Raw genomic sequence first — 139,029 nt, forward strand, 5'->3', positions numbered from 1 at the left:
ACACAAACAGAACTCGCACTCGCCTTCCCGCCCACCCATGCCTCGCAGTGTGCTGGATGGAACCGGGTGCCCTTAACTTTCCCACCGTGGAACCCCTGGAGGAGCCCAAGGCCGCTCCAGGGCGGGGCCTGGCGAGGGGGCCCCAGTCCCTCCCCTGTGAGGGACCTCCCCTGCGTCCCCAGTCGCTCTCGGAGTTTGGGGGCAGTGGGCGAATAGCGGCCACCCGCTCTAGGTCCGGAGCTGCACCCGGACCGACATTGCCATCTAGCGGTGCGCACATCCCCGGGCGGCGGCTGCTCCCCTCCCCAGGTTCCCATGGGCCTGGATCCTAGAGAAGCACCCCAGCAGAGGCTAAATTCAAATGTCTGCGGGTGACCACCCCCCCCCCCCGCCCCCGGGAAGATATTAGGGGCGGGAAGAGGGAAAAGTATTTGCCTAGCCCTGTCTGCAGCTGGCTGCTTCCCCAAGCAGGTCCAGGGCGAATAAACCCTTGGCCACCTGATTGGAGACAAGCTGTTCAGATGGAGACAATAGATCTGCTTTTCTTTGGGGACGCTAGGAGAGGGAGCCCACAGGAAATGAGAATAGACCCTACACCCAGGCCTCCCCTGATCACCCCCATGCAGTGTGCCCAGTCCTGCCCGACTCTTTGTGACCCCACGGACCGTAGCCAGCCAAGCTCCTCTGTCCATCGGGATTCTCCATGTAAGAATACTGGAGTGGGTTGCTTTTCCTTCTCCAGGGGATCTTCCCAACCTTGGAATCGAACTCCTGTCTCCCATGTGTCCTGTGTCGCAGATGGATTCTTTTAACCGCTGAGCCACCCAAGGCAGGGTGGAGTAGAGGCAGGAGAACAAGGTGATGTTGTAGCACCTTGGGGTTAAGGTGGCTGCCAGGCTCTAATTCTGCCCCCACCCCTCCTTACACACTGGGTGACTTTAGGCAAGTTAATTCACATTATCCTCGCGGGTAAGAAGATACCTCAGTAAGATGAAGACACTTAACAGCACCTGCCTTTTTCGGCTGCTGTGAGGATTAAACTCGATAATCTATATAAAAAGCTCAGAGGGATCCCTGACTCATAATTCACACTCAATAAACAAGAGCTATTATATGTTTCCTGTTTGATACCTCCAGTTCCATTCCGATCTCACCGGCCTGTGTCTGGACCCTGGCAGGGAGCGGGGTGCGGGGGAGCCTAAGGCAAGGGTTTCCTTGGGGCTGGCGGAAGAACCATTCCTGCCCAACCCTCGCCAGCCAGCCAGCACGTGCCTGTAGAAGGCAGCCTCCCCAGGCCAGGTGCCTCCGCCTCCAGTCTTGCCCAGGAGATGGTGCCCAAGCTTCTATTTTGGAGTCTGTCAGCATGGTACTTGGTCTTTGCCCTTGACTCTTCTGCCACCTTGGGGGTGGCAACACCCTGCTCTGAGCCTCTCCTGTGAACTAAGGAATTGGGTGTGAGGATTGAAACTGCCAGGCCAGGAGGCTGGGGCTGTGATGCTGGTTGACTGAAGCTGGACTTGGAGGGGACCCCGGCGGCGGGGTGTGTGGGGGGTCACCCTGGCACCTGGCTCCAACCTCCAGTGCACGTTCGTGCTGGAAAGGCAGATGAGGTGCTGACCCCCATCGCTGCCGGGAGGGAGGCTGTCCCAGTACAGGTAGCCTCTCTCTCTACTTTGCAAAGGAGAGCGGGAGGGGCAGGGAGGCGCGGTGGCTTGTGCGTGGCCGCCCAGCTGAGACCCTGGGCGCCTGGGCTGTGGGGCGCAGGCTCCTTCCTTCACACCCCACTTCCTCCGCCTCTGTTTCTCTCTCACACAGACGCACAGAACTACGTATATACGCCAGGGAGCTGCGGGGCTGGCAGGGCCGCGATGGGCCCGTGTGCGTGTGTAATGGTGCGCGTGTTGGCGGGTGTGAAGGAGGCTGGGCTGAACGGCTGCCCTGGCACAGCGCGCTGGGCGTGGGCCTCCCTCACTCGGAGGGAGAGGAGGTGGGGGGGACGTGAAGAGGCTTCAGGGAGAGGCCTCATGCTTGGGGGCCTCCGGCTAGGGCGCGCGGTGTGCACTGGCGAGTGAGGGGCACCCTCGGGGGCTGGCCCCTGCTGCAGCCCCTCTGGGCCACTTGCTCCCCCTTCGGGTTCCCATCGGGCACTGGCCCCTGGGAAGCCCTGGGAGTCTGGCCTCAGTGGATGGGCCCTTTCGGCTTCTGATTCTTCACAGGCAGACCCCAGCTACCCTTGCACTGCACCCCCACGCCCTGGGGATGGGGGAGTGTTCCCGGAGGGGCTGCCACAGGGGCTCTGTCCCCTCCTCATTGAATTTCCGGTTCCATGCCACCTGTTCCCTGATCAGGTCAGGTCACCTCTGGGACAACTGGCTCCTGTGGCTCTCTGGGCCTCCCTCTGCCAGACCCCTTAGCTCTGGGACAGCAACATGAGCGGCAGGAGCTACGGAACCTTGGGCAGGTTACAGCCTTGGATTCTTCATCTGTCAGTAAGAAATAACAATGTCCGAGACTGCCCTGGCAGTCCAGTGGTTAAGACTGCATGCTTCCACTGCAGGGGGTGCGGATTTGGTCCCTGGTCAGGGAACTAAGATTCTGCATGCTGCACCCCACTACCAATAAACAAATAAGTAACAGCGTCCACTTCCTAGGTTTGTTGTGAGGATGAAATGAATGAATACTTGCAGAAAGCATGGAAGGTGCTTGGTAAACAATGCATGTTAGCTGATAGTATATATTCTTGCCTTTGTCCCCAGTGCCTTCTGTAGGGATTAGCGGGCAAGTCCCGCTGCAACATTTGGTTAAGAAGTGACCAAGTTCAAGAGGGAGGGGACATACATGTACCTAATGCTGATTCGTGTTGATGGATAGCAAAAAAACTAGCACAATATTGTAATTATCCTCTAATTTAAAAAATATTAAAAAATCTAAAAAAATAAAAGAAGTGACAAAGTGGTTGAATGAAGGAATACCTCTGACCTGAGCCACGTGCTGAAGTCGGGGACCACCCTTGCCCCCACCCCTCCACCCACACTGGCCTTCTGTCCATACCTTGCACATGACTCCCAGCCTCAGCTCCGCCATCACCCTCGCCGAGGCCACTCTCTGCGGCTCTGACTGCCCATCCCCTCTCTGACTCATTCTCTGTCACCTGCCCTTGTTTTCGTTCTAGCACTTTTTCATTGCTCATGTGTTTGTGTGTCTCCCCGATCGGGATGTGAACTCCGTGAGAGTGGGGGGCTGTGTGTGTCTCCTTCACGTCTGTAGCCCCAGCGCCTACAACAGCGCTTGCACAGAGTTCAGTTCAGTTCAGTTGCTCAGTCGTGTCTGACTCTTTGCAACCCCATGGACAGCAGCACAGCAGGCCTCCCTGTCCATCACCAACTCCCGGGCTTTACCCAAACTCATGTCCATTGAGTCAGTGATGCCATCCAACCATCTCATCCTCTGTCATCCTCTTGCAAAGAGGAGGCACCCAATAAACGCCCTGTGAGCAGAGACAGGAGGAAGTGACGGGACCGGGTTCTCTCAGGTTCTGCAGGACGATGTTGCTCCTCTGTCACCTTGACTTCAGGGCAGCCCACCTCACGCCTCTCATGCGCTTCAACAGGTCACCCCCTTCCTCTCTCGTTCCAGACACTATCCGCCCACTGCTGCTGAGCGAAATGGCGAACTTCACCCCGATCAACGGCAGCTCGGGCAACCAGTCTGTGCGCCTGGTCACGTCAGCCCATAACCGCTATGAGACAGTGGAGATGGTGTTCATCGCCACGGTGACGGGCTCCCTGAGCCTGGTGACAGTGGTGGGCAACATCCTGGTGATGCTGTCCATCAAGGTCAACAGGCAGCTGCAGACGGTCAACAACTACTTCCTCTTCAGCCTGGCCTGTGCCGATCTCATCATAGGCGCCTTCTCCATGAACCTGTACACCGTGTACATCATCAAGGGCTACTGGCCCCTGGGCGCCGTGGTCTGTGACCTGTGGCTGGCCTTGGACTATGTGGTGAGCAACGCCTCTGTCATGAACCTGCTCATCATCAGCTTTGACCGCTACTTCTGCGTCACCAAGCCCCTCACCTACCCCGCCCGGCGCACCACCAAGATGGCAGGCCTGATGATCGCCGCCGCCTGGGTCCTGTCCTTCGTGCTCTGGGCGCCTGCCATCTTGTTCTGGCAGTTTGTGGTGGGCAAGCGGACGGTGCCCGACAACCAGTGCTTCATCCAGTTCCTGTCCAACCCCGCGGTGACCTTTGGCACGGCCATCGCCGCCTTCTACCTGCCCGTGGTCATCATGACGGTGCTGTACGTCCACATCTCCCTGGCCAGTCGCAGCCGAGTCCACAAGCACCGGCCCGAAGGCCCAAAGGAGAAGAAGGCCAAGACCCTGGCCTTCCTCAAGAGCCCCCTGATGAAGCAGAGCGTCAAGAAACCGCCGCCCCCAGGAGACGCCGCTGCTCGGGCCGAGCTGCGCAACGGGAAGCTAGAGGAGGCCCCTCCGCCCGCGCTGCCACCCCCGCCACGCCCCGTGGCCGACAAGGACACCTCCAATGAGTCCAGCTCGGGCAGCGCCACCCAAAACACCAAGGAGCGCCCGGCCACAGAGCTGTCAACCACAGAGGCCACCACGCCGGCCACACCCGCACCCCCCCTCCAGCCACGGACCCTCAACCCGGCCTCCAAATGGTCCAAGATCCAGATTGTGACGAAGCAGACGGGCAACGAGTGCGTTACGGCCATCGAGATCGTGCCTGCCACGCCGGCTGGCATGCGCCCGGCGGCCAACGTGGCCCGGAAGTTTGCCAGCATCGCCCGCAGCCAGGTGCGGAAGAAGCGGCAGATGGCAGCCCGGGAGCGCAAGGTGACGCGGACCATCTTCGCCATCCTGCTGGCCTTCATCCTCACCTGGACGCCCTACAACGTCATGGTCCTGGTGAACACCTTCTGCCAGAGCTGCATCCCCGAGACCGTGTGGTCCATCGGCTACTGGCTCTGCTACGTCAACAGCACCATCAACCCAGCCTGCTACGCCCTCTGCAATGCCACCTTTAAAAAGACCTTCCGGCACCTGCTGCTCTGCCAGTATCGGAACATCGGCCCTGCCAGGTAGGCAGGCAGGGGTGCCCCTGGAGGTGCTGGTGCGTGTGCGGGCGACCACATGTCTTGGTGGATGCCCAGGAGAGATTTGGAGGCACTTCTCAGCGTTCACGTTCTCCGAAGAGAACTGAGGTCCCTGAGACCCCACAAGGCTCAGAAGAGGCTCTGGCTGGATTCCGAGACCAGGTCTCTGCTCAGGCCAAGGATCAGCCCCAGGAGGTGACTGAGCTGGATGGTCCGACCCATCTCTGTGGTCCTGCCTCAGGGAGCTGGGGGCACTGGCCTACGTGGGCACCTTGCCCCACTGTGACTGACCAGTGTGGCTGGAAGAAGGGACATCTGGAGGGAAGCAGAGCCTCCTTTGGGAGGAGCAAGAGGGCCAATGGTTGGGAAAGGAGACTCAGGAAGGGAATGGAAGGGGAGGGACCCCTATTCTGCTGTAACCGGTGCTTTCTGCCCCCGACACCCCCGCATGTAGGCTCCGTCCCTCCTCCTAAATCCCACTCCAGGGGCAGAGACTCCCCTTGCTGCAGCTACTCAGCCGGGCTCTGGGTGGGTGGGTGTGGGGGGCGGGCTGGCTGGAAGCCAGGCAGAGTGGGCTCTGAGCACACCCCCTATAGCACACCCAGGTCACATTCAGGATGGGCCAGTGGGGAGATCAGGAGTTCACTCAGGAACTGGGGTCTGGCCACCTCCCACCCTAGGCTGAGCTGAGCGGTCCCATCTTTCTGTGGAGTTGTCCCCGCTCCCTAAGGAGAGGGCTCGTCCTGGGTCACACGTAGCGAGGGTGGGGCTGTGGCGAGGGGTATTTGCCCTGGCCTCTGCAGAGTATGAGGAACGCTCCGGTTGGTCACCAGGGAGAAACCCCAGGGTGCGGTGGGTATGATCCCCAGTCTTCCGTGACAGTGGCTGGGAGGGGGGTGGGGAACAGGGCTGGTGAGGAGGGCAAGCGACTCCCACCTCTCTTCTCTCAAAGGATAGAACCTTCTGGATTGGCAGCGGGCTGGACCCAAAGATCTTGACCTGGGGGAAACTGAGATGGGGGAAGTCAGTCCTATTGTCTTCTGGGGTTCCCTCCCCACCCCTGGCCTGGCCCCTGGAGAAACAGGACTGAAGGGCTCAGGGGACTTGATCAGGGGCACCCTTCCAGGGGTCAATAGGGGCCCCGGAAGAAATTTTCATAACCGTTCTCCATGAGCTCTGGGGGGCACTCACCGCCAAGCCCCCAGCCCCCTGAAAGCCACCGTTCCCTCTAGCCCTCTCTCTCCTCCATCCTCCCACCTCCAACAAATCACCACAGCAAACTCCCTGGGAAGGGGCTTTTATATATTAAAAGAAAAGCTTTTATTGGGAACAAAAAGATATTTATTTTATTTATTTCTTAGTAATGGCATCCAGTTGGGGGAAAAAGAAAAGTGGGTACAGGGGAATCAAATCCCTTTGTTGGGGGGACTCAAGCTGCCCAGAATCCCTTGTCCCCCCCCACTTCGGGCACTTGGGGTGATGGGGGCAAGTGAAAGGGAAGAAGCAGGGCATGATTGATAAAGCTAACGAGGAGGCAGAAGGCACTGGTGGGTAACATCTCGAGCCTGTGGAGGGAGGGCGTGGGCCGGGCCTCCGGGTGAAGCCGGGGCTCCTTGGCACCGGGGCCTGGCCGCTAGTCCTTTTCTTTCCCTTTCTTGGCTGTAAAACAAGAGAGAAACGCTGCATTAGGAGGGTTCGGTGACCCAGTGGAGACCCCCGCCCCCTCCCTGCAGCACGCACATTAGAGAAAACAAAATTCTGCCCCCTGGCGGTTCTCCGTTAGCCCGCTGGGAAGCCCCTGGGCCAGGGCAGCCATTGTGACGCCCTGGAACCTTCCTCACTCCCCAGGCTTAGGCTTCCGCTGGGAAATCGGAAAACCTCCCAGTTCCCGTCCTCAGTCCCAGTCCCAGCAGCCCTGGAACACAGCCTCAGTCCCCTCACCTGAGAAGTGGGCATATGCCCCTCTGCCTGGTTGGCCTCCAGGGCTGCTGGGACTCAGGAAGGAGGCTAAAGGAGAGAGAAGGAAGGAAGTCCTTCCCAGCTAGAAACTGCCCCCACCTGCTGGGAAATGACAAAGCCAGGCCCTTCCAGGCCCACTACCCTGGGTCCTAAGCCAAAGGCTCCAGCAGAAACACTGACTTGGTCCTTACTTGAGCCAGAGTTTCAACCTCCTAAACTCCATCTGCAGAGCTCTCAGTACCACCCACCTAAGGTATCTCTGCCTACAGAAAGACAGTGTAGACATCAAGAAGTCACTGGCCAGTATCCACAAACGGCAGCTTCATCACTGCCTTCACAGGTGGGGGCAGCCACCCTTGACAACCCCGTCCCTACCCACCCCCCGTCGCTAACCTTTGGCCTTGGCTTTGGTCTTGGGGCTGCAGGGCTTGGTCACCCGGATGGTCTCCTGGCACTGGGCATTGTACCGCGCCTTCTTCAGGGTCCCCTGGCGGGCTTTGGTGCCTGTGCCATCACACGCCCCCCAGGTCTCAAACTTGTACTTGCAGTCGGCTGGCGGGAGAGCGCGGGGGAGGTCAGGGCTGGGCAGCCTGTGAGGGGGCCCGTGAAGCTGGGCCCCCTGCCTACCCTCCGCGGGCACCCCCACCTCACCTCCGAATTCCTTCTTCCAGTTACAGGGCACCCGGCACCGGATGCGCTGCGTCTGGGCCCCGCAGGTGCCCTCGCGGAATCCCACGCCGCAGTCCTTGCTACTGGGGGTGCAGGGCCCCCAGGTCCACTCGGCGCACTCGCTCCCCGGGCCTCCCTTCTTCACTTTATCTGCAACGCAGGGGAGCAGAGCTCAGGACCCGGACTAGGGCTCACCCTTCCTGGGCTCCGGTCCCCCCAGCCTCCCGCCCCCGCCCCCGCCGAATCACCTTTCTTTTTGGCCACCGCGGAGGTGAGCGCCAGGAGGGCGAGGAGGGCGAGGAGGAGGAAGCTTCGGCGCTGCATCCTGAGGGGAGAGCACGGGTCAGAGTCCCCCCCAGAGGCCGCCGGCGTGGACCACCCCCTCCTCCCCGCTTTGCCCCAGTTCCCAGGCCAGGCCCAAAGGGTCGGGCTGCTACTGCGGTGGCGGCGGACTTGGGGGGTCTGGCCTCTCGCCGCCAGCCCGGGCGCATAGAATGAGGAATCTCCCCGGGGTCCTTCTGGAGCCTGGGACGCAGCTCGGACCCCCTCCCCGCCTCCGGACCCCAGATGGGCAGCGGCTGGGGGCCCCGCACGCTCACTCGCTCGCTGCCGCGCGCGCGGCTTCGCTCCCTCCCGCGCCGGGCCGTCCCGCTCCGGCCGCCACGGCCCCTTTTGTCTCCAGAACCGGTCTGAGCCGGTCACATGGGCCCCCGCCCCCTCCCCCCACCGAGGAAGGACCTGCCCCGCCCCCTCCCCTCAAACCCGCACCGCCCCCCGACCCCGGCGTCCCCGCCTCCCCTCCCTCCCCGCGCCCCTACCCCCCTCTTCCCGCCTATCGCCCCACACCCTCGCCTCACCCGGCCTCTTCCCTCGGCTCTCAGACGCCCGGCCCTCCTGGGCCCCCATCCTCCGATCCCGGGCTCTCCCGCCCTCGGGCCTCCGTCGGGCCCTCGCACTCCATTCCCCATGCCCCCATCTGGCGCTCCCTCGGCCCCAGCCCCGGTTTGCCGTCCCCCTTTCCCTCTGGACGCCCGCTTCCCTCCTCGGCCACGGAGCCTTAGGTGGAGACCAGGAGTGGGTACGGAGCCCCAGGTGTGTCACAGGTCCCGGCGTGGGTCCCGCGTTCGAGCCGGTGTGCGGCTCTGTCCGCCGAGCCCCGGGTGGGTGCAGTGATGAACCCCGTCTAGTCCCCCCTCCATCTCCCAGGACCCGCTGGACTCTCAGCGGCCCTTAGATGCTGGGGAAGGAGCACCAGCCCCCGCCTCGGCTCGCTTCACCAAGTGCGCGGGGAGATGCTCTGCTCCGTGTTGCGGAGGGGTTCGCAGGGGAACCCCAGAACAGCGCCCGGGCTGGGGGGGAGGAGCGCGGAGGCCGCTGCGCTTTTCTCGGAGCGCAGGTTGGAGGGGGCGCGCGGGGGGCGGGGGGAGTTGAGGAAGGAGGAGCCCGCAGGCCGGGATTTGGTTAAGACTTAAGAGCAGACAGGAGCCGTCTGAGAAGTTCCAGATCCGGCCCGGCAGCGGCTGCAAATGCCCACCCCTTGTGAGCCGGGACCTCGGGCATCGCCTCTTCAGGTCCCCGTAGGAGCCAGAGCGGTGGAGGCCAGGGGGGAGGGGGCTTGCCCAGCCACCGGGCCACCGGGCCCGAGAAACCAGGCCTGGCCCCTGCCCCACCTCTTTCACTTTCATTGTTATCGTCCCAGCGGGAAGCGGGAAGCAGGAAGAAATCGGCTCCTCCCCCGGCCCCTGCGAGCCCGGCAGCCTGGCCGAGGTCAGGTCCCGGGCAGGCCCTCAGACCCCACCCCCGAACGGCAATCAGGACCCCCTGAAATGGGTCTGCGTTCACGCGTCCAGTACCCCACCCTGCGGATAACCCAGCAGATCCCACTGCTTCAGGAACACCCCCCACTCCGCCCCCCAAAAAAGAAAAGCAGAAAGGAAAAAAAATACACTTTACTGAGTCACACCCAGCTGTAAACATGTCACCACGAGAGCGCCCCATCCCAACCCCCAGGCCACAGAGTCGGAGGTGAAATGACTGTGTTTGTGAGGAGGGTCACAGGGGAGGTGCTAAGCAGGGCAGCGGGCAGGCAGATGCAGCAGAAGACCCCGGGTGGGTGGGGGGTCAGGGCAGGAGAGGGGGCTGAGCTCCCAGGAGCCTCAGTGACAGTCCCAAAGGGCTGGGAGGCTTAAGAAGCCTCTTCCTGGGGGCTCCCTCACAGGGCCTCTGCCCTCGCGGCTGCGGCCCCTGAACCCCAGGGCCCCCAATGCCACCCCCATCCCCCCTGCCCCGGGCCTGCCCAGCCCAGTCCAGTTTCCTGGGCCCCTGTGAGCCTCCCTCCGGGTTAGGCTGCGGCCTCAGGGGACGGGGTGGGACTCCCCCAGCTCCTTAGAGTCCAGCCCTAGGTCTGGGCAGCTCCTCAGGGAGCAGCACGCGGCTCCTTCCCTGGGGCCTGGGTCCCTCTGCGGCCGTCTGACTGGAATGCAGCAGTGTGGAGGCCAGGAGGAGGCTGGCCGGCCCTCACACCGCTGTCTCCTGGTCCTCCCGCTGGATCATCTGGTAATGCTGCCGGTTCTCCAGGTAGGCGGCCAGTTCCGTGTCCTGAGCTTTCTCAGCCCTCTGCCGGGGAGTGTCGCCCTGGATGGGGGTGTGTGGGGGGTAGCTGCCGTCACCTCAGGAGCCTGTTGGCCCTGACAGACTAGAAGACGGAGCCGCCTTCTGCTGGCTCAGGCTTGGGGGCTATGCTGAAGGCCAGCTCTGAATCCCCTGAGGCCGCCCTCCCCCGGAGCCCCCTCTCCCACGGGCGGAGTTTGGGGAAGGGTAGCTCTGTGTCTGCGTGGATTCCTCTGTGCCCGCCCTGTCCCTCTGCTCACCTGCTGGTCGGTCTTCATGAGCGAGGCCCCGGCCTCCACGATGTAGTGGCAGATGGTGCGCTGGCCCAGGGCCGCTGCCTGGTGCAGGCAGGTCTCCCCGCTGGGGGACAGGGGCTGGCTGTGGACCCCATCCAGTCCTCTGGGCCCTCCTGTCTCCGCAGGGGCCATCAGAAGGGGCAGGACTTGTGGGGTCCTGGGGCAAGGTGGGGGGTGGGGGGGGTGGCCCAGAGGGCGACAGATGTGGCCAGGAAGAGTTTTACGGGCTCTGACAGGATCCACACGGAAGGGCTAGATGGAACCTGGGTGGTTTCCAGGGTAACGGGTCCTGCCCTGCCCTGCCCAGATACTCACTTTTCCTCCACGGCATCAAGGATCTCAGTTGGCGCTGGGGAAGAGGGAGGGGGAGGTCAGAGAGGCCCGGCAGCCTCCCCCCAGCCCCGGGAGCTCCCGGGGCACAGCTCACCGTGGTCCAGCAGGTAGCGGACCACCTCCTTGCTGCCGGTGCTGACCGCGTGGTGCAGGAGCGTGCGGCTCCGCTCGTCACGGTGCATGAGGTCGCCCCCAGCTCGGTGCAGCTCCTGGAGCTGAGGGCAGGAGGCAGGGCAAAGCTGGGGCGCCTCGAGACCACCCTCCTTCCAACCACAGAAATGCCCCTCCAACTCACACAGGCCCCAGGCTCCCTGAGGTCTACGGGGGTCTTTTGGGAATGCAAGGGAGAGACATTGGGCATCTCTCATCCCAGGTGCCCCTGGATTCCCTGGGAGCCTTGAAGCCAGTGGTTCCTCTGAGACTTGCTCCTTTCACAGTTCTGGGGACAGACGGACTGAGCTAGGAAGCCCCTATGGAGGGACAATGATTGTGGGTGGGGCGGGGCAGGGCAGATTGGGACAATCACATGGAGACCCCCACCCCAGAGGGCCAGGTCATGACAGATGACTGCACCTCGACCGAGGAGCTCCTGGCCCAGCCAGAGGCCCCACTCCCTGGGCCCTGCTAGGGCTGCCAAGGGGAAGAAGCCCGAGCCTGGCACTACTACCTTACAGAAATCGTTCCTCTTGGCAGCCTCGATGAGCTCTTCACCTGCTCGGAACACCGGCCTGTTACACTCTGGCATGGGAGGCCTTGGCTCACGTCAGTGCGTGAAGATGTGTGTGATGTATTATTGTGCAAAGAGGGCCTGAGGGGCACGTGTGCCGATGGCTGTGGCAAACGTGACTATAGCTATGTTGTTGTGAGGCTGTGTATGGGCTCCACCTGGCCCCGCCCCACCCCACCCCACTGAGCCTGGGTCCTCTGACCAGGGAGAAAGCAGGGGCCCTGCAGGGAGAGGCCTCACCTGTAGGGGGCGCAGCGTCCCCTGGCAGTGACCTGCAAACAGAGCAGATGTGACAGGGTGACATGATGAGATGTGACAGGGTGACATCACGGGATGACAGGGTGACATGAGATACAACAGGGTGAGATGTGACCAGATGTGACAGGATGAGATGTGACAAGATGACATCACGAGATGACAGGGTGACATGAGATGTGACAGGATGAGATGTGATGGGGTGACATGTGACGGGGTGACATCACTAGATGTCAGTGACATGAGATGTGACAGGTGACATGAGATGTGACAGGATATGTGACGGGGTGACATGAGATGTGATGGGGTGACAGGGTGAGATGTGGCAGGATGTGACAGAGTGAGATGTGACGGGGTGACATGATGAGATGTGACGGGGTGACAGGGTGAGATGTGGCAGGATGTGACAGGGTGAGATGTGACGGGGTGACATGGCTACAGGATGAGATGTGACAGGGTGACGAGATGCGACAGGATGTGACAGGATGAGACGTGACAGGGTGACATGGCTACAGGATGAGATGTGACAGGGTGACGAGATGCGACAGGATGTGACAGGATGAGATGTGACAGGGTGACATGATGAGATGTGACGGGGTGACAGGGTGAGATGTGGCAGGATGTGACAGGATGAGATGTGACGGGGTGACATGATGAGATGTGACGGGGTGACAGGGTGAGATGTGGCAGGATGTGACAGGAGGAGATGTGACGGGGTGACATGATGAGATGTGATGGGGTGACAGGGTGAGATGTGGCAGGATGTGACAGGAGGAGATGTGACGGGGTGACAGGGTGAGATGTGACGGGGTGACAGGGTGAGATGTGATGGGGTGACAGGGTGAGATGTGGCAGGATGTGACATGGTGAGATGTGACGGGGTGACAGGAGGAGATGTGATGGGGTGACAGGAGATGTGGCAGGATGTGACAGGGTGAGATGTGACGGGGTGACAGGGTGAGATGTGACGGGGTGACAGGGTGAGATGTGGCAGGATGTGACAGGGTGAGATGTGACGGGGTGACAGGGTGAGATGTGGCAGGATGTGACAGGGTGAGATGTGGCAGGATGTGACAGGGTGAGATGTGACGGGGTGACAGGGTGAGATGTGACGGGGTGACAGGGTGAGATGTGGCAGGATGTGACAGGGTGAGATGTGACGGGGTGACAGGGTGAGATGTGACGGGGTGACAGGGTGAGATGTGGCAGGATGTGACAGGATGAGATGTGACGGGGTGACAGGGTGAGATGTGACGGGGTGACAGGGTGAGATGTGACGGGGTGACAGGAGGAGATGTGACGGGGTGACAGGAGGAGATGTGACGGGGTGACAGGGTGAGATGTGGCAGGATGTGACAGGGTGAGATGTGACGGGGTGACAGGGTGAGATGTGACGGGGTGACAGGGTGAGATGTGGCAGGATGTGACAGGGTGAGATGTGACGGGGTGACATGGTGAGATGTGACAGGGTGACAGGGTGAGATGTGACGGGGTGACAGGGTGAGATGTGGCAGGATGTGACAGGATGAGATGTGACGGGGTGACATGGTGAGATGTGACGGGGTGACAGGGTGAGATGTGACGGGGTGACAGGGTGAGATGTGACGGGGTGACAGGGTGAGATGTGGCAGGATGTGACATGGTGAGATGTGACGGGGTGACAGGGTGAGATGTGACGGGGTGACAGGGTGAGATGTGGCAGGATGTGACAGGATGAGATGTGACGGGGTGACATGATGAGATGTGACGGGGTGACAGGGTGAGATGTGGCAGGATGTGACAGGAGGAGATGTGACGGGGTGACAGGGTGAGATGTGACAGGAGATGTGACACGGCTACAGCACAGGCCCAGCTTGTCGCCCGCCCCAGCCCCAACCCGGGGCGCCCTTGGTTCGTTCAGCAGTTTATTGACTGCCCCCCGCCTGTCAGGTGCTGTTCGGGGCACCAGCAACACAGCCATGAAAAGACAGGTGGAGAGCTTGCTCTCAGGGAGCTTACATTCTAGTCAGAGAGACAAAGTCAGACAAACGAGTAAACAAAGTGTTCTGGAACAGCAGGCAGTGTGGAAGAAGAGGAGACTGGGTGGTGTGATGGAACAGCAACTTCGGGGGGGCTCCCGAGAGACTGCGGAGAAGGCACACCCAAGCTGAGACGTGAGTGGAGGGAAGATCGGGGAGGCAGGGACAAGTCCGGAGGTGGGCAAAGGAGGCAGCAAAGACCGGACAGGTGAGTGGGGCTGCACTGTGGTGGCGGAGGAGGGTGCCGGTGCCCAGTGAAGGGAGCAGGGCAGGGCACGTGCCCACAGGGTGCTGGGGGAGAGCAGGAGGCCGGGGGCTGCAGGGCGCTCTGACGAGGGTGGGGGTGGCTGGAATGGAGCCTGGGTCTCCGGCCACCGCAGCAGGGTGGATGGTGGCTGGTGGGGCAGAGGGCTCGTGGCCTGACTGCGGCCGGGGTTGGGGGGTTCAGTCAGCTGCCCTTTGGGGTGGGGGGGAGGGTTGGCTGAGGCTCGGGACTCACCGGGATGTGGGGGAGCAGGGCGAGGTGGGGAGAGGGGACGTGGGGGTGGGGAGGTCAGGCCGGGCAGATGCCCCCAGCAGCTCAGGGTCCAGGATATAAATCTCGTCCTGTGCGATCTCGGTCACGTAGTTGAGGTGTTCCTACGGGGTTGGGGGGGAAGGTTGGGCCGAGGGTCAGGGCCCTGCAGGGCGGCCGATGGGGGGTGCAGAGGGATGCCAGGCCAGCAGACCTGGAGAAGCTGCAGCTGTGAGGTGGAGCACTGACAGGGCAGCCAGGCCTGGGCCCTGCCAGCCCCCACCCCACCTCCAGCCCCCTCCTCTCCCCTCCTACCCTGGAGCCCCTGACCTTGCACAGGGGGCCCACCAGCTTGCAGCTCCTTCCCACAGCTAAGCCTTTCCCGGGTGCCTGGCCTCTGACCCAAAGCGCCTTTCCTTCTGTGTCTGGCTGGAAGACGCCTGTGCTTTGAGGCTCCCCCACAACCCAACCCCGCGAGCCCAGCTCCCTGCCGTCAGCACCGTCCCTGTGCACTGCCCATCAGCGGACACGGGTGTACCCGGCCGTGCAGGACGGCCAAGCAGGACAGGTGCCACGGGGCCCAGAGCCAGTGGTTTCCAGAGCAGATCTTGAGTGCATACCTGGGCCCTGTCGATTCTGTAGAAGCGGCTGGCAGTGGTGGCTGTGGGGAGAGGGCTGGCTGAGGAAGGTGGCCCCCTGTCCAGGCCTGGGTCTCCTGCCACCCCCCCCAGGACTGCCAAGGGAGGAGGCAGGCCCCAGCCCTTTGGGGGCCACTCACCATCGAGGAAGCACCACTTGGGGGACAGTTTCTGGCACATCGGGGACTTGGCTCCAGCACCTTCGGGCTCCTGGCAAGAGAGGCAGAGGCCGGGGCTGGAGGCCACCAGAACCTGGGCCAGTGGGGGCCCCTGTGGGCAGGCCTGGACCCCACCCCTCACCTGCCGGAGCCTCTCGATGTGGGCGCGGCATAGCTCCAGGTCACTGTCTCCGGGGACCACCACGGTGCCCAGTGGCACGGCTGGAGGACAGGGCGGCCGTCAGCAGCTGGCTGCACCCCAGCCTGGGCCCAACTCCTCAGCGCCCCCTCCCCGCCCCATCTGCCACTCACAAGCCTCTTTGAGCTGCTCCTTGTCGTAGTGCAGGGCCTCGTAGTCGTGCATGCTGACCCTGCTCACCTGGACTCGCAGCTGCTCCGGCACCGGCTGCTGGCTGCAGGGAGGGCGACCACACAGCGCTCGGCAAGGGCCCTGCCAGAGCTGCCAGTCCCCGCCAGGCATCACACCATGTACCGCCTGCCCCAGCTGCCCCGGGGGAAACTGAGGCTGGGGAGGGGCAGAGTCTCTGGGGCCCCGGGCATGTGGGCGGGGCGGGGGGTACGCACTCGCTGTGCAGGGGGGCGGCGCTCCGCCGCTTGGCCTTCTGCACCATGGTGGCCTGGTTGCGCAGGGCGATGCGGATGCGGGAGGCTGCGAGCTTGCAGGGCTCGCCGTCCACCTGCACTGGGATGGCTTTGGACGTGGTGAGCAGCACCTCTCGGCACTGTGTCAGCCGCTCGCCGTGCCCGCCCACCTGCAGCGCGGCCTGTGGGCATGGGAGGCTCAGGGTCAGGGGCCAGGGGCCAGCAGGACCCCAGGCTTTCCTTTTCCCAAGCCGGAGAACAAAGTGAGTGATCCCCCACCCGACGGAGAGCAGATGAGGGTGAGACCCCAGCCAGAGAAAGGAGGTGAGGGTGAATTCTCCCATCCTGGCCAATGAAAAGGAAGTTGGTGACCCCCTTCCGTTATTTTTCATTTTTTTGTATTTATCTGGCTGCTTTGTCACGCAGGTTTAGTTGCCCTGAGGCCTGTGGGATCTTACGTCCCCAGAAGGGATCAAACTCGTGTCCCCTGCATCGCAAGGTGGATTCTTAACCACTGAACCACCAGGGAAGGCATCCCCTTCCATCCTGGGGCCAGGGCCAGGCAGGCAGGCAGGCAGGCCTGGGGCTCCAGGTGGGCCCCGTGCTGGCTTCCTCACCAGGGAGGTCATGGTGAAGCCGATGACCTCGAGGTAGCCATCATCGTGCCGCTGCGGCTCGAAGTCGTGGTGCTCCCCAGGGTGGCCCCAGGGCATGGTGCCCGCACAGTACCTGGAGGGGACGGCACCACAGCGGGCTTCAGAGGACGGGCATGCAGGACGGGGACAGCAGGGCCGCCCCCCAGCGCCCTCCCCTCCTCACCTGGGGATGTTCAGGAAAACAATACACTGGGGCTTCAGGTCCTGAATCTTGGGGGTCAGGTCAGTCCCATCACACTGCAGGCAGGAACGGGCGGAGGGGGTTGAGGGCCTATGGATCCAGGGGGTCTCCCTCCCGCCAGACCCACCCACCCTGCCTGCGGGCACAGCCCGCTCACCACCACGCGGATGTGCTTGGCCAAGTCCTTGGAGCTGCCCATCAGGAAGTCGGAGAAGGCTGTCTGTGGGAGACAGAGGGCGTCACCATCTGGTAACGGGGCATGTCCTTCCCGCTGCCGTGCAGGGGTCCTGAGGCCTGGTGGACACGGGTGGGTGGGGGCATGGGTGGGAGAAGAGGTGGACGTGGCCACGGTGGGGCGCGATGGCGGGCCCCAGACTCACCCCGGCGTAGAACATCTTATTCCGGAAGCGGCTGTTGAACTTCTCCGGGTTGGCCTCTGGGTGGTGACAAGAAATAGGGGACAGTCAGCTGCTCTGAGCCTGCTGGGGCTTTCCAAGCTGGGCTCGGGCGGGAGGGCTGACGACGGACGAACGCTTTGTACTGTCAGGGGCGAGGTCTGGCCGTCTCGGGGCCCCTCCTGGGGTCCCACCACCACCACCACCACCCGAGGCCTCCTCAGCAGAGACGCGCCCACCTCGAGACTCGTGGAACTCCAGGGTGACATGGGCGTCAAAGCCCAGGCTGAAGTAGTTGTTGAAGACATCCAGAGGCAGCTGGAGGAGGGCCAAGGGACAGGCATGAGGCGCTCCCGCACGCACCCCGCCCCTCCCCACAGCCACCTCTGCAGAAAGGGGGCCGAGGCCCGGCCTTCTCAGCTCCTGGGGAGCCCCCCCGAGCGCCTGCACACCAAAGCAGCCTGGCTTCTCTTCCCAGGCCTCACACCCCCCACGACCCTCCTCCGACGGGCCTCATGCGCACCAGGACCTGGTTCTGCTCGCTGCTGAGAACCAGCGCTGCCTGGCGGTAGCAGGCGCCCAGTAACATGTGCCGAGAGGCTGCGGACTCTCTCATGAGCTGAAGACCACACCATTCCCTCCTCCCGAGGAGATGCCGAAGTTTGGCTACATGAAGACTTGCCCCAGACCCCAGACACCCCCAGCACCCCTTCCCGGCTGACCCACCCGGTCGGTGGCCCCCTCGTCTCGCTCCTCGGGCCCCGCCTCGGGGTTGGGCTCCGCACGGAGGTCCCAGCGGTCCAGCTGCACCACATTGCCCTCCTCCACGTGGGACAGGATCTTGGACACAGGCTCGTCGGTGTAGCCCTGGGCGGGGGCAGAGAGGTGGGAACTGAGCTCCCCCAGGGTCTGGGCCCTCCCCTGGCACCCCGCTCCCCCACCCCCGGCTCCCTGACCCGTCCGTGGGCGCTCACCCCGCCCCAGTTGAGGGTGCGGGCCAGGTCATTGCCAGTGCCCAGGGGCAGGATGGCGACCGGCGGCGGCGGCTTCAAGCGCAGCTGGTCCAGGGTGGAGAGGATCCAGCCGACCTGGAGCGGGCAGGGCAGAGGCGGCCAGGTCAGAGCGGGCGACCCTGGCCCGGCCCGGCCCGGCCCGGGAGGGCAGGAGTACTCACTGTGCCGTCGCCCCCGCAGGCCAGGATCCGCAGGTTGTGCACCCGGCGGTACATCTCCAGCCTGGGGTCAGAGGATGGGCACCGGGTCAGGGTCCGTGAGCCGCGCCCCGAGAGCGCGCCAGGCCAGCCCTCGCCACGGTCCCCACAGAGCCCTGGCAGGTACTTACGCCTCCCTGGGCCCTCCCTGGCTCAGGTCAAAGACTTGCCGGGGATTCAGATACCAGAGGAAGGACTGTATGATCTTGGCGCCCTGCGGGAGACCAGGAACAAACAAGGAAAGTGGGGAGGCAGTCAGGGGTGGTGGGCTGAGGTGGGAAGCGCGTGGCTGTGGGAACCCGGCCCAGGAAGAGGCAAGAGGTGGAGACAGAAGGGGATTTTCTCAGCATCATGGGGCAGAAGCTGACCTGGGGACCTGGAAACACCTGCTAGGGGGAGGGGCTGAGCTAGACCCCACCCTTCCCCCAAGGCTCTCAGAGGAGACGGGATGCTGTGCGTACCTGGTTGCCCCCACTCTTGGGGTTCACAAACACCAGCAGGGGCTTCATGAGGGGGGACGGGGTAGGCCTGATGATGAAGGGTCTCCAGCGGCCCTCCTTGGAGACAGACAGAGCCTGTAAGGCTGGTTCCCGCTCTGGTGGACCCTCACCCTGTCCTCTGTGCCCCGGGTGCCCCCGTATCACCGGGGGTCAGACCTTACAGTGGGCCTGTCCCCAGAGGAGGACCTGACCTCTCACCCTGCTTGGGGGCCCCAGAGCCCAGACTGACCCAGCAACGGCTGAGCTGGCAGCAGCATCAGCTCCGGGCGGGGGCTCAGGGTCCCAAGAAACAGGCCCCCCTCTCCTGTTCCCCTTCCCGCTGCCCACCTGGTCCCACATCTAACCTCAGGCCCTTTCTTGCTAGACTTCCTCTTGAAGGATGCTCTCTTTTTCTTCTTGCTGGCTTTGAGGGTGTTCTGCAAGGGAAGTGGGGGTGTGGGTGACAAGGTGGTTGGGGCTAGGGTGGCCGGCAGACCCTAGGGGTGGCGGGGGTTGGGGTGTCCTGGCACAGGCGGGACTCACCTGGGGCCTGCGGGCCCGGAGGATCCAGGTGGGGGGGATGACCACGGCGGCGTGGACCCCCAGGGAGCACGGCTCCTCGATCTGCTGCAGCATGAAGCAGGACACCTTGCTGTGGTACTGGAGGGGGCAGGGGGCGGGGCTGAGCTGGGCCAGCCGAGACCTGGGGGCCGGACCCTGCGCAGCCCCGGGGGACAGCCTGCGGGCAGGAGAGCGGCACTCACCGCTTGCTTGCACCAGGAACAGCTGATGGCCACGATCTCCTTGCTGTGGAAGGTGAACTTCTGCTGGAAGCCCTGGGGTGCAGAGGGTGGTGAGGGCCCTGGGGCTGGGCCCAGAGCAGCAGGCCCAGCCCCTTCCTGCTGCCAACGTCTCTCTGCCCAGGGCAACTGAGCACTTATTTTTTTTTTTTTTTAAAGAAAAGAACTATAAAAGGAGTCCCTAGTGTCATGGGGGCTGAGCCAGGCTAGGTCTCTGAAGTGAACTGCACCATCTGCTGGAAAAGGGTCCAGAGATAACTCCTGCCTAACTCCAGTCCCTCCTTCCCAACCCAGGCTCTCAAAGCTGTGTGCGGCAACCATCAGTCGTTCCCTGTCCGTGCTCAGCAGGCTCACCGCAGGGCCCCCTGTGCCCGACGTGCTGGACACTCAGGGTGGACGGACGGAGGAGGGACAAGACCCCTAGACCTCTCAGAGCCTGAACTTCCTGGGGGGTGGGACGGGGGGGACAAGACAGCTCAGGGAAACCTGGGCCGCTGTGGGGCGTGCTTGGGAGGGCTCTGCAGCCTGGAGGACAGGGACCTGTGCTGGGCACCCAGCAGGCCCTCCACATGTGCCGGCTGAGCTAGCGAGGGAAAAAGCCTCCATGCTTCTCGAAGGGCTTGCTCACAGCTTCCGGGCAGTCCAGACACGCTGCTCTTGGAGGAGGCAGCTTTCCTCCCTGCTCTCCTGCTCTGCCCAGGCGCCTGGGGGTTCTGGGACTGAGCGGGCGCGGCAGCCAGAGAGCGTGGGCCCGGGACTCGGCGCGGTCGGGGTGGTCCCCAGGACCGGCTCGCTCGGGCGGGGCCTCACCTTCCCACAGTGCCGACACTTGCCATCTTGGCGCCGCCGGTGTACCCAATGGTGCCGCACGAAGGTTGGCTGGCAGAGGAGAGGAGCGAAACTGCGGTGAGTGAGGGGCGGAAGCCTGGTGACGCTCTGGAGTCACTGCCGAGGGGCCCGCTCAGGAGACCCGGGGCCCCGACAACCCCGGGCGCTTACCTCACGGACGTTCCTGGAGCCTGATTCACGGAAGGATGGCTTACAGCGGAAATTTATCTGTGGAACACGCAGTGACCACCAAAACGTCAGAACCGCCCTTCGTGGGGTCAGGCACGTAGCCACCCCCTTCAGAAGCTGTCACTCGGAGGTGTCCTCACAAAGGAGGGAGAGGCCTCCCGGCATCCGGGGAGCCCTGAGAACGCCAGACACCTCTTCTCAGAAGCCCTCCAGCATCTCTTCTCCTCTCCACTAGCCAGAGGGAAGCTCCCTTCCGCTGCCCAGTCTTCCGGGATGAGGGAGACAGCAAGTTCTGTATCTGTCTTCCCGGCTAAACCTGCAGCAAGGCTGACTGGTCCTGTACTCTTCCTTGCCCTCCAGCTCTCCCAACTCAGGTACCTGCAGGCAACCCAGTGCATGCCTGGGGACTGGGCCCTGGAGTCGGTCAGCCCATCTGTGGAGCCCTGGTTTATCTCCACCTTAGGCCGGTGTGATGGATCTACAGGACTTGGGGCTACATGCGTGTCTGTTTTCCTCCGGGCCCCTGCTTCAGCCCTCGGAAAACTGTAGGGAAACTTCACTGTACAGAGTTGGGGAGAAGGGGAAGCCGTCTACGTTAGCCTCGTTCAAGCCATCCTTGGTCCTACAGGATTTCTCTTACGCTGGTCTGGGCTTCTGCTGGTGGGGAGTCCTGCAGGGTCATGGCAGCCGCCACCCCCCAGCCTGGACCCACTCACCCAGCTGTCCTCCTCTCTCCCTCCCTAGAAGCACGGGGGCCCAGATGCACCCCCAGCTGCAGCCACTCCATGGACAGTGGTCCCTGGGAAAAGGTCTTTACAGCCGCAGCGTGGAGGGAACGGAGCCAGGCTTCAGTGCCCACACAAGATTGGCCCAGACAGAGCTGAGGTACAAAGCTTCAGCAAGGCACAGCCCCTTCTAAGTGTTAGTTTGGGAACTGATAAAAAATGGCATCTCAGCCAGCATTCGTGACTTCATCTTGTCGAGTAACAGTCTTATGAACCTCGCTCTGCGCCAGGCTTGTTCTGGGCAGCGGGGACACAGCAGCAGATGAAGGGGGAGCCGGGGTGCAAACGCAGGCACTGCGGCTCCAGGGTCCTTGGCTTTTTCACAGCTGCATGCACTGAGGCACCCCGGCCGGTGGTGTTTGTGTGACGTGAACACGCGTGTACAGAGACCCGGGTGTGAGTGCCGTGAGGGCTTCAGCACCCCGAGGGGGAGGGGCAGGGAAGCCCGCGCAGCCACGCTCACCTTCTCCAGCTGCTCGATGCAGGGCGTGTGGACCACAATCTTGCAGGCTGCGCACTTTCTCCGGGACACTGACTTCTGCTGCGGGAGACAAGGTCCCTGAGGCACCGGCTAACCCCGGCCCGGGAGCCGCCCTGCGCCTGCCCCGGCACAGCTGCGCTGGGAGAGCACTGTGGAGCCCCAGCCCTGGCTTCAGGCCCCAGTCCCGTCCCTCTGGCCGTCGGGGGGCAGGCCCCCCCAGGGCGGCTCAGGTGAGAGCCTCGTGCCCACCTTCCCCCGGGAGGGCCGCCCTACAGGGCTCGAGACCCGGCTCCACCACCAGGGGGCAGCATGCCGCACCCCGCTCACGCACCAGCATCTTGGCCACGCAGTACTGCTCCCCGACGTAGCAGAAGTCCCCGGACACGTTGGTCTCGAACCAGATGTGCTCCCCATACGTCGCAGACTCCTGCAGGGCGGGAGAGCACGCTCAGCGTACGCCTGCTGCGCCCCACCTACCGTCCCTGCTCCCGCCCCCACAATCTACTTCACTGCATCCTGTTTTCCCCACTGTTGGCTTCAAGGCTTGGCTCGAACGTGGCCACCCTAGGAGGTCTGCCCTGACCCCACAGATCCATGGGCTCCCCTTGCAGCCGCCCGCAGGACTCCGACCCCCCGCGAGGGACTGGTCCCCATCGACCCCTCCCAGCTCCCGGCCACTCACACTCCAGTCCACAGTGCTCCGGATCTGCCGCTCAGGCTGGCTACACGGGGCCCCGGGAGCAGGAGGAGGGGGTGCCAGGTGCTGGAGGCCCGACTTGGTGATGGCTTTCCTGCGGAGGAGGCGGCGGCTGAGGCCAGCTGGGCGCACAGCTTCCTTCCCCTCGCCTGGGATCTCTGCCTTCACCTTGACCTCAATCCCGGGTCAAGGCAGGAAGGGCAGAGGAGGCCCCCCGGCTCTGAGAAGATCCCCGAGGAGACTGGACTCTCCTCGCAGTCCTGCTGGCTTCCGGGCCTGGCCCAGAGCTGCTCCCGAGCCGGGGGCCCCCGGGCCAGCCCCCCGGAGGTCACACCACTGCCCTGCTGGCTGCAGCTATACCTACGCAAGCAGGGCACTCCAGGCTTGGGGTCCGGCTGACTTGCGCCGCAGGGCTACCTGGCGCCGGCGGGACAGCGGGCGCACGCGGGCGAGCATCCCGGGGCCGGCTGCAGTGCCCGAGGCTCTTCGACCCCCTGGGCTGGGGTGCTGCCCCACGGGCCGTGGCTGGCTGAGGCGCCGGTAGTGACCGTGCAGGCCCCAGAGAGCGTGGTCTTTCACCACATCTGCGGGCAGCAGGTGGGAGGAGGCCCGGCGCCGGCGCCAGCGCGGCACGGGCAGCAGGGGCAGCGCGCCGGGGAGCGGGGGCGGCCCTGGGGTCCCGGGGCCCGGCCGGGCGGCGCTCGGTGGTGCAGCCCTTACATCCTCCTTCTGCAAGCCCTCCTCCTCCTCCTCCATGCCCACGAGCCCGGCCAACAGCAGGGGTGCCACCAGAAGCTGGGGCGCCACCGCGGCCGGCTGCGGCGGGGTGGGCACCTCCTCCACAGCGAAGCGGGGGTTGCAGGCTGGGGGTGCTGTGCTAGAGCGCCGGCGGCGGCTGGGGCCCGGGGCCCCTACCCCGCAGCCCAGGAGGCAGCCCTGGAGCTGCGCGCTGGAGCGCCGCCGCTGTGCCAGCGAGGAGGAGGCCTGCCCCGCCGGCGAGCGGCGCCGGGCCTTTCCCGTGAGCAGCCCCACACCGCTGGGCCGCCGCGGCCCCTCTCCAGGGCCCTGCGCCTTCCGCTGGAAGTGTCTCTTAATGAAGGTCTCCATGGCAGGGGCGGGTGGGTGGCTGTTGGGTACAGAGACCGGGAACATCAGGAGCCGGGCCAGGCCGGGGCCCATCCCAGGTCCAGGCGCCCATTCCAGGTCCAGGCGCCCAGTCTTAGCCTCTGCCCCTGGGGCAGAGAAGGGACACTTGGGAGGAAATGGGGGTGTTCTGTGGCCTGTGAGCCCCTTAAACGGGGTATCTGAGGGTATGAGAAGACCCAGCGGGGAGCCCACACTCATGGCCGTTGGATACACTGGTGCTCCCCAATTCCGCCCCATTGCAGCCGCAGGAGCGCTGGGGAGGAGGGGTTGCCAGCTACCCTTCTGGGTTCCCCTGTCCAGGCACCAAGATCCACAAAGTTCTGGCCTAAAGGACTTCAAGTCCCTTGCCTGAAGCTGATGGAAAGGAAAAGAGAAAGGAAGCTGGGAGCCTGGAGACAACAGACTGAGGGGCTGTTGTTTAGCTGCTCAGTCTTGTCTGACTCTTTGCAACCCCGTGAACTGCAGCACACTAGGCTTCCCTGTCCTTCACCATCTCCTGGGGCTTGCTCAAACTCATATCTGTTGAGTCCGTGATGCCATTCCACCATTTCATCCTGCCTTCTATCTTTCCCAGCATCAGGGTCTTTTCTAATGCATCAGCTCTTTGCATCTCGTGGTCAAAGTATTGCAGCTTCAGCTTCAGCATCAGTCCTTCCAATGAATATTCAGTATTGATTTCCACAGTCGATCACAGAAAACTAATCAAACTGATCACATGGATCACAACCTTGTCCAGCTCAATGAAACTATGAGCCATGCCGTGTAGGGCTACCCAAGACGGACCGGTCATGGTGGAGAGTTCTGACAAAACGTGGTTCACTGGGGAAGGGGGGATGGCAAACCACTTTAGTATTCTTGCCTTGGGAACCCCGTGAACAGCATGAAAAGGCAGAAAGATGTGACACTGAGGGGCTGAGGGCAAGGCGTCTCCTCTCCTTGGGCAGGTTAGGCTTAGGTGTCCCTTCCTGGGACACGCCACAAAGCAAGGCATGGTAAGAAAATGAGGCTCTCTGAAAGGAAATTCAGCCCTGCTATGATCCCCAGACTCGGGGCCAAGCTGAGCATGGCCCCAGAAAGGGAGAGCAGCTGACATCTGCCTCGGGGTGGAAGGCCCCTGGGAACTCACCCCACCCCCCTGCCTGAGAACCGGAGAGGCAGCTGCATAGGGCGGGGAGAGAAGCCACGGGAGGGCCTTTGTGCGGGAAGCCACGAGAGCCACTAGCGCGCCTCTGGGCTGTGTGGGGGCGCTCCTGCTCTGAGGGGCTGACGGGAGCACTTCCCGGGCCTCACCTTTCTGAAGAGGCCCAGGATGGACAACCCATGTGTGACAGTGCTGGACGATGTCTGAAAACCCTTCCAGTCTGGCCGCTGAGGGAGCCTGTGAACTGCACTTTGACCTAGGGGCCAAGACCCAAAGCCCCAACGCTCAGAACCCCAACGCTAGGCTACCAGAGCGCCATCCTGCAGGAATCCCGGGGACCACGCCTGCTCGAGACTTCCTTCCTGAGCATGGGCTCAGACTCCTTCGCCAGCTCGCCTGCCCCGTCGCCCCTTCTGCACAGGCCGAGGGGAGCACGTGCACTCTTACCCCCTCCTAGTGTGGGGAAAGGGCACGGAGCCTGGTGTGCTTCAGGGGGGCCATGCCTCCAGAGCGCCCAGGGACACCTGTGTCCACCATCAGGTACTCTCCTGGGCTCTGGCAGCCACAGGGAGGGCTGAGTCACAGCCATGGGACCCCTGCCTGTGGCTGACAGGAGACACTTGTGTCAGCTGTGGGCCTGAGAGGGTGGAGGATGGGCTTGAGGAATCCAGGCTGGGCTGCGTGGCCAGCGCCTACCCCTCCTGCTCCCGCCTTGATCTGCTACTGCCCTGGTTGGCTTCCTTGGTGGCTCAGACAGTAAAGTGTCTGCCTACAATGCGGGAGACCCGGGTTTGATCCCTGGGTCGGGAAGATCCCCTGGAGAAGGAAATGGCAACCCACTCCAGTACTCTTGCTTGGAACATCCCATGGACAGAGGAGCCTGGTAGGTTACAGTCCATGGGGTCACCGAGTCAGACATGACTGAGCGACTTCACTTCACTTGGGGGTCGGGGCAGGCAGCGTCAGGGCCAGGGCCAGGGCCGTGGAAGCAGTGTTGGGGGCTGCCGGGCTCCAGAGCTCTGCCGCTTACGATCTGCCAGCCTCTGCAGGGGACGGGGAGGAGGGCAAAAGAGCTCCTGGTTTCCGCCTAAAATCAGTGCTGTCCCGCCGGACATTTGCTGAGTGCCCACGTGTGTCAGGCAGGGTACTAAGTCCTTGGCAAACATGTGCAAGTGGCTTTATAAGCCCCAGCAGCCTAAAGAACAGATACTGTATCATGCCTGGCTCCTGATGAGAGACTACGGAGATAACTAGCCCAACGTGCACAGCTAGTCCGTGTGGAGCTGGGGCTGGAGCCCACCTCGACCTGAGGGCCAAGCCTGGTTTGAGCTGGGACTAAGGTGCCATAATGACAACAGTGGTCCATCTGCCTATCACCCACTACGTGACAAGCGCCTTCACTCATCATCTCGCTTGCTCCTAACTACCACCCATGAGGCAGGCAGGATCAATGGCTCCGTGACAGAGAGGAGGAAACCGGCTTGAGATCAGGCCCAGGCTCCAAGGTCGCACGGCTGGTCACGGGCAGGAGCGGGACCTGAACTCAGGTCCGCCTGCCTGATGCAGGGTCTGCACCGCGCCCAGCAGGAGGAGCCTGGAGGCCCAGCGGCCCGCTGCGGCCAGGGGCCCTGGCTTGCCAGCACTGCCCCAGGGTGTCAGCTTTCCCCACCCGCCCGGTCAGGCCGCCCTGTGACAGCTGCCCAGCCTGGAGGAGATTAGTCACCCGAACACACCGCCTGATGCGAGTGTCACCCAGAAAACAAAAGGCCACAGTCACTGGGGGGGAGGTGCAGCAGGCGCCCTGTGGGTGGCAGAGAGGGTGGACCCTGCCGGCTGCCCAGCCCCGCGCCTGCGCCAAGAGGGGCTGGGGGGAGGCAGAGAGGCCTTGCAGCTCACCTGCCTCAGGACACGGGGGCAACTTAGAAGTGCTCCCCCCACGCCTGGGTCCCCAGCGGGCCCCGGGGTCACCACCAGCGGGGGCGGGGTGGGCCAGGCCGGTGCCGCGTGACCTCCTGCAAAGCCGCTCCCTCTCGGGCCTCAGTTTCCTTGTCGGTTGGAGGAGGCTGTCAGCTGGCTGATCTGACGGTTTATGACAAGCTCTCCTCTAAGGCGACCACGCCTCTGCGCTCCGACACCCCCTCCCCCCGGGGCCCAGGCTTCCTGTTCCTCTGGTCGCCATAGAAACCTCTGTCCTCTGGTCAGCAAAGGCCTGACTCCTGACTTCCTATCTCGGCCCAGGCCTCTCCTGGGTCTGCTCCGAGGCCCTGCCTGCTCTCAGGCCTGCCCCGGACTCTCCTCTGCCTGCGCCTGCAGCCTCTGCCCACGGCACGGCCCTGGGCGGCAGCTTCCTCTCACCTCACGCTCTGTCAGCTTCCACATACCACACTCAGTAGTGTAAAGGTCACCGGAGGAGGCCCCGCAGGGCTCTGACACCAACAGCGGAGCAAAAAGGCTGGCCTCAGCCTCCTGGTCGGGGGGCCCGGGGGGAAGCCTGTCACACCTGGAGGGGGTGGGCTGGGAAAGGACTCGGGGGCCCCGTCGACGTCCAGCGGGCTGCTAGGAGCCTGGGGAGGAGGACAGAGGGCGCTGTGGCAGACGGGCACGGTGATAGCTGGCGGGGCACCCCTGGGGAACAGCAGACAGTGCGGCTGCAGGTGGCCAAGCTCAGGCAGCTGCCCGGGGTGAGTGGACACAAGTGCCCCAGCTCCATCAGCTGCTGGCTGGGAAGGACAGGGCTCCTCATCTCCCAGTTAGACCGGCTCACACTATGTTAGCTTCAAGCTTTGGAATCCTGTATCTGCCACTGCTTTCCTGGGTCGAGCAACTAACCTTTTGGAGTCTCCATTTTCTCATCTGCAAAACAGGGCTGAAACGACCTAGTCCAGAGGCTCTGACATGAGAGAGGTTCAGATGACATAACGGTAGAGAGTACCTGCCAACAGCCGGCAGAGAGGAGGGGCTTGGCAGGGCCTACACCCACAGCAGACACCGGGCGTGTGGTCGTGCCACCGATCGGAGTCTGTCTCTGCTCCCAGGTGGCTCAGAGGTAAAGAACCCGCCAGCCACAGCAGGAGACGTAAGAAACGTGGGTTCGATCCCTGGGATAGGAAGATCTGGAGCAGGGCATGGCAACCCACTCCAGTATTCTTGCCTGCAGAATCCCATGAATGTAGGAGCCTGGTGGACTACAGTCCACAGGGTCATCAAAAGTCAGATACATCTGAGCATGCACGCACGGTGCAGGTAGGAGCCCAGAAAGGGAAGCAGGAGTAGCCAGGATGGCCACCACCCATCATATGAGGAACACAGCTTGGCAGCCTGGGCTGCGTGCGGGGTCTGCTCACGCTGGGACGAATGCCCTCTGCGCCTGGCACCAGACTGGGCCCCCAGGGACTGCTCTGCCTCCCAGGGTGCTCGCACAGGTCACCCTGTGGGATTCAGCCAGGCGCCCATTCCACACTGAGTGGGCCCCCTGCCCCGCGTCCTGCTGAAGGTGGCAACGGGGCACAGCGGTCACCTCCAGCAGCCCCACAACAGGGCCTGAAGGTCAGAATCCGCCCCGGCGGCTCTGCTCCCGCAGCGCAGAGGCTGAGGTCGAGGGGAGGGGGTGGGGGGAGGGGGTGGGGACGGCTGGAAGAGGGGCCTGCCTGGGGGCTGCTGAGGCAGGGTGCCCAGGTCTCCACTCACTAAGGAGAGCCTGCCAAAACCAAACTGAAGCAAACTTCACAGTGGGAGAGGTGGGCCAGAGCTGCGCGGTACGGGGGGCGACTAGGCCAGTCATGTTGACCACGACGAGGTCTGCCCTGGCTCGGGGACAGCAGCTCAGACCCCCACCCGTTCCCATTCCCTTTCCATCAGCTCCAGGAGCCTGATCTGGGGACAGCGGTGCCTGGGGGACCCTGCCCCCCAACCCTACCCCGACAGGTCCAAGAGGGAGGAAGCAGAAGGCAAGGGAGGGTTGAGGGAAGCCCCTTTGACCTGATCTGGAAGGCAGGGTGGCAGGCGGGAGGTGCCCTCAAGTGGCAGGCAGAGCGGGCGGGTGGGGGCCCGGGTCCCCGTGGGCAGGCGAGCCCCGCTGCAGCGCCAGCTCCGGGCTGCAGGCTCCGGCTGAGCAAGTCCTAGTTTGGAGAGCGAGCTGCTGAGGCTGCTCCTCTGCCCCCTCCCCCTCCCCACCCGCCTCCCCGCCCCCCGCCCCCCCCCAGCCTGAGACAGCCGTTATGAAAATAACCCGATTGGTAACCGACTGCACTTCCTCTCCCAGCAGAGCAAGCAGGCAGCGGCTGCTGGGCGGGCGGCCGGGCGGGCACACATGGGCGCAAGCCTGGCTCTAGGCTTCTCTTCCCAACGTCCCCAGAGGCTGGCAGGGCAACAGCCTGGGAGCCTGCCCTCCAGCCAGCCCGGTCACAAGCACAGCCCCCGTCTCAGCTCCAGGAAGGCGGGCGTGGGGGAGGTGAGACGTGGGGGGGGTCACCCTACACCCTCTAGCTCCCCCTGGACAGGTTTTTCCGGGGTCTGGGGAAAGCATCTGAGACAGCTACGCACCAGCCCCAGACAAAATAACCACAGAAACAAATATCTTGTGGAGTGTTTCACAACTTACACGGCGCTCTTTCACAAGGATTAGCAGACAGGAGACTTGTAACTCCCCCTGTGCAAGTGACATTTCGGTCCCAGCCACCGGGGCACCTGAGGCTCGAGGAGGCCGTCACTGCCCACAGCTCCCAAGGGCTGGGCCGGGCTGCCAGATCCTGGGTGTCGCAGCCCTGCCAGGGGGCCTGTCGGGTCCAGAAGAACCCAGTCCACGTCACACCCACCCGGCCCAGCATGCCAACCCTCAGTTTACACTCCTGGCCCCCAGAATCTAGAGCACCAGCTCTCCAACATCCTGGTTCTAGGACCCCCTTATATTCTTACAAATTACTGAAGATCCCCAAAAGGTGTTCTTTGAGAGTTACAGCTATTAACGTTGACCATATTAGCTTCCGTGGTGGCTCAGATGGTGAAGAATCTGACTGCAATGCAGGAGAGAGACCTGGGTTCGATCCCTGGGTTGGGAAGATCCCCTGGAGAAGAGAATGGCAACCCACTCCAGTATTCTGACCTGGAGAATTCCATGGACAGTGGCTATAGTCCATGGGGTCACAAAGAGTGGGACACGACTGAGCAACTAACACTTTCACTTTTTCATTTTAGAAATCAACATTGAGAAATGTTTAAAATACTATTTATTCATTTAAAATATATTAAAATATTATTAAAAACAATAAGCCCAGTATGTTAATATAAATAACACACTTTTATGGAAAATAAGCTCTATCTTCCAACACAAAAAGGTAGCGAGAAGAGTGGCATGTTTAAATTTTGTAAATCTCTAATGTCTAGCTTAATAGAAAACATCTGGACTCTAATATCTGCCTCTGCAGGCAATCTGTTGTGATATGTTAATTTGGCTGAAGTATATGAAGAAAATTCTGCCTCATACTGACAAGTAATAAGAAAAGGAAAGAGTATTTTAATAGCCCTTTCAGGCAATTACAGATATTCTTCTCTACTACTATACCAAAATATCACAAGTGGTAGTTTCTTAAAGGTTAGTGGTTATGTGGGATCTGAAATGTTATCAGTAAACTTTTCACTGGTCTATCTTGCATTTTGAATTTTGAAACATTAAGCACTGGTCACTGGAAAACATCGGTGTACTGACTTAGGCGGATCTCCAGATACTGGAACGAGGTTTCCAAAATTCTAATTTTCGCTCAAAAGCTGAAATTTTGTCAACAGCAGCAAACACAGTTTTTGAAGTGACGAGCTCACTTCATTCTTTTTTGAGAAAATGTCTGCTAAACATCCAAGCTTAAAGGGTTTTTGTCTGTCAGGTGTCCTTTCAAGCTAAAATGGTGTTCCTTTAAAAAAAAAAAAGTGACTAGTAGGGCCTGCAACTCAGTCATAAAAGTGCTTTTCAAGACAACCATCAAAGTTTGGTTTGCAGCAAAAGTGCCTCATGTATATTTCACATTTCTTCATACAGTATTTTTTAAAATGTACACTCAAGGATCCAGGCTTTATAAAATTGATATATTTATGGCATTCTTTGTTGTTGCTGCTGTGAGTGTGAAGAATACAGTGGCTATGCGTTTACGATGGGGCCACTCCCTTGGTGTATGCCAAGGTTCCAATGGCTTTACCATTGCTTTTAGACCACGTTTTACCACCACTGCTTCTACACCATGAGTCCAAATATCAACACTGCGAAAAGGACATAAACCAGGGCAGCTTTGAAAGTATTATCATGAAAATAGTTTTGATCCCAACGATCCCCTGAAAGGGTCAAGGGCACCCCCAGGACCATACTTTGGGAACCCCTGATTCAGAATGAATTCTAAAGCCTCTAACCTAGCAAGCGTGCTTCTGCAGAGCGCCACTAATGCAGCCTCCCATGCACTGACAGCCCTTGGTTCTACCCAAGGCTGTTCTCTGCCCCCTGATCTGGCTGAGCTCGAGCTCACTGCTGTGTCCTGGCCCACACACACCTTCCGCCTGGGACACTGGCCTCCTTCCCCGCCCCGTATCACAATCCCACCTGCTCGCAGCTGCCCCAGCCAACAAGGCATTACTGCCCGGATGACTCCACAGCGCCCGCCTGGCTGCCCTGCCACGGGACCCCGGGAGGTCCGCACCCGCTCAGATCTGTCTGTCTCGTTCCTCCTGCCCACCGGACAAGCCCCTGGCTGGGGGTGGGGTGGGGGGAGGGCAGGGGCCATGCCCAGCACGGAGTCTGGCAGCGCGTCCAGTGTTTACCACTGATCGGCTGAGGAGGAAGGAACTGGGAATTCCGTGGGGCAGGGACCGGTTAAGGGAAGGGGAGGGCTTCCTCCACCTCAGGTACCGCACCCGAGGGCTGACCACAAGGGCCGCCTACTTCTCTGCGCTGGGCCCAGGGGGATGGTGGCAGCCTCTGTCCTTAGCAGCTGCCGCCCTCTCCCCTGCAGAGGACCCAGGCGGTGACAGCTGGGGCTCCTCTCCCGAAGGGGTGCCTCCGCCCCCTCCACGCTCCCCAAGGTGAGACCTGAGCCACAGGGATTGGTGCCACGCGGTCACCAGGTGAGGATGTGGGCGAGGGGTGGGGGGAAGCAGAGCGGCCGCCTCAGATGTCGGGGGGCCAGGCCAGGACCCCAGCTCTGAGCTCCTTGCTGACACATCCCCAGTCTCTCTGTCTCCTTCCACCCTGAGTCCCCGTCTCAGGGCCTGGCTCCCTGGAGGCCCTGGACGAACGTTTGTGGAATTAACGTCTGACTCATTCCTTCAGAGCCTCCCCTCCAAGCCAGCCTCCCGCTGCCACCAGACTTCAGCTTCAAGCGCCCACCTATCTTTCAGTGGCTCTCTACTGCCAGGGAACAGAAAGCAGACGTGGGTCTGGGTGTCAAGAGGCTTCTCAGCCTCCTCTCCCATTTCTCCTTCATACTTTCTACTTCACAGACACACACCTCACTATGTACCAGACACGGTCCTAAGTGTTTTACAAATACTATCTCTTTTCATGTCATAAAAAGTAATATTATCTACATTTTACAGACCAGGAAATTGAGGGACAAAGAGATTGAATAATTTGCTTGTGATCACGCAGCCAGTGAGGGGCAGGGTTGGGGTTCCGACCCAGGAACCTGCCCTGGGTTTACGCTCTCCCTCCCTCCCTCCACCCCTAGATGCTTCTGTCGGTCAGCGTGCGGGGGTCTCTTCCTGTCTGTCCGGGTGGCACTTGGCAGCCTCTCTGCCTGGGACACCCTTCCTTCCCTTCTGCTCAGCGAGCTCTCCCTCATCTTTTCCCCTCTCCTCCTTTCAGGGCTGGCTCAGATACCGGCTCTGCTGGAAAGTTCTCCCCAACCTCCTCTCCCAGGGGGTTAGCTGCTCCCACGCTCAGGTCCTCCCTTGGCTATTCTGGGCCATTGGTGCTGGCTTATGACTCAGTATCCCCCACCAGCCCGTGTGCCCCCGGGACCACGTGTTGCTCTTCACTGCATCCCCAGGGTCCGGAAGCGCCGGACGTGGTTTGGAGTGAATGGAGAGGACAGTGCACGGTCCAGGCGCAGCCTCGTGGGTCAGGCTGAGAGGGGAGGGCTCTGGCCCGGCAGTGTCCCAGTGGCCGGCCAGGTCCTGAGCCCTTTTCCTGCCAGTTGCTGGTGTGGGCTGAGCTCGTGTCTCAGAAGCAATGGGTGAAACCGATCCCTGATGGGGATGCTGATACGCCTCCCTCCGCCTCTCTCCACGCCTTGCCGGGAGACTTTATGAAGCCCCTGCTGGCCCCCACCTCCCTCTTCTCCTGCGACCGGCCCCTCCTGTCACCTTCTCCTGTGTCTGCAGCAGGCTGTCATTCCCCATCTGCCAGGAGCAGCATTCCACTCTTAACCCCTCATTCAAAATGTAACTCCTCTGAAATCTTCTGACCATGCTGCTTCCTCCTCCTCCATCCATGAGAAGACCTTAGAATCGGCTGTCAGCCCCCCCCACCCCCACCCCGGACCTGGGCCCTGCTCTACTTCCCAGGCTTTCTGCACTCTATACAGAGGTTTTTTTTTTTCCCCTGCACCTACAAGCTCCCTGAGAGGTTACCAGGGTCAAAGGTCTTTTCTGAGGATTTGGACTCAAAAGGTCCAGATGGATTCTTCCTCTGACCAGCGATGCAACCTCAAGCCAAGTCTCTTACCCTGGCTGGGCCTCAATTTCCCCAACAGATTAAGGGGGATAACACCATCTTGTCTTCCTCAGGGCGCTACTGCAGACTTGAAAGAAAAAGTGTTCATGGTAACCCATTCCTCGGTTTACCAAAACTTTAAAGACAGAAAGTAACTCCAGAGGCCTAAAAATTAGAACAGCCACTCTGGAGCATCATTTGGCTACAACTATCAAAGCGGATGCAGATTCGATCCCTGGGTCGGGAAGATCCCTGGAGGAGGAAATGGCAAAGCGCTCCAGTATTCTTGCCTGGGAAACCTCACAGACAGAGGAGTCTGGTGGGTTACAGTCCATGGGGTTGCAAAAGAGTCGAATGTGACTGAGTGACTACATAACAACAAATCAAAGCTGAAGACACACTGCCCTGCAACCAAGCACGCCGGTGGACAGAACGCACAAGGAGTCTTGGACCAGCACCGCCTCTGAAAGATTACCTGCAATGGAAGAAAACCTGCCAACAGCCTAAATGTCCATCAATAGGAGACTGGGTAAATAAGCTGCTGGACAGTTACAAGAGGAATAGTACATGGCAATTAAAACAGGTTCATGCTAGAGCTCAGGTTTCAAGATGGTTAAATCTCCAAAACAACATGGACGGAAAAACCTAAACTCAGAATATGTACGATACACCATTTTAACTCAAAGGCAAAACTATACCAAACTGTACTATGTGTTGCTATGGATGCATATATGTGCGGGGAAAAATATCTTAAAACAGGCACAAGAATCTAAACACCCCAATCAGGGCTGTGGTTTCCTCTGGGGAGGGAGACAGGGAGGCCTTCGTCTCTATCTATGGTATGTTGGTAAGATCTGGCCAAGCTAACTGGTAGGTGTTATTCTGTATACTTTCCTCGTGGCAGAATACTTAATGCTTTTAAAAAAATTTTTACAAAATTTTTAAAAGATTTTTAAAATATATATTAAAAAAAAAAAGACCCCCAGAGGGAGAACAGCTCCTGGGGGCTGCCCGGGGCTGCCTTCCATGGGCAGGTTTCTGCCACAGCGTGGAACCCTGAGCATGGCTCACGCTGTCTCATAGCAGGAGCCCCAGGTCGGTAGGGCCGGAAGAGAGGTCTCCCCTGGAAGGGGAGGGCGAGTGGGTGACAGGCGGTGTCAGTGGGGTGTCTGTGTGGGTGGGGGAGCAGGAACCAGCTTGCCCCCTTTCACAACCACCCCCGCTTCAGTAAAATGTCAGCAAGCTGGGGAAGGGGGGCGGAGAGACAGGCAAGCTGTTAACCCACAAGATGCTGGGGCGTGGGCGGTGCGGGCCCAGGCTCCTAGACAGCTATTTTGGCTCAGCCCTGGCAGGGGAGAGACCTCCGAGTGGGCGCTGCGAACGGGCGCCCGGCCAGGCGCGCGCAAGGAGAGGTTCCGGAGTCGGGGGAGAGGGCCGGGGCCCCACCTCTCCTCAGACCGCTCCCCGGGAGGCCTGCTGCGCTCTGCTCTCCTGGGCCACAGGCCGCTCACTGACCCCCCGGGGCGCCTTTGAGTGTGTCCCTTGAGTCCTCTGTTCCCTGCGCTTTGAAGGCCAGATGAAAGGCCCCAGGCTTGCTCCTCCACTCCGGATCCAGCCAGGGAGCCGCAGGACCTCCTGCTTACAAACCTGGTGTCCCTGCCTGCGGGCGCCCCCGCCCCGGCCTGGCCTGCTCTCCCAGGAGCGAGGATCCTGGCGGCAGTTCTCCCGTGGGGCTGGGGCGCGGGTCACGCGGAGGCCTTACTCCATTCCCACGCAGGACAGAGATCTCTCGCTTTCAAGGAGCCCTCAAACCCCTCCTTAGGCTCTCCCAGTTTGGTGACGGGAAAGTAATAGAAGCAGGGAGGGCCAGCTCGTCCCAGGGCAGCCTGGTGTTTGGAAAGAGACTTGGCTTCGGGCTCTGTAAACCGCATGATGCCGGGCCGCGAGCCTCGATGGCCTCTCTGAGCCCTGGGGTCTCATATGTAAGATGGGAATGAAATCGACTATAAGGCTGTTGGGCGGATTACAGGAAATGATGGACTTTCAAGCTTCGGGTAACCGTGACTCGCCGGAGAAGGATGAGCGAGCACCTCCCAGGGGCCCCAGAGCCTCAGGTCGCCTCTGACCTGCTCTCTGCCACTGAACCCTGCCTCTGGGGTCTCAGCTGAGGAAGGGGGCCACAAAGATGGCAGGAAGCAAGCTCCTCAGAGGCATCTGTCTGGTGGCTGCTCTGACCTGCCCCCTGCCCCCTGCCACCACCTTCGCAGGCTCCTGCCTGTGGGACTGGCGTGCCGGGCGGGCCCTGGGCTGAGACCCCGGGGTGTGGGGAGCCACACTGCGCCCCTGCGTGGGGCTGACACCTGAAGGGCCCCCTGGGGCCCCACCCCTGCGGAGGTTCAGAGGCAGCGGCTCGGCGGGGGCACCCCCTGGAGGTGCACCCTGATCTCGCCCAGGATGAGGGAGACGCTGAGCCTGGATGCAGGCGCGGGGGGCTCCCCACAGGCCCACCGAGAGAATCACTCAGCCGGCAGCAGGGAGGCGCGAGGGCGGGCAGGCCAGAAGGTGGCAGACTGAGGGTCTCTCAGGAGGCGGGGAGGCCTCCGGGGCCCTGGCACGATCCTGGAGTCAGGGGACGGGCACTGGGGGCCCAGATGACCCCTCGCTAGCTGCGGGACCTCAGCCCCGTCCAGGCCGCCGCCCTGGGCCTCGGTCTTCAGAGGCGGAGAGGGGGTCGGGTCAGGGGACGTGGAGGCTCCCGCCCAGCCTGCCTCCTGCGCCCTGGCGGCCAGACTGTCAGCAGCAGGCGGCCGTGTGGGCTCACCCACAGGCCCGCGGCCCAGCGGAGGGCAGGCAGGGGATGGCCCTGTCTCGCCCGGCCCTCGGTGGTAGCTGTCGCCCCCTTGTGTCGCTCTGGTGATACTGCAGGAAAAGTTCCCCATCGGCTCGTGGACCCGGGGAGCCTGCTTGCCTTGGCCAGAGACAGGGAGCCCACCCGGGCTTCTCCTAGGGACAAGCGCAGGCCAGGCCTCTGGGCCAGCGTGCCCACTCGCCTCTCCCTCTGCTCAAGGCGTGAGTGGTGGATCCTGGAGAGGGCTCCAGAAGTGGAGGAGGGCAGGCGGGCTTCTCCCCCTTCCAGGTTCACTCGGCCCTTCCCCTGTCCTTGTCGAGGAGGACACCCACTCTTGCACTCTCTTTTGCCAAGTGACAGTCCCGGGCGGCTCCGCATCCTGAGACCTGACCTTTCCGGACAACAGCACAGAGAAAAAAAAGTGCCAAGAGCTGCCCGCACCCCTCCCCTGCCCGTTAAGCCAGAGCTGCGGGTGCGTGGCAGCAGGGGGAAGACCACGGGTCCCACCAGCGCCCGGCCTGGCCAGCTCCCACTGGAACTCGGTGTTGTGTGGGGAGTGGGCGGTCAGGTGAGCCGACCCGCAGTTCAGATGCTGAGGCCCCTTTTTCTTCCCAAACCCGGGGCCCTGGCTCACAGCTGCCTCCCCTGGCCCCCAGGGCTGCTCCCAGAATTAGCCTGAGCAAGACAAACCACTCAGAGAGGCGCCTTTTGCACCCAGACAACCGGGCGCCAGAGCCCGGGCTCCCGCCTCTGCACGTGAGGCGTCCCTCAACACGTCCTTTCCGACCGTTGCAAAACCAACCTCAAGTGGAGCTGCTGCCGCTCAGGCCGCGGCAGGCAGCCTCCGCTGTCTGGACTCCAGGTCCAGCTCACTGGGCCCCGCGTGGCAGCACCTCTAAATGGGACCTATTGTCTCCGACTTGTCCCACAGGTGTGCCTCCCGCCCTCCGGAACGAGTGACTTTAAGCAGGATGAAGGGCAGGGCGGGTACACCCCATGCTCGGGCTCCCATGGGCTCTGCAGGCTGAGGCTCCTTCCGTCTAGACGGATGAACGGCCAGGTAATTTCTGATGCCCCTGGGGTGCCAAACCAGTTAATCCACCAGCTGTGTGACCTGCCTGGGGTCAGGTTGCTGCCACAGGGCCAGAGGCTGGAGGGCATCCTCTGGAGGTGGGCCCTGGAAGATGAGGAGGAGGCAGTCACCTTCCCGCCCACTTCCGACTAACCACCCCTCAGGTCCTGAGGCTGAATGGTCAGGAGAGGAAAAGCCAGATGCCCTGGGTAGGGCGGGGCCTATACCTCCTCGTGGGGAGAGGCTGATGGTTCCCAGCAGGAGACGTGGAATGGAGCTGGGGAGGAGCACTGAGCCTTCCTGGGCTAAATAAAAAAGGCACGGTGGCAAACTGCTCCCCAGCTTCCAGACGGTGAACGTGTGAGAGGCTGCGGGGGGCTTTAAGGGAGATGCCAAAGAGGCTGCCAGGCGGAGGCCGTCCTCCTCCTGACCACACCAAGGACAGTAAACACACGGCCCATGTACCATCGCTACCCCTCCCAAGCCCACGGCAGAGTGCTAGTGGATTCCAGACCTCTACCACTGAGCCGAGATCCGAAAGCTAGTGGATTCCAGACCTCTACCACTGAGCCGAGATCCAAATGCTAGGGGCTTCCAGACCTCTACCACTGAGCCGAGATCCAAATGCTAGGGGCTTCCAGACCTCTACCACTGAGCCAAGATCCAAATGCTAGGGGATTCCAGACCTCTACCACTGAGCCAAGATCCAAATGCTAGGGGATTCCAGACCTCTACCACTGAGCCAAGATCCAAATGCTAGGGGCTTCCAGACCTCTACCACTGAGCCAAGATCCAAATGCTAGGGGCTTCCAGACCTCTACCATCGAGCCAAGATCTGAATGCAGAAGACTCAGCACAGCACCTGCAGCCGCCCAATCTATTTGCTACTGTCTCTCCCAGCCATGGTCTATTCGCAAAGCGGGACCCTTGGTCCCAGGGTCTGAAGTGTGTACGGGCGGTGGGGCGGTGTGCGGAGAGAAGGAAAGCAAGGTGGGGGCTGATCATCAGAGGGCGGAGGTCCAATGAGCAGCAAGAGCGGGGCTGAGGATGAGCTCAGAGCCTGAGGAAGGACGGCGGACTGGGTTCAGCTGGGGGCACTGGGGAGCTTCACCTGAGGCTGGCAACCAGAAAGAGGGCAGGGCCAGGTGATACTGTCAAAGAGGCAGCGCCACTGCAGTGCACGGTTCCCAATATCTGTCCCGCCCTGCCTCCAGTCAAAGCAAGGGGCCGGAATCAGCCCCGGGGGACATCTGACTCTCTGAACTCCAGGCCTGCCAGGAGGAAGTCTTTGCCCCCGGCTGCCCTCTCCCTGACTCTACGGGGTTTTCCAAACACATTCACTTCTTTATGCCAGCTGCCCGAGCACAATGCTACCACGCAGGGAACACTCCTGCCATGTTTCCGGAGGTGCTGTTGGAGGTTCTTCTCATTCACTAACCTATCAGATCACTTACCATCCCCAGTGGGATGTAACACGATGGCTCCCAAACTTGGAAGCACTTTAGAAACACTTGGCCAGTTTTATAAAATGCCCAGCCCCACCTGCAGACCTGACGAGTCAGACATGCCCAGGTAAGAGTTAGGAATCTGTACTTCCTAAAGGTCCTGAGGTCACTGTGACGCTCTGTTTGGTAGAGAGAAAAGGATGCGGGTTTTGGAATTAGACTAGAGTTCAAACTCTGTCTCTGACTCTTAAACTTGCTGTGTGATTCTCGGCAAACTACTCATCTCTTTGAGCTTGTGTTCCGCTCATCTATAAAAACGGGAGAGGCTGATACCCATCCTGCTTATTTGAGAGACTGATGTAAAGGTACCCGCCATTCTCCCGCTTCTTTTTCTTCCTCCTGAGGGTTCGCTGCTATGTGCGCACACCTGTGCCCTTCACGAGGGACACAGCCACAGGTCAGAAGAGCCTGACACTTGTGCCCTGTGGGCAGGGACAGGAAGCCTCTGGCGGAGCCCCCCCCCCCCCCCCGCCACGAGCCTGTGAACATTGGAGGCTACATCCTGTGGAGCTGGGTGTCAACTGCTCCCTCTTGCAGGGCTGTGGGTGACAAAACGGAGGCATGAGTAGCTTTGCGCCCTTTCCCGTTTGATGTGACACCGAAGCCTGCACGGTTTCACAAGGGCCTACGGAGGGAGCTCCACCTGCCCGTGTGAGGATCCAGATCTGTGGGCTTGGCGACACAGTGCAGGGGCAAAGAGCGGGGCCCTGGTTAGGGCAGGGCAGCCAGAGGGAGCAGGTCAGCATCACAGGGACGCCAACCTGTACAGGAAAAAGCTGCCCGTGTTATTGGTGGGTGAGGTCACCTCTGGGGAAGGGACAGGGCAAAGCTCGGGGCGTGGGGGGCCCCCAGTACCATGAAGCCTGGACAACTGAGAGCAAGTGAGCAGGAGGCCCTGGGCACACTCCAAGTGGTCAGAGTCCAATTTGAGTTAGCTCTGGGGTCCTGAGCTGATTGGCTGCAAGCTCCGCGGCCGCTGGAGAGAAGGCCAGGGTGAGCCAGGAGGAAGCCCAGGGAGCCAGGTGGCAGCACTCACGGGGCTCCACCTCCTCTCACCTTACACCCGGACTGCAGGGGCAGGAAGCGGCTCCCGGGCCAAAGCCAGCACACAGGCCCCTGGCGCCTTCCACTCAGTCTTTCCACACCCTCCCCCAGAGTCCTGGTCAAAGCCCTGTCACAGGCACAAGATGGTGACATTTGGCGTGCTGGGGGAGGGGGCGAGACAGAGCTTGAAAGAACCAGCACCCCATCCCCTTCCCAGCAGGACTAGATGGCGGCAGAGGGGGATGTGTCTACTCCCCAGCAGAGGTTGCGGGGCCTCCCTGCTAAATCAGAGCAGTGTAGAACAGGTGGTCAGACTACCCCACCCCCCCACCCCAAGGAGCAGCTTAAAATGCCCAGCGATTAAATCGGTGACCAGGGCTGCGGGGACAGGCATGGGTCGTGACAGTAGGATCCAGGAGGCCACGTTCTGCGGATGCCATGCAGCGCGGTGGTAGGCAACCCGGCCACCCGGAGGACCAGGGTGACGACGACGACGTGACTGCCCACCTCCCTGGGGCCGGGAGGCTCAGAGGGCGCCCGGTTCCCATCAGTGCCAAGAAAGGGGATCGTGACTAGTCGTGGGGGCCCGATCCGCTAGTGCCAGGGGGTTACGTGATTCTGCCTCTCTGCTGGAGAGCTAGAAGCCGCCCCAGTCTCAGTACCCCAGAGAAGGCGCGCTGAGCTGCCGGTGCCAGAGAATGACACCTCCCCACCCACCCGGTGACAGTGGCCGGACGCCGGGGGCGGACCACCCCCATGCAGAGCCCAACGCCAAGACAGCCCGGGTCGCCAGCGCGCAGGGACACCCCGCCCGGGGTCAACACCAGGTGGCCGAGGGATGCTTCCCGCCGCCGCGCTCACCTGTGCCCAAAGAGCCGCAGCCCTGGGAAGCGCCGCTTGCTGAGACGCCGCGGCGCCTTGTCCGGCTCGGGACCCGCGTCGCGCTCGGAGCCGCTGGACGAGGCGGAGGCCGACTCGGAGTCGCTGCTCCGGGCCTCGGGGCTGCCGTCCCGCGGCTCCATCCGGCCCTAGCCCCGGCCGGCGGCGGGCCCGCGGGAGACGCCCATGCCGGGCCGGCGGCCGGGGCTCAGCACGCCGGCTCCTCAGCGCCCGCCTCGGCCATGGCGCGCGCTGACTCCGCCCGCCCCGCGCCGCGCGCCCCCGCGCCCCACGCCCAGGTGCCGGGGAAGCGGCCGCCGCCGCTCCAGGAAGTGCCGCCAGCTGCGGCCGCAGGACCCCGCATAGCTGGCCGGGCCGCTGCCTGCCCCGCCGCCGAGCACGCCCCCTCGGTTACGCGGCGGCGCCCGGCCCGCCGCGCCCTCTGCCGGCGGCCCGCCGAGCCGCAAGCCGCCCGGGCCGCCAGAGGGGCGGGGCGGGGCCGAGAGAGGGGGTGGGGCCGCAGAGGCCCCGCCCACGAGCCCGATGCCCCGCCCACGAGCCAGAGCGGGTCCGCCGCCGGGATCCGATCGCGTCTGCAGCCTGACACGCCCGCGCGGCCCGCGAACCCGGACACGCGCAACCTTGTTTTCTTCCTCTCAGCCCCGCCTGCCCCGCCCCCACCGGGCCACCCACACGCTCACAACTGCACACTCGCGAGGGGGGCTGTCGCCACCGCCCCTCCCACGACTACAGGGAGTAGACGCCTCTCTCGCACACCGGGCGCCCGTCACGGCCACTTACGGCAGCTCCACCCCTACTCGCTCGGCTCTCCGGAATCACGCCCACGGGAACAAAACTCACACGGCGCCCCCGGCACGCACGGAAACAAACGCCCCACACACGGTTACGCGCACCCATTACTCTCGTCGAGCACTGCCCACCCCCAGCTTCTCACACCTCAGAGATTTTATACCAGGACCCAAGTCACTTTAGGACCCTCGCGCACACCGGGGACACGTCTGTTACACAAATTCGCCTTTGCGCATCTCTGCAAGGCTGTTTCTAGCCCTGTCACACTCCCGGTACATGGCACTTTCCCAGCACAACCTGCGAGGGGGCCTGTAGATCTCTTACACCACAGGACTCGCCTGCACGTCTCTCACACACAAATACGTAGACAAGAGGAAGGGCCGCACTGTCATTCCCCAACATACATGCCGTCAGCGAACACACACGTCTGCCTTCTATGCTCAAATATAACCCAGGACAATGGTTACACGTTGCATCCCCCTCAAGTATACCTCGTACGTTTCTGCTCAGTCACATCCGACAGTTTGTGACTTTTTGAGCCCATCAGGCTCCTCTGTCCACGGGATTTTTTCCAGGCAAGAATACTGGAGTGGGTTGCTAGTTCTTCCTCCAGGGGATCTTCCTGACCCAGGGATCGAACCTGTGTCTCCTGTGACTCCTGCCTTGGCAGGTGGATTCTTTACCAGAGTCACCTGGGCTTCGCTCCATATACCTTACTCACCTAGAAGTGTACCTGACAGACATACAAACACACCCCCTCAGACAGCAAAGTTTGTCCCCTTCTAGAGATGAGGAAAACCGCTGGAACCAGAGCAGTCACCTGTGGTTGGCAAGGCCAGCACACACACACTTGAGAATCAGCAGCTCGGGCGCTGCCTCTGATAGCTCCTGCAGGGCGGCCAGGCGTCTGGAGAGTATGGTCTTCTCCCTCCAGCACTGCCACCCTGATGCCCATATGAGGTGCCCGCTGTTTCTGTTAGCACTCCTCTCTGCAAAGCCACATCCTGTGTCACTTCACTTTCACCCTCTCTGGGGTTCTGGCAGCCCATTTTCCAGCCTCTGCCAGCCACATACAGCCAGTGCTGGGAGCTGTGACATGTGGGCAAGCCTGCCTTTTGAAACCAACAGTCACCATCCAGAAGCTCAGAACCTTCTCCCAGCTTCCTTCGAGTTTCCTCCTGGCCTGGACCAGGCATGGGGTACCACCCCCTGGAGTGCTCCCACCAGCAGCAGGTGCCAGAGCAGCAGTGAAATCCCCCAGGGGGCTGGACACGGTCCTCCTCGGGTGCCTGGGACCCTTTGGGAAAGTTTGCCAATGGCTCTGACCAGGCTCTCAGCAGGGAGATCAGAGGCAGCTGAAGACCCTACTGATTCTGTGCAAGACATCCACTGCCACATTCCCGTGGGGGCTTCTCTTCCCAGATCCCGTTGCTGTTAGCTCCCTCGACTCCGCCTTCTGCAAGCTCAGCCCCCTGCCACACTGCCCCCCAACAATTCCAACATCAGAGCCCCTCTTAGTCTGCCAGGAAGCCCTCTGTCCTTTTCTGAGCCTCTGCAGAGCCACCGGACACAGGGAGAGGGGCAACCCCACTTCGGCTGACTCCCCTACCCCAGATAAAAGGCTCATGGAGGGACTGAGGGCCAAAGGTCCCCGTGTCCATTCTCAGGCCGCCCAAGTACCTACTGAGACTGGGGGACCTCGGCTGGGATCTGTGGGACGTCCCAGGAGCGGTAGCGCCACATCTGTCTCAGAGCCCCGGGCCGCTCCCCTTCTTCCGTCGCCAGAAGCTCCGCGGGGCCAAGAGCTGCAGCCTCATCGCAGCCTCCCCCAGTACTGCGGCCGGCCCCCCGTGCGCTCATCCTGCCCGGCGACTCTCTTCCTCTTTCGGCACTTCCTGACCCGGGGGCCCTGCGAGAGGCCGGCCGGCTGCCCCGGAGAGGACCACAGGCCTCACAGACGCCTTCCGCTGGCCAGGGCAGGAGGCTGGCTGGCAAGAAGGGCTTGCCAGCCCGAGAGGGCGAGAGGCAGGTGAGGACAAGCCCGGCCCAGCAGTCAGGAGACAATACCAAGTCAGAGGCTGCCAGGCAGCCGGCAGGCCTGCCCAGGCTGGGATCTGAACCTCGGCCCCCGTCTGGCCTCCCTCTCCGCCTAACAGCTCTGATCTTCACCTCTTGGTCCTGCCAAGGCCGCCCCCTTCATCACCACCACCGGGTGCCCTGGGACCATGCCCAGCCTGCATGCAGCTGTCTCCTCTCAGCCCTGTGAGCACCACACCGCCTAACACAGGGTCAGGCACACAGAATGTGGCGGAATGGAAAGGTAACTGGAATGGAACTAGATGATGTGGTCCTACATCCTGTTTCTGCCCCTTACCAGCTGTGTACCCTGGTCCGAGAGGTCTGTCTCTCCAAGGTCACCTGAAACCCTTTTAGGAATAAGGTAGGCTATAAATAGATAGACTAGGGAACACGCGTGTCAGGGAGCTTTTTTGAGCCTCTATTTTCTCATCTGTAACGTGGAAGGGGGCACTAGTAATAACCAAGCTCCTGGAGTTTTTTGTTGTCGTTTCTTTGGTAAGTCGAGTCGGACTCTGCGACGCCATAGGCTGTAGCCCACCAGGCTCCTCTGTTGGTGGGATTTCCCAGGCAAGAATACTGGAGTGGGTTGCCATTGCCTTCTGCAGGGGATCTTCCTGACCCCGGGATTGAACCTGCGTCTCCTAGTTTTAGGAGGATTAAATAAGAGGCAAAAGGATTTATAAATTAATTCATGTAAACAATTGCTGAGTGCCTTCTGCGCATCAGGCTCCAGATCAGACTGGACAGCAGTGTGCAAGGAGCACGCGCTCTAACCTCGTGTTGTTGCTTAAATTCTATTCTAAACAAATCATATATGAAAGAATGTCAGGGGATGAGATGAGATGAGCTACAGAGAAAAATGAAGCCACGGTGAAGGGGGAAGAGGAGGATAATGGAGATGTTCCCTGAAGAGGCAACAGTTGAGAACAGATTCGAATGAATTGAGAGAGTAAAAGATGTGACTTCCTGGGAGAACAGCAGTCCAAGTGGAAGAAACAGTCAGAGCAAAGGTCCTTTGAGGAGGAATGTACTGGATGTGTCTAAAGAATAGCAAAGAGGCCACGCTGGGTGGACTTTGAGGCCATTTCTGAGAATTTGCTAAATAAATAGTAAGGCATATACTTACTCTTTATTATTAGGGTTGGTTCTGGGATGGAAATCATACCTTCCTCAAGCACTCTTTAATCATGCTGCTCTATAATTAGTTCTTTAGCTCTATATGTGTTTGTTACCCCAGAAAGGCTGTAAATTTCTCGAGGACAGAAACGGTGTCAGTTCAGGTCACTTCAATAAATATTGACACTACAGAACCTGCAGACACAGGAATGAATGTACAGCCCTTAGAAACCTCATCTGGGGACTTCCTTGGTGGTCCAGCGGCTCCCAATGCAGGGGGCCAGGGTTTGATCCCTGATCAGGGAACTGGATCTCACATGTCAGAACTAAAATTCCACGTGCCGCAAAGAAGACCTGACACAGCCAAATAAATAAGTAAACAAATATTAATTAAAAAAAGAAAGAAAGCTCCGTCTGGCACTGTAATCACCTTTGTGGCCCTCATGACTGGAACATAATACTTCTCATCAGCTATTCGTTTCATAAATCACACTATGTCATGCATAAGTAATACTTGGTAATAATAATAATGATAAATAGCTAATATTTCTTGGACATTACTGTGCCCCAAACCTTTGAATTCCTGTGACAACCTTATGACATAGATCTTGTTATTTCCCCCCTTTGACTGATGGGGAACCTGAGGCACAGAGTGGCTAAGCTCATTTGTCCAAGGGGACCCAGCCTGTGAGTGGTAGAAATAAGACTTTCACCCCTGAGTCGGTACCCGTGAATAAGACATCCTACTGTCCCTGTGGGGTTGGGGACAGAGCCAGGTAATGCCACTGAGGCTTGGCACCCCCTTTCCCAGGGCTTCTGCCTCCAGCCCATCATCCTGCCTCGATCAAGGCGGGTCCTGTGTAAAGCCCCAACAGAGGCCTGTGTAAAGCCCCAGCCAGGCCGAGGCCTGTACTAGAAGGAGGCTGTTGCAGGGCCTTGTCTTCCCCCACCCCCCAGGGATTCTGGAAGTAACTTGAACAGTTAAACAGAGGAAATGGGGCTGGGCTTGTTTTCAGTGAGGCTTCTGGCAGCCCTGGAGCAGCAGAAAGCAGGAAATGTGACTCCTGGAGGGGAAGCCAGGCAGGCTGGGGACTCTGAGAGATAGAGCAGCCTGGCTGTGGACCACGGTCCCCGTGGGCTTGTACTCACTGGAGCTGTCGGTGCTTTGAAGGTGGGGTGGGGAAGATGAGGCTGGAAGGGACAGGTGCACAGGGCCAGGGAGAATGCCCTTGGCAGTTCCTAGGACAAGGTGTGCCAGCACTGGGGAGCTGGGGACCCCTCAGAATCCACGCAGATACTCACAGGAAGAGGAATCTGGGTAAGAAAATTATTCTGGGCTTGGTCGAGGCCCCAGAGGATGGGGTGTTCTACTTTCCATGGCCTGGATGAGCGAGTGGGAACTGGGGAAAAGAAATGTACCAGGGCACCAAACACGAAACCCACGGTCTGGACAGTCTCTGCTCTCAAAACCAGCCAAGCCAACCTCCTTGGCCTGACCTTCAGGGTTCCTTATGTTCTGGTTCCTTTCGTTTTGGCCTCTCGGTCCAAGTTTTCCCTGCAGAGATGTTTCTCTCAGCTCACACCGTGCTGGTGCCTGCCTCTCAGTAAGTTCTCAATAAACATTTCTTCCTTCTTTCTTCACACTTCCTTTAACACGCTGCCCTCACCCCGCCACTCCATTCCGCTTATGCTGCTTCCTTTGCCCCATCTGCCCATAGAGCTTGGCCAATCTGAACCTCCATCTTGCAAAACCCCAGTCCCCAAAGCAAAAAAAAAAACAACAACAAAAAAACGGGAAGGTGGAAAGAGTTGGGTCAAACCCCAGAGCTTGCTGTGCAATGCTGGGCAAATCACTTAATATCTCTGGGTTGGACCAGATGGTTTCTAAATCTTGTCCAGCTCTGACAGTTTCATTTGAATCTCCCTCCCTGATCTCCAGGTTTCCACTCATTCACTCATTCATTCATTCATTCATACGACACATATTTTATAAAGACCTACTAAGTGAAAGGGGACGACAGAGGATGAGATGGCTGATGGCATCACCGACGCGAGAGACGTGAGTTTGAGTAGGCTCCAGGAGTTGGTGATGGACAGGGAAGCCTGGCGTGCTGCAGTCCATGGGGTCGCAAAGAGTCGGACACGATTGAGAGTCGGACATGACTGAGAGACTGAAGTGTCGAGTCCTGCTCTAGAGTTAGTCCTCCTACCCCACTGATGTCTCTCTGACATTCATCTTTTTTCCCCCAAGGTACTCCTCCATTATATGACTTTTTATGCATACACAGTCTTATCTCCTTACAGGATTCCTGACCCCAGGGTTGCTTCTGGCTCTGTGCTGGATGCATAGGATGTGCTTAGTAACTTCCTATGGAAGTTGAAATGAGCTGAATATAGGAGCCCAACAGGCGGAGCAGAGGGAGGGAGCTGGCTTCCTGTTTGCATGAGTGGCTGTGGTGAGACATGGGGGATTTTTGGAGCCCACGTCCCTTCCCAGCAGCTAAGTCTGTGATCCAGGTACCTGCCGGAGTCCTTGGGAGCAAGCTAGAGCCCCCAAACACCTGCCGATCCACAGAGGAGACAGATGTACCTGAGCTGGGCTGCAGGTGCTACTGGCTAGTGACAGATGGAATTTTGATTAGGCTCCTTCTGGGTAGCCTCATTAAAGTCATGTGTGGGAGGAAATCTGGAGGAGGGCCTGGGGGCCCTTTCCCACTGGGGCAAGAGAGCTGTGAATATAGCACAGGTGGCTCCAGAGTCATGGGTGGTCTCTCACACCACGATCTCTCTTGGAAACTGTCCTTCGGCACCCCCCAGGTGCCCAGGCTGGGGGAGGTGGGGCGCAGGGAAGGGGAGAGGAGCCTAGGTGTCTGTGCCCTTGCTTGGGGTTAGCTGGATCTGCCCTCAGGAGCTTCCTGCTGCTTCCAGCCTGGATGGTAGCACCAGACCTCTCAGGGCAAGATAAGCAGGCCCTTCAAGCCTCTCATCCCCATCTGTTGGATCACAAGCTCTGATTGCAGAACCACCTCCCAGCCCCCACACCCCTCTGCTATTATCCCTCCCAGGGATCTGTGCACTTAGTGCAGAGTCAGAAGGAAAGATCCCTAAGGATGAATGTCCAGGCCTTGGAAGCCTGACAAAGGGCTTTGGAGTGAAACTGACCTGAGTCTGGATGCTGACTCTCCCAGTTACTGACTGTGGAATCTTAGCACATTGCTTAACGTCTCTGAGGCTCAGTTTCTCATCTGTAAGATGCTGCCCAGCGGTCCTCGGATTCTCCCTCACTCTATGAATCCTGATTAGCCGTCCTTCCCCAAACATCCATAGGCCAAGAACCCTGGTTCTTGCACAGAGGGGCCCAGCAGAAAACAAATGGGTTCCCAATGCCTTCTCTACCCACTTTGTGCATCCTCGAAGACACGTTTCCTCCCTAGCCTGTGCTAAATTTGTCTTTGAGACCTGGATCCTTGAGGGCTTCTCTCAATGCTCTGATCTGCAACGGCACCGATGGAAGTGAAAATGAGACTCCAGCTCAGGCTTCCTGAAGCCTTTTCAGCAGCACAGCAGAGAAGAACCTGTTCCAATGCATCTGCTGGAACTGGTTTTCCAGCTCCCCTCCAGAAAGGCCGCTGGTGCAAGAGGTGGGGGACATGGGATGCTGAGAGGGCCTGTCTCAAGCACCCTGGGCCAAAATAGGGTCTGATAAGGCCCACTTTCTGGAATCCCAATCCCAACACAGCTGCCTTAGAGATAAGCCTGGCCCCACCTCTGGGCACAGCCCTCCCTGCCGGCCTTTGACTCACTAGTCAGCAAGAACCTCAGGTCCCTGAGGGGAGGAAGGAGTTCCGGACTGGGCCTGGGCCCCCGCCCTTCCCAAAGGAAGGAAAATGATAGACCCCCCAGCTTCCGGCTTCCTCTGGCAGTGGGCCCCCTCCTCCAGCTCCAGCTCAGCTCTCTGCCCCCGGTTTTTGCATTTTTAATTCAGGACAGAATGTGATCTCTTGCAGCTCCTTGCTTTATCCTGTTGCTATTTAAATTACAAATCGGCCCCATCTCCCTGTCACTCTTGGGTTATTTTTAGCTTCTGGTAAATAGCAGCAGGGAGAGTCGGATCAGGTGCCCCTCCCTCGAGGAGCTTTGTACCCGCAGTTCCATGCCCACAGCAGGGGGCACCCTCCCCTGCCAGCTGGCACCCCTGATCTCTTCCCCCCAGCCTCTCTGTAGGGGTGGAGGGGGCGCGGTGAGGACTGCAGTCTGGGTTCATGCACACATGCTCAATCTTTGCTCTTGCACTCGGTTGCTCAGTCATCTCCGACTCTTTGTGACCCCATGGACAATAGCCCGCCAGGCTCCTCTGTCCCTGGGATTCTCCAGGCAAGAACACTGGAGGGGGCTGCCATTTCCTTCTCCAGGAGATCTTCCTGACCGAGGGATCAAACCCGCACCTCTTGTGTCTCCCGCATTGGCAGGTGGATTCTTTACCAAGAGCGCCACCTGGGAAGCCCTCCCTTTGTTGAATTCTCACTTAACTTCCGGGTCTCACCAAGCATCCATTGTTCCAGGCCAGCCTTGTTAAGGGACCTTTCTGGCCTGCCCTGCACCCCCAACCCACAAGGAGATCCAGCTAGAGAGGGTAGACGATCTAACTTCCGTCTCACTCCTGCTAAAAGTCAGGAACTTTACATGTCTTATTTCATCTTGCCAGCCACCTTCTGGTATAGGTATTACTGTTCCCATTTTCCATAGAGGAAATGAGGTCAGAGGTGAAAGTGATTTACCCAGCTAGGAAGCGGCAGTGCTGGAATTCGAACCCAGATTTCTCTGACCCTGAAGACTGTATGCACGGGCATCACACTGTCTCTCTCAGTGCAATGCATGTGCCAATGTGCTCAATGCCCAGGTTTGTTCCTAATGCCCACCATCAGCTGTCTTTCCCAAGTATTCATCTCATGCCCATCTGCTGGATCAGGGGTTGGCAAACTATGGCCAGTGGACTACATCTGGCCCACTGTCTGATTTTGTGGGTCTGTGAGCTAAGAATGATCTTTACAATTTTAAGTGGTTGGAAAAAAAAGCTAAAGAATAATATTTGTGACAGTAGAAATCATATGAAATTTAAAGTTCAGTGCCTATAAATAAAGTTTTACTGGAATCCAGGCACGCTCATTGGTTTCCATATTGTGTACGGCTGCGTTTGCACTGTGATGGCAGAGCAGAGCTACAGGACCATGTGACCTGCAAAGCTGGAAATATTTACTGCCTGGCCCTGGACTGAATCATACTTCTGTCAAGAGAAGAATGTTATCTCATACTTGTATCTCATACAGTGTCTGGCCCAGGGTCAGCTCCAGACAGAGGTGCTGGTACTCCTTTAAGGTCCTTCTAGGGCCACAACTGATGCTGGGAAAGATTGAAGGCAGGAGGAGAAGGGGACGACAGTGGATGACGTGGTTGGATGGTATCACTGACTCAGTGGACACGTGTTTGAGTAAACTCCGGGAGTTGGTGGTAGACAGGGAGGCCTGGCGTGCTGCAGTCTGTGGGGTCACAAAGAGTCGAACACAACTGAGTGACTGAACTGAGGTGAAAGTGATTTACCCAGCTAGGAAGCGGCAGAGCTGGAATTCGAACCAGCTGGAATTCGAGGGCCACAGCAGCATCCAGTAAGGGATGCCCCTGCCAGCCACACCCCCAATGATCCAGCTCACTTTTTACCTTTTGTCTATCTCCTCCAGCTTCTCTATAGGTAAAGCCTGTGGTTTCCAAACCTACTTGACTATCAGAATTATTGGGGGAGGTTTTTCTTTTCCACCCATTTTACTATTTTAAATTCTTTTTGTTTATTTTAATCTTATTTATTTACTTATTTGGCTGTGCCGAACCTTAGTTGCAACATGTGAGATCTAGTTCCCTAGATCGAGTCTGGGCCCCCTGCATTGGCAGCACGGAGTCTTAGGCACTGGACCACCTAGTAAAGTCCCACCTGGGGAAGGTTTTTAAAAGTCGAGATGCCCAGACCCAAGCCCAGACCCTCTGTATCAGGATCTCTAGGGAGGGCTTTAGAAATAATTTTAAAAGAGATCCTCAGCTGATCTGGGGTCTGGGATCCACTGGGCTTTTCTCCAGAGGTTGAAGTTCCGCATCTTCTGACTGGTCCTTTCAGGCCAAACCCAGCGTCTCTTATACCCCTGGCTTCCCCTAGGCTGGAGGCCACCCTCCAGTGGGCCTTGAGCTCAGTCCTTGAGTGCCTGGGAGTTTTCCTCAGGCCCAGAGGCAGAAACAAGGTGTCCTCCCACTTCCCTCCCCGCCAAGAATTTCTCCTGCCAGAAACCTGCCGCCTCTCCATCCCCCTGAAGCAGCTGCCAGGGCTGCTTCCAGCCCACACCCCCGGAGCTGCTGCGGAGTGGAAGGGAACCTATTTCCCAGAAACCCCCATGGCCCTAAAAGCTCCTACTGTCCTGCTGAAAACCCCCGTCCTCACTGACGTCAGAGGCAGCCAGGCCCGATCCCACTTCCGCTGCCACCCCTCGCCCTCGAATTTTTTTGCCCCCGCATTTCTGTCTAAAAGCCTTTTCTCTCAGTGAATGGCTTTCAACTGCTTTTCTTAGCAGCTCCTCACAGCGGGGTGGGAGGTTTAGCTTCGAGCCAGAGCTGCATGGAACTGCAGGCAGGCGGAGGAGGTGGAAAGGCCTACGGCGGGCCTGAGCTCTGGCCAGCCCCCAGCGGCCTGGACGACAGTCACAGGGGAGGGCTGAGTCCTCCCACTGGGGTCCCTGTCTCTTTCTCAGGGCTTCCTCCACCCTTCTTGCCCTGACGCTCCATCCTGCCCTGGTCCTAAGACAAGACTTCTGGCCTTGCCTCCGGGTGTGAGGAGGCGCCTCACTTGATCTGTCCAGGGGTGACGACAGCTGGAGTCCCCCATGACGCTGTTTTCTGCAGCCTTCACACAGGTGACCCAGAGGTCTCCCCATCTCCCCATCCTTTCACAGTCAGAGGGGAGCCACAGCTTGGTGACCCTGCGTCCTTAGTGACGAGAGGCCTCAGGTTTGGGCTGGGGAGCGCCCTCCATTCAGGAGCCGCCCTGGGCCAATCCCAGCCCTCGTGTCTGTCTCCGAGTGTGTGTGTGTTCCCACATAGCATCTTCTCGGCCCTTGGGTCATTCTCTGCCTCCATCCCCCTAAGCCTCTACTCCACACTGGCTTCCTTTTCAGCTCCAGATGCTGTTCAGTCCTGACCCACAGCTTAAGGAAAACCTTGGGTCACTCTCTTATGTCACAGGTGAAGAACTGAGACCCAGAGAGAGAGAGAGAGAGTGTGTGTGTCTAGCTCAAGGACACAACGCAAGTCACTGCCAAAAGTGGGAATACAAGCCAGGCCTCCTGACTCCCAGAGTAATATTTCTTCCATTCGATGCCCCATCACCCATCAGTCTCTGTTCTCTCTCCTCTCCCAGGAGACTTTCAGGGTCCCCTCTCTCTGCAACTAGGGGACAGATGATGCCCTTCTCTCAGCACAGTGTTCTAGAAGAACTTGGAACTGTAGTCCAGGGTACCTTTGATTCCTTTCAGGCCTCAGACGGTGAAAGTAGGGCCACGGGAACCTCACCTCCTGCCCCATTTATTCTGAACATCTCACTTCATGGTGGTGGTGAAGTCCTCTCCCCTCATCTCTCATCTCCTCCCCTGATGGTTTCATAGCCATTAAAAATACTGGAGTCCAGGACTTCCCTGGTCCCAAAGCAAGGTGGCCTGGGTTTGACTCTTGGTCAGGGAACTAGATCTCACATGCCGCAACTAAGACCCAGTACAGCCAAATAAATAAACGTAAATATATGTTAAAAAGAAATTGGAGTCCTTCAAGCTCCCAGGACTGGTCAGTTTTAGAATATTCCTTCCCAGAAGCCCCAGGGAGGAGCAGGGCAGCCTCACACATCCCAAGTCCTCGGGGTTGTGAACAGAGAGATTTGTCCCCTCTAACCAGGCTGATGGCTTCAAGGACTGTAGATAACTTCATGTCCCTGCTGGACCCCCCAAAGGTCACTCTGAGCCAGGGGCTTTTGAGAGGGGCAGCAAGTCCTGGTTGAGGCTGTGGTCTGGGAGATGGGGATGATAAGGGCTGTCCTCACTCTTCCTCCAACCCCCTCGGATCCCTTCTCTGTGTAACTTACCCACCCTTTCTTGAGGGGCGGTCCTCCCCCACCCCATCCCAAATCAGAGAAGTGGTCCCTGGGGCCCGCTGCTCCAGCTGATTCCTCCGGGCACAGGTGAAGGTAGGGTGAGAGGGCAAGTTTCAGTCTGCCGCCGGGATGCCAGGGAGGATCTGCATGGGCAGAGGGGTCCACAGGGGGGTTCCTTCCCTTTCTCTAGGCAGCAGGGTCTCAGCCATGGTGGCAGGGAGGGCACCTCAGTCACTTCCACAGGCCAGCGCCTAGCACAGGGTCAGCCCCCAGGAAAGCTCAAGTAAGACCTATTGAATGAAGGGGGAGGGTCCCTCTTTCCCCCAGAAGAAGGGCTGGGGGCATCACCTGGGTCTCCCCAGCAGACAGAGGTTTGTAAGGATCATATCTTGATTATTTCCCCCCCTCAGCGCCTAGTACAGAGCCTGACACGTAATTGGCGTCAGTAACTCCACGTTGAATGAATAGGGCTTTCACTATTACACGTTCATTAGAGGAAGGGCCGCAGAAGCTCCCCCGTGGACACAGAGGACAGAGACCCCCTGGCAGTCGATTCTGAACCCCCAGGTCCTGCCAGGCAGGCGTTCCAGGAGTCTTGATGGAAGGTGGGGGTGGTCCCAAGCGGCGGGTTCCCCTCTGCCCGCATCCTCCTTACCTGTAAGACACCTGTTTCCGTAGGTGCATCTGGCGGAACCGCTCCTCCACCGGGGGTCCGGCGGCCCCGCTCCGGGGTGCCTCGGCCTCCTGGCCTCGCCGGCAGCGCCTTCGCACCACCTCCTCCTCGGCCGCCCGGCCGCCTCCAGCCCCGTCCCCGCGGGGCCCTCCGCTGCCCGGCCCCTCGGCCATCCTGCGGCCGCCCGCTTCCCGCGGCTCCGGCGGCCTTTCGGGGTTCCCTGCTCAAGTTCAGCCTCGCTTCCTTCTGAGCCCGGGCCGCGAGGCGGGGGTTGGGGGCGGGGAGCGCGCGGTCCCGCACGTCCCTCCCGACGTCAGGGGCTCAGACGGCTGCTGGGCGCCGCGCCCGACAAGGGCCGGCGGGGAGCCACCCGCGCCCCTCGGGGGGGCGGTCTTGGAGGGTGTCGGCGCGCTGCGTGGTGAGCGCTGGGGGCGCCCCCCGGACGGCTGGAGCCCGAGCCCGGGCGCCGAGCGCGCTCCTGCAGCCGCAGCCGCTGCCGCGCACCCGGACTGCCACCTTAGAGACGCCCGCCCGCCCGCGGGGTACCGGGGAGGGCGCCGCCCCGCCGCTCCAGCCCGGCTCGGGCGCCGGAGGAGCGAGCCCGGCCCGGCCGCGGCGGGCACGAACCCGGCTCTGGGCGCCCGCCAGAGCCCACCCCCGGGCCCCCTCCCCAGTAGCCCGCCGCCCGGCAGCTGCCAATCAAAGGCCCGCCCGTCACTCAGCGGCAGTGATGCACCCCCCTCGGCCCGCGCTTTCCGGCTTCGGCATTCGCCGCGGCGGCGGGCAGGTTGGGGGGGCGGGGGGATGTTGGCGGGGGCGGTGACACGAGCTGGCTTTAACCCCGTCGGTGCCACGGGACTTGAGAGACCCAATTAGATTTGAAGAAGGGGCGCAAGAAGGGCAACAAGGGCCAGGATGCCTTGAATTTGAGGATGGACTTGATTGCAGGTAAAGTGTTAGCTCTCTAGGCCTAGCTGTCTGCTGAACCCTGCCCAGATGCCAGAGGGTGTGGGATGGAGAGCCTGCAGCCTCCTGTGGCCTGTCCCCTGAAAGCCCTGGGCCAGGGACTCCCAGAAGATTGAATCCATCTCTGGGTCTGGAGAGGGGAGAACCCAACTCAGGAAGGAAAGACTAGAGGTCTCTTTGAGGTTCTTCTTCTTCTCCCTGGAAATCCCATGGTTCCTCCTTGCAGCATCTCCTCTTGTCCTTGGGGTGTTCTGCACTTGAACCTTTCGTCTGGGTGATGGCAGGACCTGGGGTAACTTCTCAGATCTAATCCCTCCTATCCACTACCCTAGACTCATCTTTCTGAAGTTGACCTTTTGATCTCGGGTGGCCTGCAACAGCTTGGAGTGGGGCTTGGGTTCCCAGCCAGAGATTGGAGCTGGATTACGGCAGTGAAAGCACCAGATCTTAGCCCCTAGACCAGTGATCAGTGCCAAGCGCCCTCACCCAAGACAGACAGTATCGAAGCAAGTGGAGTATTTATTAAGAGGAAAAGAGTACAGTACTTGTGGGTAGACAAACGGGCAGACTAGAGGAAGAGTCCCTGAGTCGTGCCCCGTGGCAGTTTGAATTACTTGTATGGGGTGTTTCTCCTGGGTTTCCTTTGGCCAATCATTCTGATTTGCCTGGTTCACAGTCCATATTTGGCAGATCTCAAGATCTTTGAATGTGTGCACACGCATCTCTTAGCCAAGGTGGATTCTACCGCAGAGGCTATTGGTAGAACATCCCTTGACATAACTCACGTTTTGACCTCCAAGGAGCCTTTTCTGCACCTGTGTAGTCTAAGAGGTCTCCTGACTTCGAGAACGAGAAATATGTGGTCTGGGCAGGGCCTAGCTGCCTCTCTTAATTGTCTTGCTATTCTCCTCTTGGAGTTTCGGTCCACAGGGAATGAATCTCCAATCGCTTTACCCTGGGGGGGTGGGGGGTCCAATCTACCTCCAGCCTCACTTTGACCACAGCATTTACTCTCCCTCTGCAGTATTGAGTGCCCCCCCACCTCACCTGTACTTAGCCTGGCATTCAAGGCCTGCCTTCACCTCCCCACATCCTATTCTCCAATTCCATCCATTTCCTGCCACTCATCTGTGCTCCATATTCTGGGAGTTGGCATCAGCCCTGTATAGCATCGTTCATCTGAGATCTTCTGTTGCTGTACTTCAAATTTGGAGGATCCGCTGAAATGCCTCCACCTCTAGGAAGTCTCCCTGGATGGCTCCAGCTGAAAGGCACTCTTTTTCTTCCCAGGCCCCATTGCCTTCTGCACCTGGTATCTCGTCTAGTTTGTCTGATCTTTCCCCGCTGACTGTGAGCCCCGGAAGGTGGGAGGGACCAGACTCTCAGAGGCAGAGAAGGGATTACAGAGGGGGAGAGCCGTGCTGCTCAGGGCTCCTCCGACTCTCACTAGCCCTACAGTGGCCGTCCTGCTCTGCGCCTTTGCTCCTGTTGTTCCCGTTGCCGGCAGTATGTCCCTGTCTCTGAAATCCTGCCCATCTGTCATGGCCATTCTCGCATGCCACATCCCCCATAAGGCCCTCCCTGACCCTCCACTGCAGACGTCTGCCTCCTACAGCCCCGTAACTGCTTCCTGGGCCCCTCTCCGGGCATTCCCCTTCACCCTCTAACAATAACTAACATCTCATTTGATTCTCACCACAAGCCCGGGTGGTAGATGCTATCGCTTCCTCCATGTTGCAGATGAGGACCGTGAGATGTCATTCAAGTGATTTATTTGCTCCAAGATGGCTCAGGTGAGGTGAGTGAGTGGTGAGCCAGGGTTTAAATCTAGGTCTTTTGGCCCCAGAACTCATGCCGTTTTCCGCTCCCCACGGGCTGCCTGCCACACAATAACAGCCTCACGTTGGCCTGTTTCCCTCATCTTTAAATGCCCCAAAGGCAGCTGCCTCCATTCTGCCTTCCCCCTCTCTTCTGGTCTATCAATTCCACCTTGGATGAATGGAATAAATGGAATTGCATTAAGCATCTTGACCACTGGGGAGCTTGCATTGGAAAGCCAAGTTCTAAAGAAGTCCTGTCGCAGGGTAGGGGGGTGAGGGAGGCGGGTAGAGGGGGGAGTAGGGGGGTGAAGCCCTCGAGAGTGCCTCCCTGCCCGCACATCTTTGCCCCTGAGATGGCCCCTAGGATTGCTAATTTTCCAAACAGCCAGGCCCGGGGTAGCCTCCTATACCGAGAGTTATGGTCGTTCTGCTGGATTTGACATTCCCTCACAGCTGCTTAGCTGCTGAGTTTCCAGGTGGGTTTTTTGGTCGACTCTTTGCCCAGCTCTCCCCTCTCAATCCTTTTTAAACGGAAGCTTCTCCCCTCTGTCCTCACACCTCCCCGACTTAGGATCGGCTGCTGACTGCATCATTTTTTAGCTGTGTGGCTCTGCCCTCTTCCCAAGAATCCAAGGGAAAAACGAAAGGCCCCCTCCCCCACCACCAGCCTGACCACCTCCTGCAGCTGCAGCTGGCTTCTCGCTCGCCTCTGCACTCAGAAAATAATAGCTAATGCCTTTTGAGTGTTTACTGCCTAACTGACCTTGTGTTAAGAACTTCGTGGGCAAGCTTTCAGTTATCCCTCCCAGCAGCTTTATGAGGGTGGGTGCTATTTTACAGACGAGGATGCTGAGGCTTTGAGAGGTTTGGTCGTTTGCCAAGGTCATGCACAGAAATGAAGCAGGAATGTCAGACGCATGCTCTTAACTGTCACTCTGATGACCAAGAGGCTCAGGCTTCTTTGGAGGTGAGTTTCTAGCCTGTCTCCTCCCTCCCAGTGCCCCCAGGGGCACCTGTTACCCTCGTCAAATAGGTGCCCCATTTGGTCAGATGGCTTCTGGGGTGGTCCACTCTCTGGAATTGGAGCCTTGCCCCAGCCCATCCCAGCTCCGGGGCATCACTCACAGCTGCTCTGTATGCTGCCAGAGCTTTGGTTTCCAGGTGTAACAAAGGGTTTGTTGTGGCAATCTGAGCAGGGTGACTGGCCTCATGAAAGCCACCACGTGTGTGTGTGTGTTTGTGTGTGTGTGGGGGGGGCAGTGCCAGCTGCCAGGGCTGATAATACAGTGTGAAGGCTGCAGCTCCATCCCTGGGGACATACTGGGGAGGGGCCCCCTTGGGGACAGTGACACAGTGCTGAGGAGGCGGGGTGTCAACAGGTGGCTTGCACGAGGGAGGTAACCCTGCTTCCCGACACAGGCAGGGAGGACTGTCTGGGATGGATGGACATAGGGTCACGACTGCAGATGACCACACTTTGACCCGCTTGCCAAACCCTGGGCTCCAGGAAGCCCCAGTATGCTTGGGTCTTGTGCCAGATTAAGAGCTGGGTCTGGGGGAAGGAAGGTGGAAGGGGTGCTGGGGTGAGAGCTGGAGAGCCGGAGGGGCAACATGAGCTCTGAAGCCAAACAGATCTGTCTTCTTTTTGCAGTTTTCTTTCTTTGTTTGTGTTTGGCTGTGCTAGCTCTTCACTGCTGCAAGGGCTTTTCCCTAGGTGTGGCGAGCCGGGCTCCTCTCTACTTGGGGTGTGCTGGCTTCTCTTTGCTGCGGCTCTTCATGTTGCAGAGGACAGGCTCGAGGGCGTGTAGGGTCGGTAATTGTGGCTCATGGGCTCAGTGGCTCCTCTGCATGTGGGATCTTTCCAGATCAGGGATCTTGAACCCGTGTCTCCTGCCTTGGCAGGTGGATTCTTTACCACTGAGCCAGCAGGAAAGCCCCAGCCCTGTCTTCAAATACCCACTTTGCCACTTACTAGCTGTTTGACCTTGGTCAAGTCATTTGACCTCTCTGAACCTCACGTTCTTCAGTTTTAAAAAATGCTCACCCTTTAGGATTATTTTGATTCCTAACTGGGGCTTGTAAAGTTCTCAGTCCAATGCCTGGCAGATGGCCACAAATCAATAATGAGAGGATGCTAGATTTCAAGCCCTTTGCTATCAGGAGCTGGGTCTTGTTTGTGCCCCAAGGTAGCATGGTTCCATGCATGTGAGAGACACCCTATAATTATTTGTGGGTCCCATTCTTCTGAGCAACTATTTCAAACTTTGCCCCTCGCCCCCCAGTGCAGCCCCCATGCTCCCCATTGTCTTGTCCTCAAACTTCACAGTCATAGGGGGTCTCCCTCAGTTTCCTGTCTCTCCATGTCCTTCAGTCACACAGTGCCCTCCATTTCTATCTAGGCTTCTCCAGGCCAAAGTGGATCTCTCTACCTGCTCCCTGGATCCCTTCCTTTCCTCCACTCCCACTTCCCATCAGCCATCATCTTCCCTCTCTGTTGACTCCTTGTCTTCTAGAGATTATTGTTGTTGTCCGGTTGCTCAGTCCTCTCCGACTCTTTGTGACCCCATCAGCTGAAGCATGACAGGCTTCCCTGTCCTTCACCATCTCCCGGAGTTTGCTCAAACTTGTGTCCGTTGAGTTGATGATGCCATCCAACCATCTCATCCTCTGTCGTCCCCTTCTCCTCCTGCCCTCAATCTTTCCCAGCATCAGGGTCTTTATCAATGAGTTGGCTCTTCGTATCAGGTGGCCAAAGCACTGGAGCTTCAGCTTCAGCATCAGTCCTTCCAATGAACATTTAGGCTTGATTTCCTTTAGGATTGACTGGCTTGATCTCCTTGTTGTCCAAGGGACTCTCAAGAGTCTTCTCCAGCACAAGTTTGAAAGCATCGATTCTTTGGTGCTCAGCCTTCTTTATGGTCCACCTCTCACATCCAGACATGACTACTGGAAAAACCATAGCTTTGACTATATGGACCTTCGCTGGCAAAGAGATGTCTCTGCTTTTTAATACCTGTCTAGGTTTGTCATAGCTTTTCTTCCCAGGAGCAAGTGTTTTTTTTAATTTGAAGGCTGCAGTTACCATTCACAGTGATTTTGGAGCCCAAAAAAAGTCTGTCATTGTTTCCATTTTTTTCCCCACCGAATTGCCATGAAGTGATGGGACTGGATGCCATGATCTTCTTTTTTTGAATGTTGAGTTTAAGTCAGCTTTTTCACTGTCCTTTTTCACCTTCATCAAGAGGCTCTTTAGTTCCTCTTTGCTTTCTGCATTATCATCTGCATATCTAGGTTGCTGATATTTCTCCCTGGCAATCTTGATTCCAACTTGTGACTCATCCAGCCTGGCATTTCACATGATATACTTGGCATAGAAGTTAAATAAGCAGGGTGACAATATACAGCCTTGACATACTCCTTTCCCAATTTTGAACCAGTCTGTGGTTCCATGTCCAGTTCTAACTGTTGTTGCTTCTTGACCTGCATACAGATTTCTCAGGAGGCAGGTAAGGTGGTCTGGTATTCCCATCTCTTTAAGGAATTTCCTGTTTGCTGAGGTCCACACGGTCAAAGGCTTTAGCGTAGTCAGTGAAGCAGAAGATGTTTTTCTAGAATTAATAGTGGCCATCTCTCCCTCATCTGAAAGAGCAGTTCCAAAGTGCTCTTGATCGCCACTACATCCCCTCTTGATGCCACCCTTGGTGACGTGTGTTCACTGCGTCCCCCGTCTGCTTCAGTCTTCACATCCATCCCACCTGTTCTCATTTCCACCCCGGTCTCCCTTCTGGCCCAGTTCTCCCCAACACAGCTCCAGCCACAGCCACCGGTGACCTCATTATCAAAGCAAATGGACACCTTGTCTTCTGATCTCTCCCAGTCTCTCAGACGGCATCTGACAGCTGTGAGCTCCGCTCCCAGAAGCTCTCTGCATCAGTTTCCGAGACACTCACCTCTCCCAGTTTTTCTCCCCTCTCTGACCATTCCTGCACAGCCTTCTCATTTACTCCCCTTCTTCCACCATCTCTTAATGCCCACCTTCCCTGTAGTTCCACCCCAAGTCTCTTTTCCCTTTACGCAGATCCAAGATTTTAACATACCACCTGGATGCTGACAATTTCCTAATCTCCGCCTGGGATCCGTCTCTGCCAAGTCCTAGACTTGCATGCTAATGTGAACTCTCTACAGGCAGCTCAAATGCAAGATGTGCTAAAGTGAATTCTTTTTCTTTCTAAACCTGCTCCTCCTCCGGCATTCCCTGTCTCAGCAAATGGTCTTATCTGCCACCATGGCCTCGAAGTCAGACATCTAAATGTCATGCCAGGCTCCAGCCTCACTCTTGCACCCCACAGCCAATTTGATGTCAAAGCTTGTTGATAATTCCCTCTAATTATCTCTGGAATCTGTCTTATCTTCGCTCTATTCCCCTAGAGCCCCAGGACAGGCAAATCTGATTATCTCACTCTCTGGTTTAAAAACATTCAGTAACTCTCTATCACCTTCAGGATAAAATACTTTTTTTTCCTTTAGATCCCTGCAAGGGCCATACTTTCCATCAGGGCCAGAGGAGGTTGAGGCAAGTGTGATACTTTAGAGTGCCACATTTAAGGAGGTGCTCATTCCCAGGGCTGTACAAGTGCCTCCTTAAATTTTGCACCCTAACCACCCCTTTGCCTCACCCCAGTCCTAGCCCTGCTTTTCATGGCTACATGTCTGCATGATATTCTCTGCACCCCAAACATCTAAGCCCTTCTGTACCTTGCCGACTCCTACCCACCCTTTAAGACTCAGTCAAGGGACTTCCCTGGTGGTCCAGTGGTTAAGAATCCACCTTGCAAGGCAGGGATGTGGGTTTGGTACCTGGTCAGGGAACTAAGATCCCACATGCCGCGGAGCAGCTAAGCCAGTGCACCGCAACTAGAGAGCCCATGCACCTCAACAAAAGATCCCGCATGATGCAACAAAGATCCTGAGTGCTGCAACTAAGACCTGATACAGCCAAATACATACATACAAACATATTAAAAAAAAACTTAATCAAAGGCCACCTCCTCCAAGTTGCTCTCCCTGATCCATGGAATCTGAACTACATGACACTCTTCTGTATTTCCTTAGCACCCCTCCATCACACTGGGCCTGATGACTGGATCACTTCCCAGCCGCCTCCACAATCCTGGGGGACCTTCGAAAGCAGTTTGTTGAGTGACTAATAGAGGGAATGGATGAATCAATCAGGAAAGAGGGTTGAGCTAAAAGTTCTTGTTAATAATAATCATAGCTTTGGCCCAGAGCCCAGACTTTAATGCCTTTGCTTTAAAAGGCCTGCATAGTTTAGCGGAGAAGGCAATGGCAACCCATTCCAGTACTCTTGCCTGGAAAATCCCATGGGCAGAGGAGCCTGGTAGGCTGCAGTCCACAGGGTCTCGAAGAGTCGGACACGACTGAGCGACTTCACTTTCACTTTTCACTTTCATGCACTGGGGAAGGAAATGGCAGCCCACTCCAGTGTTCTTGCCTGGAGAATCCCAGGGGCTGCGGAGCCTGGTGGCCTGCTGTCTACGGGGTCACAGAGAGTCAGACACGACTGAAGTGACTTAGCAGCAGCAGCAGGCAATGAGGTCCCCATCAAGTGGTCTAGATGAGGCTGTGGGAGAACGGGGAGAGAGGATGGGCCTTGAAGGCCAGTTCCAAAGCTCTAGAGTTCTGTCTGGTCTTGTCTGTCTTCCCCTCTGGTGGGCAGCTGACCCAGGTGCCATCCCACCGCAGTCCCTGCTTCTGCGTATGAAAGTATCATGCTTGTGTGATAAGAGTCGACGGCCTGATCCAGGCATTCAAGGCCTTCTGGCTCTGGCCCCTGATCGCTATCCAGTCTCAGGTCTCGGCATTCTTGCTCTCTACCCTCCGGCTAGTCTGAACTATTTGAGGCTTTCTTGCAGTTTTCCTGCCCTCTCTCCCACTTTTGAGGGCTTTGCCATTTCTTTCCTGGATGCCCCTTTCTCTCTCCTGCCTACTTCCAACAGTCTTTCCTGTCACCTACTCCGGGAAGCCCTTGCCACTTGTCTGGGGGAGGCACCCTTTTCTGTGCGGTAACAGCACCCCTCGCTTGGCCCTTAGCTCACTGTATGAATACTATCTCTAAAGGCACAGCTAGGGACTTCCTCTTGCTAAGACTCTGTGCTTCCAATGCGGGGGATCAGGGTTCGATCCCTGGTCAGGGAACTAGATCCCACATGCTGAAACTAAGAGTCTACATGCCACATGCCACACAAGACCCAGTACAGCTAAACAAATAAATAGATAAATTAGTTTATGTATATATATATAATTTAAAAGGGTCTTCCCTGATAGCTTAGATGGTAAAGAATCTGCCTGCAATGCAGGAGACCTGGGTTCGATCCCTGGGTTGGGAAGATCCCCTGGAGAGGGAATGGCAACCCACTCCAGTATTCTTGCCTGGAGAACTCCATAGACAGACCACGGGGTCACAAAGAGTCAGACCTGACTAAGCGACTCACACACACATATATTTTAAAGGCACAGTTAATCTTTCTCAGAGTCAGTGTGCACTGGGTCCTGTTCTAAACCCCTTGATGACTTACCTTACTGAATTCCCAATAACCTCATGCACTGAATGTTATTTACATTCTTTTCTTACAAGGTGGGGAAGTGGAGGCTCAGGGAGGTTCAGATGACGTGGCGTCTCAGTTTCCTACACTGCATAACGAATTACAACAAACACGGAGGCTTAAAGCAACACAGGTCTGACCTTCGTGTCTGCCGCTCAGGGCACAGCTTGGCTGGGTGCTGTGCGCAGGGCCTCCCCAGGTGGGTGCCCAGGTGTTGGCTGGGTGCGGGCCTCATCGGGAGCTGGGGGTCCTCTTCTAAGCTGCTCAGGTGGTTGGCAGAATCCAGTGCCTTGCCACCGGAGCGTGAGGCCCTCAGAGCCTAGAGACTGCCCCCTCCATGTGGTACGGAACACGGCTGTTTGCTTCTTTAAGGCCAGCAGGAGACTCCTTTCCTCTTTGGGAAGGGCTCAGTCCCTCTTTTAATGGCTTTCATCCAATTAAGTCAGGCCCACTCAGGGTGGTCTCCCTTAAAATATATATATGTATTTTATTTATTATTTATTTATTATTTGCTTGGCCACCTCACATCCTATTTGTGGCATGCGAGATCTAGTTCCCTGACCAGGGGTTGAAACTAGGGCCCCCTGCTTTGGGGGCATGGAGTCTTAGTCGCTGGAGCACCAGGGAAGTCCCTCCCGTTTAATTAACTCAGTATCAACTGATTTGGGACCTTCATTACACCTGCAAAACCCCTTTACTTTTTCCATGAAAGGTCACTTAACTATGGGAGTGGCATCCCTGACACGCACAGGCCCCCTGCAGACCCGAGGGGAAGGGATGACCCTGGGTGTGCGCCCCAGGGTGGAGGCCACGTTGGACTTCTGCCCGCTGCACATGGCCAGCAAGCGGCAGCTCCAGTGGCCAAAGGCAGCTCTTCTTACTCTGAAGTCTGCTCCTCTCATGAGATGAGGCAACGAGACAAGAAAGTAAGAAGTGGACAGGAACGAGGAGGACTAGCCTGGGAACTGTGCGTACAGCGCCCGGCGTAGCGTCTGGCCAGCCTGGACACTCACTGCTCACAGTTCCCACCCGTGAAGGCCAGCTCCGTGGCCTGTATGCCGCTCTGCTTCCATACACAGTAGTAGTAGGAGCTGGGAGGAGCCTTGGGGTAGGGGAATTGCCGCAGAATTATTTCGCCATCTAATTTGAATTCTGTGCCTGGCTGGAAGAGGGGACCCAATACAAATGCCTTCTCGAACCCCTCACCCTCGATCACTACTGGTCAGATATAAAATAAACTTGCGTGCGTGCTAAGTCCCTGTTCCTGTCCGACAGACCTGTCCAACTCTTTGAGACCCTATGGACCGTAGCCTACCAGGCTCCTCTATCCATGGGATTCTCTAGGCAAGAACACTGGAGTGAGTCGCCATCCATCCTCCAAGGGATCTTCCCGATCTAGGGATCGAACCAGCATCTCTTATGTCTCCTGCATTGGCAGGCGGGTACTTTACCACTAGTGCCCCTTGGGAAGCCCCCAGATAAACTTACCCTTCTTGTTCCTTCCTCTCCAGTCCCACCCCCCACGACCCCTACCATGAAGAAAGGCACAAAGTCGGGGATTGATGCTGCATCATTTTTTTTTTTTTTACTTTTGCCTTCTTAAAGCATGTGCTGAGCTGATTGGTGAAGCAGTTTGGCAATTAAAAACGCCCAGCGGCTTGGGCAGCGGCAGGGGGGAGGCCGGGTGAGGGGTTGGGGGGGACCCTCTCCCCTGGGCCAGGGAGCAGCAAAGCCCGCACTAACTTCATAAAATACAAAACAAGGGAGGGTTGAAGGTAGGAGGGAGACTTGTAAAATACAATATCTTAGGGATCGGCAATAATAAAAAATAAGGTTCATTATTTACAAACAATTTCTGTTCTTGGTCTCTGTACAGTGGGGGGGAGGGGAGGGGCTTAGTGGGTCGGTCTGTTGATGTGTCTGTGTGTGTATGTGGTCGGGGTGGGGCAGGGAGGCAGTGGTCCTCTTGGTCATTATGAGAAAGGAGGTGGGTGACTCAGTGAGTGGTTTATCTAAGAAGGACGGATGGTTGTGGGAGGGAGGGGGTGAGAACACAGTGGTTGGCCCAAGGGAACAGTCCAAATGTGGGGGGGAAGGGGGGCCCCGGTCAAGATCTAGGGCAAAGAGGGGCTGGTGGGCGGGGGGGAGTGGAACCCTTTCTCCTGGGATGGGACCCCAGGGGGCAGGGGTACGAGCCGGATCCGGGTTGGTGAGCAGGACGACCCCTCTTCTGAGTACCAGAGGTACGCCCTGTGTCCTGGGTCTTGGCACGGCCTAGGAGAGCTTGATGGTGGTGTTGGGGCCCAGATCCCTGGAGAGAAAAGAGAAGTCAGGGGTGACTCTGTCCGGGGAGGACCCTCTCGCTCCTCTGCAAGCTGGGTTTGGACTTGGGAGGTATGGGGGGCGCGGGAGGGTGTGGCTGACAGTGCAGGGACCGGGGTGGGCGGAGGCTGGGTGGATCCTGGGACCCCAGGGAGGGAAGGGAACCACCCACCTCTCATGGAACCACTCCTTAGGGTGGGAGAAGTCAGGGCTCGTGCTGTTCCCGCCGACGTCCTTCGGCCAGGCCTCACTCAGGTACTTGCTGGTCTCGTGGGTGCTGGCCCGGTGGTCATGTTGCAGGTGGTCCTGGGGCCGCTGCTCCACCGGCCCCCCGGGCTTGATCTCCCAGCCATCCGGGGGCTCCACGGGCAGCAGGGCACTGCGGCCATCCTCCCATGAGCCTGCTCCCTCGTCGTAGAACAGGAGGCTCCGGGAGGGCACTGCAGAAGGAGCTCAGGGTAAGCCACGGTGCCAAGGCTCCCTCCTGGTCTAGGCCGCATTCAGGGCCCAGGGGTCAAGGACCTGGGCCCTGGACTTTCTGATCTGAATCCAGCTCTAATGATTCCCAGCTGTGTGACTGCAGGCAAGCCATGCCTTTCTGAGCTTGCTTATCCATAAAATAGGAATACTAGGGGCCAACCTTCTGTCGATATGAGGTTTCAGTGAGATAACAGAGTGACTGAAACTGTACTCAGAGCAAGTTAGCGCTCCCTAAGCAGAGGGCACTGAGCTGGGGCATCTGAGAGCTGGCTCATCCTACTGAACCACTCCCTTCCTGTGAGACCTTGAATAAACCTTTCTCCTATTTGAGGCCCCAGATTACCCCTCAGGGAGATGAGAAAAAGAGAAAACACATCTGTTGGATATCTACCATGCCTATCAGACATTGTTGGTATCCTTTAACCTATATCAAATCATTAACAAAAACTCTTGGAATGAGATGTTTTTAGGTCCATTTCACAGAACAGGTCATTGAGGCTCCAGGTGGTCAGGGACGTTGTCCCAGACTAAGGATGATGCCCGGTGGCTGAGCTGCAGACCCTGGCCTGCCTGACTCCAGGATCCGCCAGCATCCTCCTCACCCTCAGGGCCCTGACCTCACGGTCTGCCTGGGCAGGGCCCCTGGATCTGTGCGCTGCCCCAGCTCCACGGGCCAGCCTGCTCCAGGGGCCACCTCCTCCCCTTCGCCCAGTCCTGTGGGGACCCTGAGCCTGAAACCCATTCATTCCTGTGCTCCTCTGACTCTGCTTTTGTCCATCAACACATCTCCCCCTCCCCCTAATCCCACTCCCCCAATTTCCATTCCTTCCTCTCCGAGGTCCCCTGTGCCTCCCATCACACAGACCCCCCTGGTCTTGAGAAAACGGACATGTGCCGCTCATGATCTGGCATCTCTGCCACCCACCTCCCTCAGCAACTGCCTCTCCTCTCCTTCTCCGGCTGATCTGGTCCAGGGAGGGGTTTTCACTCCCCGCCTCTGCTTCCTCTTCCCCTAACCCTCCCCACGGCTGCTCCCTCCCCTCAAGGCCCTGCAGGCCCTACTCATTCTCCCCGCAGCATCCCTCCTTCTAGAAACTCACTCCTCCCCAGCGCCTGGCTCTGCTCTCCCCGACCTCCCATCTGTTTCCTTTTCCTCCTCCTGCCCTGCTGGATGACTCCAGGAGGTGATGAGCGGCCGTCTGGAAGTCCCTCTGGAGGTCTGTCTGAAGTACCCTCTGCCTCCGGAAACCCACACTGTTCTTTGCTGCCCCCTGTGCCGGTTCTCCCCTTGCCACTGCGTGTCGTGTCTTTTCTCTCCTTTTTCAAGCTCGTCAAAAAGGGAGCAACTGGTGTTCATTTAGTAAGAGCCTGCTGTGTACCAGGAACTGTACCGAGAGCCTTCATGCACCATGTCATTCAGTCTTCACAGCAAACATGCTCAATAAGCGTGGAACTGGTAACTCCCATTTTCGAGATAAGAGATTAAAATTTAGCATGCTTCAGACACACGCCCGAGCTCACACGCTTAGCAAGGGGCAGATATGACTGACTGGGAAACTCCATGTTCTTAACAGTCCTCACAAGCCCCACGGGGTGGTAACTAGTTCAGCCCCACGCTTCTGCCCGTGACAGACATTACCCGTGGATCTCACCACTCCTTCCTGTTGATCCTGAACGGCGCCTCAGAGTCCCTAACAGTACTTCATGCAGCCACCACCATCTTATGGAAAATGGCCCTGGAGCTGAAACTCACTTGCTATCCCAGCTGAAAAACACTCATGGTGGCTTAGCAGATGCCCCCTATTAACTGGCACCATAATACATGGGGGATAGAGTGGGAACATTCTTGCTATTCCCTAAACCTTCCCCCCTCGCCCCCCACCGTCAAGCCACTCCTGGGTGGGCTGGGAATCAGGGGCTCTGATTGTGGTCCTAATTCTATAACTAACATCAAACAAATCATAGACCCTTGGGAAGGGCCTCAGTTTCCCCATCTGCAAAATGGGAAGGTAGAATGAGTCAGCCCCAGACCTGGCTCCTCACTTGCGTCTGTCTTCTGCCCGGAAGCTGGGGCTGGTGTGGGGGGAGGGCAGCCCTGCTTGGGGCACTCACTCTGACTGGCGGTGTAGACGCTGTCAGCGGCCATTGGGTCTTCCTTCACAGTCTGGGAGCCAGAGGAGAACGCAGGGAGGCAGGGCACGAGGGAGCCCAGCACCAGGACGAAGCACAAGGCTGCCACCTGCAAGTGGAGAGAGTGTGGTGGGCAGAGCCGGGCCGGGGAGGGCTGCGACCCTGGCCACCCCCAAAGCCCTCCCCCACCCCCGCCATGAGCCAGTGGGGGCCAAAGGTTCATCATTTTTTTCAGGAAATCTGCTCCCAGAGCCCATGTGGTGGAGGAGAAGGTGGAGGCTGTTGGGCCATCTCAGCCCATTGGAGACAGCCCACCCCAGGCAGCACTGGAAAAGAGAGGGGGTTGGCCAGTGTGGCCGTCACCTCTGGGGTGGGAAGGAATCAGGAAAGGAAGGGAGGGCTAGGTGCTGGAGGAGACTGAGGCTGGGGCAAGGGACGGGACATATCTTCACACCAGATCCCCAGCAGGGTTCCAGGACGACTGGCCAGCAGGGGAGCTAAGAGTCATGGAGCCCAAACTAACACCTGCCTCTACGCGGGCTTTGCCACCTGACAGCTCGGGGACCTCAGAGGGCCCAGGGCAGTGATTAACCCGGAGGCAACAGCTGTACAGCTACAGGGGGCGTGGAAAAGAAGCCGGCAGAGGCCGCGGCCACAGCCTGAGCAGCCCGCCACGCACGCTAGAGAGAGACAGGGCCACACGTCCCCGCGTCGCCCCAGGCCCATCCCCCGACTGGCTCCTCAGGGGCTGCCTCCTCCTCAGGGGCTGCCTCCTCCTCAGGCGCTTGGCCTGTCATCCCCTAGCAGGGTTCGTGTGAGTCACTACACATCCACACACCGTGTCAGAACCGGTCAGGGAAGGTCATGTTCCGGAAGGTTCCATGGGCTTTGGTGAAAGAGGCTGGGGTCTGCTGGAGTCAGTGCACCAGCGATGAGGATATTTGACCCTGGTAACGCTGCCGACAACATTGCCGGTCCCTGAAAGCTCTGCACACCGCCCCTTCCCACTCCCCTGAAAACCGGCCGGGGGAAGACCGGCCGCCGGCGGCTCTGTGGTGAGGCGACAGTGACCTACCATGAGGCAGGTCCCAGTCTGGGTGGCGGCCATCTTGTAAGGTCTGGAGATCTTGTTGGTGACCAGAGTCTGGAGTTTCTGCAGCTGCTGGAGCAGAGTCCTGAGGGGGGCAGAGCGGTCACCCGGCGGCTCTGACCCAGCCGGCAGGCATCCCTGCCTCCTGGAGCTCCCCCCGGGTGCGGGGTGGGGCTGGGGGCCCCTGGGCTGCCTCTAGCCTTGGCTTCCACAGCAGGTGCCCGCTTCACTCAAGGCAGAAAAGGTCACTTCCCGCTTGGCTCCTCTGTGGCGTGGCCGGGGCACCTGGCGCCCGCTTCACGGTGAATAACTGGGGCACCCTGTGGGAGCTCAGAGGGGCCCCGGGAGGCTTCTCTTGGCCAAAGCGGAGGTTGGAGGCAGGTCTAGCCCACCTGGGCTGAGGTCACCTTCTTTTCTTTCTTTAACCCCGCACCAGCTGCAGCTAAACTGACCTTCCCTCCTTCTACCCTGAGCTGATAAGAAGGACATGTCTGGCATTGACCTGGTACATGGTGAGGAGTGAGCGTGCGGGGAACGGTAGCTACCATTTTTGTTAATTGTGTCACTGCTTTTGCTTTTATCACAGCACCTGTAACATTTCATTTACAAATTTGTATGTCATTCCATGGCGTCGCAAAGAGAGGAAATCTAACGTGTCTGAACACGGCTGAGCGGCTGAACATCAACGTCAGTCTCTTTCACTAACTGTGGGGGCTCCCTGAGGGCAGGGACTGGGTCCTCCCCAGCAAGGAATCACCCCACCCTTGGTGAACAAATGTTGAATCATCTCTTCCCTCCCGCCCAGCCGGTCCATGGGGTTGCAGTTCCCAGAATGTACAGCAGGTGGCGAGACAGCTCCAAGGGCCTGGCCCTATTTAGGGCCAGAGAGGAATCTGGGCCAGAGGAAGGGGGTGAGGGGCGAGGGCTCCCACCCCTCTTCCCTGAGCCAGGGGGGCATTCTCCAGGTCAGTCAGGGGAGTGGCTGGATCCCGTTGGAGAAGCTGGGGGAGAAGGCAGGAAAGAAGGAAAAAGCCTTCTGTTGAGCACCTGCTCCCTACCACCTGCTGGCTGCCGTTTTAATTACTCCCAGCGAACAATTATTAAAGACCTACTGCGGGCTCATGACTGGTCACTAACAAGAATTCAGAATAACAGCCAGAAAAAGAGAAGAAAAGTTAACACGAAGGGAGCATTCTCAGATGCCAAGGACAGTGCAGGCCCTATACTTGCTAGGTTTCATGGCATCGTCACACGAATCCGGGGAGATACCGCTTCCATCGTCTCCGTGCAGACAGAGAAACTGGGGCCCAGAGACGTGTTACAGTTTTCCCAAGATCACAAAAACAGCCCCCGGAGCTGTGACTTTCCGTGGCCACCGCATGCCAGGCCCTGTGTGGGCTCCAGACTGTTTCTCAAACTTAGTTGTGAGCGTGAATCACTTCAGTGTGTTGCTGAAATGCAGATTCTGATTCAAGTTAAGTGTGGGGAGAGGCCCGAGATTCTGCATTTCTGCAAGCCCCTAGCTGATGTTGACGTGCTGGGCTGAGAAACTCACTTTGAGTGGTAAACGTACACCAGGGCTCTAACTTCAGGGTGCCTCAGAATTAACCTGAGGGCTTGTTAACACATGGGCTGTGGAGCCTTCCCCGGATTCAGTAGGGCTGGCACGAGCCTGAGCACAAAGCACTTCAACAAATGCCCAGGGGCTGCTGCTATTGCTGGCCTCTATTACCTCATTTAAGCATCTCGCCAGCCCCGTCTGGTATCTAGAGTTCTGAGTGGATAAAGGAGGATGGGAAACTGAGGGTCCCAGGCCGCAGGCTCCCTGTGTCTGGGATTTGCATCACCCTGAACTCAGTGGCCTGTCCTCCCTCCTGCCTCCCAGAGCTATGCCAGAGCCAGCCACTGGCTGCGGAGGGCAGGGGGCCAGAGGGGAACGCAGGTGGCACTACCCACCTGTTGGCATTCTCCAGGGTTTCCACCTTCTTCCACAGTTCATTGTTCTCAGATGTAAATGTCTCCACCCTGTGGGGGCCAAGCAGGCACAGGCTCAGTGGCAGCCCCTGGACCTGGCTCCCCCCCAACCCCCATTTTGGGGTCACATGGTGTGTGGCACGCAGAATCTTAGTCCCCGACCAGGATTTGAACCCGTGCCCCCTGCACTGGGAGCAGAGTCGTAACCACTGGACCACCAGGGAAGTCTCTCTGCTGCCCACTTTGCCCTGCCCACCAGCATCCTCCTCCCCATGCCCCCCACCCAGCCCCCGAGAGGGTGGGAGAGGAAGCCAGGTTGGGGAGCGGAGCCCAGGCACCCGGGCTGTCCACCCACCCCAGGCCTCTTACTTCTTTTCTAGACACTCCACGTACTCCTTCTTCTTACGGCGGCTCTCCTGGGCCGAGATCTAGAGGGGGAAGCCCCCAGCGGGAGTTGTTATTGTTCAATCACCGAGCTGCGTCCGGCTCTCCGTGACCCCGTGGACCACAGTAGGCCAGACTTCCCTGTCCCTCACAGGGTTACCAGGCCACGCATCCACTCCCTGGGCTCCCCATTTTCAGGACTAGCACGGCCAGGGGACCAGAGGCCCCCCCCCCACCGCCCCCGAGGAAGCCCCAGGGCAGGGCCAGGGTCTGCCTCTTGCTTTACCTTGTTCTTGATTTTCCTCCGGACCCTCTTCAAGGCCTTCTCCTCGGCTTTGGTGAGGGGCAGTTTGGTGGGGATGGGGTAGCCCTCAGCAACCAGGGTGCGCTTCTCCTCCTCCGTCAGGAGCAGCGGCCCCGATGTCCCCTGTAATTTCTGCAGCAAGGAGGATGTACTAGTTAGGAACCAGACAGACTTGTATTCAAATCTGAGCTCGGCCATTTACCCTCGGCAAGACCTAGGCAAGGCACCCAGCTCACTGAACCTCAGTTTCCTCATCTGCAAGAGGGGCGGATCTGAATTAAATCCAGTAACATGTCACAAGGGCTGAGGATGTTGCTGGCAGCCTGGCACGTTAGGCCCTCAATATTTGTTGGGAAGGGCTGGTCCCTAGATCCCATCGCAGAATCCACAGCCTCAGTGCTTACTTGTCCAGGGCCCCCTGAACAGCGCCCACCTCGGACACCTATCACCTCTAGACCTGAGGTGTCCCCCACCCGTCCCAGGGCTTCTGGGCCTCCTGAACTTTGCTCTGCAAACAGTGCTCCTTGGAGGCAGCCTGGGCCGTCCCCCTGGAGGTCAGGAATGTCAAGTTCTAGACCTAGCTCTGCCACCAGCAGGTTCAGCAGGCCTCTTGGACTCTCTCCCCGTTTCCTATTCATCCCCAAGCACAATTAAAAGATCTTCACTCCCATCTGTGGGGCGGGCACCTCCTGCGTTCTGATGGGGGTCGGGATCAGGCTTAGGGCTCCCCCTAGACACTGGATTCCTTGACTCTGGGGTCAGTCTGGCCTCAGCTGCTTACGTGAGGGGCGGTGAGGAGTGGAGAGGTGGAGATGGCCGTGGAGGAGCGGGCCATGGGCCGGATAGGGCTGGAGGGGGGCAGAGAGCGGGGACTCTGGGAGCCGTCGCTGTCGCTGCCGTGGCTGCTGGGGGGCGTCGGAGGCATCTGCACCAGGTCCTCTGCAGGGAGCAGGAGAAGCCAGGTCAGCCAGGGTACAGAGTTCAGCATAGCGCAGGCCTAAGCCGGTCCCGAAGGCATGTGGGCAGACTGCTCAGGCCTTGACCCCTATACTGTCAGGAGCACCCACCTCGACCCTAGCAAGTCAGAAAGTAGAGTTGACACCCCAGAAGACAATTTCTGAGGGCCACACCATCCCTGACTCCACTGAGCCCAGCTCCTTTAAACCTGGTTCTTGGTGGGGATTCCCTGGTGGCTCAGACGATAATGAATCCCCCTACAATGCAGAAGACCTGGGTTCCAGCCTTGGGTTGGGAAGATCCCCTAGAGAAGGGCATGGCTATGCACTCCAGTGTTCTTTACTGGAGAATTCCACGGACAGAGGAGCCTGGTGTAGCCCATGGATGGGGTCGCAGAGTCGGACATGACTGAGCGACTAACGCTAACACTTAGCAGGGATAACACAGAGGCTGGATTCTCGGGTCTCCTTTCTCTGGCGGCTCAGTCGGTAGAGACTCCACCTGCAATGCAGGAGGTTGCCAGCGATGCAGGAGACCCAGGTTTGATCCCTGGGTCGGGAAGATCCCCTGGAGAAGGAAATGGCAACCCAATCCACTGTTCTTGCCTGGGAAACCCCATGGATAGAGAAGCCTGGCTGGCTACAGTCCATGGGGTTGCAAGAGTCGGACACGGCTTAGTGACTAAACCCTCACTTCACAGGGCTCAGGGTCTGTGAGCCTCCAACTTGGCAACCCCAGGAGATGACCGGAGTCTGCCCACAGCGAGACCCATGGGAATCAGGCAGGGCAAGCGACAGCCTCTGTCCGTTTCTTCCCATTTCAAAACACCTGGGTGTCCATTTCCAACCTAGGGTAACAGGGCAGCAGGCTTTCAGCAGACCTGCCAGAGCACTGCTCTCCCCAGCACGCCCTTCATGCCGCCTCCCTTGGCCGCAGCATCAGGAAGAGGCCTGAGCCGAGCCAAGAGGACCAAGAGCCTGGAAGGCTGCAGTCCCTGGGGTCGCACAGAGTCGGACACGGCTGAGCACGCGTGCACGCACACGCGGGAATCTGGAGTCCACTGCACTGCAGAGCTGGGCTGAGAGTTGGAGGAGGAACGGCTGCGTCCCTCCGGGCTCTGCCCACCGCTGCCTCCTACAGGAGTCCCCTCTCTCTTCTTTGGCTCTTATTTGCCGCTCGTGGATGCCATACTGTAAAGACCACTGAACTTGGAGTCAGACCTGAGTTCAAGTCCTGACTATTGTACCCCACAACTATGCGACCTATATTCATGTTTACTTAACATCTCCCAGCCTCACTTTCCCGTTGAATGGGGGGGTGAAAGGACTCCCTATATGGAGCCGGGAGGATGCAATGGGCTAAGGGATGGGACCGTGCTTTATGAAGGGCACTCTACAATGTAAGGTGTTTTCACGCTGGTCCCTTTCTACCTCTGGTTAATTCCATCTTCTCTCAGAAGCTATGAGTAACTTGAGGGTGAAACTTGGGCCTTATTCATCTTCCTAAACCTTGTGGTGCTTAGTCCAGGGCCTGATACACAGGTGCTGCTTAATCACTGTTGGATGAATGAATGAGGTGGGATTGGAAAGATTAAGTTAGCCCTTTCTCCTGCTCAATCCAAGAAGCTCCCTCTGTTCTCTCCTCTCCTGTCAGGTCTGGGGAGGTGTTTCCTGGGATCTGTCATCTTTAATCCATAACACAACTGTGTCATTGGTGGTTTGTCTGGGATCCTCATTACAGTGTCAGCTCCTCGGGTACAGCGACTGTTTTCTCTCTCTGCGTCCCCAGCTCCTGGAACTAGGAGATGCCCAGTGTACTCTCGTTGGATGGGTGGATGAATGGATAGATGCAAGGATGGACAGATGGACGGGTAAATGAGTAAATGGGTGAATGGATGGACGAGCTGATGGCTACAGAGAGGACTTCAGTTAGTGAATCATGGGAGGGGAAAGTAGCAAACAGGGTGAGAAGGTGGTGATAATAGTGACGACAATTGTTGAGTGAGTAAGAAGGGGACTGGAGGGATGGGGAAGGCGCACAGAAGGGAGGAGAGACTATTACGGGGAGAAAACGGACGTGTCGAGGGAGACAGGTGGGCTGAGGCAAGGGGTAAGGAATGCGGCCTGTCCAGGACTGGCGATGAAGAGCCCCTCTCCAGACACACTCACCTGGTGTCCCTTTGAGGAACTGGTTCACCTCCTGGGGCTCGGCTTTGATCACTGGCAGCTGAGTCATCTCTCCTGGGGCCTGAGGAAGAGGCAGGGCCTGCTCCATCAGCTGTTCCGGGGGCCTGTCCCCACCAGGCCCTCCAACCTCCCTCCCTCCCTGGGCCTGGGGGGTTCTGCCCTACAGCATTAAGAAAGTAGCTGGGCTCAGGGTTCCAGGCATATCCCAGAGGGAGCAGAGACAAGTTCCTGAGCTTACAGAAGGCAAGTTAGGCCTAAGGGAAGACCAGCGGTGGCCAAGGGGCATCGTGTAGCTCCTGAGTGCAGGGAAGAGGGGCTTCCTGTGACCTCTGAGGCCAGGGCCATCTTTTTTGGAGGAGGGTGACCCCACACCGGCGGTGAATGCCATGCAGGCTGGGTATGTGGGTTGCCAAGAGACCCACATAATGTCACGTCTGGCAGACTGTGGCTGTTCACTGAACCACAGCACAGATGAAGGAGGCATTAGAGAAAGGTCCCTGAGCATCCCTGAGCAGCTGAAGTCTGAGTCCTGAAGTATAAACAGCAGTATTCCAGATACAGGGTGGGGCAGGCCGTGGCTGAGGGGAAAGGCACTCCACGTAGAGGAAAAAGCATCTGCAAAAGCACAGTGCCCAGACAGAGCCCAGCTAGATCCGGAAATGGCGAGGACAGAGGGTGTGCAGAGGGTAGGCTCTAAGTGGTCAGACACAAGACCAGAAGATCTGGGCAGAGGATGTGGCGGGAGGAGGAGAAGCCAGAGAAAGAAGTCTGAAACAAGGAGGACCCTTAATGGGTTTCAGCGGCTTCCCAGATATTGCTAGTAATAAAGCAACCACTTGCCAGTGCAGGAGACATAAGAGACGTGGGTTTGAACCCTGGGTGGGGAAGATCCCCTGGAGGAGGGCATGGCAACCCACTCCAGTATTCTTGCCTGGAGAATCCCATGGACAGAGGAGCCTGGTGGGCTACAGTCCATGGGGTTGCAACAAGTCGACATAACTGAAGTGACTTAGCACGCACGCACAATGGGTTTTAAGCAAGGGACAGGTAGAATTGGATGAATGCTTTAAACAAACACGCATTCCTATTTCTTTACACCATTCCAGCCTGCTGTTTCAGAAAGGACATCAGCATGCGTGGCTTCCTATGCAGGAGTACCAACACGCACATAAGTGGTGTTCTTTTTGAGAAGACACTGTGTTGGGTGCTGGATTTCAGGCCCATCTCTCCCCTCCAGGTCCAAAGCCAGCAGAGAGAGGTCGTGATATCGTGGGTGGGACCCAGAATCCTGAATTTCAGCAAATGAATCTGAATCAAGGGAGGGTGAGGCTGGCTGGGACCTTGGATATTCCCTGGTCTACATCCCAGCTGAGCCCTCAAGTGACAGATGAAAGGACTGAGACGCAATAGGGTGATTCCACTTCGGTGGGTCACGGGCTCATTCTCGCCATTCAACTCCTGGTTCCCACACCTCCCGCTAGGGGGTTGCAACCTCACTAGAGTGGAAAAGGTGAGCTTCGGGGTCTGATGGCTGAGTCTGGAATGCAGCTCCATTTCGTCCGACTGTGCAACGTGGGGCAAGCTGCTTAACCTCTCAGTTCCCTCCCCTGAGGCCAGCGCCTGACTTCCATGACCTTGTCTCCACGGCCATCCTGTCTTCCCCTCCTGCTCTGGGGAGGTCTCAGGAGTCGCAGAACCAGCCCTGGAGATGGTCCCCAAAGATCCTCCCCATCTGCAGCCAGCCCTGAACCCCCCAGTCCCTGGTGGAGGAGGAGGGAATGCCCTTTCTTGCCTCTGCGTGCATGCTAAGTCGCTTCAGTCATGTCTGACTCTTTGTGACCCCAGGCTCTCTCGTCCATGGGATTCTCCAGGCGAGAATACTGAAGTGGAGTGGGTTGCCATTTCCTCCTCCGGTGGATCTTCCCGACTCAGGGATCGAACTCCTATCTCTTACATCTTTGGCAATGTCCGGCAGGTTTTTTTACCAAGGGTACCACCTGGGAAGCCCTTGGGCCACGTGCGTTTTGAGCAGTTGAGCCATGTGGCCAGCAGGGGGCAGTGCCAGCCAAACCCCGACTCAAGCGATTCCAAGGGCATCCCGGTGACGCAGTGGTAAAGGATGCTACTGCCAATGTGGGAGATGCGGCTACGCATCCCTTGGTCGGGAAGATCCCCTGGAGAAAGAAATGACAACCCACTCCAGTAGTCTTGCCTGGGAAATCCCGTGGACAGAGAAGCCTGGTGGGCTTCCCACAGAGCTCCATCCCCCGTCCGCCCGCCCTCGGCCCCTGTAAACTGGCCCCAGGCTCACCTGGTGGGGGACGGCCAGCCTGGTCAGGGGGCTGAGGCCCAGCAGCGGGGTGGTGGCCATGGCGGCGGCAGCGGCCATGGCCGAGGAGGCGGCCAGCGGGTCCACGGGCAGCTCCGGGCTCTGCTCCCGCTTCACCATGACGGAGCACAGTTTATGTCCCAGCACCCACGCTCCGTGGTCCACATCTAGGGGAAGGGGGCGGGATGCAGGTCAGGGGGCTCCCAGAGCAGGGCTCAGCCCCGCTCCTGGCCCCTGCGCTGCGCGGGGCATGGAGAGATGTTAGGGTGCACAGGGAGGCAGGAGGAGAGGGCCAGGGGGGCGGCGCTGGTGAGGTGGGAGGGCAGAGGGGGCTGGGGCCGGAACATTCAGCAGTTTAGAGTGGGCTTGGACAACAGACCCCTCCCGCCTGGCTGTGTGACCTGAGGCAAGGTGCGTAACCTCTTTGAACCTTAGCGTCCTCATCTGTAAAAGTACTGGTCAAGAAGTAAATGTTCAACAAATGGCAGCTATTGTGAATACGATTACATTATGATTACTCAGCAAACATCTAATGAGCGCCGTGCTAGGTGCCGGGGGTCTGGAGAAAGTCACGAGCAATTTAGCACAGTTAGAATGCAAAGGGAAGGGGAAAGATGGAATCAGAGAGGCCAGCAGGGATGGGTCGGCCCTGGAGGCTGGACTCAGAGCTGTGACTTTGTCCTAAAGGTAACGAGGAGACACTGAAGGGCTTTAAGCACGCTCGGGTTTGTAAGGTTAAAAAAGATCACTCTGCCTCTGAGTGCAGACTGGACTGGGTGCAGGTGAGATAGAGGCGGTGAGACCTTCAGGAGGCTGTTTCCGGAGAGAGGAAAGGCGACAGACACATGCTAAGGCAGTGGCAACGGGGGTGAAGAACATCCTGGGGACAAGATAAGAAGGAAGAATCCACGGGACCGCCTGGTGCCTGGATGGGAGGATGGGTGATGCCCAGGTTTCTCAGGGCAGCGTCCACCTCCTGCCCACCTCGTGGGCCTCCTGGCCTCATCTGGGCCACAGGGCTGTCGGGAATCCCCCCCCCCACCCCCGCCGCTTTCCTGATGGTTGCCTACAGTCCTCCTCTCCAAGTCAGCTCTGCTCCTGGTGGCCCCAGCACTTGGCCCGGAGCCGGCATGGAGGGGCCAGAGGGACTGGAGGCTCTGAGGCCCGTTATGGGTGGGGAGAGGGGTCAGCTGCTGCCTGATCCCACCTCTGAGGCCAGGCCCCACCCTGCAGGGAGCCTGAGGGCCCCCGCCCCTGGGCTCCAGGAACACCCACACTCTTGCCAAATTACAGGGCCAGCTTGCCGGCCTCCGGGAAGCCGCCCCCTGCAAAGGACCCACAGACAAATTGCTCTAAAAATAGACTTGGGGTGGCCAGGAGTTGCCGGGCTGGGAGGCGGGCCACCCCACCCGCTGCCCTTCCCCAGGCTGGGGCCCGCGGCCCCACTGAGGTGACCTCCAGAGGGCAGGGCTGAGGTCAGGCGGGTAGGGAAACTGCTGGGACCCCACAGCCACCAGCCCTGGAGCCTCTTAAAGCGGGTGGATGGGGGTGGGGTGTAAGGGCCCGTCTCTGCCCATGGGGAATCTCAAAGACCCTCAGAAGCAGCTCAGACATCTTGCACTGAGACCAGTTCTAAGCTCTTGATGCATGTGAATTTGTGTATTCCTACCATCAGCCCTGGGGGCCATCTGTTCACTTAATAGATGATGGGAAAATTAAAAGACTCCACTCAAGACCATTGTCCTCTGAAGAGAAGGAGGAACAAAAACCCTATTCATGGGTCTAGCCACTATTGTCTTAACAGGACTTTATATACACAATGAAATAGCTGCAAACTATATATATGGAGATAGTGTAGGACAGGGAAGCCTGGTGTGCTGCAGTCCATGGGGTCACAAAGAGGCAGACACAGCGACTGAATAACAACAAATATATATAGACAGACACACATAAATATATTTATATTAGGACTTCCCTAGTGGCTCAGACAGTAAAGAATTCATCTGCAACGTGGGAGACCTGGGTTCGATCTCTGGGTCCGGAAGATCTCCAGGAGAAGGGAATGGCAACCCACTCTGGTATTCTTGCCTGAAGAATTCCATGACAGAGGAGTATGGCGGGCTACAGTCCACAAAGTCTCGAACATGGCTGAGTGACTATCACTTTCACTTTCATATATATAGAGTAGCCAGAATTCTCAAGCTATTTATGTCTTCATTTGATAATTGAGGTTCAGAGAGGTTAAGCAACTCGTTCAAGGTCACACAGCAGCTTCTGGAGGCACCGGGATGCATACCAAAGCCAGTACCCTTACTGCCCGTTAAGGCTGGCAAGTGTGGTGGTGGCAAGGGTATGAGGTTTAGAACCAGGGGGCCTGCTTGCTCCCAGGTCCCTGCTCTGCATTTTACTATGTGTGTGACCAAAACAACTCAGCTTCTCTGAATTCTCACTTTCCTTACCAGACAAATGGGGAGTATGATAAAAGTGACTCTGACCTCACCTGTGAGTTGTGAGAAATAAACGAGATGATTAACATGAAGGTACTCTGTAAATTGGACAGTGCTATCAAAACGTTTACTGTTACTCCCATTTGAGATGAGGAAACTGGGGCTTATAAAGGCTGAGTCCAGGATTACCCAGCCAAACAGGACGGAGCCAGCACCACCTGTATCTGAGCAAATGCCCAGAGACGATTTCTAGGGGGGGCAGAGGCTGGCATTCTCCAGTGTTGACCACCTGAGAGGAAAGACTCCAAGGGTCCTTTGCATAAAAGGGGAGGAGGTGGGCAGAGGAGAGCTTTAGGGAACCCCGCCTTCGGGAATACAAGTAGGGTGCAGGTGTCTCTCCTGGGTAATGTCTCAGGGGACCTCACAGTGTGAGGAGGCGGTAAGGTTCTAGAGTCTTGGTAACTTGTCCACACTTACTGTTTAATCCTCCCCACCCCACCGCCTCAGCTGTTTCCTCTAAGACTGGTTCTCGGACCTAAGCATCAATCGGAGTCACCTGGAAGGCTGGATCCTCCCCACAGGGTTTCTGATCTGGCAGGTCTGGGTGGGACCCGAGAACCTGCCTTTCTAACGAGTTCCCAGGTGTTGCTGCCGGTCTGGGACCTACCCCTTTGCACATCAAGTCAGTGGAAGAGCCTCTTTACAAGGGCCCTTCTGGGTTGGACTTGAGGAAGAGCCGAAACACAGAGGATGGTCTCCCTTGAGAGGTGGCTGTGAGCGGCTTCTCTGGGTCTGGGTCCTGGGCCCTGCCACCCCTTCTTACCTTGGGTGGTGTCTTCCATCTTGATGGGCATCGCGGGGCTCTGAGGTGCCGAGTCCCCACTCAGGGAGTAGCTGTGCTCAGCTTGGATGCCCGGTGTGGGGGAGTCCAGTTCCATGTCCAGGAGAGGGCTCTTCTCGTCCAGCACAGGGTCATCAAAGAAACTGCTGAACAGGTCGTTGGAGAAGTCCTCCATGTTCTCTGCAAAGTGGTCCAGGTGCTCGGGGAAGTGCTAGGGGAGGAGGAGAGGGGAGGAGGGGGTCAGCTCATCCACCGTGGTCCCTGTGTCAACGACAAACGGGCGCTTGCCACGGCTATTTGCCATCTGGCCGCCCACTCCAGGATTCTTGCTTGGAAAATCCCATGGGCAGAGGAGCTTGGCGGGCTGCAGGCCATAGGGTCGCCAAGAGTTGGACACGACTGAGCAACTAAACCACCATCTGTGGGAGACTGAAGCCCGTGCTACTGCAGCTGTTGACCTCTGACGTGCCCTGACGGGAGTTCAGGGAAAAGAATCAGGCACTTTGTGCTCCAGAAAAATGAGTGACACAGGTCTTTAGAGAGCTGGATATTTTCAGGAACTGATTACATGATCCCAATCCTTGCATCTCCTCATATCTAGACAAGCACTAAATCTCCTCATTGGTGACATCAGCTCCTCATAACTAGCAGAACACCTTTTGTAAGTAAAGTGCTGGATTGCATGGAATGCCCCCTTCACCAGAATCATATGCATTGATCTTCCCCCAAAACCTCTTTGGAGCAGTTTCTCAGAACTGTCTGAGGTGCTGTCTCCTGGGTTACAGTCCTCATTTGGCCCCCAAATAAAACTTAACTCCCAACTCTCCTGTTGTGCATCTTTTTTAGTCGACACCTGCAACCTTCCCATCACTCTTCCCACTGAAAGCGTGTACCTCAGATTGGGACTTGAACCCACGAGGCCAGGATCCCACAGTTGCGGCATGTGGGATCTAGTTCCCTGAGCAGGGATCGAACCCGGCCCCCTGCATTGGGAGCTTGGGGTAATCTCAGCCACTTGACTACCAGGTAAGTCCCCCAACTATCAACCTTTCTATCACTACTATCACCCCATAAGCACATTACCGTCACCACCACCTCCACTGATGTCTCCAACCCCTAAGTCAGTATCTCAAGGTTGTGCTCTGGATGGTGTGAAAGAATCCAAGCGATAGGACACACGGCTATAATTCTGGCCCCCCCCCGTGACTTTGGTCAAATCACTTAGATTGCCCAAGCCTGCTTCTCAGCCCACCCTTCTTCCATCACAAGAGGACTAAGGAACTAAGGACTAAAAAATAACTCAATCTCCACCAGCAAGTTTGCATTCCGAAGGCGTTATCAGTGACTTTTGTATTCTATTCTCTCTTGCTGGAATGCAAGGTGGTGAGATTATCGAGGACTCTGCTCCCCTCAATGGATCTGAGTTTGAGCAAACTCCGGGAGATAGTGGAGGACAGAGGAGCCTGGTGCGCTGCAGTCCACGGGATCACAAAGAGTCGGACATGACTGAGTGAACAGCTGCTCCCCTCATTGGCACGGTCCTCACTTATCCTCATGCCTCCAGTGTTTCCGTTTTCCCAGACATTCTTTATGTCAAGAGATCAGGCTCCAGAGCCGTATCGCTTGGTTTGAATCTGGGCCCTGATGCTCCTTGCTATGACTCAGTGCCATTCAGACTGCAGGGGCTGACTCAGTAGTGACTTGTGAAGCAGGTCATGACCAGAATTTAAGGAAAAAGAAAACAGAACAAAATAGATTAGAAAAATATCAGGGTGTGCTGAGCATGGGGAAGTTAAATACGTGGTAAATTTTTATCTCAGTTATGTGTGTATGTTCGTGAGAAGGATGTAAAATATATTTCTCAGAAACAAAATAGTCTGGAAAATATTGGTCTCCGTGATCCTAGGAAAGTTGATCAGTGTTTCTATGCTTCATTTCCTCCTTTGTACAGTGGGGATGATAACAGTTCTTATCTGCTAGGGTTATTGGGAAGATTAAACAAGTTAATATATGTAAAGCACTTAGAATAGTTCCTGGTACATAGTAATTACTCAACAAACCTCTTATTAATAAAGCATCCAGCAGCAGCTGGTACATAGGAGGTTCTTGTTTTTTCTCTCTAAAGAATTATAAATGTGTAAGGAAATGTTAGTGTTCTTCACTTTTTTTTTTTTTTGGCTGTTCTGGGCTGCACGTGGGATCTTAGTTCCCCAGTTGGGGATCGAACCCACCTCCAGCCTCCACCTGCAGTGGCAGCACAGAGTCTTAACCACAGGGAAGCCTCCTGTTCATTCATTTTTCACTGACTGAATGAATTTGCTGGGGTTTTGCTTCTGACCCTGGGGGTCCCAGCTGGTGAACAGGTAAGAACTGACTTCTGGAGTTGATGGCTTTCTGACCTGGAATAGTTGGCGCTTGTCCTAGTCTGGAAAGGGTGAGCAGAAAAGCCCTTGGTGTGAGAATAAGATTCAGGGGGTCAAGACTTTTGACTCTTAGCTCATGCCTTGCTAAATTAATTCACTTTTCTAGACCTCAGTTTCCTCATCTGTAATGGGGGAAATAATAGTTCCAACCTCATAGTGTTGTTATGAGGGTCAAATATGCATTAGGTGTTTAATGCCACCCTCATGGGATTATGAAGATAAAGTGAGGAAATACATAAAACACATGTATCCATTTAACATACAAATACATCTGCATAGTAAATACCTATAACACTGAGAACAGGGCCTAGTATGCAGTGGGTGCTCAATAATTGCTGTTTTATGAAAAGCTTAACCCGGGCCTGAGGTGAACTGAGCCTGGAGCCAATGCAGGGAGGTGGTTTGGTCCTCCCCCCAAATCAGAGAATCTAGGATAAAATTAGTTCAGAAATCCATTGACTTAAGCACTCTCCCCTCTCCCCAGCTGGTCAGAACTTATCATCACTAGCCTACATTTGTCTTGTGATTTTAACTTTCTAAAGCGCTTTCATAGGCACCGTCTTATTTAATCCTCACAACTACCCAAAGAGACAAGGAAGTTGCATTTCTACATTTGGCAGATAGGGAAACCAAAGCCCAGGGAGCCAGAGAGCCCTGAAGGGTCCACAACCCACCACCACCCAGTCCCTCCCCAGTCGCAGCAGACTTTCCCCTGGTCAGGAATTGCTCACCTGCTGGACTGTGAGCTCCCTGAGCTAGGGTCTGCACTTGTTCACCTGCTGGGTCCCAGTCCCTGACCCAGGACAGACACTCAACAACTGTTGGTGGAGGGACAGGGCCTTATACCCCAGGGCAAAGCCATCAGTATGTCAATGATCCATCAATGCCTGGGGGGAGGCAGGACCAGGAGGTCAGAGGCTGAACAAGTCTCTAAGAATAATAGCGATCCCAGCCGAAGGCCATCCACCGGGCTCAACGCCCCCCAACCAAACGGTCAGTCACAGGCTGGACTGTGCTGGCCGCACCTTCGGCGGGGTCTGGGCCAGCCCAGCTGGGGGCGCCCTCTCTCTCTCTCTCCTTCTCTTTCTCTCGGGGTCTCTCAAAGCCCTGGTGTGGGGCCCAGTGGGAGAGGGCTGTGAGGAGCCCAGTGAGTCAGCTGCTAAGGTATTTCTCCAGCAGCTGCATCTCAGGCGATAAGGGTTTGCCAAGCCCTTTTCCGGGGCCTGGGAGAGGAGAGAGGCTTCCTCCAATCTGGGCCAGGGTACCTCAAGGATTCAGCTCCATGCAGATAAGCCAGTTCTTCTCAGAGACCCCTTATGGGGTGCCCATAGGAACCTGCTGAGGGAGCTCAGTGGGCCCCACTTCGGGAGCGGCCCCCACCCCACCTGCTGGAGACAGCAGCCAAGGCCCAGCAGGACAGAGCTTGCAGAGGGTGGGAGCCAAATGGAAGGGGAGGGCGGCCAAGGGTCAGGCAGGGGAGGGGGCGGGGGACACTCAGAGGACCAGGGCCTCCGTGCTCAGGACTTCCCTGGTGCTGGGTGGACCTCCGGTGGCGACAGTGGGCATGTCCCATCACCCCCAGGCTCACCTTCTCCTCTTGGGAGGATGCCAGAAGGCCTCCCTTTAGAGAGATTTTTCGTATTTCGTCCTATTTCTATCTGATGCCTGGCCTCTCAGCCAGTTATGGTTTATACCATCAATTTAGAGGCACAAGGGACCTAAGTAAACCCAAGGTCCACACCCCCCCTCCCCACTTGCTAATGAGGAAGCTGAGGTCCAGACAGACAAGGTCACATAGTGAGGCGGTAATGTTGAAGGAGGGGTTCTCAACAGCTCTAGGGCTGCACAGGAATAGGGGAGCAACTTCTTCCTGACCTCACCTCTTCCTCTGTAACCACCTTCCCCGCCCCCCCCCCCCCCAAATCCGGACAGCCCCCTCTGGAGATCTCAGGTCTCCTAAGCTCCAGCAAGACTCCTTATCTCGCCTCCCTACCCCCCCCCCCCCCAAACCACAACCAGCTGGTCCTCCAGTTCACACACAGAAAGTTCAGGTTTCAGACTACCTGATGGACATGACAGGGGTGGGAGGCAGGATCCTATTGACTGCAGGAGTCAACGTTCTGAGGGGGACAGAGTTCTACTGGGGGTGAGCGTTCTTATGGGGGTGCTTTTCCAAGCAACCAGGGTGGGAAGCCAGAGAAGGAAATATTATGATTTGTTTCCCTCCTTGTTAAAAGACTTTTTCCAAGAGTCTTGCCAACATAAGCTCCCTCTCGGCGGCTACGCGCAGCCGGCGCCGGCTCCACTCTCTTGAAGGAGAGGTCCCGAGCTCTCGGGGCTCGAGATCCCGCACACCCCTCCCCGTCGGCAGCATCTCCTCCCGAGGCCGGGTCTCAGCAGCCGGCCCTTTAAGATTAAAGAAGGACCAAGTCCTGCCTGCCCAGCGTTGGCCCAAGGGATGTTAACGCCGGCGCGCGGGGGGCCGCCCCGTGCCGGAACCCAGCCTGCTCATTGGTCGGATCTGCGGAGGTCTGAGCCAATGGGAGGAGGCTGCGCGAGGCCTGCCGCAGGAGCGGCGGCGAGGAGGTGGGAGGAGGACCCGGCCCTTGCCCGGGAAGGTCCTCGGCCTCCGCGGACACCGCGGGGATGTCAAGGGCCGAGTGTACGGACCGGGTCTGGTCTTGCGTCCCTGGCTGCACCTGGGGCAGAGGCAGAGACGGCCCATCTGAGCTGGCCGATGGGCCTGGCAGTCCTACGGTGCTCTGAGTCCCTTATCAGGACCAGTTGCCTGGCCTCAGCCCCGCACCGGGGAAGTGAAGACGGAGGGGGTCTCCCCGGGCATCCCCAGCTCGAAAAGGGGAGGCTGATCCCAACTCTTAACTTCCTTCGCGGCTCTTCCAGCTCCTTCTTTCCCTCCTGGAGTCATCCTAGCGTGGGGCTCACTGATGGGGAGCGGGGTCTCTTTCCCTGGGAGGGGTGGGAGTCGAGACACTCCTTGGGCGGTAATAGCGCCGTCTGAGGTTCCTCTCGGTTCCCCAGCTCGAATTCCTTCCAGAGAGTCAATGCAGAGCGAGGGGAAAGCTCTGGGGGCGCGGCTGTCCGCTGAGGATGTGTATGGGAAAGGAGTCCCCCCCCACCCCCTGCCCCAAGCTGCCGCAGCCTCAGAGCGCCCCCTCCTCTCAGGCCCCCTAGAATCTCGGCGTGCCTGCGCCCCCATCACGGGCTTCTGCCCCTCCCCTGGTCCAGGCTGATGCAGTCTGTTTGGGGAAAGAAGGGAGGAGACCGGAGTGGGTCCAGGCTGAGCTGTGGGATAAGGTGGGGGTGGGGGGGCGCGGGGAATGCCGAGCCCGGACATTCCTTCCGAGAGAGTGAGCTCTGCTGAGAGACGGGAGGAGAGCCCTTCCCCTCCCCCGCAGGCTACCCCCCTCATACATTCCCGGACGGTTACTTGCCTCGTGGTCACTAGAAAATTGCCCCCATTTCAAGCCGAGGGGCCACCAGTCTGAGTCACTGTTGTGCCCTGTGTGGGGGCGGGGTGGGATAGGGTCAAGAAAGAGCAGGGAGGGGCTTGGGGAAGGGAGGTGGGCCCCTGGGTGCACAGTTGTCAGACAGGCCCTCCCAGCCTTTAAGCATCACCCTCCAGTCATTTGACTTCCCTGATCACTCAGACAGTAGCCAGTCTGTTGCTGTTGCAAGAGACTTCGGTTCAATCCCCGACTCCTGAAGATCCCTTGGAGGAGGAAATGGCAACCCACTCCAATATTCTTGACTGAGAAATCCCATGGACAGAGGAGCCTGGTGGGCTACAGTCCATGGGGTCGTGAAGAGTCGGACACGACTGAGTGACTAACACATATTCATCCAGTCATTTGAGGGGAGCGGGGGTGCAGGCGAGATCCAGGCATCCTCCCAGAGCTAGACTGGAAGGCTGTCCTGGACTCAGACTCAGGAGACCCCAGTTCAAGATCCAGCTGTGCTCTGGGATCTGGGCAGGCACAGGTGGGGTCTTCGCCCAGGCCTGTTTGCCCTGTCTGTGTTCCTGCCCAGGGATGGCAGGCACCAGTCCTCAGAAAGTGGGCTCTTTTCCTCTGCCCCGGCCTCTCTGGGGACCATGCAGGGATGGAGCCAGTTTTCCTCATCCCTGGAGCCAGCCCCTCCCTGAGCCTTCCTGGCAGGGCATGGGGGGTGAAGGGAAGCACATTTGTTCCAACCTCCAACCTCACTCTCATTCCCCATTCCCCACAGGCCCGGGGAAGGCAGCTGCTGAGGTTTCATATTTTCCCCCTACCGAACGAACTCTTCACCACAGAGCCCAAGTCCAAATAAGCAGAAACGCTTCCCTGGGTGTGTGTGTGTGCGCACGCGTGTATGCGTGTGCGCATGCTATGCAGATGAGGGCTGTGAGGTTCCCTCTTACACAGGGAAACCCCACCTCCCTGACACCACACAGCCCGAGATCCCTGCCTGTGGACGCGTTCAGACTGTTCCCTATCCAGCCCGGCACGGACGCTGTTGTATCAATACAGATACACTCTCTGGGCTCCACAGGCTGACACTGGCCGCCACGAAGAACCAACAAGGACACACTCCTCATATGTGATCAGACAGACAGACTCCCATGTGCACACACGCTCACACGTGTGGTCACCCCAGACGGTCACGGTCACAGACGTGGTCATGCACATTCTTACAGGAACACATACAACATCTCACACCACCACAGAACCGAATGCTGACTGTGCCAATCCACATGCCTGAGTCATGTGACCCCCAGTGAAGGCGCCTTGGGATTCCTGGGCTGACCTGGGGTTGGGACAGTGAGGCCTGGGACTAGGGGAGGGGGCCGCATGGGGACGAGCTTTTGGTGCCTGTGTGCTAGAGGAAGGGGGAGAGGGAAGGGCAGCTGGTACCCACCACGGGCTGCCGCTGTGCAGAGAAGGGGCCACAGTCTCTCCAGCCGTCCCCCCCACCCCGTCCTGCTAGGCTCTCCAGCTCCCCCTCCTGACTTTGTGAGCCCATCCCTGGCCAGGCCACAGGGCCCTCAGGAGAGTGGGGAGCTGGCCTGCAGGTTCCCGGCCAGCCCCTGGCATCTTCTGACCAGGCGGCCCATGTGCTGTGGCCCAACCCTGGGGCGGGTGCCAGGTACTGTCTGGGCAAGGAGGCGATGGCAGTTATGCCGCCGCCCAGGGCTGGGATTAGCTGTGACTGGCACCACTAAGGGCACAGCGGCCCATGGTCTGGCTGCTGGAAATGCTGGTCCATAGGCAGCGGCCAGAGGGTCCCTGCGGGACAGCTCAGGACACTGGAGACGGAGTGCCAGGACTGGCACTGGGGACGGCGGGAGGATAAGGGCGTCTAACCCCATCCACCTGGTCATCATTCATCTCCGTTAGTGTAGTGGTGCGTATCCCCCCCGCCACTTATTCGTCATTTATGCATCTGTGCAGGGCTTACTGAGGACCTACTGTGCGTCAGACCTGGGGACACAGAGATGAACCGAGCCCAGTTCCTGTTCACAGAAGGCTTCCCGACTAGCAGCGTGACCACCGATTCCTGAAGGCAGGTTCAAGGCTTGAACTCTGCTCCGTCTCTGGCACAGTCTCCACCTTGCGTCAAGAGGGATCTTCTAACATAAATATGACGATGTGACTTCCCTGCTCACTGTCCACTAATGACTCCCTTTGGCTCTTTGGATAGTTGAGAAGTTCCTTAGTGTTGCTTGAAATGATCCAGCCATGTCACCTCTGGGTCTTGCTGTGTTCAATCCTCATCTGTGTCTCCAAAGTCTAGCACCGGTCCCAGTACATCCTAGGTGCTCAGCTGTTTGCCAAGTGACTGACTGAGCAAGTGGGTGAATGAAGGAAAGAGCCTCGGGAACAAAGGGACGGAGGCCTTTTTTTCTGCAGCTGAGCCTCCAGGAATGAACTGCCCTGAATTCCGCTCTGATGCCAGCTTGCTCCTGCTCCAGGCAGAGTTTCCATGTGTCTGGACGCCTTCCCTCAGCTCCTCCCTACTGGGGCCCGTTGTGCCCATTCTCCGGGTTGTTCTTCCCAAGGCTTTGCTCTCTTAAGCCCCAGGCAGATCAGGTCCCCGGGGAACACAGCCCCTGACTCAGCGCTGGAGGCACTGTCCCCAGACTTAGGCCAGCCCCAAGAGTATAAATGGAGCCCAGTGGCCAGCCGGCCGGGCTGCTCTGGCGGCCCCTGGCCAGCTGGAAGGCCCTTTTGGGCCGGAGCCTGCCACCGGGCTCTGGCTGGAATTCCCTTGGCCTCTTCCCTCTCCTCTGTGCACTCAGCGTTTGGCCTCTGCCTTCCTCAGCGGTCCCAGCCTGTCTGAGTTGTCCTCAGGTTTTATTTTTGGAAGAAGTTGCATTCTTTCTCTCCTTATTTACTCCCTTCCTTCAGGGAAGGTGTGGGACCCCTGGGCTCGGCTGGGGATCGGGCTGTGACTCTGAGGGGGTTGGACTTCCCTGGAGGAGGAACCTCCAAAGATGCCTGACCCATTTGATGCTTCAAAGCCAGCAGCCTCTGCCTTCCTTCCCCCACCCAGTGTGTGACTAATGCCTGCCCCTGCCCTTCTCAAAGAGCTCCACAATAGCCAAAAGAAATCATTACAATCTTAAGAGTTGAAAGGAATTCTGGCATCATCACGTCCATCCCCTTTCCCTTGTGCAGGCGATGGAGCTTAATGGTTATGAGCGAGAGCAGCGGACAGACCCTGTTCTTATCCTGGCTCTGCTGCCTGCTGTGTAGCCTTGGGCAAGTTACTTAACCTCTTTGAGCCTCTGCCTCAGCTATAAACTAGGGGTATTTATACCTACCCCAGCACCTGTGAGATTGCTGTGAGGGTCAAATGAGGTCACATTTGTCAAGTGCTTTGTGCAGGGCAGGATACATAGAAGATTCCCTTCAAATGTAGTTATTATTATTGTCATTATTACGGAGAGGGAAACAGAGTCAAGAAAGGGAATGGACTTGCCCAGGATCACATCGCTCAGGGTCCACAGCCGTTCCCAGAGTCTCGGCTTGGTCTCCATCTCCCCTCCAAGGAGAAGGGAGGGGGCAGGCGTCAGCCCAGAGGGGGAATCTCCTTGAGTCAGTCGCTTGGGCAAACCCCTGTGTCTTTCATGTCTGCCTCCCGCATCAGGCCAGGCCCTCCTCTGACTCAGGCATTTCCTCCACTGCCCCAAGGGCTTCCTTCTTGCTCACTGGGGGTGACAGGTCCAGCACCCAGCCCGAGGTGGACCCAAGGCCAGTGGGACTCTGAGAGGAGGGGGAAACGCTGGGTCCTGACATCACAGAGTGGAGAAGCTGGAGCCACAGCCGTCAGGCCAGCTGGGGCCCTTCCAGCGCGTCCAGATGTCTCAGGAATGTGCTGATCTGGGAACTACCTCAGTCCTTCCCGCACCACCCCCAGCCCCTCAGCCCCTCATCTGCTTGCTCAGGCTCTGCCTCTGCCCAACCCTCTGCCCTTCCTCTTTCATCCCTCCCCGGGACAGCCTCGCGTGCACCGTCCCTCTGGTACCTTGCCTCAGTCCAGCTCCCCCCTCAGGCCTCTGAAGGGGTCACCAAAGGCCAAAAAATTAAAAAAAAGCCCTTCCCCTTCCGCACACCCCATGGGCTGACCATGACCGATGGTGGGGAGATGGAAGCCTGAACTAACTGGGAGGGGAAGGTTCTGAGCAGATAATGCCTGCCAGATCCCAAATGTGGAACTGATTTGCAGCCCTGGGAGAGAGCGGGGTGAAGGCTTTGGGGTGGTAGAGGGCAGGGTTGATCCTCCTCTCTGGGAGGGTGATGGAAGGGGCTCTGGGTATCTTGTCCCAGCTGATTGGTGGGAGGGCCAAGGAGAGGAGGTGCCAAGCTGGGCTGGGCTCAGATCCTTCTAGGTTCCTTCGAGGTCAATAAGGACACGCTTGGTCTGATAGTGGAGGGTCTTAAACTGTAATGTGGGGGTAAGGGAACCCCCTTAAGGTCTTGGGGCTGGGCCAGGAGGCAGGACATGGTTCAGATCAGAGCTAGGACAGCTTGTATCTCTGCAAGGGTGGAGCTGCCTTGGGCCTCCCCAGGTCAGCCTGGCCCTGAGTGCTGGGGATGAGGCAGTCAGCAGGGAACTGGTGCTCTTGGCCAGTGTGCGAGTCACATCAGGGCAGAGGAGAGAAGGGCCCTGGGGTCTGCTGCTGCTTCGGCCTGCTCTGGGCACAACGAGGGCCCATGGTGCTGTCTGTCTTGGGGGAGAGGCCCTGTTCATGGAGACAGGCAGACAGTTGGGCTATCCTAATAGACCCTAGACCTCCTAGCACTGAGGTGGTTCAGGACAGCTGGGACCACCACCCTGTCCAGCTCAGACCTCTGTTTGAACACTTGGCATTCGCTCCCTTCTGCCAGCTGAAAACACTCCCAGTTCCTAAGCACAGCATTCAAGGTCTGTTACAGATTGATCTCAACTTCCCACTGTAGCTGGAATGCCTCATCTTTCCTTTCCCTCCAGCCTAGTTGGATGGCTCCTTAAACCGGCTGGAAGCTCCATGGCAGCAGGGCCTTTTGGTTGTATCATTCCCTGTGCCTGGAAGGCCTTTATGCTTTATCTCCTCATTCTAACTCCTATCATCTTTTAAGGTCCAACTTGGTGCTGCTTCCCCCAGGAAGCCTTCCTTGATCATCCAGCAGGAAGAATCCTATCCATCTTCACTGTAGCACTCATAGATGGTTAGGTTACTGGTTAACATCATGCCTTGAACTCTAATTATCCACAATGGGGCCCATCTCTCCTTCTAAACTTTAACCACCTTGAGGGTTGGATATAAGATGGATTTTATCCTTGAACCCACTGTAGGACTTCACATAAGCCTGGCATATAGTATACCTAATAATAATAATAATAATAATAATAATAATAATAATGATAGTTAATATTTATACGCCAGGTACTGAAGCTCCAGTACTTTGGACACTTGAATGTGAAAAGCCGACTCATTGAAAAAGACCCTGATGCTGGGAAAGATGGCAGGCAAAAGGAGAAGAGGGTGGCAGAGGATGAGATGGTTGGATGGCATCACCAACTTAATGGACATGAGCGTGAACAAACTCTGGAGATAGTGAAGGACAGGGAAGCCTGATGTGCTGCAGTTCATCGGGTTGCAAAGGGTTGGATACGACTTAGCAACTGAACAACAACTGTTCTAGCTCCTTCCACGCAGTACCTGATTTAAATTTCACAAGATCAGGTAAGTACTATTAGTACTGCCATTTAACAGTTGAGGAAACTGAGGCACAGAGAAGTGAAAGCAAGCAAGTGGTTAAGCCAGGATTTGGACCTAAGCTCTGATTGCAGAGCTTGTGTTCTTAAGGACACATGACAACACTGGATGTGGAAGGAACGATGGATTTTTCTGCTGCCCCAGTCCCTGCTAGTACAGGGCCAGACACAAAATATGGGCCCCCATTCCATGCACTGGGTCTTCACCTGGGGTTCCGGGTTTGCCCATCCCTATCCTGATGTGTAGGAAGACAGAGTCCTGAGAAAGGGCCTGGGGTCTTCTGCTTTTACTCAAAGAAGACAGCCTTTCAGCTTCAGAGAGGTCAAACAGACAGGCAAATGAAACCCCCATGGTTAGGGATCGGCAAAGGGATGAAGCTGGGACATTCTCCAAGGGCTGTCAGTGCTGGGGACCTGCCTTTCTGACAACGACAGTCAGGATAAAAACACCAGTAACAACTACTGTTTTGTTTATAGGGGGCTTGCCATATGCCATTATGCGCTGTGCTAGATTCTGCAAGAGTTATCTAACTGAGTCCTTAAGAATCCTGTGTGCTACAGTCATCTTTCCTTTATGGGTGAGGAAAATAAGCTCAGAGAGGTTAAGGCACCTGTCCAAACTGATACAGATGATGGGCGGTGAGAGCCACAGCTTGCTCCCAGGTCTGGGCAGGGCTAAAATCGACCACTAATGGTCACCCCACCCCACCTCAGGTATGGCTTGGCTTCCCCGGGCTTTCGAGGTATCTGCCGTCTGACCTGGGGCTTGCTCTCTGGTCAGGTGGGGTCTGGGAATAGGCACCAGGTCTCAGGAGAATTCCTATCCAGGATCTGCCCAGAGTGGAGTGTGGATTTGGAGTTTGCCGCTCAACTTTTCCACCAACTTGTGCAACTTTGAGAGCCCAGGATATTGAGAGCTGGGTCAATTTCTTGAGCTGGTAGTGAGTGCCTAGGTGTCCATTTTATTATACTTTGTAATTCATATATATGCATTATATATATTCTCTTATGTGCATGACATATTTCATATGGAAAAGGCCATCATAATTAGGAGATTGGGATGCATGCACACACAACTATATAATCAAGTAGATAACTAACAAGGACCTCCTGTGTAGCAAGGGAATTCTACTCAATATTCTGTAATGACCCATATGGGAAAAGAATCTGAAAAAGAATGGATACATATATGTATGTATAAGTGATTCACTTGGCTGTAAACTAGAAACCAACACAACATTGTAAATCAAGTATACGCCAGAAAAACTTGGGAAAAACAGAAAGAAAAGGCCCATGATAGAGTAAAAGGCATATGTGGGATTTAGGTGAAGATTCATTCTTGGTAAATAAACAAAAGCGACCTAAAGTACCATCAAAGCTGGATGTGTGGAAGTACCCTTTCTTCCATTACCCACCCACCCTTGTTCATCCATCCATCACCCCTTCTCACTCCTTCCGTCCATCTATTCAATAAATAAACATCTCCTGAGCACTCAATCACTATGGCCATGACTGGGTAATAGACAAAAATAATTGCCCTACCCTCAAAGAACTCTCAGTCTAGTTCAGCAATGAGGAAACCGAGGCCCAGAAAGGGGAAGTGACTTACCCAAGGTCACACAGGGAGCTAGGGAGATGAGGTGAGGAGCGGTGAGGATATTCCAGGCAGAGGGGAACACATGGGAAAAGGCTTAGCCCTGCCTGCCTCCCCAGCAAGTCCCCTCAATTGCTGTCTTAAAACTGCCTGCCAGGGGCTTCCCTGGTGGTCCGATGGTAAGAATCCACCTGTCAATGTGGAGGACAAACGTCCAATCCCTGGTCCGGGGCTGGTTGGGGGGGGGGCATCCCACACGCTGTGGGGCACCTAAGCCCCCTGCGTCACACTGCTGAACCTGCCCTCCTAGAGTTGATGCTCTGCAACAACAGAGGAGTCCCTGCCTGCCCCATCTAGTGTAAGCCGGCACGCATCAGTGAAAAGCTAGCACAGTCAAAAATGAGTAAATAAGCATTAAAAAGAAAAGAAAGGAGAACTGCCTCCTGGCTCTCCATGAGGGCCTGAAGAGCCTGCCTTTCCCCACTGCTGCTTTCTGTTACTCTTTCGGAAGGGGGAAGTGGGGGACAGCTGCTGCTGCTGTCCAGCTGTTTGGTCGGACCTCACAGCCCAGCCCAGATGTGTCAGCCGCTCTGTGATGGTTGAAGTGGCTCCTGGGCCCAGAGCCAAGGGCTCAGGGCAGCTGCAGCGAGGGCTCCGTCCTGCAAGAGTTGGGAGATGAGGCACGCTGAACTCTGACAGCAGGGAAGCCCAGTATCGCCCCGGCCGTGAAGCTGGCCTCTCGGATGACATGGTATGTCCAGGTCGTAAGTTTCGGGATCTTTGACATTCCAAGGATATCCCCTTTGATCTGTTTTCTCTCGTGGTCAGAGCTCTGGGCTGTATCTTGCCCCTCCCAGCTTCCCCTGAACCAGACATCCTCAGGCCTTCCTGCTCCAGCGTTCTACCACCTACTCTGCCTGCTGAAGCGGGTCACACAGTGTTCCAGCCAGAGCAATGCTCGTGGTCTCGACTTAACTCCACCCAGACCTTCTTCCTCCATCCTGCCCCCTGGAGTGCTGAGACGGCCAGAAGAACACCCTGTTCTCTGGCTTTCTGGAGCTGGTTCCTTGAGGGAGGTTCAAGGACAAGCCGTGTCCCACAGAGGGATGCTCTGAGAAGCTTTGGGACCAGGACTTGCAGGAGAAACACCCTGTGGGGGAGGGGAGGACATGAAGTGGGGTGCCCTGCCTCCTTCCCTGTCCGGTACAGTGGCCAGCCAGACCCTCCCGGGGGGTCCTGGGAGCTGCAGAGAGCAAAGCTCCAAGTTCCCAGGTGGGCCAGGGAGTGAGGATGAAGAGAAGGTGGGGGAAGGGATGTGGGGGTCTCTCCTCTCACAGGCCAGGCAATGTGTTGGCTCTGCGCGTAAAGCTCTAGACATCCATGGTGCCCTAAGGATGGGAGTAGGCGAGGGTGAAGGCGAGGCCCCTCTGCTATCTGAGATCTCAAATGTTCCCTGCCCTAGAGGGCAAAGTTCAAACCAAGAATGGTATAGAAGACAGGGCTTTCTCCCCCTTGACCCCATGGGACCCTGCCCTGAGAACAGCATTTAGATCTCCCCTCCTCTTTAAGTGTCAGTTTTCTCATCTTCACAAGGGACAATAATGCCTGTATACCAGGCTCAGTGAAATGGACACAGCTCCAGTCCTCCTTGCTGAAATGCCTCCCGATAACTCCTTTGCCAACAGGGATGGGGGTACTGGAGAGGAAGGGAGTGGGGGTCCTCTGCTCTGAGAGTCTTCCAAGACCAGCAGCCCAGCTGGGGGCGCCTCCTCGGGCTCCCTGGGTGCCCTGCTCCATCGTGGCATCCGCGGTGCCGCTCTGTCCACGTCCCTGTCTGTCTCTCTGGCTTGGTCGTGAGTGGCTGGAGGTCACGCTGCATTGTGACCAGCACTGGCACTCCTTTAGTCCCCAGCTGTTACAGGATGGGATGTGTGTATTGAAGAATAACCAAGCAAATTCCCGGCCAGCCCAGGGAAGCCGGAGGGCCCTCACAGCAGAACGGGGCATACACAGCATTTTCGTGGGATCCAGTATCCCTGTTACCCTCAGGGCTGGCCAGGCCGGGACCTGAGAATCTGGGGCCCCCTCTGGAATTATCAGTACACGTCCTGAACCCTCAGGCCTGTCTTTACGAAAACTGTCTCCCCTTCCCTTACAAGGACTGCCTTGATCTGCAGTCGTTTTCTCTACAAATACAGTAAACCCTTGAAATGGGGCAAAGTACACTGCAACATGACCCAAACCTGGCTTCTGTCGTAAACCTGGGGCCCAACGTCAAATAAAGGTGGGCAAAACGCTTATCTTTGTGGGGCTGGTAAAGAAGTGATTGCCTTGTGCTGCTTCGGAATGTCTTTAGTTTCGTCTGCTGTATGTACTAAGGTTTCGCATCTTTACTTTTGTGTTTTTTTGTGATAGTACAGGCCAACTGAAAAATACTACTTTCCATTGATCCTACAATAACATAACTCCACATTTTCCATGACTGAACATTTCTGCACTCGGCTTATTGTCTTATGGCAGAGTTTTACTATATTAAGTGCCTGTTTTGTGCCATGGTACTGTGCTAGGTTTATGGCAATGAACATAACTGACATGGTCTCTGTTCTCAGGGAACTTGCTTACTCACAGAGGAAATGGATAATAAGCTGATAAGATAACTGTAAACTGGGATATGGGCTATGAAGAAATCAAAGGACTGAAACAAGGACTTCCCTGGTGGTCCAGTGGCTGACTCCACCCACACTTCCACTGCAGGGGCCATGGGTTCAATCCCTGGTCAGAGAGGTGAGATCCTGCATGCCCCGCGATATGGTCAACAACAGCCACAAAGGACTGAAACCAAATGATAGAGGGATTCACTTAAGGTGATTGGAAAGGCTTCTCTAACAAGGTGACATCTGAACTGAGGAAGATGAGATGCAGAGAGCTGGAGGGAAGGGAAAGCCTTCTAGAGGTCAGGAATAGCATGTACACAGGCCCTGGGGCAGGACTAGAAATGATTTAGTTTTAAGCTGGGTGAGCGTGGATCCAGGTGTCCCAGAGCAACCTGAACAATGGAGAACTGGGGAAGATGGAAGCCCTGGAGCCAACCAGTCCTCAAGGGTGAGGCCTAAGCCACAAGTTCAAATATGCTGTGGATCACTCAGCTGGAGACCATCCTAGACTGGTGCTATGGGAGTCTGCACCGAGGGTAGGGGTGATTCAAGGCAATGATAATTTACTGGAAATCTTCCTGAATTTCAGAGACAGTGTGGGCCACAGGACCCTGATGGCTGGGGGGAAATGAGCATCCTTTTTCCTCTTCCCTAAAGACTGTGCAGCCTGGCCCAGGTTCCCTTTCATTCATCAGCAATGGTTGGTTGAAGCCTCTTTGTGCCAAGCACTGTGCTAGGCACTGGGGGGATACAGCAATGAACAAGACAGATAAACACCTGCCCTCAAGGAGCTCACATCCTAGCTGGGCGGAGGCGGAGCAAAAACAAAATACAAAGCTGCCCACAACAAACTCAGCATTTTGGAAGAGGAGGAGGTGTCTGGAGTGATCTACCTTCCTGAATGGGGGCTCTGGGATTTGGGCTCCTCCATTAGTTTTTCTCTATTAGTTTTTTTTCTAGTGGATTCTATTTGGAGACCAGAGTTCTTTCCTCCTTGGATCTTCTTTCCTGTTGGTGAAAATTTAAAGAGAAACGCGCACGAGCACACACACATGCACACACACACACACACCCCTCCCCTTTTAAGGGCTGTTAAAGGCCCACACACAGACAAAGAAACACCCAAATGCACATACTTCTCTAATCTCCCTAAATCCCCCAAAGGCTGGGGTGGTGATGGTAGCGGTTCCCTGCTTAGCGCAGGAGAAGCCAGGCTAGGGGGCCTGGGGACAATGGTCAGCCTTAGCTCTCACACCCCTCTTCTCCAGGCCTGGTCCCTGGTCCCAGTCATTCCCACACCTGGCCTCCCCAGCTGCAGGGAGGTGAATGAGTGTGCTGGGCAAACATCCTTGCAGCTTCCTGCTGCGCCCCTCGGAGACAACAGAACTCTTCTTCCGCCTTCCCCTCCTCCCCACACCCTCCCAGCTGTGGGGCTTTTCTGGGATCCAGAGCCATTTCCCTCTAGAGAAACCAGAGTCATCCTTTCCCCTGAGCCAGAGGACGGAGCTGGTATCTCTCTCTGGGGACGTGACCTGTTCTCCCTCTGGTCCTTTATCCCAGTTTTCTGAACACCAGGCCCTCTATCCTACCTGCCCAGGGGCTGAGGGGTCCCAGGGTCCCAGGGAAGAGGGCTCTAGTTGAGGGGGGGGGCACATCAGGAACTGTGGGAGAATGGGGAGGGGATGGGAGGAGAAGCCCCCTCTTCGGGCAGGAAAGGCAGCTTCTTCCCAGGGATGTCTCTGAGAATCACACAGACTAGATTGCCACAGGATAAAGATATCCTCATAGAAGGAAAAATATAGCACCCCTGGCCACCTCCAAGCGCACAAGACTTATACAGAGTATGCAACTCATTCTCCTGTCTCTAAGAGAATGCATATTTCTTACACATGTGTGTTCAGGGTGAGCATCCTTATTGATTTTTGTCTTTTTAATAGAGCATACATGGTTTCTACTGTGACTTCATGGCCTTTATCTGGATTTTTAAGGATAGTGAATAACCTACCCTCCATCTTCCAGACTGAGAACAGACCTCACCCATTCCCATCTTTGACCCTAGAAACACTTTCTTATCCTTATGCAGAAAGAAAAGGGAGTTGGGGATGGGGCTCGAATGGGTTCCCAACTGGGAGGGACCTTAGACATCTAAAGGGAGGCACCAGAAAAGGAAGGTAACTTGCTCAGGGGCACACGGCAACTCCTACCCGAGTAGTCCTTACCACTATCACCATTAGTCTCCAGCATGTTACCTACGGAAACTTACCTGGCAGACATCATCCTACATTAATCTTCAATTTTCTCACTAAATCTCTATAATAACACTATGGGAAAGCTTTCTATATCTCCATGTTTCAGATAAAGAATCCAAAGCCCACAGGAAGAAAAGTCACTTGTCTGAACTGCCCAGCTGGCTGGAGGCAGAAGCACAGCTAGAACCCAGTTTCTGGATTCCCATCCCAGGAGACTTCTTTCCTCTTAGAAATTCTTTCCTCTCCCCCTGCCTCACCTGGCCTTGCTTGGGCCTGAGATAAGGAGCTCCTTGAGCAGAGTTTTTCCTCCCCAGGCCCAGTACTGGATACCACTGATCACAATCACGCATCCTTTCCTGCGCTGGACCAAGGCCCAGATGAGCAGCTGGGGACACAAGGCTGAATGCAGCCGCAGCAGGAGGCTGCAGGCGGCAGAGTTCATTCAGAAGAAAGCCCAAATCGGAGCTGCTGCGGGCTCAGGGAACCTGACAGGGGGCTCCACCAACAAAGGCATGCGCTCCAGCAAGCCCACCCCCCCACCCCCGTCCCCACCTCCGACCAGTGTCTGTCACCAACTTCAAGAGGGGTGTGTGGAACCCCAGATCCCTGGGCCACAGCATCCTTGGAAAGACTGATCCAACCTCTCCCTGTATTGTAAATGAGCAAACAGGCGCAGGCGGGAAAGGCTCCCTGGGAGAGGCAGAAGCAGAAGCAGGACTAGAACTCCCGGTCTGCCTGCTGCCAGGTCAAGCTCTCTCCCCTCCTCTTTGACTGCAGAAGTGTGCTTTCTCTGACTGGCAGCCGGGACCTTCCTCGGAGAGCTGCCTAATGGAGGACCAGGGGGCCTCCCACCACACGCCTCCCTGTCTCGGGTTCCTGTCTTTGGGCTTGTTTAGCCATCAGCAGCATGGGACAGTTTAGGTGGAAGTCCAAGATGCCCAGTCCCTGAAGGCTGTGTGCCCTTGGCTCTTGTCTGCCAAATTCACGGTACTCCCAGGAGTTAGAGGTCAGCAAATAGGGACCCTTGAGATGATTACTGTGTGTGTGAGAGAGACAGAGAGGCAGTTCACTGCCTGGGGTGGGGATCCCCTCAGAACCCCCAAGCTCCCACATTTCAACTCGATGGGCCCTTCTGAACCCCAATACCTTCTCCCCTTACAGAGCCCATCTCCCACCCCACCCCCCGCCCCAGCGCCTTAAGGCTGAGCCTGAGGGAAGGAGGGCAGGAAGAGGAAAGAAGCCACGTTTCTTTCCGGGGGTGGCGAGTGGACAGGAGAGAAGACACGGGTAGTTGCAAGCCACAGGGAGAGACTCGAGGGACTGAGAAATAGACCTAGAGAAAGACCTCCCTCCTCCGGAGCGATCCCCCTGTGCGGCCCCCGACCAGTTGAGGGTCAGGTTCCTCCCTGGGGGAAATCTCTGGCCTGATTTCCTGGGGGACAGGCACGACAGCACCCCTGAATTTCCGAGTCTGGCTCAAAATCCGGGTCTGGCCCGGCCCCCCCACACGCCCGCCCCAATGGGCGTCTGGTCTCTGGCCCTTCGAACACGCCCCTGTGCGCCCCCCAGCGGAGGGCCAGAGGCAGAGCCACTGAGGTCCTAAAGGGGGCGCAGGAAAGGGCGCCGCCACTTCGTGCCCCATCTGGCCCTGGAACCCCGGGCTGGGGGCTGCAGGACGGCTAGGAGAACTGGGGCAGGGGCAGAATCGGTGTCTATTGAGCTCATATTCGGGGATCGGATGGCCCCGACTCCTCGGCGAGTTCCCTTCCCCCGGAAGGCCGAGGCCAGTGTATCCACACGGACGGAGCCCCCAGGAGGAGCGCGGACTGGCGCAAGCTCTCGGGGTTCCAGGGAAGTGTCGAGGGATCGGGTCACCGAATCTCAGAGCCCGAAGTACGTGTATCTCAAGGGGACCCAGCGCCGAGCCGCCCTCCCCCATTTCTGCCCAGTGATGCGTATAGTCCAGTTCTTCTGGAGGCCCCAGGTGCACCGCGAAGAGGCGTAAGGAGTGGTGGAAGGCGAAGCCCAGACCCTTCATCTTACCGCATTGTTGAGGAAATCCGACTCGTTCAGATCCCCCAAGTCCAGGAAGCTGGATCCGGGAAACAGCCTGTCGGCCGGGAAGGGCTCCAAGACGGCGTCCATCGCGGCCGGCTCCGGAGACCCCCCTACGGCTGGGCTTCCCCTCACTCCAGGGCGGCGGCGCGCCCGGCCCAGAGCTCCGGCCCGAGCGCTGGCAAGCGGGCGGTGTGGGGGGCGGGCAGGTCCCGGGAGAAGCCCCGGGGGAGGGGCGGGCAGAGGCGGCGCGGCCCCGGGTCGGGGGCGCGGGGTGCGCGAGGCCTTAGGGCAGAGGCGCAGAGCAGGCTGCGCTCTGGGGCCCCGGGCGCACCGCGGGCATCTAGCCGACTCCTCCTCCGCCGGCTCCTCCCGGGGCACAGCTGGCTTCCATGGGGAGCCCGGGAGTGGGGCTGAGGGCTTGAGGAGCCCCCCCGGACAGGGTGGGAGCCGGGGGAGGGGGAGCTGAGCGCTCCCCCCCGAGACTGGGTGGCTGCCGGGCGCTCCGCTCTCTCTGCGTCTCCCTCTGCACGGCTTCTGTCACTTTCCCTCTCTGCGAAGCCGGGAACCCCGGGCTGGTTAGCCCAGCTGGCCGAGGCGCCACGCCTCCCATATCAATATTCACGATAATTTCATATTAATGAGGAGGGGCGTGGCCTATGAATCGTTTCCCTACTCCTTTAAAGAGACAGCTGCGAGCTAGTCTTGCAAATCTCTGTTGCTCAAGGTAGGGGCTTGAAGCAAACATTTCGTAGCTCCAGTAACCGTGTTCTTTGAACCTCAGCTTCTTAAGGCTTTGCCAACCACATTCCCATAAGTTCACGAGGGAGCTGAGTTATTTCTATTCCCCTAGGCTTATGCAGGAGTCTGAACCAAGTCCACAGTCAGGGAATTCCATCTCATGAGCTCCTCCACAAATCTCCTTGGGGGGATTTTCAGGTCTCCTCCTCCAAGAAGCCTTCCCTGACCCCAGACTGAAGCAGTTACCATTGCTATACATTCACAGGATATGGTGTGCTGACCTCCTTGATTGTCATTGTCTGCTCCTCTATCTCTGACCCTTCTGGACTCTGAGATCCCTAGGGCAAAGACTGTATCCGGCTTTCCTGAGTGTGAAAGTAATGGGGGGGGGGGGGAAGGCAGGAGAGATGAGGTAAGGACCCCTCTTCTCAAGGACCCCTAATGGTTCTGAAGAGCTAGAAGTTGGAGAAGAGTGGCCATGTGGTCTGTGTGAGCCAAGATGTGGGCTGGCTGCAAGCTCCGTGGTCACAGACACTCCCAGGCCCCCTGGATCCATTACCTGAGTGACTCGGTCCAGAGTACAGCTTAATCTCTTGAAAGGGCTGATAAACAATCACCAGGCACCTGAGCAAATGGATATGGCCAGAAAGTCACTCCCTCAGAGGGCTGGGCTCATGGTTCCTGCCCAGAAGTCATTAATAGGATTAAGTGTGTCCTCCTTGTTTGGAGCTTTTAATTAGCTCAGGAACCAAAAGGCCTTTAAGAAGCGGAGATGTCATTGCAGTTAAGCCAGGGATGTCACCCAGATTGCTCTCTCAGTGCCAAGCTGGGGAAAGGGCACACCTAACCTGAGGCAGCAGTTGTTTGCTTGCCTGGGGTAGGCTGGCAGCACGTGGCTTTCTGCCCATCTCCTGATCCAGTTGACATAGTTCTGGAGAATGAAGTTCTGACCCTCCAGATTGTCATATGACTATTAGCTCCTGGACCTCCTGGAGAGTTTTCTCCTAAGAAGCTGGGAACACAGTCCATGCTCTGGGGACCGGTTCACCAGCAATTCAACTCTGAGAAGCTCTGCTATGTGTTAAGTCGCTTCTATTGTGTTTGACTCTTTGCGACCCTGCAGACTGTAGGCTTCTCTGTCCACGGGGTTCTCCAGGCAAGAGCACTGGACTCAGTTGCCATGCCCTCCTCCTGGGGGTCTTCCTGACCCAGAGATCGAACGCACATCTCCTACATTGCAGGCAGATTCTTGACCACTGAGCCACCGGGGAAGCCCTCTGAAAGTTAGGTTGGGCCAGAAAGAAATCAGTTCACTCTCTAAACAGTGGCAGGTAGAGTGAGGGTGCGGAGACTGTGGGTGTTTTCCCCAGGTGTGTCATATCTGGCCAACTGGGGAGCAGTCAGACCCTGAGAATTTGACTGACCCTTCGTGAGGGTGTGGGGGAGTGTGTGTGTGATCTCTGGCTAGGCAGACAAGCCAGTCCATGGTGGGCGATTTTTCGACTACAGGTGTCTGGAGTCCTGGCTCCTGAGCAGGAGTCTCAGCAGGCTCCCAGGGGGAACAAAAGTGCCCCTCTGCCTGAGGTTGGCTGGAAATTGTGCCTGTGTTCCTCCTAGCCTGCTCTGTAATTAGAGACACAGGCACCACTTAAGTGATTGGGGAAGATTATAGAGTTTTAGATAAATAAGATTAGAGTGTCCTCTCTTTCCTGATTCTTACCCAGGTGAACACCCCAGGAAACCATTGAAAATAATCCTGGGGAGACACTCTGGTTCTGGCACCTCCTGTGGAGTCTGAGAGGTGGGAGCGCCCAAGAGAATTTCTGGGGGGAGGCAATCGGGGGAGTAGAGAAGAGAGGGAAGAGGAATGGGCAGTGCAGAGCCTAGCATGTCCCCAGCCAAGGTGAGGATGGTAGGGGGTTTCTGCACACGTCCTACAGGTGTTATTGAGCGTCTGTGAACAGTCCCTAGACCTGGCCCTGGGGTACAGCGGTGATTCAGAATTTATATTCTAGAGTGAATGAGGAAGGAATGGGCAAAAAAAAAAAGTTAATTTCAGATAGTGATAGGACTATGAAGGAAATAGTGTGGTATGATGGAGTGGGTAAGGAAGGCTTCTCTGAAGAGGTGATGTGTGAGCTGAGAACTGAAGTTATTTCTGGGGCATAATGGAGGGAAAAGCATTCCAGATAGAGGGGTCAGCAAGTAGAAGAGAAAGCAAGAGAAGGACTGGGAGGGGCAGGCAGTGACGTGGGAGAGAGAAGACGAATGTGAAATCCCAAGGCCATATGCACATATACACTGACACTGTTCAAGTGGTAAAAAGGACTATGCCTGTTCAGATTCAAGGGCCCACCTGAAGCCTTCTATAGCAGCCATCCCTGCTGTGTCCATTTCTCGCTCTCCTTCCCCCACACACACACTTCAGGGCATGCAGGATCTTAGTTCCTCAACCAGGGATTGAACCTGCACCCCTGCAGTGGAAGCACGGATTCTTAAGCACTAGACCACCAGTGAAGCCCCCGTTATCCATATCTCTAAAGATTTTCCAGAAAGGGAGACTAGACAGCTCACTGGGTCTGCAGCTGGGCTCTGACCCAGCAGGGAGGGTCTGCTTCCTCCAGGCCTGTCCTGAGGCCAGGCCCGATCCCACAACCCAGATGCCTCAGGCCCCTTCTGTACATCTGAAGGGGTGGGGGAAGGAGGCCCAGATTGGTGTTTCAAACGTCCCCAAATGCTCCAGGTCAGGAGAAGCTTGCAGACCGTAACCCCTCCAGTTGTGGCCTCAGCAACATCCGGTTGGTGTTGTCTGCAGCAGCTCCAGCTGTGAAGCGGAATGCATAAAGATGCCCCAACCCACTCAGTGACGCACAGGAGAGAAGGTTCAGAGATAAGCTTCCTGCCTGTCCCAGACACTGGAGGTCAGGTGGAGAGAGAGGTATCTGCCAAGCTGAGCTGTGAGCAGGAAAGGTGTGTGTGCGTGTGCATGTGTGTGTGTACGCACGAGTGTGTGAGGGTAGGGGGCCTGGCTGGGGACTGCCGCACTTTGACACCCTTAGAGAGTCACTGCCCTTCTCTGGGTCTCAGTTTTCACATCTGTCAAATGGGAGAGGTATTCATGATGCCTAGGGTCCTGTCTTCTCCAAGCACTTTCAGATGTGTCCTTAGCAGGCCAGGAATGGTAGAGAGTAGGGAGAGATGGGGTGAAGGGCCTGCCTCCTTAGGAGGCCCAGGGCTCTGATTTTCCAGGCTTTGGCCCTGGAGCCTCGAGGAGGGTGCAAGGCTGGGTGTTTACATTTGGCAGGCAGGCCCTGGGTGGTGGTGAGAAGGTTGCCCAAAGTAAACCTGCCTTGTTTGCCTGGATTGTAAAGGGAAAAACGCTTTGGCACCCTGTACCAGGAACTTCTGAGAAATGAAGGCATATTCATCCTGGAGATTAGGCTGACTTCCGGGCCGCAGACGAGGCCCTTTGTTCTCTTGTGGCTCCCTCACAGGGGCCACATGGCTGTCCCCCCTGTACGTCCCGCTGGGGCAGAAGGAGTCCCTGGGGCAGTACCTTGCCAGGCGGCTGGGGGCGCACCTCAGACCCCCAGCTCTCCAAGGTCTTGGCCTGTGGTTCCTTCCTTCCCCACTCCTCTGGGAACCGTAAAATACCTGACTGGTGTTGAGAATTTGCTTGTGCCAGGCACTAAATACTTTGACTTGTATTATCTCGTTTAATTCTGGGAACACGCTGGGGAGATAAATATCATACTCACTGATTCTGAGAAGCACATTTAAACATCTCTGAAATCAGAAAGTGTCTTACAATCAGGAGCATGTTATGCTTGAATAGACAGTGGTTTTTTTTCCTTCTTAATGTATGGTACCAAGCAAATGCGAAGCGTCTGATTGATAACATCTTAGATTCGATGAAACAGGATATTATCATCATCCTCCGTCTGCACATGAGAAAACGGAGGCTCAGAGAGTTCACTGGACTTAACCAGTCCTTTATTTTGCAGGAAACCAAGCCCTCGAGGCCTCGGAGGCTTTCCTTAGGTCAGCCAGCTTCAATGAGACAGAGATAGGGCTGAAATCCGGGCCTCCGGGCTCCTCACCCGGGGCCCTTTCCACTCACCCCAGATGAACTGGGTTTGCTCGCTAGGGAGAGGCAGGCGCGGAGGGGAGGGCCTTCCTCAGCGGCCAGTGAGTCACCGGCCACCCTACCTTGGAGAAGGGCCTTAAAGATAGAATTTTTTTCCCCCTTTCCAAATTCTCTGAAGACTGAAGTTCCTTAAGGACTAAGAAAACACTTGTCTCCCTTCCAGCTCCTTTTCCTGGTAATTATTTTAGCTCGTCTTTCCCTGAATTTCTGCCCCGCAGTCCCATCCCAGGACGGCAGGCAGGCCCGCCCCTTCTTGGCCCAGCGTCCGCCCCGCGGCCTGGGGAACAGCTCCACCCACTTCCTGCTCTGCTCTGCGTCCTGCTCTATCTCCCCCTTCTTTCCTCTACCTCGAATCACCTGCACCAGCTGGGCTTCTAGATGCCTCTGTCACCCAGGCTGCTGGCTCCAACCCCCAGGACGTACACTCAGGCATTTCGTCCTGCATCCTGCTCGCTCTCCCAAGTGTAAAGTCAAGGGAGAAAAGTCGAGAAGGCTAGTCTTTGGCCTCAGGAAGCCATCATGTCGTCGGGGATGCTCCCTTACTCTTGCTCCCCACTCTGGTTTCACTGGGGGCTGGCAGAACTGGGACTGCGGGTCTCAGAGGAAGGGCAGAGGCCTGGAAAGCCAGAGGCTTGACTTTGCCGATGACCTACTGCCCTTGCCAAGCACCCCTGCTCTGCCCCGTACAGAGCCTCGGTGTCCCCAGCCTCCAAGGCTGGTGAGGCTGAATGACTCGTCACCAGGACGCAGAGAGGCAGGCTGGGAGTTGAAACCAAAGGCTTTGTGAAAATGCCACCCGTCACGGTTCAGTTCAGCGGGGACTGATCGCCAGCCAGGTTAAGCCAGGGCCTCAGATTCTTCCCAGTCAGAGGAGGGTTTTGGACGGAATAGTCTCTCAAATTCCACCCTACCGGCTCTGAACCGCTCTGATTCTGTCTCCTTCTGCCCAGAAAGCAAATATGGGCCTTTGGAGTGAGGAGCCCGTGTGTTTTCCGGGCATCGATTTGGCGAGAGGCTGAGTGTGCTGCCCACGGTGGTGTGACCGCTGCTGGGCAGGCGACCCCGCATCTGGAGGTGTGGACCTGCACGTGGGGCCTGCCATCCTTGTGCATGTACGATCCTCGGAGGATCGTTCACACGGAGGAGCGGGCCGACCCCTCTGTGCACGTCCATGCCAGCGCGTGCGGCTGCAAATCTGGTTTCCATCTTCTTCCAATAGGCAGCTGGGCTGGGGGGGGGGGCGGTGGGGCGGGGACGGGGAGACTGAGTGGAATATTAATTGTGCTTTTGCACGTGGCTGAGCTCCATGAATGTGGTGGTCGGAGGGAGCAGCCTGAAGCTATGTGGGGAATGAGGGAGAAGCCACACGAGAGGGCTTCCCTGGGGTTTACAGGCACACTGGAGAGTGAGCAGAGCCCTGACACCCTACAGGGCGGGTGGCTTGGCAGGGAGAGCGGTTCTGGGATCCAGGATCTGGGGACAGTGGGGAAGATACTAGTGAGGTTTAGGGCGATTCCGCTGTTTGCCTAGTCCAGAGTCTGGAGCATAGTAGGTGTTCAATAAATATTGGCTGAATGATTAAATGGGGCTTCCCAGGTGGCACGAGAGGTAAAGAACCTGCCTGCCAGTGCAGGAGACATAAGATACGTGGGTTCGGAAGATCCCTGGGTCAGGAAGATCCCCCTGGAGAAGGAAATGGCTACCCACTCCAATATTCTTGCCTGGAGAATCCCATGGACAGAGGAGCCTGGAGCGCTACAGGTCGCAAGGAGTCGGACACCACTGAAACGATTCGACATGGCCCGAATGATTAAGTAGCTGACTGCTTATGTGCATTAGAGATCTCACAGGTACTCATACATGAGAGAAGATGGAGAACCAAGGAGGAGGAAGGAAAGCAGGCACGTTTGAAGCACCTGCCAAGTGCTGGCCCCTCCGAGGGTCACCATCAGGCTTTTTATTTCATTTCAAGCACACGAAGGCGTAAGAGATAGTGTCATCCTCATCGCGCACAAACTCTCCCCTCTGCAACTGGCCATTTTCGGGGATACAAGTGAGAATATTTTTCTTTGAGTTTGGGGCCCAGAAAAACTGGCTGCTTCTGAGAGGTGGTTCTGTTTGTAACCAAATGAACACTCTGGTTCTGTAACACTGCGTGTCCGTTTCCACTAGGGGTGTCAGGAAACTCAGAGAGGAATTTGCTGAGGCCAGCCTCTTGCAGCAGGCTCTCATGGGGATGCACTTCACGAGCTAACTGCATCCCTGGCTTCCTCTTAGCTTTTGAATCCCCCTTTCTCCATATCTTTCCTCCCCTCTATTAAAAGCCAGTTAATTACATTGTCAGGTTTCTCAAGTAACTTTAATACACCTTGAAGAGAGATAAGGTGTAAATACAAAGATATTTTTACTTTTATAGATGAAGAAGATGAGGTTCAGAGAGGTTACATTCTTTGTCCAAGGTCACACAGCTATGAAGTTGTGTGAGAGAGAGTTGGGAGTTTGATCTTGGATCTGTTAGACTTAATCTTGTAACTGAGTCAGACTCTAGGACTTGACAAGTTTTACAGCAATCAGGGGGCTTTCAGGGAGTTGGGAGGAGCCTGAAGTCTTTGCAGATTCAGCCTTTAACTCTCACCAGCCCTGATCCAGTCTCCACTTCTTCAAGAGCAGGTTCAGGTAGGGGTTCCCATCCCAGGTCAAAGAGGGAGCTCGGGATCCTGGGCATCCCCTCTCTTCAAGGATGTCATAGCCAAGCAGAACAAACAGAAAACCGGCAGAGCTGGCCATCGCAATCACCAGTAAAAGCAAATACATGTTCCAGTTGCTCCAAGGAATGTTTCTGGAGCCTCCAGAGCTGAAGAGTGGACCAATTCCCCGGAGAAAAGGAAAGGATGGAGGCCCAGGGGAGCCACATTTTTTCTCAATTCTATGACAAGCAAGCAACAAGCGTCCCAAGGATCAGGGTAAGGAGCTCCAAGGCTGTGTATTCTGCATCTGGATCCTGATCCCTCGATAGAGCCCTTCAGACCTGCCCACCCGGGATGTTTCTCCTGCGGGCAGCCCCTGGATGAAGACTTTGGGATTCCCCGGGGAGGCCTTATAATTGCCTATTCCAGAGAATCCATTCCTTACAGGGGCAGTACCACACATGTGCTCCACAAACCTGGGGACCCTGGGGAGGGCACAGAGGATGAGCCAAATCTAGGGGGGAGGGATGCTGTTATTCTGAAAGCCGCAGTGGAGAATGTGTGTTGGACAACCCAGGGGACACTGTCACACTGATAGCGACATGGAGACCATGGGTAAAGATGCCTTTGCTCAGGGCTTTCTAGATAAGCCAGGAGGTCTCCACGTGAGACACCTTCAGACTTCAGCATGCTTGGCCTGGAGGAGAAATAATCATAGAAATAATGATTTTCACAAACTGCCATTTCTTGTGGGCCCATTGCCCCTCCATGCTCTGCCAGTTTGCAGCACGTATCTCAATCTTCTGAATCTATAAAGAACTCCTATAAATCAATAAGACAAAGACCAACAATCCAATAAAAATATTGACAAAGAATATGAACAGTGAGTCTGGTGCATTTATACATGACCATTTATCATGTCCCAGGGTCTCTGCTAAGCACATCCTCTGTGTTTTCTCGCTTAAGCCTCCCCACAAACCTTGGAGAGAGATGCCATGATTACACTGTTTTCTTGAGGCTCAGAGAGGGGAAGACACTGGCCCAATGTCACACGGGGTCTTGGTCTGACTTCACAGTCTGTGTTGCTGACGTACAGAGGAAAGTCACCATTTATGGGGACCCGAGGCCTCAGGAAAACCTGGCAGAGACGGGGGAGGGACAGCGAGGAGCAGACAGCAGAGGTGAAATCCTCTCTACTCAACAACTTGGGGAGAACCCAGAACCCCCGACATCTAGGAAAAAGAGGTTTTTGGTTTTCGTTTTATTTTTTTAAATTTGCTGAATAGCTAATACATCACAAGTTTTAAAAAAAATAATGAAAAGTAATCCTCTCATCCCTGTATCCGATGTCCTAACCACTAAGTTCCCACCCTTCAACCAACATATGATTAATTTTATTACTTTCTTGGGCATCTTCTATGGGTGGTGTGTGTGTGTGTGTGTATTTATATACATCTTCTATCTCTCTCTTTTTTTAACTGAAAAGGAGCATACACTGTTCTATTTCTCCTCCCACCCCTGTGTTGGAAATCTTCCACATTAGTACATACAGAACTTCCTCATTTTTTTTTAATAGTTACATAGCCACCCATTGTGTGACTGTACCATAATTTATTTACCTGTCCCCAAATGATGAACACTTGGATTGTTTCCAGTTTTTTACTGTAACAAATAATGCTATAATGACAGCCTTGTTCAGGCACTGTATATCTTTGGTATAAAATCTTGGTAGTGGGATTGCTGGGTCAAAGAGAATGTGCATTTGTAATGTCTACGTGCATGCATTCTCCAGTCGTGTCCGACTCTCTGTGACCCTATGGACCCTAGCCCACCAGGCTCCTCCTTCCATGAGATTCTCCAGGAAAGAATACTGGAGTGGGTTGTCATGCCCTCCTCCAGGGGATCTTCCTGACCCAGGGGTTGAACCCACATCTCCTGCGACTTCTGTATTGCAGGTGGATTCTCTACCGCTGAGCCACCAGGAAGCTGGTAATGTTCACAGATATTGGTAAACATTTCATATCGATTTACACTGTCACCAGCAGTATATGACATTGTTGGTTTCTCCACAGCCTCACAAATGATGGACATTATCAAGCTTTTGTGTGGTTTCCAGTTTGCCTTTCTCTTATCATTAATGAGGTTGAGAGTCTCTTTAGATGTCCTCAAACAATTTACGCTTCCTTTTCTATAGATCCTGTTTATATTCTTTGACTTTTAAAAAAATTGGTGGCTGGTCTTGTCTTACTTATTTCTAGGAGCTCTTTATATGTTAGGGAGATTTTGATATGATTTGCAGGGACAGTGGGGCCACAGTTGGCATCCCCTTTGGGAAAGGCTGTGGAGGTGGGTTCTTCCCCATGCCTCCACTCTTTCATCCAAGCCCAGCCATTGATTCAAGGAACCTTCACTGGGTGTCTTTTGAGTGCTAGGCTCAGTGCTGAGACACCTGAAACCAGGGGTGAATAGAGAAAGTTCCCAGGTTGCTGGAAGTGCGGTAGGGTACCACGTCTGTGATCAGATAGGTGGTGGTCCGGTGGGAGATGAACTGTATGTGGTTCAGGGATTCAGAATGAGTGCTTCAGGAGCCTGTGGCAGGAAGGAACAGGCACTGTCTATATCCCAGTAGACTCTAACATCTGCATTCGCCTGGGGCTGGTTCAGAGCTGCCAAGGCTCTGCCTGCCTCCCTTCTCCCTGCGGGTCCAGCCCTCAGACTGCGGAAATGCCCTTCTCCGGGAGGATGGCCCCCTCAGTCCCTGTTTACAGAATGTTCAGTCTTCTCTGAGCTTATTTTGTCCGACCCGCCCCCACATAGCCTCCTTCCCTGCCCTGTGGTGGTCCCCACTACCCTGCTGTGCATTTCTTTTTATTTATGCATATTTATTTTATTTCTGGTTGTGTTGGATCTTTGTGGTGAGCAGGTTTTCTCTAGCTGCAGAGAGTGGGGGCTACTCTTCGTTGCGGCGCACAGACTCTGGGGCACATGGGTTTAAGTAGCTGCAGCACGCAGGCTCAGTAGTGGTGATGCAAGGGCTTAGCTGTTCATAGTGTGTGAGATCTTCCTGGTCCAGGGATCGAACCCATGTCCCCCGAATTGCAGGCGGATTCTTACCCACTGCACCCTGCTGTGCATTTCTTGCCGCCGCCTGTTTCTAGAGCCTCCGATGCTCAGAGGATTGTAATCTCTTTGATGGCAAGATGGGAGACTTTCCTCTGGGCCCCCTCCGCTTGGTGCTTCATTTCTGGTGATGCTGGGTGGAGGCTTGTTGGATGTTAGCACAACTGGAAACCAGGGCTCACCTGAATTGAGGCCTGCGTGTCAGGGAGGTGAGGCTGGTCCATTAGACACAGGAAAGGATGGTATGCCATGCCCCAGCATCGGGGCCCAGCCAAGAAAGGGTTAAACTCGCCAGAGTTTTGTCTATGAAATGGCACCAGAAAAAAAAAAAAAAAGTGCAGACTAGCAATTGAGCCCTGTCTCATCCTGGTTCAAATGACATTGTCTGAGCTTCCCCAGCCTCGCCTCCTGCACTAATTACAGACCTTCCCTGGGGAGGAAGACCAAGGCCAGGAGGTCCTCATTACAGGCTCGCTCGCTGGAGGGAGCAAACCCCAATGACCGAGCCCAATGACCAAACAAACTCTCTCGGAGAGAGGCCTAGGGTTTCCTCTAATGTACGTCCCTGCAGCTGCCCGGCTGGGAAAGGGTTAAGAAGTCTCTGGCAGGGGCGGGAGGGACAGGCCCTGGTGCAATGATGGGGGCAGGGGCAGGCCGGGCCAAGGTACCCCCTCCCTGGCTCCACTTGCCCGGCCAGAGCCCTTCCTGCCTCTTGCCCCCCAAGATGGCAGCTGCCAGGGCCGCGTCGGGGCCTCCTTGCTGTGGTCGCCTGCCGGCTGCCTCTCCCTGTGGCCTGTGGAGACCTCGCCTTCTTTAATCTTCCATTTATCTTGAGGACTCGCCCCTCTGAGATTAGCTTTGATGTGGGGCCTCTTCCAGGGGAGGAATCGAGGGTTTCTGAGGCCTGGTCTGGATTCCGCCCACTGCCCCCAGCCCAGGCGGGGCCCAGAGATCTCCCAACCGTCAGGGCCAGACCCCCAGGCTGACCTGAGCAGACAGGGCAAGAGCTTTGGACCTTGACCTTGAGGCCGATGGAGGGGCTGCCTGGGCCCCAAAGTGGAGGAGAGGGCTCGGAAGTAAGAGCTTGGTTAACACACTGTGTAAGTTTATTTTTACACCAGTCTCCTCCATGAGACTGCGCACATTAAAATAAGAAGAAGAACAGGATTCTTGCATGCCAACTGCACGCCTGGCACAAGGCTGAGCATCTCCTAACACCACTAAATCCTTACAACGATGCGCTGTGGGCATCATTTCAAAGGGGTGGAAACTGAGGGCTACTCACGCTCATACAAATTGATCGGGTTCCTACTCTGTGCCCTGTTCTAGGCACTGAGAAAGTGGCCCTGAACAAGGTGGGCACCATTCTAACTGACTGCACTAGTCGGGGAGACAGATCATTAACAAATGATCAAATACATATCGTATCATGTTATATAGCATCAGGATACAGCCTTGAAGGAAAGAATTGTCTGGAGTGACAGGGCGATCGTTCTGGACTCAGTAGTGTCCTCCTCTGTGTAGAGACAGACACCTGAGTGGAGGGAAGGAATTAGCCATGTGACTAAGGAAGAGAAGGGCAAAGGTCAGAGGTTGGAGGTACTTGTTTTGTTCCAGCACAGTCAGGAGACCCATAGGACGAAAGCTGGACAGTGATAGGAAGTGTGCTGGGTAAGGGAGCAGGAACTTGGTCTTATGGGGTCTGCTGAGGAGTTTGAAGCTTATTGAGTGTGATGGGAGCGACTGGACGGGTTGAGCACGAGCCGGACTCAGAATGTAGGTGGCAGGGGCTGGCAGCCGGCTCCACTCGCGTGACTAGACATGGAGATTTAGACACAGATTCTGTCTGACTTGAGGATGCCCGCGATGCTGCTGTCTCCCACACAGGGCAGGGCCTGTGTGCCACTTGCCTCAGTGTCCCGGGGCCCAGCAGAGGGCCTGGCGAAGCTTGGGAATCAGTTCTGGCACTTCTACTGGCCAGGCAGCGGGGCTGGGCAAGTCACTGAGGTCTCTCTGAGTCTCAGCTTGTCCATCTGGAAACAGAGGAGGAGATCACCCCTGTCTTGTCTGCAGGACCCCTCCTGGTGGGCGCCCGATGAGACCTGGTGTCCAGACGGGTTTTGTGCCTGGCAAGTGTCAGGAAGTGTTTTGCCATCTGATTTCATCTGTCCTCACTCCCAGGACAGCTCTGACGTCACTGCTTCGGGGCACAAATGTGCCCTCTTGGCTGTGCCCCATGGGGTAAGTGCCACCTGTCTTAGGTATGTGTGAGCGGCATGCATGTCTGTTTACTAGTGGTGACAGGGGAACCTAGACGGCTGCTGCCTTGGCTGGATGGTCTATGAGAACTTGACCTCCAGACTTTGGGGAGAGCGCGTGGAAGACCCGGAAACAGGGGCTTCCCTCCTCCCATTCATACTGGGGCCCCTGAGATTCCCATAGCTCCTTCTGTAGCCTCAGGCCCAGCTCACAGTGAGAGGTGTGGGGACTGTCTGTACACCTGTCTTTCTGTCCCACCTGCCTGTGGGCTCCTGGGGGTCAGCTGAGACTACACCTTGTTCTTTGTACCCCAGGAAGCGATACAATGTCCGGTGTGTGATGGATGCTTCATAGTGATGGATGGATGAATGAATTGTCCATAGTCCCTGCCATCAGAAGGCTCTGGACTCACACGGCTTCTGGACTCTCCTTTAGCCAAGTCACTGCCTCAGTTTTCTCTTCTATAAACAGGGTTTTTGTCTTCATTCATTCATTCAGTCAGCTCTTGTGACTGCTATGGTACCGTGGTATATTCTAGGGATACAGGCATTCATCAGAATCAGTAATGCTGGAGCTTCCCTGGTGGTCCAGTGGTTAAGAACCCGCCTTCCAATGCAGGGTACGTGGGTTTGATCCCCAGTTGGGGAACTAAGATCCTACATACGGTGGGTCAACTAAGCCCACGCACCACAGATGGAAAAACCTGTGTGCCACCGTGAAGAGCCCGCCTGCTGGCGACAAAGAACCAGCGCAGCAAAGAGAGAAAAAGAAAAGGTTAAAAAAAAAAATCAGTGCTGCCCTCAAGAAGTTGAAAGGTGTCACCGACAGGAGTTGCAGCAATTACAACGTAAAGTGATAAAATGTCTTTATGAGGAGAACCAAAGTGGCTCAGAAGAGGGAGTGGTCTGCCCTACGTTTGAAGGGAGGACAGGAACATCTCCCAGTACAAGGGGTTCTTGATGTGAGTCTTGAAACATGAGCAGGTGTTTGCTAGATGAAGAAAAAGGACAAAAGCATTCTGGCCTCAAGGAAGAGCATGGCAAAACCCTGGAGGTACAGCAGAGCCTGGCACCGCTGGGGCACTGCTAACAGTTGGGTATGGCTGAAGTTTTCCGAAGCAGTGAGAGCGTGTGAGGGGCAGGACTGGAGAGGGTAGTCCAAGTGCTCAGGACATCTTGGTCCCTTAAGGGACGCTATGAGCCATCCTGAAGGAAAACGGGAGCTCCTGGCAGATTTTACAGAGGAAAGCGGCATGACCGGGGTTGTCATTTTTCCATAGAGCACCCTGCTGTGGTGTGGACAATAGATGGCTGTGAGTAAGAGGAGGATCAGCAAGTAGAGTTATGAGGCTGCTGCTGTTATCCGGGCGGGATGTGATAAGGTCCAGAGGAAAGTTAACAACGGCCAACCGTTCTCCAGCGCTAACTGGGTGCCAGCCACGCTCTGGGATAAATATTTGCAAATGTTATTGCATCTCATCCTTATGGTTATTGTCCCCGTATTACAGATGGAGGCACAGAGGCTCGGTCACTGTGCTAATAAGTGGCAGAAGGAAGGCTTAAGTCCATGGACCCTGACATCAGCACCCAGTATTCTGCTCAATGCTGAGGACAGTGGGTGGAGACAAGGGTTTGGAGTCCAGAGCTGAACAGGTGGTGGGCCCTCCAGGACAGCCGTCAATGGGATCAACAGTGAGCCCAAACACATGAGCAGGTTTGAAGAACCCTGCAGTTATAGGTCTGGGATTCTGGGACAGTGTCCAAGCTCAGGAAGAACCCAGCGTGTCTCTGGTGCTCTCATTGTGGGCCTCCCCATGGCGTGCCGACGCGAGGCGGGCTCCACCAGACGTCTCTGCTGCAGCTCCACTCCTCACTGCCTTCACCTCTTTTCCTGCAGGAGTGCTAAGAACGGGGCCCCACCCCCAGTTCCGGCCTTGGGAGGACGTTTTTGCAGGCTCCCCTGTCCTCCTAGGACCCTGCTCCTCACGGAGGGCACTGCTAGTGTGTGTACACTGGTCGTGGGGGTCAGCTGGTGCTGGTCATCTCTGGGCCGGGCCCTGGCCTTCACCTGGGGGCCCTGTGGCTTCCCAGACCAGCGCGAGGCAGAGTCCCCGGAAAGTCTGGCGCTTGGGTCAGAGCTGAGAAAATGGAATCTGCTCCTCAGGAAGAGCTTTCCAGCGGCAGTGTGGGTTCTGCTTGTGCTGCCTCTCCTGGGTCACGGAGGGAGAAGCTGGCCTCCCCACTCACCTCTGTGAACTCTGCCAGGCCCTGTAGCCGGCGGGGCCAGCTGATGTCTGAGACCGGCGGCCGCTGAGCAGCACTGCTGAATCACCCCGCAGCAGTGAGTGCTGCGGCCTCCGTGTGGGGCTCTGCTTTGTCCTTCGCAGATCAGGGTGTTGGTTTTCTTTTTTTAATAAACAAAACTGAACCTGACTCACAACTCAATAGAGGACCACAGCTTGCTCAGAGTCACCAGCATCACCATGGTAACCATGTCATCTGTGAGCACTTGAAAAGGAAGTTATCAACAGCAACCTGCGGCTTCCTTCCTACCTCACAGCAGCGCTGGGTTTCTACCACTCCCTAACTCTTGGGGCTGTGTGAATGGCCCAGGGCCAGGCCTGGGCTCCCCTGAAAGCTGAACGTAGGGGCCCGTGGTTCCCACTCATGCTGGCCTATCTGCCTCCTGGACATCCTTCCAAAAGGACCTGAGAAAGTCTCTTTTGTGCTGGGGTCCTGGGGGCAGACATGAAGCCCATATTTTAAAGCTGTTTATCTAAATTTTAAAACAGTTTTCTCATTGCTACCAGGGGATAAAATTGTGTGGTGGGTACAGCTTCAGAGATGATAAAAATTAGAATTAAAATGAATGTGAAGATGTTAATAATAATAATAACCATTTATGAAATGCCTACCACCGTGAGTCAGGCATTGTATAGGAAGCTCTATATACCTTGTCTCCCTTGCTGTAATTAATTTTCTAGAGGCAATTTTATTTAATAAATGAATTTTAATTAGTTTAATAATAATAAGTAAGATTTATTGAGTGTTGGACTCTCTGCTAAGCACTAATGTGTATTTTCCCATGGGAAGCACTGTGATTATCCCCATTTTACAGATGGGAAAACTGAAGCTTAGGTCAAAGAATTTGTCTGAAATCACTCTGCTGCCAAAGGATGGAAGTAGGGTTTAGATTAAGTGTATCTGGCAGGTGTCCTCATTATTTTAGCATTGCCTAAAGCTCAGTAAAGGTGCCAAGTACATACTGAGTGTGGGCTTCCCTGATAGCTCAGTTGGTAAAGACTCTGCCTGCAATGCAAGAGACCTGGGTTTGATCCCTGGGTTGGGAAGATCCCCTGGAGATGGGAAAGGCTACCCACGCCAGTATTCTGGCCTAGAGAATTCCCTGGACTGTATAGTCCATGGGGTCGCAAAGATTCGGACACAACTTTCACTTTCACATACTGAGCAGATAGAGGCTCCAGGTTTGCCTGGTATAAGAGACTTTCTCCAAGAGCCTTGACTAGAATTTTACTCCCCAGAAGTTTCCTAGTCACCCTCATCAGGGTCAACTGGGGAGACAGAAGGAAATGCAGATTCTAGGCCCAACAACATCTATTGCATCAGATTTTTGGGTGTGGGTCCTACAATTCTGTGTTTTGGGCAACTCTCCACGTTGAACTCTAACACTGGAGAATTTACAGTTGACTAAGCTCCCAGAGAGCAGGGACCACGCGTTCCCTGGGACATCCCCAGGGCCTTGTTCAGGGCATGGCCTTGAGTAGGGGCTCAGAAAACATACTTTGGATTTGAATGAAAATGAAATGGGGCCTGTGGAGACCCCTAAGCCTTGTCAGGGCCAGGCCCTCCCCTGGCTCCAGAGAGTCCACCCACTACTACCCCCCCACCCCCCACTCCCCTAGCAGAACTGCCCCCAGGCTCTGCTCACTCCTGTGACTTCCCCTGCAGTGGGAGCAGCGGGGAACCTGTTGCCATAAAGCTCCCCTGGGCAGGGGTCGGTGGGGGGGATGTAGAAACATAAGCCAGCTTTCAAGGCAGATACTACCCTGACTCCTCAGCCAAATGTCTTGGGTGGATACCCACAGGTTAGAGAGGACAGCTTGGGATCTCTTCCTCTGACAAGTTTTAACCATAGAAGAGGCTTATTTATCAGAGCAAACCACCCAACATCAAGTAACAAGGCACTGGATCTATAAGAAATGCTATATGCCTACTAGGGACTATTAAGCAGTTGTTTAAAAGTAAGACTATTGAAGAATATTTAATGACGTGGTAAAATCTTCACCAAAAAAATAAGAGAAGAAAGACAGAATACAAAGTTACCTGCACTGGAAAGATGTTTGTGAAATGTGGCAGAGAGGCCAGTGGTCCCCCAATATCTGTTCTCCCCTTTCGCCATAGTTAATAGAAGCCCTCCTTGGAAAAGATCCCATTTCCCGGGGGCCGTGGGACTGAGTGCTGGCTGGTAGGGTATAAGCAGAAGTGATGCGTGTGAATTCCAGGACATGTCCTTTGAGGAGAAGGGGTTCCTTCTTTGCTTCCTCCCCCTGGAGCAGCTCTTAGGTCGTGATTGGGAAGCACGTGCTAAGGAGGGGGAGCCCCAGTTAGAAGGAGCCTGAGTCTCTAATGGTCATAGAGTCTCTGTACCTGTCTGGGCTGCTTCCCTCTGGACATCATTTCCTAGAGAGAGTAATGAATTTGTAATTTTGGGTTTTCTGTCATTTGCAGATGAAACAATTATAATCAATGTAAGATATGTGGTTAAATAAACAGATACTGCAGGTTCAAAATAATATGAATTGTATGATTCCAATTTTATTTTCAAATGTGTGTTTACATATGCTTACATATGTATGCTATTGATGCTTTTGAATTGAGGTGTTGAAGAAGACTCTTGAGAGTCCCTTGGACTGCAAGGAGGTCAAACCAGCCCATCCTAAAGGAGATCAGTCCTGAATATTCACTGGAAGGACTGATGTTGAAGCTGGAACTCCAATACTTTGGCTACCTGATGTGAAGAAATGACTCATTGGAAAAGTGCCTGATGTTGGGAAAGGTTGAAGGCGGGAGGAGAACAGGACAACAGAGAATGAGATGGTTGGATGGCATCACCGATGTGATGGATATGAGTTTGATTAAGCTCCGGGAGTTGGTGATGGACAGGGAAGCCTGGTGTGCTGCAGTCCATGGGGTCGCAAAGAGTCAGACACGACTGAGCAACTGAACTGACCGACTGACATATGTATGCAGAAAAGTGGATGGGAAGGTTGAAAACTAAAATGTCAGCAGAGGTTATTTCAAAGTGATGAGGCTATAGGGTTCTCACATGTAGTCTTGTTTGTTTATCTGTATTTTCCATTGATTTATAACAAAATTTGTACTTTTTAAATAAGAAAAAATAATAAAAGGTATAAATGACCCCATATATGATCCATATGGGTTCTAATCATAAAATATATAACTTATTCATGATTACATGGAAAAAGGACTGAAAAGAAGTGTACTAAAGTAAATATTAATCTCCAAGGGCATGGGAAACCGTTTAAAATATATTATTGGGAGGGGAAAAGGTTATTAAACAGTATAATTCTAGGGTTGTGTTTTTTTTGGTAAAAAGAATAAAGTGAATATAAAATGAACACAATGTTATATGCCAATTATATCTCCATTAGAAAAAGAATAAAATTATATAAATACACGCTAGAAAAAAGAACCAGGAGGAGATTAACCAATATTTAAATTACGTGATTCCCAAGGAGAGATTTTGGTGATTCTTATTTTTCTCTTTCTACTTTTTGGCATTTTCGAATTCCCCCCACCCCGCCCCGTAAACCCGTAAGAAGCTTAAGTATTTAAAAATGTTTTTATTTAGAGAAATTTTAACAACACAGAAAAGGGTGTTCCAACAGACAGTAAAACACACACCTCTCCACTGTCCAGAGCTCAAATGATTAATATTTTGTCATACGTAATTCCTGTCTTTATTTTTAAGAAACACAGAGGAACAGTAAAGTCCTCTTTATGTATGTCTATCACGATCATTAAAAACGCTTAAATTAGAGAGAACTTGCCCTGTCTGGGACAGCCAGGGTGGGGCCGTGGGAGGACAGGACGGAGGCATTCAGGGCCTGTTCACTTCCGTCCACCTTCGGCCAAGGGTTTGGCTCCAAGTGCCTATTTCCAGGATGGAGGTGGCCTGGGTACCAGGGTGTCAGATCGGCCTGGAGCTTCCGCTGGAACAGGCAGCAGCCAGCAGGGCTGAAGAGGAGGGTCCCAGCCGAGCACTTCCCTCCTGAGGTCAGCTGGTGCCCAACTAGTGTTTATGAAGAGGGTGGGGCCCCGGTCGCCCAGCTCTGAGGCCTTTGCTCTCAGGGGAGCTGGCCCACGGCAGCCCACAAGCAAAGGGCGGCAAAACCACTGGCTCCTGAGAGGCTCGGAGGCTGGCCCCCAGCTGGGAGGATGCTGGGAAGCGAGGGCCAGCAGCTAGGTGGTCAAATGGTCAGTGGAGGTTAAGGAGGTCCAGAAGGAGGGAGGGGAAAGGGAAGGAGAGGGAGAAAAGGGAAGAGGCAGGAGCACTCACATTACCCGACTTTCTGTGGGTAGTTGTTACGTCCATTTCACAGAAGAGGAAACTGAGGCTCAGAAGGGTTGGGTCACTTGCCCCAGGTCTCCCAGCTCCTATCAGTCCAGACTGAGACTCCGACGACCCCAAGGCTCACGTCATGGGGCAGTTAGGAGGCAGCCATTCTGGATGACTCAGGGCCTAGGGCAAGGCTTGGGGACATTTGGAGGCTGATTTCCAGGAGGCGGTGGGACGGGAAGATAAGGCTTCTGAGGCAGCCTGGTCTCACTCAGCGTGAATTGACAAAGGCATCACCCACCGTCTGGCTTGGAGGCTCAGAGAGGCTGGTCACGTCTGAACTGATTTTGGAGAAAGAATTTCCCAGGGTCCTTTCTTTTTTGACTTTACGGAAAACAAAAGCCTCTAGGCCCATAGCCAGTTCTTCAGGAAAATATCAGAACATCCCCCGAGAACTGGGAGGGAGACGAGAGTGGACCCACCTAGACCTTCCCACTCACCTGCCAGACGCACATCCCTTCCCTGTCCGCTCCTGGGCCAAGGTCGGGGGCAGGCTGCTGTGTCCATGTGCGTCTGTGTGTATGTGGGCAGCGCGTGCACTCGCGCACACGCACACACACACAGCGTCAGCAGCAGCCTCCCAGTGGACCACCACTGTCAGGCCTGCCCTTGTCTCCATCACCTGGCAGAGATCCCCAAAGGTGGAATAGGCCCGGAGGCCCAGGCCGAGTCACGGACGAGCTCTGTAAATGATCCAGCTCCCTGTGGGCCTCCTATTTCCTTGACTCAAATACCAGGAGCAGCGCCCTCTTGATGCCAGCGCTGTGGGCCAGGAGAGACACACGTTAACTCCTCTGGGGAGGCTGCAGTCTTTTATCAAGTGGAGTTGGCTGAAATTTTGGCTCTGCTGAATTCTGGCTATGCGGTCTTGGCAGGTTCTCTAAACTTGCCGAGGTTCAGTGCCTTTATCAAATGGGGATGTTTTTGTTATGATGATGATAACAGACACATACCTCCTCTTCTAGTGGCTGGAGGATTAAACCCAGTAGTACACAGGAAGTGTCTGTGTGTTTCACACAGAACCTGGCGTACATCAAACGCCCGGCGGAGGCACCTAACGCTTGCCTCCTTCTCCACCTCTCCCACCCCCAGCCCTCTGCTGGAATCTGGCCTTTTCTCAGATGCAGCAAGAGAATGACAAAACCTCCATCCCCTTCTCAGGCATTGAGTATTCCCCTGCTCAGGACTGAGGCAGCTATACAGTGTCTGAGGACCAGCTGGAGGAATTCGGGCTGAATCTAACGTGTCAGGAAAATGGATAGAGGAAATGGGCCTCCAAGGTGGGGGAGACCAGCAGGTGGCCCCTGGATGGAAAACCACAAATTCTGCTGCTTTCTGGCTCGACTGCCCCACACAGGGCCCCACCCTATCTTTTCTGCCCCACTCTCTGCAGATCCTCACAGACAGGGCGCCAGTCCTCTAGTGCTGCTCAGGTTGTTGTCGCCAAGTCAAGTCCAATTATTTGCGACCACACGGACTGCAGCACGCCAGGCTTCCCTGTCCTTCACTATCTCCCAGGGTTTGCTCAAACTCACGTCCATTGAGTCAGCAATGCCACCCAACCATCCCATCCTCTGTCCCCCTCTTCTCCTCCTGCCTTCAATCTTCCCCAGCATCAGGGTCTTTTCCAATGAGCCGGCTGCTCGCTTCATCAGGTGGCCCAAGTATTGGAGCTTCAGCTTCAGCATCAGTCCTTCCAATGAATATTCAGGGTTGATTATGATTGCTGCTCAGATGATTATTATTGACATCAGTTAGGATGCTGTTCCTAGATAATGACCACTGGCTCTGTGCCAGGTGGGGCACCAGGCATTATTTCCTTGTCATGACAATCCAAGAGGGGATACTGTATTTTTCCCAGGAAACAGAGGAGGACATTGAGCTCCAGAGGGGTTGAGACTTGACCACGATGGAAGTGGCCCAGCTGAGATTGTTTTGAGGCTGGGAGAACATGGGGGCAGAGAGGATCTTGATGGGCAGGAAGAGATCCTGCAGACTCAGACGCACCAGTTGCCAGGGCTCTTGGTCTGGGATCCATGGGGTCCTGCTGGAGGCTGCTCCGTTCTGTTCATGGCCGCCTGACTTGGCACCCAAGGCGCCCACGGAGTCCTGGCTGCAGGATGGATATCTGCCCACCCTCACGCTCGGGAGCTTCCTGTCTGCCCTGGTCTGCTCGGGAGCTTCCTGTCTGCCCTGGTCTGAAAGCACGTGCCTCCTCCAAGTTCGTGTGTTGAAACCCTAATGCCCAATGTGATAGTATTAGAAGGCGGGGTCTTTGGGAGGTGCCTAGGTCATGAGGGGCTTTCCTGGTGGCTCAGATGGTAAAGAATCTGCAGACAGGGCAGGAGACTCAGGTTCGATCCTTGAGCCGGGAAGATCCCCTAGAGAAGGAAATGGCAACCCACTCCAGCATTCTTGCCTATAGAATTCCATGGACAGAGGAGCCTGGTGGGCTACAGTCCACGGGATCATGAGGATGAAGCCTCATGAATGCGATCAGTGCTCTTAGAAGAGATCCCACAGAGCCCCCTGGCCCCTTCCAGAAGAGGGCTCTCACCAGAACCTACCATGCTGGCACTTTGGTCTGGGATGTCCAGCTGTCACAACTGAGAGAAATAAATTCCTCTTGTGTATTAGCCACCCACTGTGTGGTGTTTCATGATAGCGGCTAAAACAGACTAAAGCCTCACTGTTCTCTCCATGGAGCCCCTGACCCCATCCACAGCTGGGGAAGGAGAGGAGGACGCTGACTGTCTCCTTCCAGCCTGGGCTGGGCAAGGACCAGTTAGGAGAACAGAACCGCACTTTTAGTAGAGGGAATGGTTGCAAGAGCTGCAGGGCACATGGGGAGTGGGGAGGCCACTAGTCCTCAGGAAACTGCCACAATCCCTGAGGCTGGAAGAATAAGGGGAGGAAGGGTGGTACTCAAGTCCAGGGTCTGGGGCTGCCTACTGGGAACTGGAGCCACGAGGGGAGGGAGCCAGGACTGGAGACACCCCTGGAAGCTGGGGGTCAAGAGGGGGGTAGGGATAAATACCCAAACTCCTCTTTCTCCTATACCTTTCATTGGGTAAACCTGGTCAGAAGCCAGTTGGCAGGGGAGTCTGGGGGGTGTCATTTGCCTTCCAAATATGTCGAGCAGAACAGAGAAAGGAATAGATGTGACAATAAAGAAAAAGCAGATGACCAGGACTCAGGCTGTTCCAAGGCAGATTCCAGATCCCAACCTGCTGGAGGGCTCCTGCTGGAGAGAGTGGGCAGGCTCCAGATGCTGATGGTCAGGGGATCTCTGGCCACCTTGGTTGGGTCTGGTAGACCCTAACTGACAGAGCCGGCGTCCCTCTATGTACCTGACTCTGACCTGGTGATCTCCGCCAATCTTGTCCTTCACTCCAGCTCTAGTCCTAACTTCCTGCACTGGCCTCACAATCTGGGTTCTCACCATGCCATTCCCCTGGCTCAACGAGGCCCACCCAAGTTATAAGACCAGAGAAAATGCTGCCCAATTCCAAAGCCACCCACCAGCATCTGGTTAAGAAGTGAAAGTATTAGTCTCTCAGTCACGTCTGACTCTGGGGGACCCCGTGGACTGCAGCCTGCCAGGCTCCTCTTTCCATGGTGTGGGTAGCCATCCCCTTCTCCAGGAGCTCTTTCCCATCCAAGGATCGAACCCAGGTCTCCTGCATTGCAGGCGGATTCTTTACCATCTGAGACACCAGGGAAGCCCGAAACTCAGGTCCAATCCAGCTTTGTCAGTTCAAGCAAAGTCGTTTCACCTCTCTAAATCTTAATCTGCTTATCTAAAAAACAGGGCTAGCAACGATGCATACCTGCAGGGCTGTTGTGAAGAGAAAATAAGCTAACATGTGTGCTCAGCATGTGCTGAGTATCCCAGATGGTAACTTCAAAAGGCGTGGGAAGAAAGGCTTGGCGTTGCTGCTGACTCAGGAGGAAGCACCTCTGGACCTTGAAGGTCCTGGCTGACCAGAGTCCACTCACTGGTCATTTTCCCGGAGGTCTGATTCGCCCACATTCCAGTGGGCTGAGTAATGAGGCAGCCCTTTCCCCAGTCTGCATGAGCGGAATTCTCACGGCTGAAAGAAGGAAGTTTGTTGCTCAGAACTGGGACATGCCCCGTTTGGGGCACTGCTGATGGCTGTCTGGATGGCTGATCGACGGGTCCAAGGAAGCTGAGTGTCCCTGCGGCAGGGCCTGCTGGGTGTCTGAGGACTGCGAGGCCCCCGCCTGCCTGTTTGTCTGCAGAGACCACCTCTGGTCTCATCTGGAGGACAAGGTTGACAGAGTTCAGGCTCTCCCCTGGGCTTTCTCTTGTGTGCTGGGGGTGGGGGCAGGATAGGAGGCCTAGTAGCCAATCAAAAACTTTCTTGGACTTCCCCGGTGGTCCAGTGGCTAAGATGCCTCCCTACGCAAGCCTGGGTTCAATCCCTGGTGAGGGAACTAGATCCCACATGCTGCAACTAAGAGCTCATATGTCACAACTAAAAGACCCCACATGCTGTAACTAAGCCCCAGCACAGCCAAATAAAATAAAAATAAAATAAAATACAAATGAAAGAAAACTTTCTTGTGCTCAGCATAGTGTTACAGAATATTGGGACTCCAGAGCTTGAGAAAGCTTCAGACAGAATCCTGCACCATCAGGGAGTGGGGGCTGGAGCCCAGAGGGCCCTCTTGATAGATTGCACATCGTCAGGGCTGGAAAGGTCCTGGGTCTGAACCCAGAATGACTACTGCCGAGAGCCTCAGGCAGAGCCATGGGACCTTAGAACTGGAAGGGACTCAGGGAATGTTTCTGCTGGAAGGCACACTAGAGTGTGTTTAATTCAAACTTCCGATTTTATAGCTGAATCCTCAGCTCTCTGTGCAACTAGCCATGGGTGCGTCTGAGAAGAATTTTCTAGAGTTGAGGGCCATGTGACTGCTTTAGGTGTTTAGGCTGGGGCAGAGAGAAGCAAATGCTTATAATTTATCTGTGAGGTCATCCTTCCAGGAAAAAGAAGAAAAATAGCGATGGAACGTTTATTCCACAAGTATGAAGTATGTATTGACCCCTCTGTGCTGGTCCCAGCAGGGAAATGAAGAGGAGTGAAACACTGCAAGGTAAGAAGTGGCAGAAAACCAATGTGAGCTGGTTTCAACAGAAGGACATTATTGGCTCATGTAACTGGAAGTCAAGAGGTAGAGTGGGTGTTTTGGATTAAATTGTGACCTCCTCCCAAATTCATATGTTGAAGGCTTAACTTCAATGGGGACTATATTTGGAGATAAGGATAATTAAGGTTAAATGAGGCCATAGACTGGAACCCTAATCCGTTCAGACTGGTGTCTATATAAGAAGAGGAAGAGACACCAGAGAGCTCTCTTCTCACACACACAGAGATGAGGCCATGTGAGGACACAGTGAGAAGGTGGCTGTCTGCAAGTCAGCCAGCGAGGCCTCACCAGAAACCAACTCTGGACTTACAGCCTTCCAGAATCATGAGAAAGTAAATTCCTATTGCTTAAGCCCCTTTGTTGTTCAGTTGCTAAGTCATGTGTGACTCTTTGTAACCCCATGGACTGTAGCACTCCAGGCTTCCCTGTCCTTCACTATCTCCCAGTGTTTGCTCAAACTCACATCCATTGAATCAGTGATGCCATCCAACCATCTCATCCTCTGTCACCCCCTTCTCCTCCTGCCCTTAATCTTTCCCAGCATCTGGGTCTCTTCCAATGAGTTGGCTCTTCACATGAGGTAGCCAAAGTACTGGAACTTCAGCATCAGTCCTTTCAAAGAATATTCAGGACTGATTTCCTTTAGGATTGACTGGCTTGGTCTCCTTGCAGTCCAAGGGACTCTCAAGAGTCTTTTCCAACACCACAGTTCAAAAGCATCAGTTCTTCGGCTCTCAGCTTCCTTATGGTCCAACTCTCACATCCATACATGACTACTGGAAAAACCATAGAGATGATAGTATTTTGTTAGGCATAGCCAAGCAGACAAGACAGTGGACTTCAGAGTTTAGTCCAGAAACTCTGACTCCATTTCTCTGGATTCTCTCAGCTCTGCTCTTCTTGTGTGTAGCCTATTTCCTAGGCTGGTAGCAAGAGCACTGCCATAGTTCTAGGCCCAGCAATGTCCAGAGTTAGAGAAAGAGAGAAGGTTGCTCCATAATGTTGCCTCGTAAAAATCAGAGAGCTTTTCCCCAGAAACCCCCATCAAACCTTTCCCTGTACCTCATTGGCCCTAACTAGATCACAGGTCTAAGAGACTCCAAATACAGAAGTCTAAGCAAAATAGAAATTTCTGTCTCATATCACAGAAGAGTTTGGAAGAAAGCCATCCAAGACTGATAGGAGGGCCCCACCATCCTCCAAATGTGGCTTTCCTCTCCAGGTCCGGGGGGACTACTTCAATTCTGCTCACCTTTCAGAAAGGGGGAAGGGCTGGGGAGGGGCAGGGAGCATATGTACATTCTTTTTCAGGGCACAACTTAGAAGTGGTGGGCTTCCCCGGTGGCTCAGCTGGGAAAGAATCTGCCTGCAATGTGTGAGACGTGGGTTTGATCCCTGCGTTGGGAAGATCCCCTGGAAAAGGGAAAGGCCACCCACTCCAGTATTCTGGCCTGGAGAATTCCACGGACTGTACAGTCCATGGGGTTGCAAAGAGTCAGACACGGCTGAGTGACTATCACTTTCACACTTGGAAGCGGTAGGATGTTCACTGTCTTTTAATGAGAACTTACGACTTACAGCCATTCAAGCTGCAAGGGAGGCTGGGAAATGTAGCCCTTATCAGGCCCCTGGTCTGCTTGGCCCCAAACAGGGAATACTGTTATTGCAGAAGAGGAGAGTGGAACCAGAGAAGTCTCTCCCACTTACTGATTTTAGGTACAGATTCCTTAATCAATTCTTAGGAAGGGTGGTGGGCCCACCCCTGGGCAAGGGATCAGCTTCCACAGAGGCACATGGGCTTGCTTAAGCCTCTGTATTCTGGGTCTGTTTGTTATGGCAGCTTAGCTTGTCTGCTAGACAAGACACTGTGCCTTGTACTGGGTTGGCCAAAAAGCTCGTTTGGTTTTTCCATGTTACAGATGAACTTTTTGGTCAACCCAACACTTCTTTGGCATCTCTTAGGAAGCTGGAAAGGGAAGAATGGGTGCTTGGTAATCAACCAGCAGAGTCCACTATATTACCTGCCTCTGAGGCCCTCTGACTCTGGTAGGGGGATGGGTTTAAACAGGTCACTATGGGTTAACATGACAAACGGTAAACTAGCAGCAATATCTAAGTCCCAGTGAAAACAGTGGAAAGAATGAAGAGAAGGCTTCTAGGAAGGGATAAAGAGTATCATGAGTTCATTTTTTTCTGAGTCTTACAGGCTATGTGGGAATTCCCCCGACTGATTTTGATTGGGAAAGAGCCTTTCAGACAGAGAGAACAGCAAACTCACAGAGACGTGAAGGCCCAGGGGGTCTGGCTAGTGGTCTGGTGTGGCTCAGGAGCGGGAGGGACGCTGGGGGTAGTGAACGAAGGGCGCCTGAGAGCCGGGGGAGGCAGCGGCCCGGCTGCCAGGCCTCTGGAAGCCGCACGGGGTTTGTGAGCCAGCAGAGACATGGGGAGATATGCGTCTTTCTCTGAGGTAGAGACTGGAGGATGACTCGTTAGGAAGCTATTTCACAAATTTGGCTGAGTAATGAGGAGAGCCTGCAGCGGGGCTGTGGTGGTGGGAAGGGAGACAAGCAGATAGTTTGCAGAGAGATTGGTGGCAGAACTGACAGAACGTGGTAACCGGGTGACTGAGGGGGGTGAGCAAGGATAAGGAAGGGGGTTGGTATGGTTAAACATGATCCTAAGTCTACATGCTTGTGCTAGAAATCTAGAGAAGGAGTACAAGGAAAATAAGTGTTGGGGGTGAGAGGAGAGACAATTACCCACCCTCCTGAGCCTGGTCCATGAAAGACTTCTCTGGGTCCCTTGAAGATATGACATTCCTTCTTAACTCCAGGGCTTCTGAACACTCTGTCCCCACTCCATGGAACACTGCCTCGTCCTCATATCTCCAATGGGCTAATTCCTCATTTCCTCTAAGAGACTTCCTTTCTTCTTGCTCTTTTTTTTTTTTTAATTTAAATATTTATTTATTTGGCTGTTCTGAGATCTACGCTCTTTGTCGCAGCATGCGGGATCTTTAGTTGCGGCATGTGGGATCTAGTTCCCTGACTAGGGATTGAACCTGGGCCCCCTGTGTTGGGAGCACAGAGTCTTAGCCACTGGGACATTAGGGAAGTCCCCTAAGAGCGTTTCTTGATAGCCCCCTCTGACCCAGGTGAGAAACCCTCTTCGATTTTCTTATAGTACCCCTTGTCTTTTTCTTACAAGCCTCTCAATCAGGGTGGTTGAATCACTCAGCTGTTTCTATGAGGCACCGCATCTGCCTTGCTTGTGGCTTCATTCTCAACACTTTGTCCAGTGCCTGCTACACTGTGGGCACTCGTGCTGGGTGTGAGGTATTCAATAGTTGTCTTTTTGAAATAGGAGTTGGACAATAGTTTTCATCAGGGCCCATTTAGGTGTGATGCAAAGCAATGAGGCCACCACGGGGACAGTTGATTGTGACCCCTTTTATAGGTCTGGTTCACTCTGGACCAGTGGTTTTCAATCAGGGGTGATTTTCTCAGCCAAGGACATTTGGCATGTCTGGAAATTTTCTGGGTAATCCTGATTTGTGTGCATTTGTGTGTGTGTGTGTGTTACTGAGGCTAGTGGGAAGAGGCCAAGGATGTTGCTAAACATCCTACAATGTACAAGACAGTCCCCCACAACAAAGAATTATCGAAGCCAACATGCCATAGTGCCCAAGTTGAGAAACCCTGCTCTAGAGATGGATGAGCCAACTAGATGGCCAAGTGCCCATGTGGAGTCCTGGCTGCTATGACCCAGTCGAGGGAGAGCAAGACAAGCTTAGCGGCTGTCACACAGAAAATATGGACTCATGATGAGCAGCCAGGGGCCACCTTGGATGGGCCTCAGACAAAGGCCCAACACCTTGGGCAGTTTCTCCTTAACTCAGCGCCCAGCTGTAAGCCCAGGAGGCCCAGCCTGGCACTCGCCTCCCTCTGACTCACGCCATTGGGTTTCTCCTGCTCTTTGGTGGAAGCGGTCACCGCACACTCTTCCCACCCCATCTGCCTCGCTGATTATTTTCAGCTTGGCTTGCAGAGGCCCAACGCTGCAATTACACCCCAACCTCAATGGCTCCTTCTGAAAATAACATTTGGGTCGAAGAAAACCTCAGTCTGGTGGGCTGGATTTTATACTAAACAGTTAAAGAGTGGGTGTGGGCATGGGGGTGGGGGTGGGGACAGGGAGTGGCACGATGGTACAATTAAGAGAAGCATCTGGAAGAAGGGCAAGGGAAGAAAGGGTAGGAGTGGTGGCAAGGGCTGTTGCAGAAAGAAAATACATCTCTGGGGGCAGGGGTCAGCCATCTTTTAGCAGTCTTATGCCAAGGCTTCATTTAAGTCCCTAATTGAAGGTTCTGTTTGCCGAAATAACTCACCCCTACCCCCAGTCACTGAGGCCTGGGAAATTCATGTCTGCCTGGGGCCAGATGAATTAGTCTATGGGCATACCAATCTTTATCCAAGCTAGTGACCAGATTTTCCGACCCCAAAATAGGAGCCACATGGTTTGACACAGGATTTTTGCTCTCATTCCAGACAAGCATGGCAGTCTGGGAAATGTAGTTTCAACGTTAATAGGTGGACTTTCTAAGCAGTTCCATGGTCAGTGGGGAAGACAGGACCTTCAAAGGAGGGATTCTCAAGGAAATCAGAGCTGTATGGGTAACTTTAGTTCAGAGAAAAGAAAACACTAGAAAAGAGAAACTTTGACTCATCCAGGAGGCAGTGGAAAGGGAGAAGTAGGAAGTGAGCAGAGACTTGGAAGCACAGGCTGGATTTCTAAGGAGGCAGACAGAGATAAAGCTGTATGAGGTGAGAAGGGGCAAACAGGCCAAAGAGTACCACGCATCAGTTAAATGCTCAGTTCTGCAGTCAGTCAGACTTGGGTCCAAACCTGGAGTACGTTACCCACCTGGGGGATCTTCAGCAGTAACTTAGCCTCTTTTTAGGCCAGGGGCTTCCCAGGTGGCACTTAGTGGTAAAGAACCTGCCTGCCAAAGCAGAAGAACCAGGTTCAATCCCTGGGGCAGGAAGATCGTCTGGAGAAAGCCATGGCAACCCACTCCAGTATTCTGCTTGGAGAATCCCATGGACAGAGGAGCCTGGTGGGCTACAGTTTGAAGCGTTGCAGAGTCAGACACAACTGAAATGACTTAGCACACATAGATAGCAGTACTGGTCTAGAGTGAGGTTAGTCGAGTTTGCATCCTGACTCTGTGACTTTGTGCAAGTTACCTAACCTCTCTGTGGCTCTTTTCTCCTCTGTAAAATGTAAACAACATCCACCTTCTAAGGTGTCCTAAGGACTTAGAATCTTAGAACAGTGCCCGGGACACTGGCAATCACTCAGCACATGTTAGCTATTGTTATTACCTCTGGAGCTTTTCTTCAAATGTAGCAGACAAAACACTTTTAGCTAACACACACATTTTTAAAAAATTTGAATAGTTATGAGTTTATTTTCAAGTGTATTAAAATATACGACTAGCACATCAAAGCTGTGGTTTCACTAATGTTGTTGCTTCAGGCAAGGCTATGGAGAAAAAGGGAATCGATTTAAAGTTAATTTTAAAAATAAGAAAAGTTAATAAAATAAAAGTCAATTTAAAACATACAACACTGGAGGAATGTGGGTATGGAAGAAAATCATGCAGGCAATACCTAAATGGATCACAAACTTGGAAAATATAATCTAGATGCCATGTTCCCTTCTGCTTATAAAAAACCTTCCAAGGCACATGGGTGGAGAAATGAAGGAGGAAAGATAACTGATCTAGGTGCTATCAAAACTTTGCCCCCACGCCTCCCCGTCTGTAACCGCTGTTACATTCTCTTTGAGCATTCGGTAGGAATGCCCAGGCCAGCTAGACCTTGACATCCTAGGGAGCTTTGGACCACCTCCCCCGGAAAGCATTGTGGATTGGGGGCGCTCAGGGCAGAGGAGCCGAGCTCTGGACACCGAAAGCCAGCTCCTCAACTTCGCTCTTCTGTGGCGTTAGGGCGATTTGGGCCTCTCTGATTTTTTTGGATCACTGGGTCAATCAGTCAGCCAATGCCTCGGGAGAAGTTTAATTAAGCTCAGATCGCCGGCGCGAGCTGCCAGAGGTCTCCCGGCCCGCCCCGCCCCCCGCACATCTGGCGAAAAGCTTCTCCCCGGCCCGCGCGTGCGCACAGGCCCCACGCCCCGCGCCCCGCGGCAGGCTCCGCTCCCAGAACGGCGTTGCAAACTGTTGCATCAGACAGCAAGCAGCCGGCCGGGCCGCCAGGGTTTCTAGGAAGATAGGAAGGGTTTGAGATCCTTTGTGGTCTCTCGGGAGCCTTGGCCGTCGCTTAAGGTGTTTACACACTGGTAACACGATCCCCTGAAATCTCACGCTTGCTCCAGTCGGGGGAGGGACTTAGCCACAGGTGAAATTCGCCAAACTTCGCTGCTCCTGGCTCCCCACCCCCCCTCCCCGAGGCACCAGACTGGACCAACCGAACTGGATTCGGTGCGCTTTAGTAAGGGCATGGACCCTGAAGGAATGAGCAGAGTTTGAGTTTTCTTCCCAACTACAAGAATGCCCCCGAGGAATTTCTCTCTCTGTGAAAGTGCAAAACTAATTTCCCCAGACAGGCGCTATTGCCGGTTCCCAAAAGGGCTTGGAAAGATCCCCGCAGGAATATTCAGGGGTTTCCAAATCTCTTCAGCCCAGAAGCGGGACACGCAGACACTGACCATCAAAACCTTCTTGGTGAGTGGATACACGTCCTTCTTCACGGATCGGCCTTTGGCAAATCTCGGCCCCCGTGTTCAGGAGGCTTTGGACGTGAGCCACAGAATGCACAACCATGAACTCAGTGCAGACACAACACGCGTACACGGTCTCTAGATCCAAACAGCTCTGCAGCTCAGCTAATGGAAAAGTCCTTCTTAACCCTCCCTGGTCTTCTGCTCTCTGACCCACTCCTTCCTCAAGAGGAGAGAAAATACTTCTGTATCTGGAAGAGTGGGATAGTCAAGAAGAATGAGTACTGATTTGGAATCTACTTTCTAAAGGGATTTCCAGGGACATAATCTGAATTTTTGAATGTGTTAAAACCAAGATCTTTCAGTATTAATGGATTTTCCAAAAAGACAGAAACTGGCAATTTACCTTCAGCATTCTGTCTTTGCTAGGGTGTTGATGGTGAAAATCTATTCCATTTGAATAATCTTGAAAGCTAAAACAGGCCCGGTGTTCTTCTTCCTTCCCCTCATTATTATGGATCACTCAGGATCACTCAATCCCAAGATTAAAAAAAAAGACCCAAAAGACTCAAGCATTATCCCACACATCCTTTTGCCAGTTAGTCACACATGTTTGTTTAAGCCAACATTTTCCTTTGGACAGTGAGGTATTGTGGCACTTTGGAAGTTTTCACCGTAGCAGATACTCCATGAATATGGCCTGAGCTACTTTGATCAATAGTGATCTTATAAATTGAAGTAATGACTATTGGAAATGGAAGGAACCTGGTCTAGTGGTGAAGTTGGAATATTTCTGAGCCTTGCTTCTGAAGATACATCAGTACCCAAACCTCCCACCAAATATGGAGTCACCACAGTGGTATCTGGGGTCACAGGATGGAATCTCAGGGAGTTGCTGTAAGCTGACAGAATTTCAGGTATGTCTGAGCACCAGTCCTCACCTGGAGAAGGAACTCATTCACTACTATTGGGCCTCTCCAGGCACAGCAGTTGGAACCATGAGGTCAGAAGCCAGGTGGGAACGGGAGAGAGTAAATTTCTCAGCCCATGTTAGGTTCTCTGCTGTGCCGCTAGGATCTGCAATTGTAGGCCCTGGATGCATGCTTGTAGAATGAATGCACTGAAAGAATGAGGGAAGCAGCAGAGAGAGAAAAGGTCAAAAAGGTCCCAAGAATTTTGCAAGCAGCAGCCTGGGGTGTTCAGGGCTTTCTTGTTTTGGGTAAGAGGGGAATCCTTCTAGTTCAGAGACATAGGGCAAGAGAGACACAGCTATTAAGTGACAAGTCTCAACAAGTTCCCTCTGCTTTGGTCTCCCAGTTTGGAAAAAAACCTCCAGTTGGTGAGTCCAGAGTTGGCCAGTCAATCTCAAACCAAGCCTAGTGACATCATCAACTATTGCTTCATCTCAACTGAATTCCCGGAGCAAACTTCTGGAAAAGTAAGGGGTCTGAGGGAGGGTGTGTGACTGAGATCCAGAGGACAGAAAAATCCCCCAGAAGCCACCCTTTAAAGCCATAAGCAAAGTGATAGCCCAGATGATTAGATGATGCAGACAGACACTGAAAGTGTGATTCGTTTTCCACATTCTGAGAGTTCACTCACAAATTGTCAACACTACACCCAGCCTAACCTAGACAAAGCTCCTGTTCTAAAGGCTTATGATCTAAATTCCTTGTGGAAAGTCTGTCTTTGAAATGTTTAAGGCACCTCATTTAATCCTCATTTCCACTTCAAGTCAGGTACCTCCTTCCTGAGAAATCTACCACATTTGAAGTTTGTAGCTGGCCTTCCTTCTGTTTTTGCTATTTACGTGCCAATTTAAAGGGTGGAGAGAGCCACATTAGTTTAAAAATAAAACACAAATAGCGAAATGAGGCTTGGTTAAAGTAAAAACCACAGAAGGGATTTTTTCTTTTTCCTCTCATACTTTTCAGATTTTCCTAGAACCACCTTTATTTCCTCAGAGCCTGGGCACAGAAAGTGAGTGGGCCTCTCTGGATGCCCTTCCAAGGGAAAGCTGAATGCCTCATTCCTATTCTCCTCTCACTGCACCTTGAGGATTTGTTTTCCTGTTTCAGACAATTGAGTCTCAGACTGGGGCTCAGAAAGTCATTGAAACCCTTGTTTCACATGGGGTTTTTCTGAGCACTCTTAGAGTAGATTTTGATTTGTTTTTGCATGATTTGTATCTTAACTATTCTGTTCAGCTGTATCAGCTTTTACATTCTGGGTGATGGGTGATAGGAATGTGGCTTTAAAGTCAGATAACTCCTGGTGGATTCCCAGCATTGCTACTTACCAGTCCTGTGACCTTACCTGTCAAATGAGAGTAATGATGCACACCTCTCGGGGCTGTAATGAGGATTAAGGAGTCAAGCAGAAAGGGCTCAGCACAAAACAAGTACTTAATACACTGTCGCTATTACAAAAATAGATCCTTTTATCTATTAGCTCCTTCCTTAACCAATTTCCTTCTCTGGTTTTGGAGAAGGAAAGCAAGTTCAACATCCAATGGATTTTTTTTTTTTTTTTTTTTTTTTTTTTTGCCAATTTTGCATCACCAGAGGGTCTATGAAGGAAGGAGACAAGGCCAGGTTTGACTTGTAATGGGATGTCTCTTAATGGGATGGGATCGGTGTTCTTGCCTCTTAAGAGGTGACCACACCAGCAGTGCAGGGACCAGGGAAATTTTGAAGGCAGATGGTTGGGGTGGCAGGAGCACACACGATGGGGAAGCGTGGTCAGGAAAAGCAGGCCCAAGGCTGAGGTGTGCCATGCGGAATGAAAGGCTCTCACTTTGGGGTTCTGAGTCTCCGGGCCTGCAGGAGGAGGCCAGCCAGCCCCCGGGTCTGGGGACCGTGGGACCCGAGGCGCGTGCGGCAGCGCCCTCTGCCGGCCGCGCGGGGCAAGCCGCCAGTCAACGCAGCTCTGCAGGTGGGACCAGGGATCCCTCCCGCTGCCTCCGCCCCGGCTCCATCCCTTCAGAGGACCTCGCCGACTGGTCCCCGATCGGAGTTAGGGAGGCGCATCTCTACCTGGCACCTGTGGACTGATTAGAGAAGATGCTTGGAAACATCCGATTCATCCGAGATCAGAGGCCGCGGAAAGCCACCCAAACCCCGCAGAGGCTGCGCCTCTGGGGACCCGGGGCGACAGCCTAGCATGTCGGAGGTGGTTTGGAAGTAACATCGCCTTTGGTCAAGACCGCGGGGTCTGCGGACAGAGCGGAGCCCTGGGTTCGCTTTCTGCCTCATCCATTTTCCAGCTAGGTGACCTTGGGCAAGGTACTTACATTTTCCGTGTGCCTTAATTTCCTCATCTTTAAGATGGAGAAAATGATCCCGACCATAGCGAGTTAACCTGACAATTACACGGGATCAGACGGCCTGGGCTGAAATTGTGGCACTGGATATCAGCCAGCTGTGTGCCTGGGGCAAGTTACTTAACCTCTCTGTGCCCTGGTCCCTGCAAAATAGGGATAATAGCGGTACTTACCTCCGAGGGTTTGTTGCCTGCAAAGCGCTTAACACCGTGCCTGGCACAGAGTAAGCGCTCAATAAATGGTGGCTACTGTGGTTGTGGTCGTTATTATTGTTCCTAGGACCGCCGAGCACACCAGCAGAACTCTAGCTGGCGGCTCTTACTAGTCTTTTTTGGGTCCGGCTATTTCTTTGCGGGCATTGTTAAAATCTTTTACCAGGCGCTAGCTGTCCTTATCAGTGGCCGAAGGACAGCCGGCTTTCCAGAGTTTGGAAAAATCGAGGTTCCTCTGGAGGAGGGAAAAGAACGCGGCCCGCGGGCTGCGAGGACCGGACCTCCCGCGAGGATGCGCGCGCCGCCCCGCGCCTTCTCCGCCCGCGCCTCCGTTAGCGCGCGTCAGAGCCGCAGTGACGTCGCCGGGCTCCGCTTGCGGTGGGGAGGCGCGGCCTGGACGCGCGGGGAGCCGGGGATGGCCCGGGTGGCCCGGCCGCACGAGTGCCCTGCGGTCCCCGGCGGCGGCCGAGGCAGCCCGAGGAGCTGCGGGAAGGCCCGGGCGGACTCTCCCGCATCTACCAGGCGCCGGGGCGCACCCGGGCTCCGCCTGCAGCCCCGCGCGCCCCGGACCCGCCCAGTCCCGCACAGGGCTGACTTCCTAGCGGCCGCTCAGCGTCTGCGTGGTCCTTCCTTCCCCTCCTGTCCTCTGCTTCCCCGCATCGCCCTTCTGATTCCTTTTCGTCCCCAGCGACCCGCTCACTTTCTTCTTCCTCTTCCCTCCTTCTGGACCAACTCATTCGCTGTGAGTGGTTACCAACCACCCACCCACAGGAGGCGCCTCCCACTCCCAGCTCCATCTGCAGCCCTCGGGACGCCCAGTCTCTTCGCTGGCCTGGCCGGACAAGTCCACTTGGCTTGCCCTGCACGCATCTGCAACTCGCCGCGTCTTGTCCCTTTCGGTGATGGCAGGGCCATCAAACTAGACACCTAGCGTTCTCCTCTAAACACCTCTCCAGGCACTCTCCAGCTCTTCATTCTAATTCCAGGCAGTCTGGTTTAGGTGTCCCTCTCCCACTGGCTGTTAACATACTGCCCGCACTGCCGCCTCCTTCAAATCCATCCTCCGCACACCGCCAGAGCCGTGGACCTAGTCATGCCTGGCCATGCCTTTCTCCGCGTAAGACTGCCCGGACTGGGACCCCAGCCCATTCCGTCTTCACGGACACCCTCCTCTGCCGTTTTCTATCTGACACCTTTATCCCGGAGCTCCTCCTGGGTGTCGGCCCCTGCTGGGACCAACAGTATCTTTACTGCTGTGGGGCCTGATCAAGGGAATTTACACCTCCCCCCCCCTCCTCTTACTCATTCTCCAAAGCTTAAGATGTGAGTCACCTCTTCAAGACCGCCTTCCCGCTTATCTGGCTGAGTGAAGTGGCTCTGGACCCCCAGAGCTTTCCGTCCCTGCTGCTTGAGTCATATTTGGCACGAAGGCCTGCTCTCTCAAGATGGCCTCTGAGGCTCTGCCCGGTGTCTGCACCGCCCCCCTCACCCCCAAGCCCACTCTCTTCCCCCATCTGCTCAGGTCACACTGGGATCTCAGTTCCCAGCTTCTAGGCTCGCCTCCCCGGGTCGGCATCTTTGTACAGCCTGTTCTCTCTGCCTGGTGTACCCTTCTGTCCGTTCTCACCTACTCAATGTTTGGCTCTCATCCTAAGTAAGCAGCATTTCCTCAGCGACCTGTTCCCCTCCCCCCTCCATTCAGTTGAATTCTCCTTTGCTAGATCCAACCGTATTAGGGGAAAAAAACACCTACAGAGATTATATCCTTAACACCTGTTTATTCTATATCCCCTCCCCTGGCACCCCCCTCCTTGCCAAAGTTTTAACATTTGCTGTTTTTTTCTTAAAAAAAACTTTTTTTTTCTTGATTGGGTTATAGTTGATCTACATACAATGTGTTCATTTCAGATGTACAGCGAAGTGACTGTTACACTTTGTTATACATATGTCCATGCTTTTTAAGATTCTTTTCACATACAGGTCATTACAGAGTATTGACTGGAGTTCTTGTGCTCCACAGTAGGTCCTTTTTAGTTATCAGTTTTATATATGGTGGGTGTCCCCTCTCAGCAGTAAAGAATTTGCTTGCCATGCAGGAGCCACAGGAGACACGGGTTCAATCTCTGGGTCGGGGAGATCCCCTGGAGGAGGGCATGGCAACCCCCTCCAATATTCTTGCCTTGAGACTCCCATGGACAGAGGAGCCTGACAGGTTACAGTCCATGGGGTTGCAAAGAGGAGAGTTCCTTGTGCTATGTAGTGTGTCCTTATTAGTTATAGATTTTATATGTAGTATTTGGAGCTTCCCGGGTGGTTCAGTGGTAAAGAATCTGTCTGCCAGTGCAGGAGATGCAGGAGACTCAAGTTTGATCCCTGGGTTGGGAGTATCCCCTGGAGGAAAAAACGGTAACCTGCTCCAGTATTCTTGCCTGGAAAATCCCATGGACAGAGGAGACTGGTGGGCTATGTCCAGCAAAGAGCTGGACACAACTTATCGACCGAGCACACACACACACAACACACACGGTGTGTATATGTCAATCCCAGTCTTCCGATTTATCCCTCCCTCAAGTGTTTTTTTTCCTGTATTTGATTTCAGTTAGGATTAATTTTTTAAAACATTTCTGATTTTATATTGGAATATAGCTGATTAACAACGTTGGGATGGTTTCAGGTGTTCAGCAAAGCAACTCAGCCATACATACACGTGTATCCATTCTCCCCTAAACCCCCTCATATCCAGGCGGCCACATAACACGGAGCAGAGTTCCCTGTGCTACGAAGTAGGTCCTTATTAGTTATCTACTTTATGCATGCGTGCTAAGTCACTTCAGTCATGTCCAACTCTGTGTGACCCTATGGACCCGCCAGGCTCCTCTGTGTATGTGTTAATCTCAATCTTTACCCTCAAGTCTTTTCTCTTTCGTTAAGAACAGAACTTTACAGATCTAAGTGGCGCCCTCTGAACTCATTTCTGTCCCTTCCCTTAGGTACCCACTTTTCTGTACTTGGGGTTCATCTTTCTCATATGTGCGTTTGTATTTTTTTTTTTTTTTGGTTACAAACATTTGTGCCTATAAACACTTCATAGGATTGTTTGG

At 55.8% G+C, this 139,029-nt stretch overlaps 4 protein-coding genes across 23 annotated transcripts; 1 reads left to right on the plus strand and 3 right to left on the minus strand.

The window, feature by feature from the left end:
* Window positions 1–3,665: 3,665 nt before the first annotated feature.
* CHRM4 (cholinergic receptor muscarinic 4) lies at window positions 3,666–5,143 on the plus strand. Its single transcript, XM_065945400.1, has one exon. It carries the CDS (start codon window positions 3,666–3,668, stop codon window positions 5,106–5,108), a length of 1,443 nt encoding a protein of 480 aa, XP_065801472.1. The 3' UTR covers window positions 5,109–5,143.
* Window positions 5,144–6,415: 1,272 nt separating this feature from the next.
* MDK (midkine) lies at window positions 6,416–9,407 on the minus strand. 5 transcript variants are annotated; one of them, XM_065944445.1, is made up of 6 exons: window positions 9,282–9,407; window positions 7,996–8,072; window positions 7,730–7,897; window positions 7,472–7,630; window positions 7,061–7,126; window positions 6,416–6,778 (listed from the first exon to the last, which is right to left on the minus strand). In XM_065944445.1, exons 1-6 carry the CDS (start codon window positions 9,305–9,307, stop codon window positions 6,753–6,755), a joined length of 522 nt encoding a protein of 173 aa, XP_065800517.1. In that variant the 5' UTR covers window positions 9,308–9,407; the 3' UTR covers window positions 6,416–6,752. The 5 variants fall into 5 exon arrangements, with proteins under 5 accessions (XP_065800517.1, XP_065800520.1, XP_065800519.1 ...); XM_065944448.1 differs by lacking the exon at window positions 9,282–9,407 and adding an exon at window positions 9,025–9,134; XM_065944447.1 differs by lacking the exon at window positions 9,282–9,407 and adding an exon at window positions 8,605–8,957.
* Window positions 9,408–9,681: 274 nt separating this feature from the next.
* Window positions 9,682–54,159, minus strand: DGKZ (diacylglycerol kinase zeta). 16 transcript variants are annotated; one of them, XM_065946272.1, is made up of 32 exons: window positions 40,907–41,255; window positions 22,965–23,726; window positions 22,586–22,694; window positions 22,235–22,330; window positions 21,886–21,963; window positions 20,620–20,676; window positions 20,431–20,499; window positions 19,585–19,656; window positions 19,364–19,480; window positions 19,186–19,257; window positions 18,803–18,898; window positions 18,473–18,555; window positions 18,306–18,366; window positions 18,106–18,219; window positions 17,858–17,998; window positions 17,371–17,449; window positions 17,117–17,172; window positions 16,894–16,956; window positions 16,719–16,792; window positions 16,517–16,628; window positions 15,882–16,081; window positions 15,609–15,709; window positions 15,439–15,518; window positions 15,279–15,348; window positions 15,121–15,161; window positions 14,486–14,625; window positions 11,954–11,985; window positions 11,654–11,697; window positions 11,081–11,201; window positions 10,969–11,002; window positions 10,618–10,810; window positions 9,682–10,381 (listed from the first exon to the last, which is right to left on the minus strand). In XM_065946272.1, exons 1-32 carry the CDS (start codon window positions 41,065–41,067, stop codon window positions 10,265–10,267), a joined length of 3,645 nt encoding a protein of 1,214 aa, XP_065802344.1. In that variant the 5' UTR covers window positions 41,068–41,255; the 3' UTR covers window positions 9,682–10,264. The 16 variants fall into 16 exon arrangements, with proteins under 16 accessions (XP_065802344.1, XP_065802345.1, XP_065802347.1 ...); XM_065946273.1 differs by lacking the exon at window positions 40,907–41,255 and adding an exon at window positions 28,866–29,014; XM_065946275.1 differs by lacking the exons at window positions 22,965–23,726; window positions 40,907–41,255 and adding an exon at window positions 53,761–54,159.
* A 10,886-nt stretch (window positions 54,160–65,045) lies between these two features.
* CREB3L1 (cAMP responsive element binding protein 3 like 1) lies at window positions 65,046–101,438 on the minus strand. Its single transcript, XM_065944047.1, has 12 exons — window positions 100,853–101,438; window positions 80,614–80,842; window positions 77,326–77,510; window positions 74,997–75,075; window positions 72,653–72,810; window positions 71,854–72,003; window positions 71,553–71,611; window positions 71,166–71,234; window positions 69,195–69,294; window positions 68,102–68,228; window positions 65,682–65,949; window positions 65,046–65,498 (listed from the first exon to the last, which is right to left on the minus strand). Exons 1-12 carry the CDS (start codon window positions 100,952–100,954, stop codon window positions 65,462–65,464), a joined length of 1,563 nt encoding a protein of 520 aa, XP_065800119.1. The 5' UTR covers window positions 100,955–101,438; the 3' UTR covers window positions 65,046–65,461.
* Window positions 101,439–139,029: the final 37,591 nt, after the last annotated feature.

Source organism: Muntiacus reevesi, chromosome 9 (assembly GCF_963930625.1).
Source record: "Muntiacus reevesi chromosome 9, mMunRee1.1, whole genome shotgun sequence".
In the NCBI taxonomy this organism is placed as follows: domain Eukaryota; kingdom Metazoa; phylum Chordata; class Mammalia; order Artiodactyla; family Cervidae; genus Muntiacus; species Muntiacus reevesi.

Coding starts and splice junctions, on each gene's coding strand:
- CHRM4 (XM_065945400.1), top strand. CDS start 3,666: ATGGCGAACTTCACCCCGATCAACGGCAGCTCGGGCAACCAGTCTGTG.
- MDK (XM_065944445.1), bottom strand. CDS start 9,307: ATGCCCGAGGTCCCGGCTCACAAGGG. Junction 8,073..9,281: donor GAGGTCCCGGCTCACAAGGG/GTGGGCATTTGC, acceptor CTCTCCCCTCAG/GATGCAGCGCCGAAGCTTCC. Junction 7,631..7,729: donor CTGGAAGAAGGAATTCGGAG/GTGAGGTGGGGG, acceptor CTCTCCCGCCAG/CCGACTGCAAGTACAAGTTT.
- DGKZ (XM_065946268.1), bottom strand. CDS start 23,983: ATGGGGCGGAATTGGGGAGCACCAGTGTATCCAACGGCCATGAGTGTG. Junction 19,481..19,584: donor GTTCCTGGTGCAAGCAAGCG/GTGAGTGCCGCT, acceptor TGCCCCCTCCAG/TACCACAGCAAGGTGTCCTG. Junction 11,986..14,485: donor CCCTGCTCCCCCACATCCCG/GTGAGTCCCGAG, acceptor CTCTGTTTGCAG/GTCACTGCCAGGGGACGCTG.
- CREB3L1 (XM_065944047.1), bottom strand. CDS start 100,954: ATGGACGCCGTCTTGGAGCCCTTCCCGGCCGACAGGCTGTTTCCCGGA. Junction 69,295..71,165: donor ACCCTGGAGAATGCCAACAG/GTGGGTAGTGCC, acceptor TGCCCCCCTCAG/GACTCTGCTCCAGCAGCTGC. Junction 65,499..65,681: donor AAGGAGTGGTTCCATGAGAG/GTGGGTGGTTCC, acceptor TTTTCTCTCCAG/GGATCTGGGCCCCAACACCA.